We start from the raw sequence: 131728 nt of genomic DNA, 5'->3' as shown, positions 1-131728 counted from the left end.
TTCTACAGAATATGTTGTCTACTGAATAAGAGAATTCCAGTGCTGGTGCTCAAACCAGCTCTGTGTTCTCTGTTCCCCTGAATTCCTAACGGCCACTGCCTGGAACCAGCCCCCTCCTTGGTTAAGTGCCATCACTTGAAAAATTAAATAGATTATAATATGTTAGTGAGATTTTTCTCTCCATTAAACAAAACAAAAAGGCGTTGGACCTGGGGGGGGGAGGGAGAAGAGAGGAGCGGAAAAAGAAACTACATCATGTGGAGATGGGGCGGCAAAACAGCAGTTTATGCCGTTGCCCCTTTTGGGCCCAGCAGTTTGTCAATGTATGGGGGTAAACTGTTTCTATTAGGAGGAGAAACGGATTATACAAGTCAGGTATTTCTTTAGTGCAATCCTGCTCATTTAAAAAGAGTGTATGTAAAGTCCTGTTTCCCTGAACATAGTAGAAACAAAGAGCAGCAGGCTGTTTCCTTGCTTATAAATCCAAGTCTGCTTTTCCATCAAGTACTGTGCCCAAAAGCATCTCTGTCTCTCAATTCCCTCTGAAGGCCATACTCACCCCTGCTTTGCTGGTTTTCTGCCTCTGTTACATACAGATACCTACTGCAGCCAACCAATCCCCTAGTGCCTGCATTTTACAGTCAGCCCCAGGGAAACTCCTCAGTCAACATGGCTTAACTTCTTATTGGACTTATCCTAAGACCCATTGTTTTGGGTGATGGCTTCCTGTTGTTCGCAGCTATCACTAAATAAAGGTGCATTTAACGGCTCCTTCCATTCAGCCTGAAAAAATGATGCACAGCACATGTATCATCTTTAACCAGGCCAGTGATTGTCTACAGATCAAAGACCTGCTTGATGGCAGCCCATGACCTCTTCCAGCAGAACACTGTACCATCTGAAACACACATTCGACTAGACTATGGAATAGTCTCCCAATGGAAGGAGGGGAAACTTTCTGACTTGATAAAGGGCTAGCTTCTGTGCTGCATCACGCAGGAGGATGGGTGACAAGTATGAGTTCATGCTGCCTGGATTCTGGGTTGTTGCAGGGGCCAAAATGACTCTGGGGTAAAATTAGTATTACAACAGCCACCCCAGAGCTGCCCATGGGCTATATTGCAGACGGGGTTCTCTGTAGCACTAAGTGCTAGGAGTACTTCCCCTTCTGCCCCCATGACTCCCTCTAACATGCCTCTACGCGAAGGCTTGCATGGGAGGGCAGCATAGGGCCCTTACAGCTGCCTTATGCTGCTTCTGCACTTGGGGAATTCTACCCTGGTCCCTTGCGCCTCAGTTTCTGACTCTATATGTTGATGGGGCAGTAAGTATGTGTCAGAACGGGGTCCAGAATTGGCCCCATAGTATGAGAAAACATGGAGTAAAGGAACAGTGCTGCACTGGCCAAGGTGGGAGGGAGTGATAGCCACATCCTAATAGCCCTTTGATGTCCCCCAGACTGATGTCTAACCGTAACTAGGGCCACACATGAGCCTCTCACGGACATGCTGAACGGAGATAACAGCCTAATACATTAGGATTCAACAAAACATGTGTAAGTTGATAAATCCAAATCGATTATTGAAAACCTATGTAACAGCTCAGCCGCACGGGAGAGATGTCACTTCCTCGGTCAGTCATAGACGTTTTTAAATCCCTTTTGGAAAGGCCATTCTTGTTCAACGCATATCACTGACCGTGGATGCTTAAAAATACTGGCAGGTTTTTTCCAAAGCCAGGTCTCCTCCCCTCCCCCGCCATTCGCAGAGGCAGTACTGATGGAAAGGATTGAAGCTCTGAGACGCTTCCCCATAGTAGCATCTTAATCATTTCAGAAATCAATGTCTCTTTTAATGCTCGCCTTGGTTTCTCCGCAGTCAACTGCTAAGGTTGTCCTTTGCAGATCTGGAATTCCAGGCTCCTCTCTCTTCTTCGTGATGGTTTGATTTCATTTCCCCCCCACAAATAGTACAATTGAAAATGGCTGTTTCATAAAAAGGGGAGGAGAAAATGCAGAACAAAGGAGGAAAAAAGTGACACATCTCAGGAATCCCTTTGATTCCTAAACAAATCGGTGGATAGAATTGTCTGTGTGTGTGTTTTAAATGGATACAGTTCATCCCAGGTCCTACCTCTGCAGAGCTGGCATGTTATCCTGTAGCAATGCAGCACGAGGCTTTCCTGTAGGCACTGCTGCAGACTCCGGCAGGCCCGTGCCCTTACAATGCTCCTTCCGTTGGGACGCATTGGCTCCCCCTTGACGAATTGCTCTTGGGAAAATGTCCTTGGAAAATATGTCCGTGTAATGCGCAGAGCAGACATGGCCTCATTTATTCCTTCATCAGGGCTCCCTTTTGTAGGCATCAACTCGTCCGCAAAACAAGCTGTGTCATGTGTGAATGACACTGGGTCGGAGAGTCATTCACCATTGTTGAGTTCGAGCCTGGTGCCGAGACTGAGGTGAATAAGCACCTTGTGGACATGCATTTTGGGGAACACACTGTAGCAAAGCAATGGAGCAGGGAGTGCGGTATGTTCGAGAGGGGCTGGAGCAAAGCTGTGTGCTGAAGGGAGGGTCACAGGGTGAGCCGGCTCATTGAGAGATTTGGGGGTTCAGCTGCCTCACTTTGCCAGGCTCGGCTCAGCTCAGCTCCCCAGGGGAAGGGAATGAGTCCTGGAGTCACGTGGTAGAAGCTGAGTGGCTCAGGCTGCCCTTTATCCCAGCAGCCTGGATCTGAGGGCAGGGAGATAAGGAGATAAAGAGGCTCTCGTTTGTGGTCAGGTAGCTGGGCTGGGGTGTGAGGAGATCGGTGCCTGCAGGAGACCCTGGGTCAGAGGCAAGGGCATGGTTGAGAGGTGGAATTTAGATTAAACTTTTATTTGGAAGAAATAAAACTCCAGCCCTGAAGTAAAGGGACTAAAATTGTGTGGCTACTGAGTGGGCTTGATGCACTGGCTGGTGAGTTGGCCCGCTGGCTAACCAAGGGGGAGAGGTGAAATGGAACCAGGCCCCCTTACTGATCTCCTTGACGTGACGAGTTGTCTGGGGGGTTAGAGCAGAGAAATGGGAAGTCAGGTCTCCTTGGTTCTGTTCCCAGCTCCAAAGAAGGAATATTGTCTGATGGTTAGAGCAAGGGAAGGCGGCCAGGATTCAGGGAGGGCAAGTCATCTAACTCGTCTGTGCCTTGGTTTCCCATTCTGTAAGGTAGGCAATTTATTAAAGGCTTAGTGAAGGTTTGTAAAGTGCTGGATCAAGAGTGTTAGATGAAGGGAGAGCATTATTATAGAGTCCTTGGGGGGTGTCTGTGTGTGTGTAAAGACACATTCACCATAAAATACCAACCAAAGTACTAGAAGGAGAACAGCAGCAAGCAAGATCTTTTGTGTGCCTTGCCTGTGTATTTCCTAGCTGCTGAGAGCAGATGCAGCTTCTTTTCCAGCAGCAGTATTCTGCCATGATGGTCAGACCGTCTATTAAACAAACCGCCCACACGCTGCAGTGTTATGACTTGCAGAGGGACTTTTTTACAGATACTTTTCAAAGCTTGAAGCCGCAGCCTTTCTCTAGGCACTCCAGTGTCTGGAGGCAAATGTGCTTTTGAGTCAGGCATCTCGCCAGCAGGGGGTGCTCTTTCCTAACTCAGAGAGAGCAGGACACCAAACCAGTTCTTTTCTCCTCCCAGTGCTGCAGTGCATTGTACACAGGCCGTGCAGAGCGCAGCTGTCGGTGCGTCACTGACAGCACAATTACTAGAAATAAACTCCTCTGGGCTAGGCTGGGACACAATGTTTGCTTTAGTGGCCGCTCTTCTGTGGCAGCTCCCAAGCAGCCTGTAAGAGCATCATTGACTTTCTGTGGCTCCCTGTGTTTCCTCTATCATTTTGCGTCAGTAAGACCAGAAAATATTTTCTCTATTTCACATTCTTACAGACTCCTTGTGCACGAACAAGATGACTCTGTGTGCAGGCCATGACAGTGGGGTCCGCCTCCTGTGCACAGACTGGTGATGGTGCTATATAATAATGGCTGGGACAGCGCTATATGCCCAGGGGATAAAGGAGGGACGGTTGTCTTAGCTGTTAAGGTTATTGCAAATGCAGCGGTGATGATTAAAACCGTGTGCTTGTGAAGGGGCCCTTCTCTGGAGCAGTTTATGCATCTAGGCCAGTGCCTCAGGAATGCACACCCATTTAGGAGTCCAGAAAGGGGGTTATGACTGTTGCCCATGCATCCCAAGTTTAACTGGCTGGCTACCCGTATAAAAGATTATTTTAATTATCTTTGATGAGCATCTTTTATGCAAAGAACTTTAGGGCTCTAGATGACCAATACCAGTGCAAAGTAGCCAGCGGGCAGATGGTGCCCTGTGCAACCGGGGTGAGCAAAAGGAAATGGTGATCCAGAACATCAGTGCAAATCCCAACTCTTAAGAGTGGTGCCGTAAATGCTTTAGTGTTTGTGCAGACTAGACAGGGGCTTCCTTTAAAGTCTCGCTTGAAAAGAGCTTGTGTGGAGCTTCGTTTATTTGCTTGGCAAAGGTTGAAGTTCTGGGTTGACCCTGTTGGGATCTGAACCGGGGACGTGCAGGAGGCTGGCTGGCTGAAAAGAGCAGGGATTATGTTTGGCCTGCAGGAGTTCCCCTGGGATTCGCCATCCCCACGCCCTCATTTTTACTTCCTTCTCTATCACAATGACCCATCCTCTAGCTGAGGAGGTCTTGCTGATTGCATTATGAGCAGCCTTGGCAGGAATTCTACCTCCTGGGGATGCTGCTGTTTTAATAACGTCTCTTTCCCTCTGTTCAATAGAGTACTAGGTTACTCTGGCTCCAGCACTGTACAATACAGACCCTCATTGTTCCGCCTGTCAGATTGTCTCCCTAGATTCCCACATGCAGAGCCTGCATGCAGCACGTAGATGCTTCCGGGCACTGCTCAGCCTTGCTGCCCCTGGGAACACCACAACTGTCCCCAGGCAAAGGGGGGTGGGAGGCTAGGAGAGATCCGGCTCCCTTAAAACAAGCTACACGGCTGCTGGGCTGCAGACTCTTTACACCAGGAGCCAAAAGGCAAAGTGCTGAGATTTATTTTAGATACAGTCTCCCAGCCTCCTGCTGATGGAGTAACTCCCGCAGGGCAAAAGGACCTCTATAAATCATGTAGCAGCATTTTGGCCAGTGCTTTCAAAAGTGAGGAGGGATAGGGTTGCCACCAGGCAGGGTTTTGACTCGCTTCTCCAGGGACTTGCTGGTTGACAGAAAATGTCATTTGCCAGGTTTTTTGCTCCATGCACATGCAACGATCTTAACTACTGGCTGGACGCTTCGCAGCCGGGAGTGCACCGCAGCTGCCTGGCTGGCACCTGGGTACTGCTCTGCATGCATGTGGTGTGCAAAGGGCAGATATCAGCTAATGGGGAAGTGGTGACCAATCCCAGTCCCAGATCTTTCCAAACCTCATGTCATTTTCCGAGAGCTGAGCCTCTTCCCTGCAGCCCTAGGACCTAGTCTCTCCCACAGACCAGCCCCCCAAGTTGGGACCTGACCTCACAGCCAATTTTGCTGTGCCTCAGAGGTGGAAACACCATAAGTGATTTTGGGATCCCAACATGAGACACCTTAAAGAGGCCTGAATCTCACAAGACAGGTGCTTCGCAGGCCCTTTTAAGGTGCCTAAAGCCAAACATAGAGGTACCCGAAAGAAGTAATAATTTTTAAAAATCTTGGCTTAGGCCATGGGTAGAGCAGGAGAAGGCCTGTTCAATCAACAGGGTCCACTCCCCAGCCCAGGCAGAGTCTAGCTCTTCAAGCAGATTCAGTTTTAGGCAGTGGGCAATGGAATTTGTCAATTATCCCTTTCCTCCATTTTTTTCATTCAAAATTGAAATGTAGAGGGATTTAAAAATAAAACAAACAAAAAAGACCCCTCTCTTAGGAGCTGGTTGGATGTGAATATTAGTGATTCTAGCAAATAACTCAGTATCTTCACGGCCCTTGAGGATGCAGGAGAGTTAAATGTGACAAAAGTAAAGTGCACCTGAGACCAATTCTGTAGAAGCTGGAATGTCATCTGGAAAGAGGTTCCAAGGTCCCATCTGCTCCCAGAGAAGGTGTCCATCTTCAGAATGGACTGGCCAGATGTTCCAGAACCCTGTTTTCACTGTTTGCAACCTGGTGTTTCCTCCAATCTGTCTGCTCCCCTTACCCTGCAGTTGTACCCTTCTTGTATCTGTAACAAAAAGCTAGAACTGAACGTTTCTATCACCACCACATGCGTAACAGTTCTCCAGCAATCTGCAAATCACAGCCAAGTGAACACAAAAAGAGCAGGACAGATTAAGGGTGCTTAGCTCAAATATGCATTAATATCTGTCTGGCTAAGACCCCCTGGAACAGAACACCCTGGGCCTTCCCAGCTGTTAATCCAGAGATAAGAGTATCTTTTGGTTAGAAACAGCAGGAGACCTTCATATGCCAGGAACTGCATCAAAAGGACATCCAAGGTTTGTGAGACAATCCCTCAGAACGAGTAAACTTGCACAACAGGTCACAAGGGGATAGTGATAAAGCCCTCTATAGGGTTGTCTTTGACTTAAGAGCTGAAGACACAGGAGCTGGTTTTCTTCTCAGTAGCAGCATGTGGCTTGTCCACCTTGCTGAAAATATATGACATGGATATGTGACATGTAAGGGCAAACTCAACCCCCTTGTGGGGCCTGACTTTATTTGGGACTCAAAGAGCAAGTATCCTAGGAGACCTTGTTTCTGTTTCTAAACCCACCCATGACTCGAGGGCTACCCCCATACTTGCTTATATCACTTAAGTTAACGTGCTGCACCTGCCATTGTGAGTCAGCAGAATTTATCCCGCAGCTTTGGGCAGGCTTCTGAGTCCTGGTTGCAGGGTGAATCAATGAAGGAGCCCCGCATCCCTGCGGGAGTGGGCGAGAGAGCCTACTAATCACATCCACGTAGCCCTGCTAATCACATCTGTGTAGCCCAGTATGGTTGCACCCAGTGTAAATGAGAGGAAAAGTTAGTCCATATTGTCTACAGAATAAGAGGCCTCATCTGGCTGCTGTGTTCTCTTGCAGTCTATCCGTGCTCAGAGGCCAGATACTAAGAATAGGGTGTCTTGAAAGAAGGTAATAATTAATAAAGTGACATTTACAAGTGTCACCATGGAGGCAGCATGGTGCATTATCATGAGAAAGAAACTTAAGTTCTCCCACGGAGTAGGGGCTTATTTTCTGCATGCTGGTTCAGACAGTCCTGATGGAAAAGTGTCCTTTTTCGCACATGAACTGGTACAGCATTCCCCCTTCCAGGCTGGTGCCAACTGCTTTACCTTTGGTCTTTCTGGGCAGTACCCTTTCAGACTGAGAGGGGGGAGGGTTTTGTGGTTATTAAGGAGCCAGACCAGGCCTTGAGACCTGTGCTCAATTTTCCAGTCTGGTGCAGACTGTATATGAGTTCGGACATGTCATTGAATTGCTCACTTTGAAAAGAATACTTCTTTACTTACCAGGGATATAATGGGCCCTCCACAAGGTAAGTGAGGGGGTGCATATTGCATCAATTTTAGTTTTGGAATGGATGTAAAGGTTAGCCCCATGTAGAATGCATTGCAACAGCCTAATCTCAGTGGCCCAAAGCATCAAAGGTATATAGCTGCCTAACTCCCATTGGTAGAGCCCTGCATGGATACAAAATTTGAAACCACATCCGAGCCACAAACGTGGTCCGTGGATATAAAGCGGATATTTGCAGGCCTCTACCCATTGGGGGTTAGGTACCTAAAGATCCACCTTTGAGGCTCTGGGCCAAGTGACAAAGGCACGAATTGTCCAAGGTCCCACTGAAAATCCGGGGACAAGCCTGGCATGCTGACTCCATATCCTGTGCTAAGCATTACAGTGCCTTCTACATATAAGGTACTACATTTTAAAAAGTGACAAGTGATTTTGGCTGTCCAACTTTCAATATCTTAAAAGGGGCCTGATATGCGCACATTGCTGAGTGCCCCTGCTCTGAAAACCAGGCCCTTTTAAGGTGTTTCCAGTTGAGCACCCAAAATTCCTAGTCACTTTTTAAAATGTCAGCCAAGAAGCAGTGTCTATTAGGAAGAGGAGGGGTGGAATAATTTCCTTAGCTGTCTCTATTTTGTCACTCGTGCATCCTGAAATCCACCACTGCACTCTCTGCGGGCCAGATACATCCCCACTGTAACACTCCTGAAGTTATCCAAGGTACACCAGGGATGGATTTGGCCCAGTACATCAGGAAAGGGTTTTTTCCTTGTAGCTTGTACTAGGTTGGCCTCTCCAGTGGGTCTGCCCTGACCTCATCCTGCAAGAGAAAGAGCCACGAACTAACACATCCTTCTTGCCATTTTGATACGTCTTGTGCTGCACACCCCGGCAGGTGGGTTAGTTGAATGGGATCCCCTCATCTCCGCTGACAGAGGAAGCCAGATCAAATTTCAACTCCTGTAGGGATTTTGCCCCCCTCCTTCTCTCCAGCAGGCAAAAGGACTAGTAGTGTCCATCACACAGATTAAGAGAATCTTCTAACAAATGCCTAGTGCCTTTTCTCTCTGCTCTCTTGGTGAGTGTCTAACCTTTTATTTTTTTTTCCAGTTAAAGCCTTATTACTTCCCTTTCACTGTCCAGTCTTCCATGGAGCTGGTATCCCCAGTGTGGACATTGGGAGACCTGCCTATTCCACTGGAGAGCAGCTAACTGAGCCGTGGAGTTCACAGGCAGCTGGGTGGTGTCTTCGCTGTAGAATTCTCCCACCTGATGAACTTATTTTTGGGAGTCACCAATGACTTGGCCTCCTTCTCTGCAGGAGAACCTCACACTGGTTCACAAGGCAGCAAGGGAGCAGTAGCTACGGGCTCCTTTGGAATCTCCATGCAAGAGCTTTTAAGTTCACGCAGGGGCATGGTTCCCCTCTATGGTGCTGCAGCACTCTGTTGCCTCAGCTGTACTTCCCCTGGGGCACAACGCACATGCGGTGAAAGAGGGACTTTCCCAACCCCTACGGTTAAGCATCAGTAAATCCAACGGGCTCTTTGTAAGCGATAGGGACTTAGAATCATAGAATATCAGGGTTGGAAGGGACCTCAGGAGATCATCTAGTCCAACCCCCTGCTCAGAGCAGGGCCAATCCCCAATTTTTGCCCCAGATCCCTAAATGGCCCCCTCAAGGATTGAACTCACAACCCTGGGTTTAGCAAGCCAATGCTCAAACCACTGAGCTATCCCTCTCCCCCAAGCAATGGGTCTTTGGAGGTTTGATCTCTAGTCAGTGGTAGATATTAAAAGTTTTAACCTCTTGATGGCTGTTTGGTGGCTTATGTGAAATGAGGTGGTAGGCTTCTAGCAGACACGGTCAGTGGAACCCTCACTGGCAGCAACAGGAGAGTCCAACAGAAACCTGCTCAGTGCCACATGTGGGACCTCCAGGTCAGGTTTGCAGGGAAACTGGCACTGCTGCTGCCCTGGCTGTATCTATTCTGGGGGCCAACCAAAGACCTCAGACCTCATCCAACATCTTTCACAAGCAAAACATTCCAATACAAATTAAACAGTGAGCCGAAGGTGACACAACTACCCCTTTCTGGGTTACAAGGCCTTTTCAGCCTACATTAACTTCCATGGGTCAGATATGCATTACATTAAGACCCCATTGACATCTTTCTGATAGTATAAAAGAGCCTTAAAGTAGGTGTAACGTAATTTAATGATGTCTACGCTGCCAGAATGGTGTAAAGAAGCCTCAGTGTAAATGAGAATGATTTAGAGTGGAATTGGTGTTTTTAAATACCAAAATAAAGATAGCCACAGTACTGAGTGTTAGTATCCATGCCACAATTTTCTGAGCAAAAATTTCTGCATGGAGATGTGTAATGCATGTGGGGCAGGACAAGAGACTTTAACAGCTGCAAAGAATTGATTCCCAGACAAAGAAGGATTAGCTCAGGCGGCTGTCACTGCAGTCCTGGCTAAACTTGGAGCTGTTACACAGGGCAAAATCTTGCACTCCCTACTCATTCCTTCTTCAAGCAAAACTCCCACTGACTTCAGCTGAGTGTGGAACTTCAGGGCTTGACCCACCACCTGTTCAAATAAAAAGCACACAAGGGGAAAAGTATGTATGTGGGATTTTCAAATCATCTCAATGCTGCCACGGAAATGAATAGAAAACTTCCATTGGCTTAAATGGGGAAGAGTCAAGTCAATACAAAGTGGTTTTGAAAATGCCAGCTACCTATATATTTTTAACATTTGTTTCTCCCTTTTCTTTCCTGCAATACAGCGTGTTAAAGGATTTTGTGCTTTATCTTTAAATTCCCAGGTCCTACTAGGCCGCTAGAATAACTACCTTCATGTCATGTAAATGTACTATACTCCTAAACTCACCTAGTTACCTTGCAGTAAAAGCTATAGTGATTTGTCTCCACTAGGATTTTATAGTGGGATAGCTAATGTTAGTTATCCCACTGTGAAAACCTCCTTTTTTGCAGCAAAGACAAGCCTATGATGTGCACAGAAAAGAATCCCCTTATGCGCTTCTGAACTTCAGTCATCACTAAAAAGAGCACAGCACACTAACAGGAGAAAGAAAAGGAGGACTTGTGGCACCTTAGAGACTAACCAATTTATTAGAGCATAAGCTTTCGTGGGCTACAGCTCACTTCATCGGATGAAGCTGTAGCTCACGAAAGCTTACGCTCTAATAAATTGGTTAGTCTCTAAGGTGCCACAAGTCCTCCTTTTCTTTTTACTGATACAGACTAACACGGCTGCTACTCTGAAAACTAACAGGAGAGAAAGTGTTCTAACTTAAACTGCATTTAGGTAGGCACAACACAGTTACACAACTTGAAGTATGATTCTTAGTTAAACGAAGGCTCTGCAGTGTAAAGATGCCTGAGCATAGATGAGAATCAGGCCCTTTCAAATTTAGCCAAGCCATAAGGACTAACACTGCTTTTCTTGGGGAAAGTGTCATGGGATCTTTAATGACCACAGGCGGTCAGGACCGGATTTGAATGTCTCAACTCAAAATCCACCACCTTCTGCACCAGGATGGGGTACTGGTTCAATACTGACTCGGATGGCAGAGTGCCACCTACTGAACCATTCAGACCACTTCCTGCACCCCCTAGGTGGCCATTGGAGGTGCTCCATTCAATACTGATCAAGTTCAAGCTTGCTTAATTTATGAGAACTCATAAGTTCACAGCCCTAAATCGTATGGTTACAAACAGACCTTTCGCTTGGGAATACTGAAAATGCACCTCTTAAAAGGAGACCATCAAGTCAAATTTGTCCCACAATTTCCTTTTCGGAGAACCTAAAACCAATAGAATTGTTTTCATGATTTATTTTTTAATTAAACTGTGTTTTTTTAAATACACCTTCCACTAAAGTGTTTGCAATGACTAGACGGTTCACAAACAAAAGTGGAACTGGGTTTATTTGTCCACAAATAAATAAAAATAAACAAAGTGTATAAATAGTAAAACAAAATGCTTTGTGCATTAATAACGTAAGGTGTTATTTGTGACATAGGTAAGGAATTAGACAAGTAGAAATTTTTACCCTGCAGTGTTAGAATCACAGAATCATAGACTTTAAGGTCAGAAGGGACCATTATGATCCTCTAGTCTGACCTCCTGCACAACGCAGGCCACAGAATCTTACCCACCCACTACGGTAAGAAACCTCTAACCTATGTCTGAGCTAATGAAGTCCTCATATCGTGGTTTAAAGACTCTGAGGTGCAGAGAATCCTCCAGCAAGTGACTTATGCCCCATGCTGCAGAGGAAGGCGAAAAACCCCCAGGGCCTCTGCCAATCTGCCCTGGAGGAAAATTCCTTCCCAACCCCAAATATGGCAATCAGCTAAACCCTGGGCATGTGGGCAAGACTCACCAGCCAAACACCCGGAAAGAATTCTCTTTAGTAACTCAGATCCCACCCCATGTAACATCCCATCACAGGCCATTCGGCATATCTACCACTAATAGCTGAAGATCAATTAATTGCCAAAATTAGGCTATCCCATAGAATCATAGAATATCAGGGTTGGAAGGGACCTCAGGAGGTCATCTAGTCCAACCCTCTGCTCAAAGCAGGACTGATCCCCAATTAAATCATCCCAGCCAGGGCTTTGTCAAGCCTGACCTTAAAAAATCATCATATCATCCCTTTCATAAACTTATCAAGTGTTGCCAACTCTCATTCTATTTGATATTTTTCTCAAAATCCCAACTCCTGGAATCATGTGAGTAGGTGAGAATCTCTGCCTCTTTTTTTTAAAGTAAGCCTCTTGCCTTCATGGCGAGAGTGAAAGGTTTGAAAATGTGTCCCTAGGGTAACCCAAAAGGTCAAATAGGAGAAAGCCAATAAAAAGAACTGACAGTGTATTATTTTTTAAATCTCATGATTTTTAAGCCATTTTTCTGATTTTATGGGGCCTGACTTGTGGCGTTTGAATGCTTGGGGCCGGCAGTATGCACTGCAGCCCCCATCCTGCAAAGGCTTCTGCATGTGCTCCACTTTTGCTACCAGAGGTGTCCTGAAGACATCCGTGGAACTAATCAGAGTAGTGTAGTTAAGCGGGGTACATAAGTGTTTACAGGATCTAGGCTTTGGGTGGCAAACTCGTCAGTATCTGTTTGTAGGGTGCCTGGCACAATGGCCTTTTAGACCCCACCACAATCCGGTAAAAATCTGGATTTTACATCACTTCCTAGCCCCCCGATCCTACCCCCAGCTCACAGAGGCATAGAAACGTAGGGCTGGAGGAAGGGACCTTGAGAAAACCGTCCAGCCCCCTGCATTGAGGCAGGACCAAGTAAACCTAGCCCTAGACCATCCCTGACAGCTGTTGGTCCAACCTACTCTTAAGCCCCCCCCGCCCCCCAATGAAGAGGATTCCACAGCCCCCCAGGAAGGAGGCCGGGTTGAGAAACTTTTTCCTGCTCTCTGTAGCTGGGGGGGGGGGGGGGCTTTTCTCACCTCGGCACACCCAGCCCCGCTGCAAAGGGCGGGCGCGGCGGGCCCGGGCCGAGGACTCTTCCTGCTCCCGAGCTCGGCGGTGGCTCCCCCCGCCCCGCCGAGAGGAGGGGCCGGGAGCGGGGCGGCGCCAAGCGGCAGCTGGGAGCTATTTGGCCCATGTGATCCCGCCGGCCGGAGCTTCTTCGCGTCTGGCGCCCAGGAGGAGCCCGGCGAGAGCGGCTCCAGCCCTGACATTGCCCGGGGTGGGGCGGGGCGGGCCCCCACGAGGCGGCGGCCGCCCGGGAGGAGCCGGGCTTGCGTGCCAGGGGTGGGGGGCTGGTTTCCCCCCCCCTCGCAGTCGCTTGGGCATCCCAGCGGCCCTGCCCGGGGAGGACGCGGGCGAAGAGCCCCGAGGAAACCTGCCCGAGCTCCCCGCCACCCCGCCCCCGAAGGACAAAGCGGCCCCCCGGCGGAGCCCGGAGCGGGGAGAGCCCGGCCTCGGCCGCTGCCATGCTCCGCTGCCGCGCCCCGGCGCGATAGGCAGCAGCCCTGCTCGGGGAGGAGGGCTCGCATGGTAAGAAGCGGGGCTCGCCGGGGCCGGGGCCGGGGCTGGGGGGGCGGCGGATGTGCCCCTTCCCCAAGGGCCAGCGGGTGCCGGCGGCGGCGGGCTGGCCGAGCCTGCCCCGGGCGCCCTTGGCGTGCAGCGCCCCGGCGGCGGGCGGGCGGCCCCTGGGACAAGCCACCGGCTGTCTCGCGGGGCGGGTGCTCGGTCGCCCCGGGGGCAGCCGCCGGGAAAGGGCCCCCGCCCCCGAAGCTGCGGGGCGGGATGGAGGGTCCGGGGGCGGGGTGGAGTAACGTGGGCATCCCTCGCCCATCGCAGGAAACCGTTAGCAGCCCGGGAAAGGCGGCGTGGAGCCGGGCGGCTCCGGCGCGAAGGGGTTAATGGAAACTTGGCGAGGGACCGGTCCTCCCTTCCCACCTTCTGTGGCTTCAGTTTCCTATGGCGCGGCCCACACTGGGGTAGAGACAAGTACCGCGCTTGTGTGCCGGCCCCTCTCTCTTCTCTGCCGCCCTCCTCCCCCAAAACGCCCCGCTTTAAGGGAGCTCTCACCTGTGGCGCTTCTGCTGAGCGGGTGAATTCCCTTTCCTGCTCCATCTCCCCACCTTGCCAACAGTCAGGATTTCTCCTCTCCGCCCTCCCCCGCAGCACCTTAAGCTGCAGCTGCTGAGCAAACACTGGCTCTTGAAAACCGAGTTGGCATGTGGATTTTTCCTCCCTCTTCAAGTTCACAGGGAAGAACTTTTTTTTTTTCTTCTAGTAACTGAACTAGCTCAATGCAAATTTAAAAAAAAAAAGAAAAGAAAAAACCCCAAACTAAACAGTACATAACTCTGATTCCTCTATGCTTTATGCCCTTGTTTGTGCAACTTAAAGGAGCTGCTGTAGCATCTTCACCATAGGGCAAAAGTGAATGGCAGATTCCTTTTCAGATGCAAATTACTTAAGATTAGCTGGGCTAACGGTAAGTGCCAGTTGTCAACAGAGCTGTCAGCTGGGGACCTGGGCAAATGCTTTATTTCCTTTATCAGAAAATCAAGTGATTGGGATGCAAGGAAATGTTTAACAGCCAGAGGTCATCTTCTGCCCTGGGTGTGTGTGTGTGAGAAAGGCAAACACTGATAATGTCGATTTAAACTAACTAAGGAAATAGGTTTGTTTGTTAAGTGTATGCCTGACAGTGCTGCTTTGAATGGTCTGTGGAGCACACCTTGCAAATCTAATGAACATGGTTATTTTTACAACATGGTCATCTTGGTAGTATAAGAAGACCTCAGCCTGGTCCTAAATAGTTGGTGTCTGTCATTTCCATGACAAAATACTCTTGACAAGTAAAGATGAAATGCAGTTAATTTGAGACACCAGGTGGGTGAGGTAATATTGGACCAACTTCTGTTGGTAAAAGAGATAAGCTTTTGAGCTTTCGCAGAGCTCTTCATGGTGGGGTGGGGGGTGTCTCCTAGTTTGTTTGGCGTTTGTAGCTTCCTGACTGAGCCAATGGCTAATGAACAACCGGACGCCTCATGAGCTACACCTAAACTAAGTGTTCATTGTAAAAGGTCTACCTACTGTCCTGCTTGAAGCGTCCTTTTGGGTCGGACTTAGGGCTGCTCTACACTGGGAACTTGCATTGGCATAGCTCATGCCTTAGGGATGTGAAAAATCCACACCCCTGAGAGAGATAATTATACTGACCTCAGCCCCTCTGTAGACAGGGCTGGGTCCATGGGAGAATTGTGAGAGAGCTTTCCCACTACTGTTTCTGGTGTAGTTGTCTACACTTGAAATGCTACTTGCAAGTATAGACAAGCTCTAAGTGATTGTTGTCATTTTTACAATCAGCCTTCCTGAGGGGGAATTGAGCTTTTTACTCCTATCAGCAATGCAGGACAGATACAGCTTGGGGAGGGGAAGGGTTGATTTTAATTTTTTGTTTTTTTTTATGTATATGTTTTGCTTCATCCATTCAGAATGTAACCAGCAGGCTCTGTAACAGAGAAATACTGTTTAAATTATAGATTTGCAGCATTGCTGTAACCATGTTGGTCCCAGGCCATGAAAGAGACAAAGTGAGAGAGAGAATACCTTTTGTTGGATTAACTTCTATTGCTGAAAGAGCAGATGTGAAGAAGAGCTCTTTGGAGATTGAAAGCTTCTCTTTAAGCAACAGAAGGAGATTGCCTCACCCACCTCTTCTCTCTAATTTATAGCCTCAGGTTGAAGGCCTGATCCTCTGAGCAGTCCATGTGCAGAATTCCCATTCACTATAACCAGGGATCTGTTTACATGGGACTGTAGAATGAGATGGGGGATGACAATTGTAGGGGTGAGTGGGGGACAGCCCTGTGAGCAGAGCCGGTTGATATGAAGTGCATTGGGAATAAGATGGAACTATTCCACTCCTTATAAAGTAATCTAAAAGTTAAATGGCACCTTCAAGGGGGACTTAAAAATTGATACACGGAATACGCTCTTCCCTTCTCCTCCACCCCCAAATAGGGTGACATTTAAATGCTAAATACACCGAACTGCTCTGTCAATCTGCCTGGCCGTGCCTTGGCTGTTCTGGCTTTATCAAGAAGGAAGATGACTGACCTATTGAGGTGTAATTTATTCCTCCCTCCTTCTGCCCATTCATCTTTTTGGTATGGCAGAGGCAATAGGAATCATAATTGTTTCACAGCAGAGTATTCCCCTGGAGGGGGACTGTGCTGGTGCAGCTGAGTGCATTGTCTCCGTTTCTTCAGAGATCACTGAAGTGCATTATAATGTGATTGGGAGTTTGTTTTTTTGGATCCCGTATGTTGGATGTGTCTAAGCTGTGGTCTGGTTTTCTGGGAACTAATTTGCCGTAATGGTGTATTGTCCTGTGGAGTCAGGTGGCTTCATGTGGATCGTGGGCACAAAATGAGTTGGTTTAATATTCAGTCCCTCCCACCAGTAAGCTATAAATGGTGCACTTTAAAATGGGCTGGTTAGGAATTGATGAAGGCATTTGATTTGCAGTTGAGCCAGTTAGTCCACTGGAATTCCTAGCCCTATGGATTTGTACATAAGCTGCTGCATACACTGATTAATTTTCAAGTTCAAGGAGTCTTGCATTTAATCCAGTAAGTTTTTATTTATTTTATTTTCATAGTTCAGTGGTATTTACAGGGGACCCTGAGGATACCTTTATTTGTATTAGAGTGTTTGATTCCTAGTTCAGGGGGGGGAAGGGGAGTTAAATTGTTCATCATTTCCCCCAGAACTGTTCAGGAAAAAATCCCATAAAGCATGCATTCAACCTGATGTAATTATGACTGACAATCTTTTTAACTTTCAAGACTCAGTTTTGTCTCCATTTCTTTTATCTGGTCTCTGGTCTAACACTGCAGTGTATTGTACTTCTTGTCACACTTTTCCATGAGTTTTTAAAAGTGAAATGAAGCATGGCCGCTGAGGACAGTGTCCCCATTGTCTCCTGCCCGGTGCAAAGATGTGGGCTGCTTGCCCTGGAGGTCTTGCTTGTCTTGTAAATGTAGCTGAAGATGCAGCTGATTCTTCAGCTGATATGATGCTGTTCATTCATGGGTGCAGCATTTGCAACAAAGGTTGCAAAGCAACAGCTTCTTCCTCTGTGTGTGGTGGCGGGGAGGGGAAGGTATTACATGCCGGTCTAGGTTCATGTGGTAGGCTGATATGGTGAGCGGTTGGAGTACTCAGCGCTTACCTATGCTCTTCCTGCACCAGCGGCACGCACTTCAAGAGCAGCTGGCTGGCAGTTCATCAGGATGAAGTTAATAAGGATGGAAGCAGGTTCTGACTTGGAACTCTAAACCAGCCTAAAAGCAGGGCTCCACTACTCACATGTAAGAAAAAGAGACGGGTTGGGATGAGAGGAGGGAGTTGCTCCCAGTCCTCGAGGGTTTGGTTAGATGAGGGAAATCTGTGCCAATGTGCATGCATCAGGCTCTTTCAGTCCAGCTACGCCAGTGCATAGCCCTAATGTAGATGCTGCACCAGTGCAGTTTACACCCGGTGTTTAAAGGGGTAAGTCACAACAGTGTAATATCTACAGGAGAAGCTTGCACTGATATTGTAGTAGGGGCAGTAATACCGCTAGAGCTCCCTAACAGCATGGATTGCAATGATTGATTTGGTGCTTATTTCCCTGACCTGGACGTCACCCAAGACGGAGACCTGTCAAATGAGCAGCCCTGCTCTTCATGTGAGCAGACTAATAATGGGAGAGTTATTTAATCTCTCCCACTAGTGGTTCCTGTAGAGGGCTGGGGCAGGGCACTAATTAGTTGCATGATGAGCTCCTGAAGAGATTGTGCAATCAAGGGTAATGCTTGTGGGATATAAAAAGTGAATGTGTGTCTGAGAACGGAGGCTTCCAAACCGTGGTCTGTGGAGTTCTTGCTGCTGGTCTTCAGAGTTGGCTCGTGTCAATGTGCTGACTCACTCCCAGCTACTACATTGTATTACACAGCAAACTACTTCCCTAATGTTGCTCTTCCATGTAAGCAATTGCTGGAGTTACCACAAGGATGTTATTGTTGCACATGGGCAAATGGGGGAGTGGCACATGCTATTGCAAGTGGGTCTGTCCAAGAGACTATATTTTTATTGAGATGCAGTCCAAAGTCTGGAGAAAGCTTGAGGACCTTAGAACAGGAGTGGAAACCAACCCAGGGCAAACTCTTGCCAGATGATTGTAGTTACCTTAAAGCCTACTGGCCCATTCCACTAATGCCACAAGAAACGTTGCTCTATCAAACAATGCCTTTTGCTGTGGGGGGAGTATAGGAACAGACTTACAAAACTTATTAGCTACTTACTTTGGATGGTGAGACCCACCTATCTGAGCTGAGTGGCTTGCTGGAGATCTTGGCAGCGGCATGATTGAAGGAGACTTTTGTGTGTAGAAGGATGTTTCTAGGGACAACTTATGGTGGGTCATTGAATTAAATGTAACAGAAAACTGTTAAAAACAAAACAGGAAGTCTTGAAACTTGGGGTTGGAAAAAAACAAACCCACTGCTGAGGCTGGATAAGAACTTCAGTAATAGGATATTTAAGACCACAGACTTCTTTTAGTGTGCAGTTGTGTCAAAACAGCAGAACACCTAGTTCCAGTGTGCAAGTAGGGGAGGAATTCTAGCAGCCAGGATCCCTGGGCTCACTTTGAAATGTGCAAGTTTGGCATTATTGACTTTCTCAGTTTACAAATAATTGTACAAACCACACACATGGGCACTAAATTTATACTGTTGCTAAAAGCAAAAACCCTTCGTAACAAAATCAGGAAGGGCACACAGCCAGATTCGGAGCAGATGTTCCACGCTCAGAATACTGAACAGTCTGCTGCATGGGCTTCCGGCCCCTTACCACATCAGATTTGAGCTCCTGTCCTTCACTTTCAAGGCCCTGCACAATCTCTGCTCTAACTTCCTCCTGCTGATATCTGCCTCTTGGCTGTGCTTTCACTGCAGAAAGGGTGAGTGTGGCTTTTTATTTTGCGTCAAGGAAGCAAACAATGTAAAATCCCCGTGCAGACAAGGCACAAGTAGTTGCCTCGATATGGCAAGTTGAGGTCAACCCTACTTAACCTCCTTCCACTACCTTCCATCAAGCTATCTTGATGTAAAAACCCTCTCTTGCTTTTTTGCAGTAAAGACAACCTCAGGTTTCGTGGCTTGTTTTCAGCTTGGCCTCTTCATGCTACTCCTCTGTTTGGAACTTACTCTCTATTTTTGTAGGGACAAACTCACTTTGCCCTCTAAAGCACACCTTACGCTAGTATAAATCAGTAGCCATTTTAATAGCCCCCCGTCTCCTCTTATGTTAACCAACACATTTCAGTGACTGGGGAGAGATGCATAAGTGTAGCCTGGCACGTTTCTTTTCAAGTGAAACTACACAGGCAAATCTGTGTTGAAGCAAATCTGTGCTTGTAAGGCCGAAAGCGAAACTTGAGTCACAGTTAGAACTTGCTCCAATGCCTCCCTCCCTTTGCTCAGAGTCCAATCTTAGTGGCTTTTAAAGCCAAGGTAGAGTAAAGCAGTAGGTCCTGCATAGCCACGTGATCTCATAGAAGACTATCCAGCAGATAGCATGTGCACTAAGGCAAGTTTAGGGGAATTAAACACTAGCAAGCTTCCACGTTGTATGTGATACAAGAAAGGAAACTGGAACATCTGGATTAGGCTATTATATGCCTAATTTTGGGTTTGGGGTCACATGTCACATTCCCCTGACATGGCCCTATCTGTTACCACACTATAAACTTGGCTGCCATTCTTCAAATGCAAATGAAGAGGGGGAAGAACTTAGAGCTAATTATAAGGCCTTGGTGAGCTTTGCATCTCGCTACTGGGTTGATTAAGTGCTCATTAGTATGCTTGGCCATAGGCCTGTGAGGATCTCCCTCTCCGCCCCCTGCCAAATCAGTGTGTCCACATTGTGAACTCTCATTTCTTGGCTCGAAGGAGGCTGCTTTGTGCCATGGGGTCACAGTACAAACAATTTTCTCAGTTGAATGGGGATCAGATAGGCTTCCAGGTTCTTGGTCCTTGTGAAAGAGGCATTGGAACCTCAAGACAATAGGTGCTGTCCTTGGTACATCTTCTTAAATAGCTGTGGCAGTGTAGCTGTAAGTGGGGGTTGGGAGATGTGTTGCACAGCTGCCCTGTGTGTGCGTGCATGATGGTAATAAAGACAGGACTTTAGATAACTGCCTCCCAAAACATCTGGATGCAGAGCTGGAGTTGTACTAACTTGAGGACTTGTAGCCTTCTTGAAGTGTGGGTTCTGAAGCACTGAAACTGCCCAGGGTTTTTTTTTTCCAGATGAGAGGGGCATGGTGGGAAGGAAAGAAGGTTCTTGTATGTTTAAAGCATCCTTTAGGACAGAGGGCTTTTCTTCTATTGGGTGGGGAAGGGATGGGCAGAAGTGAAGATCTGGTCTAAACTCAGTTTTCCCAGCATAACTATTTTGGTTAGTGGTGTGACTTTCATTTGACCAAAATAGTTGTACCTGTACAACCCCTAGTATGGGCACAGCTATATTGGTATAAAACTGCCTTATATTGGTATAACTTATTCCGGCACAAGAAGGGGGAGTAAACTTAACTGGAATAAATCACTTTTATATTACTGTAACTGTGCTCACATTGGGGAACTGCTTTAACTGTACTGATGTAGTTAAAGCAGTACAAGAGTAGATAAAGCCATGGATAATTCTGATTGACACAAGTTTCCTGGAACCCACTTCCTTACTTCATTTTGATGAACAGTCCTTGTGTTCTCTGGATACTATGATAAAAAATGACCATTCCTCCTTCTAGCCACCAGGCAACAAAGTAGTGAGAATAAGTCTATTCTCCTTCTACTGAGATCTTAAAGATTTAGGGAGTTATTTCCAGCAGAGCTGGTCACATGTGACTTCCAGACAAGGTTACAGCTGCTTGATTACTTAGCAATCATTTATTTATAGGCTAATGGAAAGAGCCATACTCATTGACCAGTTTCAAGTTATCCTGATGGATCGATTATTCCCGCTTTCCGTCACAAAGAGCTTCCTCAGCCAGTGCCTCTTGCGTCCTTTTGGTTTATGTTTAGCCTAGATCTTCATTCAAAATACTAGTCAGTGGTGAGGCACAGGGCTGGAGCCACTGAAAAATTTATAGCTTGATGTCTTTGTTAGAAGCAAAGCACCAGCAAACTGTGCTGGAAGGAATGTCCTTGTGGGTGCAGGCTGATAACTGAATAGGGATAATAGCATTTTGCAACAGTAGTTCTCTGGAATCTGAAATGGAGTGGAGAGAGATGGTTGAATTTCATGTGTCTTTGTTGGTCTGATAGAGTATGTAAGCCAGGGCCTGAGTGGTGCTTGTGTTTCGGAGATTCTCGGACAGTTCTCTATTCCTTTGGGGTTTTGTTAACCTTATCGGGTTCAGCAGCAAGAGCGAGGGCTCGTATGGATGTCCTCTCTCCTTAATGGATACTGCTGCCTTCAGCAGCTCACTTAGCACTCATCAGCTATAAATAGCCTGGTTGGTGGGAGGCTGCCAGGATCAGGGAGCCATTTACCACTGCAGTAAAAGCCCTGATACAGGTGCTCCCCTCTCTCTCCATTATTGCTTAATCTTATCACTGAGACTTTGTTTTAACAAGAATGCTCCTCTGGTTTCACTTAAATCTCTTAGAAATCCTTGTGTGGACACACTTAGTTTGGCTTAGGTTAAGTCAGTTAGGAATCTATTTAAGCTGAAATAAGCCACCCCTAAACTGAAGCGCGTGTACACACAGGTTGCCCCAGTCGAACAGCCATTAAACCGAGGACAAGGCCTGCGTTTCAGTGGGAGGTTCTGCTGGCAGCTAGCTCGCTCCAGCTGAATGAAGAAACTCCACCAAAATGCAGTGGGTCTGTATATTAATCCAGTTTGTGAGGCCTCTGGCGCGTGTTGGGCAAGCAGTTGTTTGCTCTCTGCTGAACCTTGGACATGGTTGTGAGGGGGTAAAGAGCACTAAACTGGGCTGCAAGCCAGCTCTGTCCTGTTTAGAGCAAGCTTTAAAAATAAGCTGTTGATAGGTTATGCTCTGTCGCCATTCTGTGGGGAGGGAAAGAGTATCACAGTCAGGGGGATGTCTGCATGGCCCTCTTGCCTCAGAAATGAGTGGTTGGGGAAGTCTGTTTTTCAGAGGGGAAACTAAGTTGTAATAAGTGACTTGCCTGACTTCACGCAGGAAGTTTCTGGCAAAGCTGGGAATTGAACCCAGATCTCCACAGTCCCCTGCCTTAACTGCAAGGCCATTCTTCCGGTGTCGGACACCCCTTCCCACAAAAGGCTGGGAGAACTGTACTGACTCACAGTGTGCACATTTTTTCCCATCTCCAGCTCTTGCTTAGTCACAGTCATGCTGCTTGACTTCTCCTCAGCTGGAAGTATAGGGTAGCAAGTTGCTATTCCAAACACTTCATCATTTTCCTTGAGTCCAGTGAGCTTTAAACCTATATTTCCTAGTGCTGGCTTAACCTCAATCTATTTGAGATGGCTGGACAAGTGTACCGCCATTTAGTCGGCTCAAACAGTTCATCAGGTTAGCCTTTGAGCCAAGCAAATTTCAGACTGTTCTGACCAACGTTCTGCCTGTGAGCACCTAGCTTGCTAGTTTGGGAAAATCCTGTGTGACAAACCTTATTGAATTAAGTTTAAGTGTTTTAGGAGCTCATTGTATTCAAAATGCAAATGTTTGTATTGTTGTAGGATTGTGTGTAACTTCTTTAGGAGATGTGGCCGGTGTAAACCTTTGGGAAGTGTTATGAGCTTCAAAGGACTCTGTGAAACAATGGGCTAGACAGACCAAGCAAAGTGGGAGACTTAGGAAGTACTTGGGAGGCCGGGAAGGTAACTTCTGATCTCCGGACCAGTCCTTTGGGTTTCTCCTCAGGGAGCAGGTTCCATTGTCTGCTGATCACCTGTTATGTACGGACAAACTCAAAGGCTCAAACTGGATAAGAGTGCTTCTCAGATTCAAGTCCGTGCTTGTTCTGAGCCAAGCCAGTTATGTACTTATGACCTCAGAAGGGCTTGGTGTTTGAAGGACCCTTCCGCATCCCAGAGCCCTTGCTGCAGTCAGGGGTGATCTCTGGCAAGCTATCAGCTTGCAGGTAGGTTTTTATTGTTAATGTACCTTGTCAATGCTGGTACATGAAGAATAACGCTTAGAAAGGGCTGTGTGGTAACTGGGATAATTACACTGTTTGTAGCCTCCAAGGAAGGAAGGCCAAGCAGGCTTGCTGTGCAGTCAACTGCTGGGGATTCACAGTGTAGGCGGTGAACTGACTGGCCCATTTCCAGGCCGCACAGAAGTGCGGGAGGAGACGAGAGGAGCCAGGCTACTAGAGCAGGTTCCTTTGCTGGGCCATAGAGGGGGAAATACGGGTGCAGTTGCCCTGAACCGTGACACGGCATGTTTGTCCGAACTCTCCCCTTTCCTGCAGGCCTCTTGCTGTGCTGACCAGGGCTTCTGGAAGTGGTGCCTTCTCTTAACAACTGAGGAGGCTCTGTTCTTTCACAGCCTAACTGTGGAGGAGAGCTCTAGGGTGTCTGAAATGACTAGGATCCAAAGAATGCAGCCTTGCGCTACACGTGGCTTTGCATCTGGTATGTAAAGGAGGAAACATGCCCACAGAATTACTTAATTTTTTCAGCGTTAGGCGCGTGTGACTGGGAACCAGAATGTCTGATTCCTTTTCCTGGGAATGGCTCTCCTGTGGTGTGACACCGTGGGAATGGCTCTCCTGTGGTGTGATACCGTGGGAATGTTACTTAATCTCTGTGCCTCAGTTTCCCTGATTGTAAAAAGGGGTTGGTGTATCTGCTTCACAGAAGGGGTTGTGGCAGTGTTTGTAAATGACTTGGATCCTTGACTGAAAGGTGCAGCGGTAGCATTTAATAATTAGCTTGTGTGTGCATGCATTCTGTATAAACCACTTCACAACAATCTGTGAGGTAGGCAAATATCTATCGGATGTTAAACTTGTCTGTTTCCAGACTTAACTAGTGGGTCTGGAGCACTGGGGGGGGCTGTTGGCCCAGCCAGGACTAGTATGCCAGGAGGTCCTGGCTTCCATTTCTGTGTTTAGAAATAGCATGGTCCAGTAGACTAATTATCAATGCTGAATAGGATTGGTGTTTTCCCACAATCTTATGTAGTATGTTTACACTGCACAGTACACGTGTGTTGAAATAGTTTATAATATGGCTTTGATAATATGCGGTTATGCACTTATATAATTTTACTGGCAGAGGTGATGCAAAGTAACTCCGGGTATGTCTACACTGACAAGACACAGCCTGTGCCAAAAGACGGGGTTTGCCAGGCTGTTTAGGAACACCCCCTCCCCGAGTGATGGTAGCTAACTTGACAGAAGCATTCTGGGCCCTTGGGTTTAGGTCGGGATAGCTATGGCACTTGTGGGGGTGTTTCTTATCCCCTGGACTGACATAGCTATGTCCACCTAACTTCAGTGTAGACTAGATCTAAGAGTGAATTCCTCCAGCAAACTACACTCCAGCGGATGACTGGCTCCAGTGTTGTGTGTCCCAGATGCTGTAGAGGGGTATCATTCCTGACCAGTGTAGGGCTGTGCAGAGCAAAGGCCATTGTCTGTTCAGCATACAAAAGAGTTTAGAAGTTCACTATCAAGATGATCCTAAGTTGCACCTAGTTGTCCAGCTTGGTTGACTGGAACAGAGGGAAACTGAGACTTGCTTGCAACGAGATACAGGGAGTTGGTGGCACTTCTAGACTTGGTCGCTTTTGGTCTGACCAGTGGACAGGCTTCACCTCCCTCTGAACTTAAGGTTTTCCTGGCTCTGATGAAATGTGGGTTGCAGTTACTCTGTATTGTGACAGGTTTACATGGTGGCAGGCTCCATAGTAGTGACACTCTAATTAGCTTCTCTCACTCTAGTCATAACAATTCTGCAGTCTTGGAAACTAAAATGTTAATGCAGCTTTGGTACAATCTCGAGGCAAACCCTACCGGAGTTAACAAATGAGTGTTGTTGAGGCTGGCGCCAGCCTGAACTCTCCAGGAGTGCTCTAAGAGTGAAGAGACATGAGTTCGGCTTACAGTGCTCTTTTAAAGATGTATGATCAGGGCTAGGAGTGGGTCTAGTCTGTGGAATATTGGAGAGGTTAAATCTGTGATTTTAATGGTGCTGAAAGGGGCTCGATCAATGATGCCATTTTCTGCACTATTGAATCTGCAGCAACATGAGCTTCCTCAGCCCTGACCTAGAAGGATCATTTCTAGGGGTTGAAGGCTTCTTTGATGTCCTTGACCTCTCCCCAACAAGGCTGACTGGTGTTAAAGGCATATGCTGGCCTCGCTCGCACCCACCCAACTTGGTGAATAGCTACAGCACAGTAACAACTCTGTCCCTACCAATCTGGGTATAAAGCTGTGACTTAGAGGTGAAATACTGCATATCTCATCAGTCCTCTGCGCCATCAGGCTGCCTGCAAACTGGCTCCTGGTGTGCTGTTGATCTAGAAGGGGAGCATGTGCTCATAAGAGGGGTTTCGTTGGTGGAAGAACCCCTGTATGTGGAGGGAGGTCAGGGATGCTGCTGCTAAAGGGACAGACGGATGCATGAGAGAGATGCTCACTCAGTCGCCAGTGACCATCGCATTCGCAGCGTGGTGCTGTGCCTGAGATTGGGCTTTTTAGGTCCAGGGTTCTCTGGCCACTGGTGCTTGTAGCATTCTGGCAGCATTAGCTTGCCCCAAGGGAGTGTGGCTTAGTGGATTGAGGACAGGGCTGGGAGCCAGGAGGAATTGTAGGCTAATCTCAGCTGTACCTCTGACTTGCTGTGTGGCCTTGAACAGGTCCCTTAATGCGTCAGCCCTGTCTTTACAGAAGGAGAAATCTGCTGAGCCAGGCTGTTGGGAGAATTGAAGTTGGTATGCTGCTGATTTGCGCGGCGTTGCCTTCTGGCTAATGCAGGAAGCAGCGTTGCTTGGTTTTGGTGGGCGATTTCTCATGATGTGTGGACTCATTTTGACTGGGTGGGGGAATGAATCAATCCTGTCGACACCCTGGAAATGCAGGAGCTGGGCACTGTGGCTAGAGCATGCTGCCTGGAACTGCTGGTGCATGCCGGAAGCCTTTCCACCCTCATTTCTGGACGCTGGCTCATGGCAAGACAGAAGTGGGAAGGAATTTTTTTTGGATGCGTTCCTGACATCATTCAGAGGAGATAAGCAAGGATACTTGCAGCAGAGGCTTTCTTGGATGTCACCTGCCTTCTAGCCCTCCCCTTCCCTATGGATCGTGAGTCATCAGCATGGCTTGGTGAGTTTCTGCGGCAGCCTCATTATTAAGCTGCAAAATAGCCGTCCTGAAGACTGAAACATGTTTCTTTTAATATTCGAAACCTTCTGACTCAGTGCAAGCCTTAACAATAAACTTCCTTTGAAAGGAAACTGGGATTGATGCCTCAAGCAAACATGCTGATAAACAGAACGTATAAATCCTGGCGTAGCTTTTAATTCCTGGCTCATAGGTTGCTTGGGTCACAAGTGCGCAGGGTTTGAGCCTCTGTTGGAGAACCACTGCACCGCCAGCCCTTGATAGCCTGTACTAGAAAGGGAGATGGGAGAAGAATGACAACTGGTGTGAGACTGGCTTCAGGTGTCCACAAACTTGCTCAGTGTTTGCATGGATGTAACCAGTGCTGTTGGGCCTGCATTTCCTGGTGTTCAACACCCCTCTTAAGGGAGGAAAGTGGAACTTAAATCCCCAGCCATTAGCCAGTGGAAGAAAAATCTGAAGACTTAAACCAGACTGCAAAACTCAACATCTGAGTTACTGTTGCTCCTCTAACCAGAAAGCTTGGACCACTCTGCATTTCCCTTCCTTTTAAAAGAAGGCCCTGACTTCAGAGGATGGTTGAGCTGTTGTCATCCTGAAGGTTTGTTCTTCCTCCTTTTCCCCATTCAGTCGTGATTCTGATAGATCAGTAGCAGTGCCTTTAGGCTGAGCACTCCTGGCTGACACCTGAGGTCCCTTCCAACCCTGATATTCTATGAATTAAAACCCCTTGTCTCTTATAAGCACATTATTCCCAGAGGAATATCACCTAATGCAACCTTCTGTGTATGATCTATCTTCTTAAAACTCAGGGTCCCTCCAGAGCTTAGAAGTGACTCTGATCCCCCAAAAATTAATGGGTTTTCTTCCTGTGCTAGGCTCATAAAATCTAGTGGCATCAAATGCTTGTTGTGTAACATGAGGAAGCTTTAACTATGTTGGCTGGAGAAGTTCTGCCATTCTCCAATATCTGGAGAGTCTGCTGCTTGTGACTCTCATGTCCAATAATATGGACAACTACCTTGTTCGTGGAGGTGTATGTGGAAATGCTAGGGTGAGACAAACATTTTTGGGAATTAGAACTGTACTATTTCTAATGGGAAATTATGTGGAAGGGACACTGAAGTCCACACAGGTTACTTTAAAAACAACTGGGTGAAAAAGATTGGAAAGTGGGTGTGGGCACACAAGTTTGGTTTCTCAGTGTTTTAATTAGAGAATGGTATCCTAAACTTACAAGGAAAAGCTCTTGTTTGTTCATTTCTGAATGAATAATTTCATTATTCTTGTTTGTTGCACGTGCCTCTCTGACTGGCTTATTGTAAACGTCCAGCCATTGTACTGACTGTCCACTCCAGCACACATCTCCTGCATAAGCCCAATATAAAAATGTAGAGAAGCCATTTTTCATGTGCTCTGCCTATTCCTGATTGTTTTATGGTCTGTGCATGGCTGGCTGGTTGAAAAAACCAAATTTTCATGTATAGAGAAAACCATGCTTGAAACTAACTCCCCCTCGAAGCAAGATAAAGTTGATGCGATTATAAATCGGTAAACTGGCTGTAGGTTCTGAGTGTATCGGCCTGTGTCTGTAGAAGCCTGTGAATATTGTCGTGTTTTTTTTTTTTTTTTTTTTTTTTTAAAAGTGGCCTCTGATCTTCCTTAGTGCCTCTTGGGCATGATTTGGATGCTGGCTTCTGTTCAAACTTATGCAGTGGCAACAGTTCAGTGTGCTTTTCTCCCACCCTTACCACAGGCAGCTGCGTTAGGTTACTGTAGTACTACAATCGTATTGCCAACACCTGTCACGTTAGAAAAAACTAACCCCTACTGTCTGTCTGGGGTAGAATTTAAACTTAGGCCCTTTACTGTGTGTTTAAAAAAAAAATTGAATTGTTTAAATGGGATTGTATCAGGGTCTTGATTACCCTAGAAAGCTTTGTGGTGCACGTCGGGGGGGGGGGGGGAACAAAACCACCAGTGTAGATGAAGTCGTTCAAGCACGGTAAAACTTTTTGACACCCCCCCCGGGCTCCCCACGAACTGTCAATTCTGCTGAATTGTTTCTGGTCAGAAAATATAAAATTTAAAAAGTGTCAGTGATTCAAAATTAACTTCAACTTAAAGGAAACGTCTAAACACTTACACATAAAGCTGAGTCAAAACAACAATTGGTTTTGGGCTTGAAAAAAAATTTAGTTTTGACACACAACAATTTCCCCCTCCAGTTTTTTTGGGATTGCCTGGGAACTGAAAAATCTGCTATTCTGACTGCTCTAGTAGTTTAAACCAGTGTAACTGCTTGTACTGGCATAACTCATTCTGGTTCAGACTAACACGGCTGTTACTCTGAAACATGCTATAGTATGTAAGTTATCTTTATACTGTTATAACGGCATCCATCCTAGAGCCCTTAGCAGGATAAATATTTGCTTTAAAACAAACCACCCATGACCAAAATAGTTATACCAGTAAAACTTGTAAGTGTAGACCAGGCCAGCATGTCCAGTGCCTGTGCTGAAATGTTTGCAGTCTGGCTCAGACAAATACAATATGACAAGGCTTGGCAGGATTAGATTTCTATCAGTAAATGTCAATGAACATCAGTTTCACTGTGTACGCGCAAACCAATTAAAAAAGTCCATCGATAATTAAAACTCACAAGTGGGCAAAGTAAGCAGAATGCTTCTAGAGAACTTGTTAAAATTTGATTTAAGGATAGTTACTTTGTATATTTTGATGTGATTTTTGAAACTGTTAATGTTTATAAAGTTTTTATTTCTTTAGTCTTGTCTGACCCATAACTTCCTGCAACTATGAAAACTTACCTCGATAAAAATAGAACTTAATTTTGATGGAGAACATTGATGTTGATTTTTGTTAAAAAAACAGCAACAAATTCTGTCAAGCCCTACTAATATTAGTTGAATTACAAAGCATGGAGTTTTAAGGAGTGGGCTAGAAAGACCTCGAGAGCACTGACCAAAGTGGGAGACTGGGTATTAGGTTGGCTAGCCTTTATTGTGAAATGCCTTGCACTTCTCAGGACTGCACTATTAGAATATAAGAACATAAGAACGGCCATACTAGGTCAGACCAAAGATCTATCTAACCCAGTATCCTGTCTTCAGATAGTGACCAGTGCCAGGTGCTCCAGAGAGAATGAACAGATAATCCTTAAGTGATCCATCTCCTGTGGCCCATTCTCCTCTGACTACATAATAATTTAACAATTGACTTCCCTTGATTTGGGCTCCTTTGCCACATTAGGCTGATGTTTTGTATCCCTTCACATGGAGCCCTGCAAAAATTAGACCCAGACTGCTGTTAGATTTACTTCATGAAGTTAGCCTTGTTTGCAAGGGGACTGATGGGCTGCAAAGGGGACAACCAAGGAAACCAGCTCTGCAAGGAAACCTGTCTTTTGGGCCATGCAACAGAAGGGCCCCTGATAGGCAGGTGTGGCCCAAAATGAAGGCACTTTTGCTCTCTCAAACTGGATTCTGCTAGAAATATTTACTTAACTTTTAAAATAAGTGAAAATGAGGCTTTGGACTTCAGTGTGCTGCATTCCCCTACGGGGATAGCACTGCAAGCCCTGGGCTATTGGTGCTGGTGCATGATAACCTGAAAGTGAAACTGGTTTAGAAGCCTCTTCATTGTCTAAGCAGTGTGAGATGCAAAAAATAAGCAGCATATGTAAAAACAGATTATATCTTATTGGAAGATATCAATAGCAAGTGAAATTGTTCCGGGAAAAGTCTTCTCGACATCTCTCGGCACGCTGTGCATACTAAAGGAAGATAATTTGGGTTTTAAAATATATCATGTGTACAGTTCCTGCCATTCTAACCCAGGCTTCCTTAAAAACTGATGAACAGCTGCCTTGTGAGCAGGACCTTGGCACCAGTGGCAGGGTTACCATCAAATGAAACATTTGATAAAGGAAATGCAGCTTCTCTCTACGAGAGTTGGACAGTCTGGATTGATCTGGTGCTGCGCTATATTTTGGTGTGCCGTCTCTTCCCTGGGACACATCAACATAGCTTCGAATGGGAGGGGAAGGCATCCCTTAATACTCTAGCTTCTTCTTTCCTGAGCGCAGAAGGAATCTTTGCTGTATGTTCTCTCTAGAAATAATCTGAGGACCGCTTTCAGCTGCAGACCCTACCAGGGCCAGGCTGCTTTCCTTCCTGACTCATGCTGGAACGGTATAGGCCATCCTTAGTATACTTGTGCATTGTGGCTATTCTGATCTGGTGCATCCCTACTTGCTCTCAATTGTAGGCTCTGCGGGGCAGGGACAGCCCTCTCACTTATGAACTTAATGCAGCGAGCGGCCCAGTCCCTTCTGGGGGTTTGTGGATGTTACTGTAATATAAACAAGCTTCAGAAATGGGATCTCTTCCCTTTCACAGATGTAGGAAAAAAACACTGTGCTACTGGCTCTAATTCTTTCCCAACTCACATCCAAAAAATTCTTCCCACTATTTTCTCACAACTTCAATGTCGTTCAGAGATCTTTCACATGTGAAGCTTACTTAGTCTTGGGACTAATTAAATGGAGCACCAAAGAAGCTCTTCAGATGAGATCCTTTTCCCAGTCTTCATGCAGAAATTGGCATCTGTATGCACTTTGTTTTATTGCCATTACAAGGTTGCAGAGAGCCCTGTTGACTTCGAACAAACTCCTTTTTTAAATTCTCTGAGGTTTAGATTGTTGCTCTGCTAGCAGACTGCAGAAGCAGGCAGCTCACGATGGTAGCCCTGCTAATATATGAAGTTGTCTTGTTAGGACTTTTATAATCTTGGGATGGAAATGGGATTTTACTCTTTTTTTCTAAATGTACAAACATGCCTGCTTCTTATCTGAGGGCACTGGGGCAGAAGGTGGCTATGTGTTAGAATATGGAGTTGCCAAACAAGGGCTTTCTCTCCCAGCTGGGAAGGGAATTTGATGAGAAGTCTTCTGTTCTGCAGCAGTTGCATAGATGCCAGGGGTGCTTTCTTTAGATCTCTGGCATGTTGCCATGTCAAGCATCTATATCATGAGGAGATCCCAAATGGGGCCTTGACACCATAAATGTACAAAGCCAGTTAGTAACTCTACGATATTCCTTCTAGGAATGACTGTGTTTTAAAGAGAACTCAAGCCACAAATTGTCAACATCCAACATAAGCAAGGGAAGGATGAAACCAAGCCCTTTTCTGTGCAAAAAAGCAGCATTGGTTTAAAATCTGTCTTTAAAAAGACTTACTAATTTAAGCTGCTGCAAACCCATGTGGACTCTTCTCTGGCTTGAGTGGCATTGTTGGGTTAGTTGAAAGAGATTCCTAATAAGCTGAGCCAAGCTAAAATAAGCTTTGTTTCAACAGAAATCAGGGTATCTCTTAATTATAACAATGCAACTTTATGTTGACCTGCCCCAACTTTCTAACTCATGGATTCCAGAGCCTACCAGGACCTCATGGTAGTGAGGCTTCAGCTCAGGTTGTACAACTTGTGCACAATTCAGTTGGTTAAATCTGCAGGGGCATAGAGCAGTCAGGCCCCAGGACTGTGTATCTGCAGTGCCTACCGAAAGAAGGATGAGTTGGTGAGTTGGGCCAGGCAGAATTTAAATGTTCTTTCCAAGCTGCTGATTAAACTCCCAGACGAAGGATGCCAGAACGATTTTAAAAAAAAATTTTTTTAGCAGGAGTGTTGAAAGCCATTGAGCAACACTGCAAACCCTGCATATTATGGAAGCCACGCTATTATTACTTTAAGCTGCTACACCATTCGTTCCAGTGCCCCTGAACTTGTCCAATCCCGGTGGAGCACATGCCTTTGGAATGTTGAGCCGGTGATGGGAGCAGCCCGGTGTAGTTGAACAGCGTCTCATTAAGGAGGCAAGGTTCTAGTTTTAGTGGGGGGTGGGCTCAATAATGTGACCATCCCAAGGTGACCTGGTTTAACTTCAGTAGCATTTTCATAAGTGCCCAGGCACCCAAAGCCAGTGACTCAGCCTCATTTGACCAGAACTAATAATGAATGTTGGAAAAGTAATTGCAGAGACTGACACTCAGGGCTTGTGTATGCTTACAATCCCGCTGCTGATGCGAGCACTTCTCCTATTGGCGTAGGTACTCCACTTCCCCAAGAGGCGGTAGCTATGTGGACGGCGGAAGCCCTCTCATTGACATAGTGCTGTCTAGGCCAGGGGTTAGATCAGGACAATTCTGTCGCTCAGGGGAAAATCCAGACCCTGGAGCAACGTACTTCTACCGACAGAAGAAGTGAAGATCAAGCTTCAAACTGGCACCCTTCTCTCTCTCCTGATAGAGCTGCCTCTGCATGTGCTGTGTCTACGTAGCTCTCTCAATGTGCTAGGGCAGGGGTGGTCAACCTGAGCCTGAGAAGGACTCAGAATTTACCAATGTACATTGCCAAAGAACCACAGTAATACGTCAGCAGCCCCCCACCAGCTCCTGCCTGCTCCCAGCGCCTCCTGCCCACTGGCAGCCCCGCCAATCAGTGCCTCCCTCTCCCTCCCCACACCTCCTGATCAGCTGTTTCCTGGCATGCAGGAGGCTGGGGTGGGAAGGAAGAAGAGCAAGGGCATGGTAGGCTCAGGGGAAGGGGTGGAGTGGGGGCAGGGCCTGTGGCAGAGCCAGAAGTTGAGCAGTGAGCACCCCTCTGGCACATTGAGGCTGGAGCTGCAGGCTCCAACTTTCCAGAGTCGGTGCCTGTACAAGGAGCCGCATGTCCCAGTACTAGGGACTTAGACGCAGAGTAAGGCAGGTCCCTGGTCAGAAGAACTTGGTTTAAATGGACTACGTTCAAAGGAAGCTAATGCATAAAATGGGGGCACAAAGGAGTACACAGGATATGCTAAGGGTAAAATTTGATTGGGGGGGGGTGTGTGCATGCACACATGTGCCTGCATTCCAGCCGGCTCCTTGGTGAAAGATAGTAAATTACCACTTGTTGGAAGAAGAGCTTTCTACATGCTTGTAAATCAAAAGGCAAATCTTAAATGTGACCAACTTTAAGTCCCTGTAATCTGCCCCAATTGTGAATACTGTACTTAGGGACAGCTGTGAAATCTTTTTTGTTTGGTTTGGTTTTAGCAAGCTTACTGAAACCATGTCCCAGAAGAGTAACCAATCAGAATAGCCTTTCGCTGATCTGCATAGGCACATCACAGGAGCACTAGCTGCTCGTCTGCTGCTTTGTGAGTGTGTCAGTATACAGGAATTGTGATTTCTGAAGTGCTTCAGAGTGAGGCAGTTGTAAACATTAGTCTATTTTGCCTCTGCAGGAACGGAGGGGGATGGGTGTGTGGGGGGGGGAAGTTTCTACATGCCAGTGGTTCAAAACAAAGCTGCTAGATCAATCTCCTCTGGCCTTCCTGTAAGAGAACTCATTAGAAATCGTTTTTCCCTAAGTAGTCGGGATCAAACCAATCACAACCCGAGCTGATTGGGGAGGGACTGCTCTGGTGTTTTGGTCTAACCTAATCCCCGAATAAAAGTTCACCCAAAGTAGGTTTGTGAGATTCCAGGCCGCACCCAGGCCAAGAAATAAAAAACCTGGCCAAGCAGCCAAGGGATAAGCTGAACTGGGAGCCCAGGCAAGGACTGTCTGGTTTCTAGGAAGCTCTGGGCAGCTGCAGGACAAGCCTACTCACATTGCTGTGGGCAAAAGCATTGGTGGTACAAGCGATGTGTAAGTCAGGCTAGTCAGAGCAGGGCTCATGACCGCAGACTAAGTGAGCTGTAATGTTCCATTAGCAGGGAGGTAACTCCAGGAGCAACTCTTCAGCTCGCTGCTTATCGTGCTGGGGAACATGGTCAAATGATTGCTTGCCCTTGCTGGGGGGCGAGGGGGAATTTCTAGTTACCAAATCTCCCTCAAAGAGGGGGATCCACCGGCTCCCAAACTGTGGGCCTGCCCCCCCGTACTACCTCTTTCCCTGGGCTGCTGCCTGTCCTGCCTCTTCCCCCCCTGAGACTCTTCCCACCCATTGCTTGCCCTTATGGCTGGTAAAAAGTGATGGGGCTGTGGCCCCCTGGTCCCCATGTTCTACCTCCCCTGGATGGGGTAGGGAATGGACTGGCACTAGATAGTTACTAAGGGTAAGGGCAAGCTTGGAACCCCTCTAGAGGACTGGTTGAGATAATTGCTGCCATCAAGAAAGGACTCCTTTGTCGGATGCTAGGGTAGGAGAGTGGCCAGCCATAGTGAGAGCCCCTGCTGAAGCTCAAGTCCCGTGGGTCCCCTGGAAGGGGAGGAGTGAAGGTGAGCTTAATGGGATATCGAAATATAGACATTGTGTTCCAGGGACATGGTGATATAGACTCCATGTCATGTTGGTCGTTCTAAACACCAAGTGTCTGGTGTACACACTTCTTCCTTGGCAATAAACAACGTCCTTCTGACTTCTTCAGTCTCCCTGATCAGGAAACACAGAAGAGCCAAACACAACTCAAGATTCCACCCTGCTCTCAATCAGCTCAAAGCGGAAGTGGTTTTCCCGGCAGACCACTCAAAAGGGCCATGATTTTTGAGGGAACGTCCTGTTCCAGATGATAGGAAAGAGCGCTACATTCCAGATTAGTCCTGTCAATATTCATTGGGGGAGGGAGGGGGAAGACAAATGCAACTAAGCTGTAGCAGATGCAGTTGAAGGCTTGCCTAGACTAAGATTCGTGGTGTGATATTGGCACATGCCAATGTGTTTCAGGAACCTAGGGTAGGTAGAACAAGGCAATGTAAGCTTGTGAAGCTGGTCACGTTGACTCGTAAGCTCCCCATTAGGCTTTACTTGACCAGTTTAGTATGTGTAAAAGCAGTGTCCCATGTTTCCACTGACTTCTCAAACATATTGGTGCATGCTGGCTAACATGCTAATATCACACCTTGAATCCTAGTCTTGACAAGACCTTAGTCACCTGATTGGTTGGCTCCCTGGGGTCCTCCCAAGAATCTAGAATCAAACAGCAGAAGGCTTCTGCAGTAGCATTTGTTTCAATGTCCTATTCTGTGTGTCCTGGAATCTTGTTCTCTTGGCACGGTTGGGCCACCCATGAAAGAATCAGGTGAAATCTTGTATGTGCCAATATTGTACTGCTGAGCCACTTGCTAACACAGGTTTTCCCATGAGTCCTGAGCAGACAAGGCAAATGGCCCAGCAGGTGGCAGGCAGTCAGCAGTGAAAGAGAGGGCTTTGCAGGCCGCTGCAATTAACCATTTTGGCTGTAAGGCGAATATAAAAGTTGGTCAATCCACCTCATGTGCATCTACACAGAATCATCTGGGGTGCAGCTCTCCTTAGACAGCCTTTGGATCTGTGTGTGGAATGATCAAAGCTATGAGGGGATGGGGTTTCAGGGTGTTTTGTGTGAGAGCTGTATTCCCGTGGTGGAGGGTTTGATACTGGGATGAACCGACAGCAGCTCATCTTTGCAGACTGAGAGCAGTTTGGCAGTCTCCTGGAAAGCCACTATGTAATAAGCCTATTCATGTAGCACTTAAAAGTGGCTGCCCAAATTAGACTGGTATCCCAGCTGGGGCACAGAAAAGACATTGCAAAGGTTACTACTCTGTTGCTGTTAGTAGCAAACTTCCTGAATGATGCTGCCACTGACCTTGTAAAGCTGTCAGCCAGGAGTTCATCATGCTCTGCTTTGGCACAGATGCTCCGTGCTTGGGCGGCAGATGCTACGGTGCGTCTGGTTTGCACCTGTTACCCTGCCTTTCATAAAGGGTCACCCCCTTTTTTTGCCAATCTCTAAATACTTGCATTAGTGGAGAGCTCTTTGCTTGGCTCGGAGCAGGGTATTTTAATTCTGACTTGGGTTCAGGAGATTGGGAAAGATTCTTCTTTGAGGAGGAGGCTGCGGTGTGAGTACTGCCCCCGAGCTTCAGTTCTTCTAGCCCAGCTCCCCTTGTGCAAATAGGTCTGTGCCAAGCTCTGGCTTCCCGTGAAGCCAATCATCTAAACAAGGGGGTGTTCATCTAAAAAGGCCCGAAGTCACAATCTTGTGACTTACTGGACAGCTATCAATTTGCTAGTCTCCAGAAATTCTCTAGTGAATCCACTCCTGAACTAAGAGCTTCTGTTCAACATATACTTGCTATAGATTATTGTGCTGTTGGCACACAACCAGTCTAAGGTGGTTAAAAGGCCCTTTGTAGTTTTTCAGGCTACCACTTTATATGAACTTTTTTCATATAGCCCCTTCTTCGAAGCACCTTTCAAGCAATACTTAATCACTCACCTCTGCTCTAAGCTGGTACGGTGTTGCTTTGGAGGCATAGTTCCTGGAGTAGTAATGACAGTGAGTCTTACAGTGCTTTTCATCAATAGATGTCAAAGTAGCTTAGGGGTCAGGAGCCTTATTTTTTATCTTAGATGGGGAAACTGAGGCACAGGGTGCAAAGTGACTTGCCCAAGGTCACCCAGCAGGCCAGTGGCAAAACTGGAAATAGAATCCAGGTCTCCTGAGTCCCAGTCCGGTGCTCCTATCTTCTAGGCCACACTGCCACCCCTTCTTTTCATGTTAAATTCTAATGAGTGGAGCCAAACTTTATTTTAGGTCCCAAGGATCTAGCCACTATTTCCCTGCCTGTTAAAATATGTGCTGTCTACTACAACATCAGGGCAGTAAGGTTAATCCAGGATTCCTCCTGCACTGGAGGACTGAGGTCTAATATTTTAGTACACTTTAGTACATGAAACCACGCTTTTCTTAAGGGCGCCCTAAATCTGCATGTGACAATGCAGTGACTTGATTGCCAAAAATGACCAGGACTCCAAGCTTGTCTGCTGTGAATTCCCTTAAGGGCAAGAATGGCCATACTGCGTCAGGCCAATGGTCCAGCTCGCCCAGTATCCTGTCTTCTGACAGTGTCCAATGCCAGGTGCCTTAACAGGAGAGAGAGTGCATCTGTCAGATGTAATGCTCATTAAAGGCGTGTCCTAGGCGATAGCCCCTTGGTCACATTCCAAAAGCAAAGGTGATCATCCTGCACTAAAAAAACCCAACTATTCCTTATGTGTAATGACAGCTGGGAATCGGGATGTGGGGGAGGTATCCCATTCTGTGCGTGGTGTTAGTAGCAAAAAAAGTTTTAGCACTGTAGGTGTGGCTGTTGTAAGTGCCTACGAGAGTCCCTCTGACAAAGGGTGTGCTGTATTGACAGGGCTCCAGGCCAGCACTATGCTTGCTTGGGCAGCAGTGTGTGTGGAGGCTGGCCAGGCTGTCCCCTTTCCTCTCTGCTAGCTGTTGAGTAGGCTTTCTGAGGCTGTCTCCCCCCACCCCTGTAGGATTTCTCACTCTCTGCAACTGTGGTGGTTAGTCTGGCTCTTAGCACATGGGTGTCTTAAAGAACCAGTCCTGCGGCGTCTCGTACTAGCAACTACCTCTGGGCTCTTCATTGTGAGAGATACAACTAGAAATGAGGAGCTGGCAGACGATAACCTCAGCCCAGTGAGACAACCTCTGAACAACAGCGGTTGGACAAATGTCTTGGAAGTGCGCTAGGTCCTTGTAGGAATCTGGCTGGAAAGAGGTATGTTAACTTGATAGGTTTCCATCATGTCCTAAGAAGTTGGAGAGCAAATGCGGAAGTCCGCCCTAACCTCAAACGCCAGACTGTCACACTTAGCTTGGCGTAACTTCAGTTTTTAGAAAGGCTATAAATACTGATTTTTTTTTCTCCCCACTTAAGAGGTAAGAGTCTGCCCCTTCTCTGTCCAGTAGCCCCGTAATGGTGGCTTCTTGAGGAATGCTGAACTCTACTGCAAACTTGTCTGAGTTGCTTTGGCAAGTGTTAATTCCTTTGAGGGTGGAAGGGAACCACATCCCTTTACTCAAGCCCGTGATCTGGCTGGGACCAGGTACCAGACTTCTAAAACTGGGGAAAATTTTCTGTGCCAACTGTTGTACTGCAGAGCTGATGTAGCCTAGTAAGAAGTCCTGATGGAGAATGCTCCTGAAATGTGCGTGATTGGCAAGAGACTTTAACCTTTTGATCTAGAGTGGATGCTTCTCACCCAGTGGCAACTTGAAAACGGGTAAATGTTCAGTGTGCTCTGGGTGGATGAAACTGCTTGGCTTGTTGAGCCCCTCAACCAGTCTTAATAAAGACAGAAACCTGAACCTAATGACCTAGCATATCCATCGGGTCCTGTGCTGTTTACTCATCTCGCAGAAGTACTGACTAAGAACACAAGACCTGGTCTAAATTCCTCACTTGGTCCTAGGAATCAGTTTTAAAAATGACTCTTTGCTTAACAGCAGGTCTCTTTTTGGCTGTTTCCATGTCCGCTGCTCTCTTTAAAGAGCCCAAAATGCCCTTAACATGTTTTAAACTTGGTCTCCGAATTGGAAACTTTCCACTGATGTCATGAACTTTCCATGGCCCACTTCAAATGATTTGGTTCACCAGGAAGTAAGTGACTATATAAACATTTGTATTAAATGTTTACTTAACGGGTATGTTGATTTATGAGGACTTAAGATGACTATGAGAAGACAGGTTGACTCTGGATATTTTTTGCCTTGCCTTTGAACTGTAAAAAAAACAACAAAACACACAAAAAAAAACTAGCGGATGTGAAATGCCAGATAAGAGGATTTGGGGTTGGTTCATGTCAAACATACTTGCCCTCTCTTTGATGCTGTCTTGTTTTTCTCGCTTTGGCTAGCTTTTTTTTTTGCATTGGTAATGATGGAAAGGTTTCAGACAGCCACGTTGGAACAGTCGTGGCATAAAGCAGCTAGCTCAATACAGGTACTGGAATTCTGTCCTTTCTAAGAGGAAATCCACAGTTTAGTCTGCACAGGAGTCCCAGGGAGGGCATGGTGTGTATGTGTTCATTTCAGAGGCTTCCTCCAAACACTGCTTAACACAGGACCCTGAGGTATTGTGGGTGCACTTGGAATGTGAAAATGTAAGGGGCAGGCTAGTTCTTAAAGTTGCACAATGCAGCATGAAAAAGATCTGACCATGTGTTTTGGGGAAACTGTTCTTATTTTTATTTTGGAGGGTTGAAGTAAAATTCCCTGTCATTGGAGGGGAGGTCCACGTGAAGTTATGTAGGCAAAGGTTTTTTTGCCAATTACCCTATGGACAATGTGCACTAGCAGCCTGCCTTCATTGGAGACTGTCTTGGCAGGTAGCTAAACAAAATCTATACCATCAGTCGATGTATTACAAGGCTAATTAAACTCTGGTCTTAATTTTCCTACCAAGCATGCATACGTTCCGGTACAGGAAATCCACAAGTAAGCCTTATCTGCACTTGAGATTTACAGGGAAAAAACAAGCTCAAACATCCAGTGTGAGCGAACTCCAGTTCCTACAATCTTTTTGCTCTTCCTGACAGCTTCACTAGCCCTCACTTCTGGCTACTCCTGGATTGGCTGGAACAACTTTCCTTTAACCCTAGGCAAGTGTCTAAAATATGGCCATTTTTAGGTCTTCAGTCTTACTGCCAGGCATTCTTCCCATTGTAATCCCCCAAAAAGCCCATAAGGGAAAAAAGCAAATTCTTATAGCCTTCGTGTGCTTAGCATGCAATATGTCTTCTAACCAGCTGATATAAGACTGCATGAGGTTATGCAAAGGAGTGTGTACAGTAAGTTGTCTGCTGTGATGGTATCATCGTGTTAGTGCCAGGAAGTTAGAGACGCAAGGTGGGTGAGGTAAGATCGTTTATTGGTCCACATTCTGTTCATGAAAGACGAGCCTGAAGAGCTGAGGAAGAGCTCTGTGTAAGCTTGTCTCTCACTAGCAGAAGTTGGTGGGTGAGGTAGTCTTTTATTGGACCATATTGTCACTTTACCCTGACACTGACATGGCTATGAGTAACGCAGTCAAGTTACACAGGTTACGTTTGCTGCCCTAGGGTGGTGCTCCTGTTACGTAAACTAGTCCAGGGAATGCACCACGTGGGGAAGCCTAAATTGTTCAACTCCCTTAAGTAATTTAACAAGCTGGGCACAGCTTAATGTTGACTTGAAGGGGTTTAGAGAGGCAAGTACTTGTTATGATGTCTTGCAATCTATATCTAGAGCTGGTGCCCTTCAACTCAGTGGGAGCTGCGTCAGGCCCATAGTCTTTCTCCTCTTTAGATATCTCTAAGCTACAAGTGCTACAGGAACGGTGCTGCTATAGTGTAGACTCGATAGTAACAGGAGAGGGTAGTAAATCCAAACCCTTGAGAGCCAGTAGGTGGGTCAATAGAAGAATCCTTCCGTTGAGCTAGCAGAGTCTGTACAGCTGGGCTGAGGTTGGCTTAGGCCTTGTCTACACTACAGAGGAAATTCGACCTAAGTTACACAATTTGAGTTATGTGAATAGCGTAACTCAAATCGACACAGCTTAGACCCACTTCCCGCGGGGTCCATGCTACGCGATCTCGACAGGAGAGGATCAGCGGTCAATTTAGCAGGTCTTCACTAGACCCGCTAAATCGACCGATGCGTTGATCCCCCGGTAAGTGTAGACAAGCCCTGAGTGACATCTCTCCAGAGGGAGGTGGGAATAAACCTTTTCATGCCACTGAGTGACACAGCTTGGTGTATCTAACTTTTACATGTAGTCCAGGCTTCAGTCTTAATAGGAAGAAAAGGAGTACTTATGGCACCTTCTCTAAGGTGCCACAATACTCCTTTTCTTTTTGCGGATACAGACTAACACAGCTGCTACTCTGAAACCAGTCTTAATAGGCTCTCTGAATGAGGGAGGGCTGTCTGACAAGCAGATCCCTCTGGACTATGTTGGAGGAGAGAAGACTCAGGGCTGCTGTACACTAGAAAATTACATGGACACGGCTATATCACTCAGGCGAGTGAAAAATCCACACCTCTGCACGGTGTAGTTAAGCTGACTTAAGTCCCCATGTAGACTGCTAGGTTGACAGAGAATTCTTCTGTCAACCTAGCTACTGCCTCTCAGGGGACCTGGATGGACTACGGAGACAGAAAACCCCCTCCCATCGCCGCAGTGACGGTCTGTGTTGAAGCGCTACAGCGGCGGGGTTGCAGCACTGTAGCCGTGCAGCTGAAGGGTTTCCAGTGTAGACCTACCCCCTAAGGGAAGCCCAGTTGAATCAGTAGCTTCAGGTTTTTTGCACATGCAAATTTGAGCTCCCTTGTGTCCTGTGATGCAAGCTGCTTTGCATAAAACTACTTAAATTGGCAAAGCTAAAAAACCACCTAGACAAATGGACAAATCTAGCTGTCTTGTCACTGACCCATGTGGTAACTTAAGCCCTTTGCAATGCTAGGTGATGTAAGAATCCAAATTAATCACTCCAGTAGCCCCACCCTACTAAAAGCACTTGACAAACATGATTACATTCTCGTAAGCCTCTCCGGGTAGGGTGAAAGAGTCCTGTATTATCTAATGAGTCTGGATGGCTGTGCAGAGCTGTGCTCTTCACTGAGGGGGGGTGTGTGTGTGTGTACTGCCTGCCATATTCCCATTTAAAAATAATTGGACTGAAGCATTCTGGTAAACACAGGGTTCAACCACCTCTTTGACTAATGAAGGACCAATGAGCTCTAGTGAGGTATCGGCCCAGCATGCTTGGCGAGGGAGTTTCTGTGTATGTTCCAGTACGCTGGTAATCTGAGCTGCCTTTTGAGTAGTCTTGAGTTCTCTCAGGAATGTCCTCTTACTCAATAGTTACTGGGCAGCCCATGAGATGCTGTGGAGTAACTTGTCACTTCTGTGTATTCTGGCAGTGGTATTTGCACCAGTATGCTATGAGATGACGGAGAGTCACCTCAACGTTGACAGAACTGCTCAGCACTTGTCTATGCCACATCTGGATGAATTCTGTTTGGTTCCCACATGTAATTTTCAAATGCTTTGTAGACTTTGACAGCTACTCTGGCAATGGGAGGGGCACGTGTGTACCTTTTTCAGTAGATACTGCAGATGGATTGAGAGTAGGCTGGCCATGGTGTGTTGAACATAAGAACGGTCATGCTGGGTCAGACCAAGGGTCCAGCTAACCCAGTATCCTGTTTTTTGACAGTGACCAGTGCTGGATGCTTCAGGGGGAATGAACAGAACAGGGTGACTGAGTGATCCATCCCCTATTATCCAGTCCTAGCTTCTGACAGTCGGAGGCTTAGGGACACCCAGAGCATGCAGTTGCATCCCTAATCATCTTGGCTAACGCTGTCCTTGGCTATTCTCCATGAATTTACCCTTTTTTTTTTTTTTTTTTTTTTTAAATCCTGTTATGTTTTCGTCCTTCAACATCCCCTGGCAATGAGTTCCACGGGTTGATGGTGTGTGTGTTTTAAACCTGCTGCCTATTAGCTTCATTGAGTGACCCCCTGGTTCTTGTATTATGTGAAGAAGTAAATAACACTTCCCTTTTCACTTTCTTCACACCAGTCATGGCTTTATAGACCTCTATCACATCCCTCCCCCCTTTCTAGTAGTCTCTCTTAACTTCTCTTGTTTCTGACTGCTGGATACTGTGAAGATGAGAAATGAGTACACTCCAAATACAAGTGCTGGAGCTGCTTCAGGGATAAGAAGCAACAGAAGCTGGAGGGGGAGGTCCATGTGACCATTTCTACTAAAAGGTAGCTCATGCGATAAAAGGTGAGGGAACACCTGTACCTAGTTCTTCAGCTATGGAAACTTTTGAGGGAAACCGCCTGGCCTGATCTCTCAGGTGGCCGGGATGCCTCATGGACAACAGCCCCATTAAAACGTACCGGAAGGAAGACCTGCCTACTTATCCCAGAAGCATTAGAATGGCTTTTGAATCTCCAGGTTCAATTATAATCCCAGCCCATTGCTTTGCAAGTGCCATACAAAAATAGTAGCAGTGCAGGCAAAATCGGCAAGCAAGAGTGTTTTGTGTGGTGACTCTGCTCCTGGAGAGGGAATGCTGGACTTTGGAGACCAGTAAATCCTAGACAGGGCAAGCTTGCCTTGCCCTGCCCACTTGTTTCAGTTCTGAAGCAACCACCTCGAGGGGTGAGCATTGGGTCTCGCTGGCCCAGTCAATCCTGGGAACCTCTGCTGAGATTTGACAACAAGGGGGACCAGTGTAGTGGTGGAGGCTTGTCCGTGGGAGGCTGCACTGAGTCCCCTAAACACCCCTCACAAGAGCCTGCCATGTGTAAAATCCTGAGTTCTTAAGGCACCTTGGCTGCCTCAGTCGGCCCCTGGTAGCACAAGCGTAAGCTCCGTTGTGCTGGATTAACCTGTATACTAGGGGTGCTGTGTGTCCAAGGGGGTACTGGCAGCTGGGCTGCGGCAGGGTAAGGGGTGGTGGCCCCTCCCTGGAGTGGGGAGGAGCTGCTATGTCACTGTGTATCTGCAGCTGAGCAACCCTTGTCTATTCATACTGCAGTGTTGGGCTTGACCACAGTGAGCCCTCAGCAGTGTCTAAATACTGTATTCTGTCATGTCCCAGCAAACCCATGATGATCCTAACTTCACTCTCCTCTAAGAACAGGCCGTTCTAGGCAGAGGAAAGATGCCAGTGCTTTCCCTTTCCTTACTGGCAGGGTTGCAAACCTTCCATGCCAGAAAAATTCTGGAGGCGCCCTGCCATCATATGAAACTTGACTTCCTTTTTGCTGAGGGAGATCCCTAGGAAACTGCTCTTATTTTGGGGGCTGGGAAAATCTCTCCAGACCCCAGCAAGCAGAGGAGCTATAGGCACCAGAGGGGACAGCAAGTTTGAATCTGTCTCCACTTCCTACCTTGCCTGGCCATTGATGCCGTTGGAGAAGAGTAATTGCCTCTTCCCTTCCGGCTGTGTTGCTGGATTTGGAAAGGGTTTTTCCACAGCTCTTGTTATGTTTCTTTCCCAGCTCAAACTTGAAAAGAAAACATGAGACTGCAGCCAGCTTTCTGTCATAGACACCTTTTATCTTGTGTTCATCTCTTCCAAGCAGATGCTGCTTTCATTTTGTTTTGGTTGCAAAGCTAAATTTAACAGGACTTTCACGTGGGGGGAGAAGGGAGTATTTCAAAGCTCCCCATCCAGACAGCTTTGGTAATAAAACATCCTTTTTACAGCAAGGTGAGCCATGTGGTGTTCAGCCCCCTCCCTAAAAACTTGACCCTGCAAAGCAGCTGGGACCACACTTGGGCCAACGTTTCAGCTCTCGTAGTCTGAACACTGACTGCTCTGCAGCATGCTGCCTCTTTGCTGAGGGGCAGGTACAGCTTGAGCCAGGAGGCTGGAAAATGAGGGGTTAAAAGGGAAGTGTTGGTGTGAGGGACATCACATGTTGTACCGACTGTTCCTGCAACTTGTTCACCTCCCAGTTGATTCTGGGCTTCAGTGCAAAAATGATGCTACCAGTATCATGCCATTGATGTGGTTCAGCCTGGAGCTATTCCCTAGCACAACAGTGGTAGGAAGCTGGGCAGATGAACCTCAATTTTGAGAAGACCTTTTAACTGTGGCAGTAAAGTGACCTGTAGCTACAAGCCTGGTAAGAGTGCATCTTCTCTGGTGGACCTGTTGGGTTTCCCTGCATGGGCTGAACAGGTGGCGAGGCATAAGGTAACACCCTGCTTCTAGTCCCAGCTCAGTAGCTCGCTTCCTCTGCAGCTGTGGGCAAGTCACTTGTCTAACTTGTCCCTACTTGTATAATAGGGCTGGCGCTGTCCACAGAGGGTGGATGTTTTCAGCTTCATGCTTTATAGTGCCATGTGCGTGGGTAGGCTCCTTACCAGGAGGCACTCTAATGCTTGAGCACGTTTTTCCTTTCATTGGTGAGAACCCTCTGAGTCACAGGACGGAGCTGGGGATGCTGTCCAGCATGCCTACTACTGGGAAACTTGGCTAGGTTCCTTCTTCTGCTTCCCTGACCCTATGCCATGGCTCAAAAGCTAGTGTTTAATGTGGCATTGAGTGGCTCGGCTCTTTTTCCCTCCCGCTCCCCAACCCAGCATTTCTTGACTTATCATTGAGCCTTACGAATGTACAAGTATTGGTTATGAATTAAGGACACAGACCAGAAGTGAGGACTGTTCTCCTTCAGCTTGGAGTCCTGGCTCATGAACCAAAACCAGTATCCTACTTTTCAAAGCTGACTTGTAAAAGGCTTTTGCTTTTTAAAATGGAGTTTGTGCCCTCTTTTTTTCACAGCGGCCTAAGGGGGGGTTGTTCCCCCAGTTCCTACAAGTGAGACTCTAAATCTCCTAGTTGGTCTAGAAAATGTCACTACGTATTGCATGATGGTCTTAGAGTTTTTTAAAAACACCCCCACCCCCCCATGTTTTTGTAAGATTAGTAACATGAGGAATATCAAGTATGGTCTCCCCAGGCTTTGAAAGATCTCCTGGGGGTGGGGGTGTGAGCTCTCACACTTTAATTGCCTGTTCAAGGGTGTTGACTCCTTAATAAGCACTTGGCAAAAGGGGGGTTGTGTTAAGTATTGGCGTGAACAGAAGCTGTTTTAAAAATCACTCCCTCGGTTACTCAACTCTGTTGCGTCTCGTGGGGTTTGTTGTAACTGCACATTCGTCAGTGTCCATAGTCTTCAGGGCAGGAAGAAGCTGAATGGTTAGTGTAAGCAAACATCTAACATCCTTTTGGGCCTTTGTGAATCAGAGAAGCAAGACACAAGGCACCCACGTGCACGCGCACCCCCCCCACACACACACACTGCCATCACTTTCTGTCAATAACTTCTTAAAGAGGGATAAGTGATCCTGACAAACACCCTGGAGGGAATTCTTAAAAGCTAGGGGTTGGTGTATCTGATCTTGGCATATGGTGAAACTCCACTCAGGAATACCCATATACATACCCTTCTCCTTAGACCTCTGCTCTCGGCTCTTTGCACCTGGCCTATTAGTGCAATTTTGCCCAAGCAAGTAGCTCATGTATCAGGTAGAAGTGAAATTCACTGGTTTGTTGTGATTCAGTGGACTGTTAAGGTTGTCTACATTGCAGTTAACCCACAGCTGGCCCATGCTGGCTGGCTTGGGCGTGGGCTGTTTAATTGCAGTGTAGATGTTTGGACTCAGGGATTCTGTGAGGTGGGAGGGTCCCAGGGCTCGGGCTGCAGCCTGACCCCAAACATGTACACTACAGTTAAACAGCCCCTTAGCCCAAGCCCTTCAAGCCCACATCAGCTGGCATGGGTTAGCTGGGGCTTTTAATTGAAGCATAGACATGCCCTAACTGGACTGGCTCAAAACTAAATCATACACACACTGGAAGGTGGCTTTGTGCTGTCATGCATTCAAATACATCTATGGAGCGTGGCAACATGTATTTTTAAGGGGAAGCTGCTGTGTTTAGCTTGTGGAGCAGTTGATAGTTGTCCTGTGACTTTATTTGTAGGTGGTTTGCTTTGACCACTAGGGGTATGACTTCACTGTTGTCCCCTTCCTCCTCACCCCCACCCCCCAAAAAACCCAAGTAAAGAACATTCAGGTTAAAATAGCAGCAAAGATGAGGCTGCTTGAGTTCAACACCAGACTCCCTATAGACTTGAACTGTAGCTGCTAACAAGTAAAAAGCAAAGGTCCCTTGTCTTCAGTGCTGCCTGCCCCGGGGTTCAGAACATCTCTTTTATGCAGTGAAGACATACCCTCTCTGCAGGATAGCTAAAAGCTTTGGAAGCAGGAGATTTGGGGCGTTGGAGGGAGGAGGAGTGGCAGCTATACAGTGCATCATCAGCAGTATGCCAACAGATGTTGACCTCTTGCATGCCTAGGCTGCATTCTGGGATATTGGCTGCTTGTTTCCCAGAAGGAAGTTTTCGTGTGTTCTTCCTCCCACATGCCCCAAAACAATGGGCAGACTAATCGTTTGGGGGTGGTGATGTTGCAACATGACATTTCAACTATCCAGACCATTTGTCCGAGGGACTTTCCTCGGTTTTTGTCTGCCTTTGGGGTACTTCAGACGTTGGCTGCAAATAAATAAAACGCCTTGTTGATTCATAACGATTGTCTTCAGTACTAGTCTTGCTAATTCCCGTTGGTAGTGCTGATTTGCCTTACCGTCAGACAGTGGGGTCCTTTCTCTTCTCTCTCACAACAGGCTAGTCCTGGAAGGATTCTGAGTCTCTTAGACATTTGCACAGTGCCTCCCTTCATCTCTTTCCCACACCTGAGTCCTCATGCCCTGGAATCAGGAGGTTGTTTCTGCTTGGCTGAATGCTGGGGGCTTTAACTGATCCCTGCTAAAGACTATGTGGCTCAGGGGAGGGTGTCGGGGAGAGGACAGTATAGAGCCTTTCACTGACCTTTGCTAACAACAGTTTTTTTCCACTTCAGGGAAGACTCCAGCAGAGAGAATAAGAAAAGATGTAGAAGCATCTTTGTGTGGAAGTGGCTTGAGAACTTAATGGGTTAGTGGACTAGCAGCTCTCTAAACAAAATGGGGTTCTGGTGTTTGTTTGGGTCACAGAGGGGAGCAAGGTCTAATTTCACTCCTCCGAGGACACTTGGCCCTATTACAAACTCTCAGTACAGCTTGGCATCTCTTCCTGTCTAGGGCTGTAGTGGCAGCTGCATTGGTTGTGAGAAGCTTAGCCATTAAGTTCTTGATGTGGTCCTCTTTTTTAAAACTCAGTGCGGCTGCATTGACATATGGTATAAAAGGAGGTGGGATCACAGATGGACAGACTAATACGATTGGACAGAAGGTTCTTCTGACTCTTCCAGTAACCTTCTCCCTGAATAGCCTGTTAGTCCAGAGACGCACTCTGCAGGCTTGTGTATCACACAACTCAGTCTTGTCTTTCTGAGTAAGTCAGTATTGCTAATAAGTGAGAAGCATTTCTTTGTAAGGAGAGGAAGCAGTTCTAGGCTTGATATGCATGCTGTGTTCCTGGGGGCTAGTGTCTAGTGTCGGGCTCCTAGTCTAGCTGTCTCTTTTCGACTCTATCCAAATGGAGATCTTTAACCAGGCCCATCCTGGAGATCTCAGAGGGTACTTCTGTACAGCAGTTAAATGCCTGCAACTGGCCTGGGTCGATTGGTTCTGTATCCCATAAGGTGTCAGCAGATATTTCCTGCCTCATTGGGGACAGGATGGGGAGAAGAGATATAGGAACCTCAAGGTGCTTGGGTACCACACTACATATCCTGTTTGGATACGCTAGTAGTAGCTTATTGGGATAACAGCAAGGAGACTCCAGAAAAGGCTCAGGCTCTCAATCTCTGTGACCTGTGCTGGCACAGGGAGAAAGAAACCCGGTATGGAAGGGCTATCCCATTGCTGCAGGGAGGGGATTTTGGCTGTACTTGGAATGGAATTGCTGCTTACCGCATTCTTTCCCTCCTCCTCCTCCTGCTTCCCCCCCCTCCCCCCAGCAGTTTCACTGGCAGAGTTGGTGTCTTTCCACCGGAAGTCTACCAGCTGTCCCCAACAGAGTGGAGAGACGAGCATGTTAAGTTGGATGCACAGGGTAAGAGCAGAGCACAAGTAACCTCAATCGTTAAACTGCTGGTAGAGCAGTGTAGAGAAACCTTCAGTGCATGCAGATGACATGGGATGCTGTTATGTATGGGGGTCAGGTGCTGCCTGTCTGGTCTTCTGGGTGGACTGCAAGTTGAATTTAAGAAGGGGATTGTTTTGTGTATCACCTTATCCACTTCCTGTCAAACATGTTCTCAATCTTGTGCTGTTGCGTCTCAATCTCCTTCAGAAGGCAACGAAGAAGTATCCGCTATGCAGAGCTCCCGAAAGGTGTTCAATGTATCCTAGAGATGCTCCATCCTAAAATGACATTCTTGTTTTCTCGGTTCATGCAGCTGCTTGTCACAGAGCTAATAAAGCATTCTAATTTTTTTAAATTCTGCGGATAATTGGGAAATCATTAACTGTTCATTTAGAGCACTTCTTTTATAGTTCCTGAAACCTGCTGCTATTTGTGTACAGGATCTCTTTTATTTCAATCTATAACCCCCTTTCCTGACCATTTAATAAACACATGGGCTTGCCATGGCTGGGTTCAGCCAAGTGATGGTTCTACTTTCAGACCTGCACTCTAATAACAAAAGGTGTAGATTAAAACAGATTTGGTTATTCAGGTGCAAATCTGCATGAGCACTCATTTGCAATATATGTAGCTCAATTGACTTTGCCTAAGGCTTGTAACAAGCCAATTTTAGCTATATCCTCTTTAGCCAGTTTTCAGAACAAGAGTGCAGAACCACCTATGAACACTAGTTTAAGCAAAGGTGGTGTTAAAATCAGTGCATCTTTTGTGTTCAGATCTGATCAAACTCAGAGCAGCCCCTGTATTGAGTGTAAACCTACAGTGGCAGTTGGCCAGCAAGGCTGGAGAGACTTGGCCCAGATCTCACTCCACAAAGCTGAGTGTCCATTTACTGAACGCAAGTAGCAAGGTGTAAACACCGGAGACTGGTGAAGCCAGAAAAGCTCAGTGTTGGCCTCGTAAAGGAATTTAAGATTGGAAAGGAAGGAAAAGAGAAACTGTAACTAAGTCACATCTGAAGTGTGGCTTTTGGGAGTGTAGGATGCGAAGGAGAGAGCAAATCAACTGTAGTGAGTGTGCTGTGTCGCCAGCCTCGAGAGGCTAGTGGAAGGGAGTTGATGAGTCTTCCAACTACAGGCATTTCTGTATCTATCTGTATCTCTTGCTCTTGTGAGGAGGAGTCTCATTTCTCCTAAGAAGAGACGTTGCTCAGGGTTGGGGTGGGAGGAACTTTGATACACGTTCTTCCTCTCATTTAATAATGCCTACTGTTATACAATGCTTTGATCCATAGATCACAAAGGAGGTCACATCACTATATCCATTTTGTAGATGGGGGGGGGGGGAAATACAGGGAGGAAATTGCCCTCCCCCACAGCAACGCAGCGGCAGAGCTGGGACTCGCAGACTCGCACCCAATCTCCTGATCCCACTTTAGCGCTTTATCGGCTAGGCAACCTCGCATCTCTCTACAGCCAGCTGAAGGTGCTGCTTGTGCCTTCTAGTCCTGCGGAGTTATGTCCTCTACTCGCCTCAGAAAATGCATCATTGATTCAAGATTGCACAAACATATGCCCAGTATGCCTCTGTTCTGACCTGGAGAGAGCCCCTTCTAGAGGCGTGGGTGGGAACTCAGTCTTTGTGGCCCAGGCGCTCTTTGGGCCTGTTGGCACAGACTGCCAATAAATGGAAATGCCCCCTTTATGCTCCTCAAAATTTCCCCTGACCTCTTTCTGCAGGAGAGCAGGTGGGAATGTTTGTTGGGGGTGGGTGGGGTGTGGAGGGGCATGTGCTGTAACAGATCAAGTGGAATTAGCTGGCCAATGTTTTCAGACCACGCTGCCTTCCTGAGCAGCTTTGCCAATGCTAAGTTGACGCTTAAGCGTTGCCGCTGCGCTGCTGTAGCACGTCTGTGTAGAGATGCTCACTAGAGCGACGGGAGGGGTTCTCCCGTCAGCAAAGGGAATCCATCTGCCCAAGAGGCAGTAGCTAGGTTGATGGAAGAAGCCTTTCAGGAATAAGGTTGGCTTAACTACATTGCTCAGGGGTATGGATTTTTTCCACACACGGAGAGACATAGGTGGCCAGACCTGGCCCAAGCATCCTTGCCGTAACTTCCCCTTGGACAGAGACTTTACTGGTGTAGAAGCATTTACTGTAGCTCTGTGTCAGACTCAACAAAGCCTTAGAAGGGAACAGGCTGAGTAATATAGTGCTTCATTGTGGGGGATTTTTGCTCTTTGGTTAATAGTGCTTGTGACCTGGCTAACACAGCTTAAATGAAAAGAGGAAGGAGGAGGTTGCAGTTTGGCAGCCTTAGTCTTGTTAAAACAACTCAAACTGTAAGGGATTTTCCATCCAGAAGAGACGGTCTGCCTGTGCATATGGAGCTGCTGTTGGAACAGACTTACTGCTCCTCTAACTTGAATCCTGCTTGGTTGCTCCCAGCACCGAACCATTTCTCTGTCTCTTCTTGAGTTGGCGAAGGGCTGCAACGGTGACCCCTTCGGCTGTGCACTAACAAGCAAAAGTGCATGTTCACTGCTCCAGACGTGCTGCTGCTTGCAGAAGCTGGTGGAAGGCTCCTTGCTCTGCAGCCAAAGCAGAACACCCAAGGAGGTGGAAAGTGGGAACGCTCTGCCGGGAATGTCAGTCAAGTGCTTCCCTGAATGAAATACTAGCTGGGGTGGGAGGACAAAGCAGCCTAATGGAGAGTAAGGTGGGATTGTCTTGAGTGCCCGGGGGGAAAGCAAGGTGATGGAGAATGAGCGTGACTCTTTTTTTCAGCATTTTTAGGGGGACACTGCACCAGTTAAAATTCAAAATTGAAAATAAAAGGGTAGGTGAGCAAACTGTCTCTACTCTTCTGTTTTCAAAGATTGAACTTGGATACATCTGTCACCCCAAAAGTTTTGAAGGGCTTGTTGCCTTTGCCTGGTCTCACACACATTCTGCAGTCTGTTCAGTCACTTCATTCTCCTGCAGGTCCCAGCCTTGGAGGCAGAGGTTTGGTTTTGGATGCAGACCCATAGTCATGTCTCGGACATCCCTTAAAGGTCCAACTGAGGGCATGTCTACACCACAAACTTTTGCCGATGCAAGTCGCATCAGCATAAAGCTGTCAGTTTAGTAGACTGCTCGTGCATGTGCATGCTTGGAGCCTTGCATTGGTATGCACTTGCTCATCAGGGTGCTTGTTTCGATGCATAGTGCAGTGCGCCATGGGTAGGTATCCCAATATGCAACTTGCCATCATCCAGCCCATCGACTTGGGAAGTTTTGGCAATACCTGGTGGGTCAGAAATGCGTCATGAAGGGATGACTGGGACTGAGGGGGTCAAGTTCCCATGATGCAGCTTTCTCCACCCAGATTGCCACCTGTGATTTTCATGCCTGTTTTGACAAATCCACGAACCTTATATGGGACTGGTTCATTATCTCTGACAGAAGCTTGCAGCCTGAACAGCTCTGCCCTATTGTCAAGAGCATTACAAACAGAGGAGACACAATCCTCTGGTATTTTGCAAAGATGCAAGAAGAGCCACGTGGAAAATGACTGACTGTTTCCTGGAGGTCAGATTGTTGTGGGATGGAATGAGAATCCATTCAAGATTGTCAGTGGCATTCACGGAGCAGCTGCAAGAGGCGTGCTGTTTCTGGGCCCAAGAAATGAGCACTGCTTGTTGGGATCGCATCATAATGCGGGTTTGGGATGCCGAGCAGTGGCTGCAGAGCTTTCAGATGCGCAATGTCATGTTCCTGGATCTGTGTGCCGAGCCTGCCCCAGCTCTCACAACGCAAGGACACTAGAATGAGAGCTGCACTGACTGGAGAAGCGAGTGGTGGTCATGCTGTGGAAACTTGCAATGCCAGATTGCTACCAGTCAAAGGGAAATAATTTTGGAGTTGGAAAATCCACTGAGAGGGAGCCATTGTCTTGCAAGCATGCAGGGCCGTTACTCATCTCCTGCTACGCAGGACTGTGACTCTCAGCAATGTGCAGGATATAATGGATGGATGTGCAGCAGTGGGGTTCCCAAACTGCTGTGGAGCGATAGATTGCAAGCACATCCCTATTTTGCACCTTGCCATAGAGTACATGAACAGGGAGGGTTATTTTTCTATGGTTATGCAAGTGCTGGTGGATCACTGAGGATGCATCACTACATTAACACTAGCTGTTGAGGGAAAGTGCATGACACTCGCATCTTTAAGAGTCCAGGACTGCTCAAAAGCTACAAGCATGGACTTTTTTTCCCAACCAGTAGATGACTATTGGCAATGCTGAAAAGCCAGCAGGATCCTGGCAGACCCAGCCTACCCTTTACTCCATGGCTCAGGAAAGCATACATTGGCCACCTCAACAGCACCAAGGAAACAGCCGTCTACTTGCTCAGCAGGTGCAGAATGACAATGCCCTTTTGGGAGTTTGAAGGGGCACAAGATTGGATCTCAATGAGAAAAATATCCCAGTGGTTCTAGCTGCCTGCTGTGTCCTGCATAACATCTGTGAAACAAAGGGGGTGGGGGGCAAAGGTGGAGCGGCTATCAGCTGAGTTTGAATAGCCAGGTACAAGGGTTGTTGAGCTCAGCATGGACCTATACAGCTCAGGGGGGCTTTGGAAAAGCACGAGAGCAGCGAGCCATAGTAATGCATTGTGGTGCTGCTGCTGTACCTGGCCTTCGGTTTGGGGGCTTTTAGGAATTTTGTGCTGGTTGGTGCCCATGTAGGATTACACTGTCACTGATCCTGTGAGTGGAAATCCATCAACCTCATAAAAAAAAAAAAAAAACCTTGCACAGATACAGACATCCTCTTCCTCTCCAAGTGCAAACAGATGGACTTCAAAGAGAAACTGCAGAGCAATATGCAAATTTAACACCATTAATTTGGGCTTGAATAGGGACTGGGAGCGGCTGGCTTGCTACAAAAGCAATTTTCCCTCTCTTGGAATTGACACTTCCCCCATCAATTATTGGGAGTGGACCACATCCACCCTGACTGAATTGGCCCTGTCAACACTGGTTCTTCACTTGCAGGCATTATTATACATGAAGAGAAGGGAGTTACCTTACATCTGTAATTTTCACTCCATGCATCTGAGGTGGGTTTCTTACACACAAGTTGATGCCCAGATAAATCTGTTGGCCTTTAAGGTTCCAACAGGACTCCTTGTTTTTGTGGATAGGGACTAACAGGGCTACCCCCAATACTCGATCCTATGAGTTGTGTCAAAGTGTACGATCACAAGTCCCACCAGCTGTTCTGCAGCATAGGCTGGGAACTAATAAAGATGAATTTATTTTCAAAATACTAATAGTTTTACTGAGTAACAAAACCACTTAAATTCTGTGCAAGTTAAAAGCAAATGCATTAAAATCTTAACAAGTTCATGGAACAGAGCTTAAAGAAGGATGGAACATTCACTTTTATTTTAGCTACACATACATCTACTGGGGCGCTCACAGGCAAAAGTGAAAGTAAGCCGGTACAGTACCCAGTACACAGCTGACTATACCGGCAGGGGGCAGCTTCCCTAGGCTGGCGATTTAAAGGGCCTAGGGCTCCTGGCAGCGGCTAGAGCCCCAGACCTTTTAAACCCTACCAGAGCCCTGCTCCTGGAGCTCCAGGGTAGCAGCAGTGGCTGGAGCCCCAGACCCTTTAAATCACAATCTGAGCCCTGGGACTCCTGGCCGCTACTGCTACCATGGGGCTCTGGCAGGGATTTGAAGGGCCCAGGGTTCCCAACAGCTGCTATTGCAGCTGGAGTCCCGGGCCCTGGGGATCTGAAAGACCCTGCTCCTTCTGGTTGAGGCCCCGCCTCCCTGCTCAGGACTCCGGCCTTGCGTACCAGTACGTTCTTTTAAGTTACTTTCACCCCTGCTCACAGGTGAGGGTATGTGAAGCTGTGGTTGTCCTTAATGTCCCCCAATATGCAGTGATAAGGGCAGGGGAAGGGTAGGAAGGTGCTGTACTGGAGTTCTCCACGGACTGCAAAGGGAGGTGAGCCTGGGACTGAACCTGTAGCTCCCCAAGAGTCTCTGCAGCATTTGTGTTTGCTGCCAAAGAAGCCCCATTTATGTCCTGGTGCCTTTCTCCTGTCCACTCTTTCCTTCTCCATACAGTCTGCAATATTCATCCTCCAGGCTCTCTGTTCCTGGTCTGATGCAGCCCTGGCTTGCAGGACCTCACTGAATGTCATCTTCCTCTTCCTTCTCCTCCTCCTCCTCATCTGGCTCAGGCATTCTGCAGATTTGGAAAAAACCCCTCAAGGCCACATCAGCAGCTACAGATAAAAGCACAACAGAAAGTGAAAGCTAAGATGCAGAGCTCCCTTCCCTTGCTCCCCTACAGTTTTAAACTAGGCGTTTTTATGGACTCTTCTGCGTCAGACTGCTTGTGCATGGTCCGCGCTCTGCTCCAGCCACGGTGAGTGTGGCTAGTCAGGGGTGAGGGACACTGGGAGGGAATTGCTCAGTTGCAGGAAACCATAATTACAGAGCAAAGGCACAGAATGCTGGCATCGTTCCCCCACCTTCGGTTGTGTTTTTAGTTGATCTCTCACTCCTGAGGGTAACACAAGCAGAGCTGCTGCTGGCATCCCAAAGCTGGCCGTGCCTGTGTGCTGCTAACCCGTTAACTTCAGCAGGCACCGTTGCAGTAAGCCCCAGCTGGCGTGGGAACGTGTTCCACTGCAAAGGAAGAAATGAGGCTGCCAGCCCTAGAAACCTTGGGGAAAGGATTGCAGAGTATCTCCGTGGACGTTTCACTGAGAGAGATCTCAAGGATTCCAGGGATGTCCCTGTACAGTACATGAACTGCTCTGCTATTTCCCTCCCCCCCGACCCCACGCCTGCCTGTATGAAAAGCAGGTAATTCTACTTTTGTTGTCCCAATACCTCTTCCTAGTAGGAGGACATTCGTGAGAAGTAGCTAGGTGTCTTGCTAACTTGAAGGTGCCATCACTGTAATGGGAAATACATTTACACACATTCACCCCAAGTTCCTTCCCTTGCATCGGTCTCACCCGTGCTCAACTGACTGGGCTGCGGTGGAGTCTCAAACAGGTCTTGGCCTGCAGCATAACTGGACCCTCCAGTCGCCTGTCCCCCGTCCTCGCTATTCACACCAGGGGCCTGTGACTCTGGCTTCCCAGAGGTGCCCAGTGTGGGGGGGGGGTGGGGGTGTGTGTGTGTGGGGGGGGAGATGTTTGATTGGGGTCTCCGCTTGCAGCTTGGCACTAGATAAGCTGTAGGTCTCCCTGGCCTTCTGGTCTGTCTGTTTGCCTGCCGCAGTGCCTTTGCTTTCTCAAGACACTGCTGCTGGTCCCTTCGCCTGCATCCCCTGTGCAATCTGCTCGTAGAAGTCCACGTTTCTAGAGTTGGTCCACAGCAGTGCTTGGACAGCCTCTTCTACACACAGGCCCAGCGGATCCAATATCTCCTGTCTTTCCCAAGCTAGAGCACATCTGGCGCTGGTCGCCATCAGGGTCAGCTGAGCAGATACACACAAGAATGGAGAGCAGTTAGGTGAGCTCACCAAACTGGACAATCAGGAAAAGGCATTTCAAAAATTCGTGGGGCTGTAAAGGGGATGGGGCACTTCCGATTTCAGTGACACCTGGGCAGTGGAGTTGACAATTGTGAGCAGAGTGGCTAGTGTCTGGCCTTGTGCAACAGCGGCTGGAGGACTGTTAGGTTTGACATAGGTACAGTGTCTACAGTTGTATTCCATTGACCATGGCTCAAACCTAGTGGGGTGGAGGGGGGTGTTACTATGCATTTGCCCTTCTCCAGGTCCTAGCTAGTGGTGGCTTTTCTGTCATGCTGGATGGAGCCTCCAGGCTAGTAGTTTAGGGTGACCTGGTATTCTAGATGTGTTCAGCTACGCTTCTGTGGATAGGGAGTCATGACTTTTCTAGGATCCTCTGCAAGATTGACACAACTTGGCAGCATCAGCTGTGTGAAACGTTTTAACCTGGAAACTAAATTTTGTCCCCTTGCTTTGCGTGCAAGGGACTTCTGCCAAAAGCAACCGGAATCTTAAAGGGAAAGGCTGATCCCCAGCTAACTGGATGCTCCCAAAGGATGTAAAGGTAGTTGGGTCATAGGGAATTTCTCTCCACTCCCCAAGCCTCACCCATACACATAGGAGGCTTGGCAGCTTCTGGCTCAGCACAAAAACGTTCTTTTCCAAGTGTCTGTATGGCCCTGTTGCCTCAGTATATATGAGCAAACATGCTCCTTTCCAGCCTTTGATTTTCCCCCTTAGCATTCCAGTGGCTGACTAGTAGGGATTGTCGTGGGGATCGGAGGCCTGTCCTGTGCTAGGCTGCCTTGTTCAATTCTTAACAAACTTGCTGTGTTCTCGAAACAAGTGGTAACAAAGGCCAAACAAGGCATTAACAGTGAAAGGGCTCTCGGCTTTGTTCTGCAGGCCTGTCTTTCAGATCTGTGCTGACTCCTGGAACTGGAGACCGTCATCTAGTGGCTACAGCAGGCAATAGAGGAGGGACCTGGGTTCTAGCCTTGGTCATGTGAATGACTCACCAGAACAGCATGGGAACCATGTAGCTGGGGTCCTAGTGTGGAATGCACCTTTGCTTGGCCTTTTGTAAGGGAAGGAGGAAATTAATTTCCTCCAGTGCTGAGGCACAAGGGGAGACCCACCTCTGCTCTCTAGCTGTTCAGTCATCCTACAAGATCCTGGTAACTGGAAAAGTCTTGAGTGTCTTGGTTACAAGTTCAGATCCAGCCGAGGTTTGTAGTGTCTAGCAGTAGCCATCCAGCTGCTGTTCAGAGGTCTGTCTGAAAACAAGTGAGTGACTTCTGCCTAGTTCTAGTCACGAAGGGTACGTCCACATGCAATAAGACCCACAGGATGGCTGCGGCTGGCTAGGGTCAGCAGACGTGTCCTGCAGGGCTAAAAATATCGCAATGTCAATGTTTGGGCTCCAGCTGTGGCCCAGGCTCTGAAACTCTGCTGGGTGGGGGGGGTGGGTCTCAGAGCTCAAACTCCAGCCCAGGCCCGAACATCTATACTGCAAATTTTAGCCCGGCAAGCCAAAGGGCTTGTCTATGCTGGCACTTTACAGCGCTGCAACTTTCTTGCTCAGGGGAGTGGGGGGAAAAAACCACCCCCCTGAGTGCAGCAAGTTTCAGCGCTGTAAAGTGCCGGCCTAGACAGCGCTCCCGTGTGGGGAGCTGTGCTCCGAGCACTGTTAGCTATGCCCCTCGTAGAGGTGGGTTTTTTAAAGTGGTGGGAGAGCGCTCTCCCAGCGCTCTGCCCCAGCTACCCAAGCCATGCAGCCAGCGTCTGTGTTAACGGGCTTCAAGAGGAAAGGAGAGTGCTGTTATGAAAACCTGGGTCCCGATGGCTTGTTTTGTTGGCCCATCATGCTGTCTTAGCAGGAAAGAGCTTCTGATATGGGAACAGAAACTCTGGATAGTGATAGAAACAAGTTTCTTTCCTTCTCTTCCCCACTGTCTCAAACTGGCGTGATTGTCCAGTAATGACACGGAACTACAGAAGGTCATTGAGGCAGATAAACACACGTTGCCAGTGTAGACTAGCCCTTAGTCAGTAGAGCTGGGCTCTGAGGCTCGGTGTCATGAGTGTTTTGTTTCAGTGTAGACATACCCTAGGCGTCCACACTGGTTGGCAGGCGTGGCAGATAGCCAAGGACTGAACAGAATGGAGACTCGACTCCACTGTTACTAGCTAGTGCTGCCACGGCAGGGCAAGCTTGCACACAGGTGTGTGGGAGCCTTAAGTTTCACCACTGCCTCTGTTGTGATTGTCCCTGCTATCAACCCAGCCCCTTCCTTCTACCTAAGAACAATCTCTTCTCCCCCCCCCCCCCCCCATGAAACTGTTGCTCCTGTCTCAGTCTCCTGGGCTTTCAAGCAGTCGTCTGTCTGCCCCACTGTCACTTGAAGGATGGGGTTGATGTTGTTGTTCAACTTTAACATGGATTCCTTCCACCAGTGCAGCTGCCGTCACCATTAAACCACAGTGACTCAGTGTTAGCAGGCTTCAAGAGGAAAGGAGAGTGCTGTTACGAAAACCTGGGTCCTGATGGCTTGTTTTGTTGGCCCATAGTACTGTCTCAGCAGAAAAGAGCTTCTGATATGGGAACAGAAACTCTGGATAGTGATAGAAACTTGGTTCTTTGTCTTCCCCACTGTGTCAAACTGGTGTGATTGTCCAACTAATGACATAGAACTAAAGAAGGTCATTTAGGCAGATAAACACACAGGCTGTATGGACTGCTGCATGGGCTATGAATAAGTAAAGCGGGACTAAATTAGACTCTGGAGCCCTGGCAGTGTAAGGGGAGCTTGGTTTGTCTAAGGATTAGGTGTGTTTCTTTAATGCAAATAGCTCCAAAGGTAAACATCTGCTATTTTAAATTTATGGTGGCTTAATAGCAGAGGGAAATACCTTTTTTAAAATGCAGCTTGTCCTGATATGACAGCTCCTGGGTTCAGAGAAACCTGATATGGGGAGTGGTTAATCAGCAAGACACTTCTTACTGAGGGGGGAATCTGCGTTGAGGGGGGTGTAGAAGGCACCAGCTGTTTGGAAGCTCCCAAGACCAGGCACAGAAAAGTTAAACACATTGGAACTGGGGCTAACCTGAGAGCCTCTGTCAGCTTGCTGCCCAATAACTGTGGCAAAAAGTTACTGGTGTTAATTTTAGGGGGAGCATCGCTGCCCTTCTCTATTTTACAGGGCTGCCTGATTCTTTATTCCACCCCCACTCTCCTGCTGTTTGTCTCCTGCCCATTTAACCTATGGGTCTTGCAATAGAGCAGCTCCGAAAGCTATCTCCGATGCTGCACTTTCCAGCTGGCTGTGTTCCTGGAGGGGAGTGACAAGAAACCAGTGACAAGCTGTCAGAGGTGAGGGTCAGTGGTAGGGAAGCTACCCACCTGCTGCGAAGTGCTCCTTTATTCACAGGCACAGGAATCTTTCCAAGTCAGAACAGCTGCTCTGAGCTAGACTAGCAATTTCAATAAATCCAGTAATGTGTCAACTCTACCTTGATGGCTTGAGTGCACCACCCCAGAAGTGGAAACTTGGCGTGGCCCCGAAAGATCAGTCTTTCACCCGCTTAGCTCACCAGCTGGGTGTGTCTCAGACCTGTCAGCTGTATTAAAAAAAAAAACATGATGCAATTTTGTATCAACCTAGTGGTCTCCGTGAGTTCTTAGTTTGGCCAGGCCTAGACTATGACTGTCTGCTGTGAAGTTGGGTAACTATGCATAGGATATTATTATTGTGGGGGTGTAGGAGCATGTTGGAGCTCCAGGCCTGGACCAGAATCCTATCGGGCAAGGTGCCATGCAAATACAAAACAGAGCCTCTGCCTCAGAGCTTCCAGTCTAAGGACATAGGAACCATGATGCAGCATCCATAGAGACAGAAGCCTGCCCGAGCGCCCTGCTTTTAAAAAAGCCTCTTTAAAGCCAGGCTTGTCCTGTGTGCCGAGCATGTGACAGAACCGGGAAGTGTGAAGGTTAGCTTGTAAAAGCAGGGAGAGGCTCCCAAGACAAAGGTGATAAAAGGCAAGGCTCTGTTAATAACCTGGATGACAGCATGGCTGGTGCCTCTCACTACAGTCTCCCAACTGCCCAAACCAGTCTTTCCAGCGCTGCTAAGCTGTGGCTTTGGGATCTTTGCTAACTATGACGCAAGCCAAGCCTGGCACAGCCCTTACTGAGCGGTGTGGGGGAGGCGTGCGTGAGCTTTTCAAGTCTTGGCAGTGCTAGAAAAGCTAACTTCCAGAATAGGGCAGGTATGTGGGGAAAGAGGGGGAGATTCCTAAGGAGAGGGGAAGTCCTCCTCTCCCTCACTGGCTCTGCACCCACTCCATACTGACTGGCAAGTGGTTCTTGAATCCTGACCCAGTATGGGCCCTGGAAATATTGTGTGGGTATAAGAAACCATAACTGAGAGGTTCTGAAATGCCTGGGCTCTTTAGAAGAAAGTACTGCACTCTGGGGCCCTGGTTTTACTCCATTGACTTCCGTCCCCCTGAGTTGTTGACTTTGGCATGAGGGGCTGCAGATCCAACCTGTGAGCCTCTCTCCACATGGCTCTGCCAATGAACCTCAGTCCTAGTGGACTCTGCACCCTCAGTGCTCCTACTGAGGAGACAAGCAGCTGCATCGGCTCTGTGGTGTTTAAATGTCCACAAAGGGCTTGGCTTAGAAAACCACCTGTCTACGAGGTGCAGAACCAGGAGCTCCTGACTTCTAGTCCTGCCTTTTGACAAACTATGGCAAACGATGCTAGCTCAGGTGCTCGGAAGGCTTGTTCTCCTGTCTGGGGCAGACGCCTGATCTAGCCAATCTACTTTCTGAAACAGTCAGTTGTGTCCCTTTTGCACCCAAGAACATGGATCAGTTGTCATGCCACCAAATGTTGTGATTGACACTGTGGCCCTGGCCAAGTCACTTAAATCTGTGACTGTTTCCTCATCGGTGAAATGCTTACACTGCAGCATGGGAGGGCTGATGACTAATATTTGCAAAGCGCTTTGTAGAGGAATAGCTCTGTGTAATTGCCTAATTACTGCAAGGACACCTTGTTCTCTCTCTGCACCTCCTAACTTCCCTCTCCGAGGTGTAACAGCTGGGATGCTCCAGACACCCGTCTTTTTGCCGCCTCCAACTGGCCTTGGAACAAGGGGGGAAATACTGGACAGGAAAATCCGTGCGTAACACAATGTACAGGTGCCATCTCAATGCTGCCGGATCCGCCAGACTACAACTTCTGTGCTCTTTCCTCCAAAAGAGTCTGTCTGGAGTACAGAGCTATGGCTCTTACTCTTAACTCACTGAATATGATCATCCTCCTTGTCAGTGATGTCCCCCAGTATAGCCTGTCTGCAACCCTTGCATAAAAACAAGGTATGTCTGCAATCCATCCGTAGACGTTGCCAGCTTCAGAACAGAGCTGCGGACAGATGGCTGGATTAACTCTCTCGCTGGCAGGCAGCATCAGGACATGTGACAGTCTGGCTTGTGGCACCGAGGGTGGTTTAGACACCACAAGGTATACCGGGAAACAGCTGATTAGACCAGCTCTCTGATTTGTAAGACTACCTGGCAATTCTTGTCTCGCGCTCTCATGCACTCTCTCACATCAAATGCTTTTGATCAGCAGGATGTTGGAGAGAAGCAAAGGGGAGAGTTGTGGGGAAGGTCAGGGTTGCAGCTGCAAATTGGGGACATGGGAAGGGGCTTTTGCTACATTTCTCCACAGTCTGGCAGAGACGTAACACAGTCAGTTTAATCAGTTTAATAAAAAGAAAAGGAGTACTTGTGGCACCTTAGAGACTAACCAATTTATTTGAGCATAAGCTCTCGTGAGCTACAGCTCACTTCATTGGAGTGAGCTGTAGCTCACGAAAGCTTATGCTCAAATAAATTGGTTAGTCTCTAAGGTGCCACAAGTACTCTGTATTCGCAAAAAGAAAAGGACTAACACGTCTGCTACTCTGAAACCTATCGGTTTAATGTGATCTTAAACATCCAGGGCTGTATCCTGGGGAGATGGTCTCTAATAGTTCACTTCTCCGCCGACTTGGATCCTGCCGCTACTTACAGTGCAAACCTACTCAGTGACCTAGCTATGGCAAACTCGCTGAAATATCCCCATGTCCTTATTTCCCCTCTTATCTCTCTATTAAAGGTGCCTTCTAGAATACAGAGTGGCTAAATTTGCTCCACAGAAGTCATTCTGCAGAGCTGCTTATCCCTGGGCCTTGGGGTTCGAGGGGTACGGGGTAGGAGTTCCATTGGGGTTTCTATTCCTAGGGATAGTTAGGAAAAAACTTCCTCATAAATAGGGCATTGTAAGGAGTAGAGCACCTTCCTCTGAAAAGCTTATTGTTGACCAGCATTGGAGATAGATGCTAGATGAGATGGAGCCCTGGTCTGGCAATGCCACAGTAAAAAAAAAAAATTGCAGTTTGAAACTTAGCTGTCCCTCTCGTGTAGCTTTTGTTGCTGTGGGGAGGGAATGGCTGGAATCTGCCTTCACTGAAGCAGGCTATTTTTAAGAGCCTTGAGAAAATGCTGTCTGTACATGCTGCTTGAATTGCAGCTGGCAGTGGTGAGGAATCTGAGTTTTCTTGAGAGCTGCTGACAATCTAGTGACCTTTTGGGCACATCCACTGAACTTTGATGCGGGACTCCCCTAAAATCTTAAGATATGACCTGGCCTTTCTGAGACCATTGGCAAATGCCAATACGAACATTGCATCTAGGAGTTTGACTTAACTGACACTTGCAGCTGGCCTGTGTAATCCAGGGGAGTATCTCTGGCAGGAGCAGGAAACCACCTTCTTTCAGACATGTCTTCCTGAGTACAAACCTTCAACAAAGCAAATGTCTTTGTCTCAGCTATTGGCTGCTGTGCAGAACTCCCCTGATGACCACAGCGTTTCAGAATCTGTTGACTAGAAGTTTAAAATTGGATTTTTTTTTCCTAGAAGCCATGTCCTAGGAATTATTTTGGGGAAGTTCTCTGGCCTGTGTTGTACAGGAGGTCAGACTAGATCACAGTGGTCTCTTCTGGCTTGGAACCTATGAATTATTCATCTCCTCCTTGGTTGTAGGAGTGCTTCAAGACTTTCCTGTTGCTAGCTGCAGAGCTTCATGGCTGTTGTCAAGGTTCCTTCCCCACTCTGAACTCTAGGGTACAGATGTGGGGACCTGCATGAAAACCCCCTAAGCTTATTTTTACCAGCTTAAGTTAAAACTTCCCCAAGGTACAAACTGTTGCCCTTGGACTTTATTGCTGCCACCACCAAACGTCTAACAGATTTATAACCGGGAAAGAGCCCACTTGGAAACATCTTTTCCGCCTAAAATCCTCCCAAACCCTACACCCCCTTTCCTGGGGAAGGTTTGATAAAAATCCTCACCAATTTGTATAGGTGAACACAGACCCAAACCCTTGGATCTTAAGAACAATGAAAAAGCAATCAGGTTCTTAAAAGAAGAATTTTAATAGAAGAAAAAGTAAAAGAATCACCTCTGTAAAATCAGGATGGTAAATGCCTTACAGGGTAATTAGATTCAAAACATAGAAAATCACTCTAGGCAAAACCTTAAGTTACAAAAAGACACACAAACAGGAATATCCGTTCCATTCAGCACAGCTTATTTTCTCAGCCATTTAAAGAAAACAGAATCTAACGCATATCTAGCTAGATTACTTTCTAAGTTCTATGACTCCATTCCTGCTCTGTCCCTGGCAAAAGCATTACACACAGAGAGAGCCTTTGTTTCTCCCCGCCTCCAGCTTTTGAAAGTGTCTTGTCTCCTCATTGGTCATTTTGGTCAGGTGCTAGCGAGGTTATCCTAGCTTCTTAACCCTTTTACAGGAGAAAGGGTTTTTCCTCTTGCCAGGAGGGATTTGAAAGGTGTTTACCCTTCCCTTTATATTTGACAGCTGTGTTGGGTAGGGTGAGAGTGGAAACTTAACCTGGAGATTGGATTCCTACAGGTGGTTCCTCAGTTGTGATTTTATGGAGACATTGGGCGCGAGGGTGGGCTTAGCTAATTCAGGGCACTGGCTCGTTCAAGTTCACAGCACTGCTGTGATTGTGTTTGAGAACAGTTGGAGAATGAACTACAGCACATGAGATGCCTGCAGTGCATTTCACATCTTACCCAAAATGCACTGCTTTTGCAAAGCTTCTGCTGGGAGAACTGTTCCTAGGCCATCTCCTGAGCAGGGGTTTTCCGAAAATTCCATCTTGTAAAACAGCTGGCTTTTAAACTGCTCCAGTTCCTAGCAGTGCCATAAAATGGGTCTTTCTGAAAAGATACCCCTCCTCGTACCTGTAGTGGAGACTCCTCTTAGAGGAATGAGGGTAGGTACATCTCTCACTCAGCATCTAGAAGAACTGGGATGTAGCTGCAGAAGTCTGTAGGTCCATAGGGTCCATAACTTTGCAGAAGAATCTGGTGCTTGGCTTAGGAACGTGGGTTGCCAGCATTGCTTTTGGTGGAGTACTGCTCTGTTAGGCTTTAAAGAGGCTTGTTCTCCCCATCCCCTGCAGATCTGTAGAATACAGCTGCTTGTCAGGGCCTCTGTTCTGGAAGAGGATTTTCTTGCTCAGTCTGTCTGCTAGGACATGTGCCATCTCTCTATTGCTTTCTTCCTGCTCTCACGTGCTCAGGCAGTTTCACTTTCTGCAGAGGGACTGTAACAGCCTTTCCAGCAACTGAACCTTCCTCGTCAAGCTGCCTCTGCCGGTGGGTGGGGTTGGGGGAAGTTGCCCCCTCGGGCAACCTCTTTTTGTGGTCTGTGAGTCAAGACTGAAGAGGGGCGGCAACCAGTGCCAAAAACTGGTGCTGGGCAGTGATGATTGTGCCTACCCATGTCTGCTGGGCTGACTTGCAACACTTCAAAACTAGCGTAAACCGTGTTACTAATGCAGCAGTCCCTGTGTGCTACTTAGCAGCTGCCAAGCCAAGTTCTGGGGCTGGCTAGCACTTGCTGCACACCGACTGGCTTCCAGGGCAGCAGGCAAAGGCTCTTTCTGGCAGGTAGGTGAGCTTGCTGTTTCAAAGAGTTGATTGATTGTTGGCGGCAGTAGTTGGGCCTCGGGAGAATTTCTGAGTGCAGGGGGTGTCTGTGCATTGGGGGAGTAGCAGGACTCTCGCCCCTGAGGTTGCTCTCTGATTCCCTTTGTTAGTAGACTGAGAATAAAAACAGTGCTGATAACTTTCTGCTGAGATCAAAGCTGAACTGTTGTGCAGATTTCAGTTGCACTAGTTTCACAGGGGAACTTGAGTGGTGTGCTTTCCCTTCAGGTTAGTGTTACTACAGTTGGCCGCACTTTCAGTCCAACGTAACAGAGGTTTTGTGCTCCTGGATGGTGCTGACTGCTGAGAAAAGGAAGGATTATTGTCGCTTTGGATTGAAGTAGCCCTTTGGCATGTCTACGTGGTAAACACACACCCGCTGCTGGCCTGTGTCAGCAGGTGTGTAGATCTACTTCTAGAAGCCCTAGTTGAGACCAGGTTCCATTGTGCTAGGCGCTGTGCAGACAGTGAGGCCTTGGCCAAAACAAAGGAGCGATAGGGGAATTGCGGGTAGAGAGAGAGGGGAGTCAATTGGCCAAAGGACAGATTGGGGGCAGAGCTGGGACTAGAACCAGGACTCCACACACCAGTTCAGTGCCCTGGTCGTGATGAGTTCCAGGTCTCTAACAAGTAAGAAGAGGGACAGTGTTGACTTAATCCCTAAAACAAACCAAAAGGACTTACAAAATCAGATTCCTTTTTTTTAAAAAAAAAAAAAACCATAAGCCAGGGTTAAAGAATGATGACAAGGGTCATACCAGGCAGTTAAACAAGATTTTAAAAGAATGCTTTTAAGTGGCTGTGCACAGCATCTCCTCTCCCGCTGCCCCTCTGTATGGGGTCTCCAGATCCTAAGCTCTTTGGGGTGGGGCCAGGACTTTCTCCTCATGCCCTGGGTGCTTTATAGATGCCTGACCTCTTCCCCCGTAGAAACTCTGTGTAAATACTGTGGGAAGAGAGTGACCCAGAGTAAACTCTCCCTCAAACCAACAACCATAGAGCAAAACTTACATGGGAAGCCAGGAAATGGAGAAAAGCATGTTGGGGCCTCTGTGCCTGGTGACCTGGGAGGCGTCATGCATTGCTTTGCAGCTCAGCATGGCCAGAGCAGCTGTGCGTGGCTTTGAACTTCAATTGTCCAGAACCTTTCAGAGCCGGCTAGAGGTGCCTTTGGCTTTTCCCTTTGTACAGGGCTTGGTTCCTTTTCAGTTCCAATCTCTTGTCTGTGCTGACACCAGTACGACCCTGCTCTTAGGCTCCATGCAATGAGTGCATTGTAGGGGTCCAAACTGGAGGTGCTTTCCTGTCCGAACATCCCCTCCTGCTGCTTCCGTGTTTGGTGACATTGTTTGTCCCAGAGCAAGTGGAGACAAACCAAGTGGAGAGGTTCTGCTTTTTTTCCTCAATACGTCTCTTAATATTGGCTTTAACCCTTGAGAGCTCCGGGCAAGACTTACCGCAAACTCGATAACCGCGGTTTGGGGTGGGGTTGGGGCAGTGGCATGAGCAGTGTGTCTGTACCCCTTTGTAAAGCTCCCAGCACCAAGTCCTTGCTTTGTGCAGAGCCCACGCACGCTGATGCTCTGCAGACTTGCACTGCCTCCCACTTAGCTTTTGGGGGGAGTTTGTCGTAGGATTTGACCTTTTTAAAGCCCCCTGTGGTTTGGAATGTGACTACCTGAAAGGACCTGTCTGTCTGATAACACTGCCATTTGGGCAGTCCTCTGGCTTTAGACAGCGCAAGGAGAGCTGGTGGGAGGGCCTCTTGGGTGAGAGCCTCTCTTCCTGAGAACTTCTCCTCCTGGTTGTTCAGACGGCCCAGGTTTAATATGTATCGTGCACTGCACAGCTCATGACCAGAGAGCACAGTGGGTTGAAGGATGGAGTGGGTGGGGCATGTCTATGAATCTGTGGGGTTCCTCATAGCCTGTCTGGAGTGTAGTAGTTTGACTTTGTTCTCGGACCTTGCATAAATTGTTGTGAAACTTCCGGACCTATTCGGGGAGTGCTTTAAACAAATCAAAATGAGATTCCTGGGAAGAATGAGGCACATCTTTTAAAGAGAAGCATTGAGCCAAAGAAAGGGGAACATCACTAACATTTGTTCTGCAATTAGTAGTTGATGACTTTTATGCTTAGCCAGTCAGCAAATGCTGGAGTGTGATTTAAGCCGTCCTTGCAAGTTCCCTAGCTTGTCTTTGGGTCCCCCTGTGGATAATACTGGATGAATGACTTTTATAGTAATTATCCTCCATTTCAAGTTTTTATTACCAATGTTATCAACCCTGGTCTACAGGACTGGAGTTTGTTAAAGCACTTCTGCCCCATAGAGCAGAGGTCCCTGAAGAGAGCCCAATATAGTACTTGAGATGTAGGATAGGTCTTGTTGTTTCATTGACACTGTCTCTTAAATGGTGAAGCGTGTGGCCGGTGCAAAACCGTAGCAGAAAACGGGTTGCGCATCTAAAGGCGGAAACCATTCTCCGAGGCAGCTGGTTTTTCTTCCATCGCTGTCTAACAAACTAGGGCAGGCTTGGTTGGGAGTGGTTTGTTCCCTAAGCGCACACCTCCAAGAGTCTGACAGTCAGCTCACCGGTCCAAGGCAGAAGAGAATGTGTAAGATCTTCATGGCCAATGTACTATGCCAGCTGTCCTGCTGTGGTGCTAACTTCTTGGAGATGGAACTTTGGTTAGTCTCAGAAAACTTGACAAACTGTGTGTGTGTGTGGTTTAGCACACTAGGCAAAATAGCCACGGAACTGCAGCAACCCCTGGACCACAGGCACCTAAAATAGCAGAGTAGTCTCAGCAACTTTGTTAGCATAAAGCTTAGGGGAAGCTGATCAGTCTGTCCATGGTGATGCTGATGCACATTACAGCCTCCCCCTATTGCCTCTAACTGAAGTGCTGCCGCTTATGTCCGGTAACCTTATATCTATATTTTTTATACAAGATCTGATTCATGCACCGTGATTTTTCCATGCCAGATGAGATCCTGGTCATGAGTAACTGTTGTGACTGTAGCTGGCAGGAATTCTGGGTGATTGCCTCACTCCAGGAAACGTTAAAACAACACTTTTTTTTCTTAGAAAGCTGGTTCCCTCCCTTCCTATATTTTTATTTTCCTAATAGCTGCCCCTGCCTTGGCGGCTCATAAACAGAGGGTTGCTTGTGTAGCTGAGTTAGAGCAGATTTGCTTGGGTGGACACAAGGCCACAGAACAGTGCATGAAGGTGGCTGGTCTCTAAGCAGATTGGCTCCTCTCGAAATGAGTCTGTCTGAAGCTTGGAAGGAAACTGAAGCTGTGCAAAGAATCCTGCTCCTTTCTCTGGACTCGGAGTCTGCTTCTGTCTCCCTGGGAAGAGCAGCTGCCCCAGTGATGCAGAGAATTTGAGACTAAACGTACAAGGAGGGTTTTTGTAACTGCTGTCTGGATTCCAGTAACTCAATGGGAGCTCTGCTGCCAAGCGTTGCTGGAATGTGGGCCTCCTGAGGCTGGGCCGAGCCTGTTTGCCTGCTCCTTCAGCTCTGCAAAATCCGGACGCTTCCAAGGTACTTCACAGTATTGAGGGGTCGGACTAGGGAAGTGCCAGGGGCCCAGGGGACAGATCCCTCTCCAGACCTGTCCCAGAGGAGGGTACGCTCTCAAACTCTGCCCGCTGTTCAGTGAACAGTTTGTCACCATCTGGGGCTTTCCCTTACTGCCTGGCCCTCTCCCTTGTTTGATCACTGAAATAGCTTTATTGCTCTTGGGAAGTAGCCATGTTTAAAGCTTTTTCAGGAGCCGCGTTTCAGAGTGGAGCTGAGGAAGGAAAAGCTATTCGAGGCTGTACCAGAGCAACGAGCCAACCTGGCCTGTGTATTTGCATTGTGTAATCTTTTCTCCAGAGGGTGCTTAGAGCCCAGAGGATTCCCTCCCACCCCAGAGCCTTGTCACCCACGGCAGCCAGCCAAGGAAGGCTGGATCCGGCGCCCTTGGCCGGCTATTGCTACTCCAGGGAAATCCGTGCAAGTCACTTCCCCACCTCACATGAGCGAGTGCTTCCTCTGCTGTGCTCTCAACCCTTACTGAACCAGCAAGTGGGACGCAAAGTGCGAAACTCCTGCAGGATAGCATAGACAGCAGGCTCGGCCAGCCAGCCCTGTAATATCCCAGCAAGTGCTAGACCTCTTTGCAGATTGGGATAGAGTCTTCAGCCACCTTTATTATTTAGTGGCAACTGCTTCTGTCTGGAGGTTGGTTCTGTCTTATCTATTGCGAAATAAGACCAAGGGGTCGGGATACAGGAGGCTTGTGCTGCTAAGAACAATCTAAATACCGAACTTGCAGTAATCCTTGGACCTTGCCTTTAAGCTTCAGTAACCAAGTCCAAATAAGCAAGCTCAGTTCTCCCACCAAAGCAGTCTCACCCTGCAAGATGAAAGCAAGCTCCTTCTAGGCACTAAACGCAACTGAACTTGGGCATACCTCTGGGAATCGCTTTGCTACAAGGGCTCAAATAGCTGCAGTAGTTGTCTGGGGCTGTTCAGGGATTTTTCTTTGCAGAATGTTAAATGCTTTGTGTGTGTTGGCTCCTTTCTGGGCAACTGTAGAGATTGCTTTGACTGTTGTCCAGCTGGAATGTAATTCTAGGGCCTTTATAAGTATCTGGAAAGATACACACAGGTGGATGGTCCTGGCAGTGGCTGGAGTGTCTCGTGCAGCTTGCATCCATGAGAGTATCGGTTGGGGCTGAGATGAAGCAAAGCTATGCTTGCTAAAAGGTGTATCTGCTACAACTCAATGGCCTGTTCAGGGCCATCAAGGAATTTCTTAATCTCTGCCAGTACCTTGTATCAAGCTGTAACTCTTGTGCCGATGTATGCAGCATACAATAGAGTACTTAGCAGGAGTGACTGGGGATTAAATGCAGGGGATACCTATGGGGAGGCAGCGTATTAGAGAAGCCCTGTGTCTAAAAGCTTTATCATGGCCCAGTGACAACAGGGTGGTCCAGTCCTTGTAACCCAAGGGAAAACCACAGCTTCAGTGTTTTTAATAAAAAGAAAAGGAGGACTTGTGGCACCTTAGAGACTAACCAATTTATTTGAGCATAAGCTTTCGTGAGCTACAGCTCACTTCATCGGATGCATTCAGTGGAAAATACAATGGGGAGATATATATATACATAGAGAACGTGAAACAATGGGTGTTACCATACACACTGTAACAAGAGAGTGATCACTGAAGATGAGCTATTACCAAATAAATTGGTTAGTCTGTAAGGTGCCACAAGCACTCCCTTTTTCTTTTTGCAGATACAGACTAACACGGCTGCTACTCTGAAACCTGTCAGTGTTTTTAATGATGTCCGCAAAGGGCCAAAGTCTGGGTTTCTCTATGCATTGTACATCACAGTACATAGAGTTGTCATCCTTGTAGCTCGTGGGAGGCTGGGTGTGCTTAATAAGGAAGCTGGAAATATTTAAACTTCACCCACGTGAATTGCCTGGCAAACTCCCAGCCCTTATGGTCTGTCCACACTGCAGTCAGAGGTGAAATTGCATCATGTGGAGACTGACCTGAGAGAGCTTTAATTCAGCTAGTGCAAGTCCTAATAGTGGTGAAGCTGCAGCAGCAAAGACTTCAGCATTGGCTCACTGCCTGGGTAAGTACCCAGGGTCCCAGACAGGCTTAAGCCTCCGTGCTGCAGTGACTTCCCTGCTGTTGGTGCTCTCGCTAGCTAGATGAAAGCTAGCTCAGGTAGGTCAGCGTATGCTGCAGTCACACCTACTCCTGCAGTGTAGACAGAACTTAAAGGTTCCCTCTAGAACATGCTGCACCTTCCAGTGTGTGGTGGTCCTGTCTCTGTCTGTGCAGGGTGCATGTGAGTCCCCTTAGATGTGACCTTTGGTCTGTTTGCCCAGACAACCGGGTGCTGGAAACTTTGTTTACAGGTTGTGCTAATGTTTAACTCTCCTCCTTTTGTTTTTCTTTTCCTTCTTTTTCTTAGGCAATACTGACCAGTGCACATCTTGTTAAGGTCTCCTAGCAATCTCTTCTGCAGGGCTGAATGACAGCCGGAGGGTAATTGATGAGCTTGCCCTGGGAGTCTCTAAATACCTGAATTCAAAACACAAGATGGGTCAGAAGGTCACTGGCGGGATAAAGACTGTGGATATGAGAGACCCTGCATACAGGCCCCTCAAGCAGGAGCTCCAGGGGCTCGACTACTGCAAGCCCACGCGCCTGGACTTGCTATTGGATATGCCTCCGGTCTCATACGAGGTCCAGCTACTGCACTCGTGGAACAACGATGACCGCTCGCTGAATGTCTTTGTGAAAGAGGACGACAAACTAATATTTCACCGGCATCCGGTGGCTCAGAGCACAGATGCCATCCGAGGCAAAGTTGGATATACGAGGGGACTGCATGTGTGGCAGATCACGTGGGCCATGAGGCAGCGGGGCACGCATGCTGTGGTAGGAGTGGCTACGGCAGACGCGCCCTTGCATTCTGTAGGGTACACGACCCTGATAGGAAATAACCATGAATCCTGGGGCTGGGACCTTGGGCGGAACAGACTATACCACGATGGCAAGAACCAGCCGAGTAAAACCTACCCTGCCTTCTTAGAACCGGATGAGACTTTCATTGTGCCGGACTCTTTCCTGGTGGTCCTGGACATGGATGATGGGACCTTGAGCTTCATTGTAGATGGGCAATACATGGGTGTTGCTTTTCGGGGACTTAAAGGGAAAAAACTGTATCCAGTTGTAAGCGCAGTGTGGGGGCACTGTGAAATACGCATGCGCTACTTGAACGGGCTTGATCGTGAGTATAACCCTCTGCAGCTTGTTCTGAAAATGCAGATCTCTGCATGCCTTCCTAGCCCCGCTAAAGAGATTGAACCACATATCCACACTCCCTTCCCAATAGCTAGGTACCTGAAAACTCTGGATTGTGCAAACCGAAATGACTGTTGGGACAGCAGGTCCTGTTAGGGCAGCAAAGGGTTTGGGGGAGGATGGGGTTTCTACTTCAGATTCGTCTCTTCTGATGGGCTGTGTTTGGAAAGAGTAGTATTCTTTCTGAGTGGATCTGGTGCAGTTACCAGTCAGCCAGATTGTCCCTATAGCAGGGTAACCCCAACTGGTCTGGCTGCCCATCAGCATATGGTGCCTCAAATTAGGAATGCAGCTTGATAGTAAGTAGGTGACTGTATAGGGTGGAAACTGTAGATTTTGGGCAGCCATGCGGAGAGGAAACCTACTGCTGGGACTCCAGCCATCTGCATTAAGTCTATCTGGAAAGCTGATGTTCTCCTCTTCCTCCTTACTGCCAGAGTCTCCAGTGCCTTACTATGGATTCAGGCCAATGGACAAGGCAAAGTCCTGTAGCACTCTACCTGAAAGGTGACCTCTTGTCCATGTACCCTTTATATAGGAAAACAAGTTTTAAACTCGCTCTGCAGACAGGTGCGTAGGGAGCTGTGCCGTCATTAGCCTGGAACCTCATCTTGTTCAGCAACTAGCTTTCTGTCCTTTTCCCTTCAAGGCTAAAGAACGCTGTTAAACAGAGTGGGGTTGGGAGCCAGGAAACCCTTGGTAGTTCTGACAGCTCAGTGTAAACTCAGGATGGCCATTGGTCACCAAGCTTAGTACAAGCTTCCCAAGTTCAAATTGGTCATGAAAAAAAGCCTCTCTGTCTTTGGGACAGAGGTTCCCAATTGCACCAGAACGTGAATTAGTCCATTAGGAGGAATGGCTTAATCTGCATTTGCTGCTACTGAAATTTGTCAGGTTTAATAAGGGAAGGGATCGCATGTTCTCCCCAAGCCCCAGAGTAACATCTGTCTTATATTGTTGCAAGGTGTTGCAGAATACTTTCTTCCTGTATTTGGGGGGGGTAAATATACTTACTCTTCATTGAAGCCATGCAAAGGTCACCCAGTGCAATGATGGAGCCCTTTCAGAATTGAGTATAGTATTAATTACAATTAATGAATTATTTAATAAATTGGTTAGTCTCTAAGGTGCCACAAGTACTCCTTTTCTTTAAGCAGTATAGTTCACTTCTGTAGAATGAAATGCCAGTGCCTAATAATGCAGACTTGACTCTCCTTGCCATTGTAGCTATTAAATTAAGGCAATGGGTGGTGTTTGTATTGTCTCCCCTATCCCACGGGAGCCCCAGTCATGGAGCAGGATTCTGTTTGTACTAGGGGTTGTACAAACAGACCAAAAGGCACAATGTTTTTGAACAGTGAAAGGGATTTTTTTGTTTTCACTCTGCATTAAAACTCCTCCTAGTTTTTGCTACCTAGGTTGGACTGCAGAGACTCAATCTTCCGGCTTTGGTGTTTCTGCTGCTCTATTATCTAGCCAAACCTGGCAACCCATCTACATGCAGTAGGGTATTCTTGGCCTGAAACAGAGCTGGTGCTGAGTCACAGGCATTGGAGTGTAATGTTTGGCCTGCCTGTTTTTAATTTTATTCTGGGGATGTGTGTGATAAGTCTCACTTCTCCTAATTTGCCCTGCTGTAAACACCTACCGTTGAGTCTCTTGATTTTCAAATTTTACTGTAGAGGGGCTCTGAGCAAACCTGGCCAGTGGTGCAGTTGGGTATGTAGCAAGCTCTGAGCATTTACGTGACTACAGGGACAGCTGCGGATTAAACCTATCCAAACTCATGTATTTTTACTCTACGCTTTCAGTGCACTGTAACTGCAATCTCCGTAATGACCCCCTCCCTCCCCCCACTCTGGTACATATCACAGCAAAACATTGACCTAGCTGTGACCCATGTCAAGCAAATGCTTAGCTCAAAGGAAGAGCTTTCTCCTGCGCATCAGCAAGGAGAATTCCACGGCCCAGGACCCTTTCCCCAAAACTCACTCCTCACTTCCAGGTGCTGTTGGTTGTAGAGAGCTTTCCAGCTAAGCCTGGTAGCTGCTGCTGCAGCACTTTATGGGGATGGTTGGTCTCCTGGGTACCTAGGTCCCAAACCATGCAGAAGTTGGTAAGACAAAACAGGCACTTCAAATGACACCCAGGAGCAGACGGGCAGAGATGTATCCCTCTCCTCCTAAACAGTGATGGGACTAGACTGGTCTAATTTTGAGGTGGCCTAAATTGAGCTTTGTGACACAGGAACACAGATTCTTGTCTGCACTGTGGTCTTTGCCAATCACCTTATCAAGTCTTCTGTATCTGAAAGGATTCAACCAGAGACAATGGTTGGGAATGCTTTGTATTTACTTGACAGGCTAATAAATGAGCAAGAGCCCTTCACTTGCACTAGCTCTGAGGGTCCAGGCATAGGGCAGGTGCATGTGTGAAGTAGGGAAAGGCACCAGGTAAAGGTCAGGGGTCTAATCTCCATGCGTTAGGTGCCCCTTCAGGATGCTGGTGCTGAAACTTGAAAATGCATAATGTCAATGCTTTCTGTATAGACTGCCTTCCACAACTAAACACTACCACCTAAAAACCAGATGGCCCCGCAGCAGCCACTTCCTCCCGGCATCCTTGTCTCTAAACAGGCTGGCTTGGAGCAGGTCCGGAAGGGTGCCCAACCCTGGTGGGCATGGGATCAAGCCTTGGAATAGAGAGCTCTTGGCAATGGTGCCCTACCACTCCGCCAGAAGGGACTCCAGCTCAAGCACACCTGCTATCCAGCATGGCCTAGGGGAGGCAGTTGCTCGGGTAGCTGGGTTTCAAACCATTCAGCGCCATCGGGGTGAAGCCAATAGGTAGCCAATATAGACTAGAGTTTTCAGCACAGAACTCCACGTAGCAAGCGAACAGGCATATTCTGTCTCTGCTTCAGTTGGAGCGGGTTTCGAGATGTAGCGTACTCTATATGGGGCTACTGGAGCCTAGCCTTGACCGTGGAGAATGGTAACCGGGTCAGAAATGGTCAGACACCAGCTACCAGGCACAGATGGAACAGCTCCTGGAGGACTTAGTAATGATCCTGGGTCGAATGACACCATGCTCATGAATCTGCTCTATGAGCAGTGGCTGCGTTCTCTGAGTCAGCAGTTCGGATACAAGCATGGGTGGTTCTTTTGGGTGTTCCTTTCACCTGCCAACAGAAGCTCATTTCTGGCTCCTATGGAAGCTGGGTGATCTTTACGGGACTGTTTGGGTTATCCAAACTAATGTAGTTAATGCAATTTAACTGGATTAGTTTGCATCCAAATCTTCTTTTGAAGACCATGGCATTGGCATGTTTCTGTTGCAGTGATGCCACAGGCCCCAAGGAGGAGGGTCAGGGCCCTATTGTGCTGAATGCTGTATAAACAAAGACCCAGTCCTTGCCCTGAAGAAATTACAGGCAAAGGGACAAATGAAGTGCATTGGGGTGGGGCCTGAAGCAGGAAGTAGAGTGAGAATCAAATGCACAGTATGCACCCTTGCCTTTTAAAATGACTTATAGAGTCATGTCCCCATATGCCTCGCCACATAGCCGTTAATTAGCTGATTTATCAGCACTGCAGCTGAGCTGTGTGTCGAGAGAGGGATAGGACCTTCAGGCTTAGGGCAGGGAAGCCCTTGCATAGAGGACAGCATGCTCAGTAGTTTGAGCATTGGCCTGCTAAATCCAGGGTTGTGAGTTCAATCCTTGAGGGGGCCATTTAGGGGTCTGGGGCAAAAATTGGGGACTGGTCCTGCTTTGAGCAGGGGGTTGGACTAGATGACCTCCTAAGGTCCCTTCCAACCCTGATATTCTATGATATGGACAAAGGTGTAGATTTTAGTGGAAAGAGCAGAGACCAATCGGTGGACAAGGCTGGCATCGTTGGCTAGGTGGAGAGGCTGTGTCATGGGGGCGGAGCAGAGGTGTGTAGAACCTTGAAAGGAAGGGTTGGAATCTTGAACTTGATCTGACATGCAAGGCACTGAATTCTGAAATCAAGACTGGATGCCTTTCTAAAAACTATGCCCTAAGAATTATTTTAGGGAAGTTCTCTGGCCTGTTACACACGAGGTCAGACTAGATGTTCCCAGTGGTCCTGTCTGGCCTTGGAGTCTATGAAGGGATTCCAACCGAGCTGCTAGGAAAACTCTACCACAGTTTTGTCCATGGGAAAGCAGAGGGTGATCGTAACAAGCTGTCCTGTGAATGGATTGAGATGAGTATTGGGAGGCTAAAAGGTGGAAGCAATGGCTACAGTAATCTGAAAATGGGGTGGGGGGAGACCTGACTGAGCGTTGCTCTGGGCAGAAAGGGAAGGATGGATCTTAAAACTCTTATGGAGTGGGAAGAGTTGGAGGAGAGATGCAAGAGGGTTGTTTGTTTGTTTTTTTTTTCTTCCTTGGAATGATTCTGGAAGGGAGCATGAATGCAGTGACCCTTAGGGTCAGAAAATTGGGGGGGCGGGGAAAAACTTTGCCTCCCATCTGGCGGCAGGATGAACAGGGCCAATAGCTTAATTTTGGCTTGTTTCAGAGTTGGCATTAATCTGTAGTCAACTCCTGAAAAATTGGCACTTGTTGGCCAAGATTTGCAACGTCTGTTTTTGGGTTTCCAGCTGGAGCCTGGATTTTTAGACCCTGTTGAGCTTTTTTTCCCTCAATCTTAAGTGTTGAGTGAGACGGCCCCAAACTGAGTCACACCTCGTCTCTTTTGAAAACCTTTAACCGTTATTTACAGTGCTGTCCAGATGAGCTTGGAAAACTTAATCAAGGAAAAACTCCTGAAATTCAGATTCTTCTCCTTGTGTGCAGCTGTAACTTTGGTTCCTGCTATCTGCTCCGTCAGAGCGCAAGAAGCCAGTCTTTCCTCTGGAGAGCAGTGAATAGTCCTAGTCAATATTAATTTTAGTCTGTGTGACCGCTCGCGCACGCAAGTCGCATCTCCTGCTTGCTGTTCATGCATCTAAATGCAGAGCATTCTTGAGTTTGGCCTATAGAATCCCGAACTTTTTCAGGGCTATGAATTTTCTTAGGTAGCAGAATTGTAACCTGGGAGGTAGGGAGATGGCAATTTGGATCTTCTGTCTCTAAAATATCAAATCTTAATCTCGATTTCCTGTGCTCACTGTGCTGAAAACTGGGCCTTTGTAGATCCTCCTCCTTCTTGAGAACTAGAGACAGCAGCTCCCTGCTGCATGGACAGGTATGGAGCCCTAGGTGCAGATGCAGTCGTTGGAAGTGAAAAACATTTCCCCAGCTCTTCATTGCTGGGGTACTGCCGGAGTCTGTCAAGCCTCACCTGAAAATGTAACTTTGGAGCTAAAATGAAGCTGGGCTTTTGACTACTGGCTTTCCCCCTTTCGTGGGTCTTAATCCTGGTTAGTGAAGCCAGCCACTCTTGCGCTTTCTCTTTTCTGTATTATTAAAGCATTTTTGCAAGAATCGTACTTGCAGATCTTCCAGTAGAGCGTGTTCTGTCCACAGTGGGACACACTCTCTGGGAACACTCTCTAGGGTCTGACGTGGGCTTGCCCCCTTAAATATAGGTATTTAAGCCTGGTTTGCTGGAGACATTATGTAGGTGGTTTGCTTCTCCTCTACCCCCTAGATGCTGAAGTCCTGACCTAGGCAAGTGAGCTCAACTTGCTCTTTGGGGGTGACTTCATGTTAGGCTTTGAATTTTTCTCAGGGTGGCTACCATTAACCTCTGATGGAGACTGAGGTCTTGAGCTACCTCATTAGAAAAATCTCCCTGGAGGAGAAACTGGCTAGAGATCTGCTGCAATGATGGTTTTTGGGGGTGGGTGGGGAGGTGGGCAGGGTTGACTGCAGAAGAGAAATTACTCACATCAGTGATGCGTGTTCAGTGCAAGCACTGACTTTAGCAGCCAGGACACCTGCACCCTTCATCACATGGCGCTTGCATTTCAGGAAGTGTTAACTGAATAGGAACTCTTTAGGCCCACCGTGGGGGATGCCGTGCTGCCACAAGGAACTTGCCCAATCTACCAAGGATGCATAGAAAGACACCCCAGTAGAACTGGCTGTGTGAGCTCGAAATAAAGCTGGCTCACTGTTAAGGGCTATGAAACCTGCTACGTGGATACTGAACTAATGGGTGCAGGTGTGTAGTCCTGTCTGGTGCTGCTGGATCAGGTTGAAGGGGAAATCTCTGCTGAGGCAGGCAAATATAGTGACTTGTGAAGCTTGATGGAGCTGGCCTGTCTGTATTTTGGGGGTGGGGAGGTCAGAAGTAAGCATGTGAAGGCTTCTGGGGTGCCTAGAAATGTGAAGAATAGTACACAGCTTTGGGGTATCTAGAAATGGTAAAATCCTGCTGCAAGATGCAGTCCTGTGTTTAAACAGCTTTCACAAAGGTTCCCACATTGTGGTGTCTAAAAATGTGGCATCTCCCACCTTAACTGAATGCTGCTACACCTCCCTAATTACTTATGGGGGATTCCAAGATCTCCTTTCTTACCCGACCATGGGTATTTCTAGGGCATGCATCACCTTCGCTTGCTGCAGATAGTTGACAGCTTTCGTGGCCTACTGGGACCCCCTGCACAGTAACCTAGAACTGCCGCCTCGCTTGCTGAGGGTAATGGATAGTCAGGGGCTCCCGAACAGGCCAGGGCCTCAGTTTCTCTCGCACTCCTCTTGAGAATATCGGCTACTGTAACTAGCACTGCAGCCACCAGGCTCTTAACTCGTGTTCCGAGTTAACGTGTGGCTTTTTTGTCTTGCAGCCGAACCGCTGCCTCTGATGGACCTGTGCCGGCGTTCTGTGCGGCTGGCTCTGGGCAAAGACCGACTGAGCGAGATCCAAGCGCTGCCACTGCCAGCATCCCTCAAGAGCTACCTTCTCTACCAGTGACCTACAGGATGCCGAGAGAACTGAAACAGCGGCTAACGATTTGGCGCTGACCCATTGGACGGTGGTCCTGCCAGCCTCTCCCCGTCGTCACTAGTTTTGGACATCCTCTGCCCCAGTACCTTCCTCCAATGCCAAAACCAAATATGCCCTATAAATGGCTGTTTTCAAATATCCTTGTTTCACAACTAAGATGACCTTTGCTGATGAAGGTCACATCACATCCCTGCATGCTTCCAAAAAAAACCACCCCAAAAACACAACCTTGCAGAATCTCTCTGCACATCCCTTGCTGCTTTCCTCCCAACTCCTGGCAAACGGCTGTAGAGCATCCTTTGAATGCCTGCAGTCCAGGAGCACATTCTGCCCCTTTGCCGGCTGAAGGAGAGTACATGAAGCTTGGACGGGGAAGCGTTGGGAATGGCAACATGTCAAATGCCAGGTGCTAGATGTGGAATGGCATGAGATGGGGGGGCCTTCTGAAAAACAAGAACATAAAACACTTCAGTGGGAAGTGAAAACACCAAAAAAAAACTCCACATGGACACTTTTTTTTTTAACTTGGATAAGGTGGTTATGTAGCTGATGTCAATGTCGCGATACTGTCTCGCCCTGTCTTAATTGCTACCTTTATGTAGATTGAATCTCATTTCTTTCACCATCACTCTCCATCTCTCACTCAATTTTTTCTGCATCTTGTCTGTCTTCCTTTTCACTGGATGTGACACTAGGGGCAGATAAAGCCTGTGGTGGATGGGGAAACCAATCCATTGAGCAGCCCCTCTGATGTCTGTATCTCCCCCCTCTTTCCTTGTGTTCACTTTAATCTGCAGCTTTTAGATAAGGTGCCATTCCCCCCACCCCTCCATTGGTGGTGAGTTTCCCCCTGCCATGATGCATTGGCATGCAATATCCTCCATGGAGAGCCAGCCACTCGAGACCGATTTATGTTGATTGCAGAACCTTTACAACCACAGATCTCTCCTTTCCCATGTCTGAATCATGCATATTCCACTTCATGTTAGCACCCCTGAAATGGATCTGCCAGGGAATCTTCTGCTTTGATAAGCTGCTTGGAGTAGTTCACATCAGAGCTTTTCAGTCTGCCATTGTCCATCAAGATAATCTCCTCCTTGCTCTCTGGCAGGAACGACCCTCTCTCTCATCCCTGCTAGTGGACAGAGGGATGACCGAGGAGGAAGGGTGTGAACAGTATGTTCTGCAGGTCAGACATCTAGAGGGTGATATGATGGAAAGTAGTTTGACGGGAGGCTTGACGGTGCTCTTTTGATGCTTTGCATGGACAGCAAAGGAAACTAGCATGAATTACAGTCAAGGAAAGAGGGGAAGAACCACCATTGAGAGACGTTTGTTTTTTTTTTTAAAAGGCAAAATCCTTGCCCATCCCAAATAAAGATTCTCACCTCAGTAGCCAAAAAGAGAGGACCTAGTCCCCCACTGTCAACAGGAGCTGCTCTCTCCTGGCCTCTCCAAATAGCAAGCTATTAAGCTGCCTTCTCTGGGGTTATTTTGCACATTTCTTTTTTGTCTTGAAAAACAATGTGTTTTTTTTGCTTCTGTTTTGTACAGGTACAAATGAGTTTATTTGTTGAAAATGTTTAATATATATTTGTGGTGTTTGTATAATCCTGTTTTAAACAGCTGCTGTAGGGTACCTTTTTTAAAAAAAAAAAAAATCTACTGGCATAGTATTTTTTAAAGCACAGAATTGGTGCCAAGACTGGGTGGGGGTGCAAAGTGCCCCTTTCTTTTTTTAATGTATCCTGGATGATGATTTTTATGTAGGGATTTGTACAAGCTTCTGTTACAGGGTGGGACATGTACAAAGTTGCACAAGAGAATTCAGCGTGTACAGAGCCTCGTTTGATTGCCTTCAACTCTACCTGCTTCTTTCACTACTCCTGGGAAGTGGCCACCTTCTGCCCTGTTGTTTTTGTGCTTTTAGCGCCCCCTTTGTCTCCACTGCTTCTTCGCTGTCCCCAGTGCACTGCTTTGTACAGTTTTAAACTCTTCGCTTTCTCTTTTACAGCTGTAAATAATATTCAGTAACCCAATACAGAAATAAAGTTTATTAAATATTGAGGAGGAGTCATGTTTTACTTGTGCTTAGGGCGGCCCTGCCAAAATCAGAGGCCAATTGTGCTCGGGTCTCTACATATACAGACCAAGAGACCTGCCCCAAAGAGTCTAGTCTGAACAGAATGAACAAAGATGAGAGCGTGGGTTATGCCCATTTTACAGAGCCCATTCTGAGGCTACCCAAAAAGTCTGTGGCAGAGTTGGGAATTAAACCCAAATCTCTAGTGCTATAACCCCTAGACCATCCTTGCTCTTCAGGCTGACAAACTTCTTCCCTCCCCCCTCACATGCAGAGCTGTCATTACAAGTTGTGCTTGTGCTTTTATGCAAGCTCATCTGGTATGGTCTTGTGGTGGTGCTCCCCTTCTGAAAGCAAGGTGCCTGGCTGTGTTGGAGGAGACATAGAGGTGACAGGGGAACAGGGTTGTGTGGATAGTAATCTGAAGTGGCATCGGTGAAAGGCCGGAGTATCTTATTGTAGCTAATGGAAGAAAAATGTGGCACTGGGGGCACAGGGTCTGGTCTCCACCTGACCATTGGAGCCTGTCACCCTGTTGTCCAGACTCTGGGCTCCTTGCAATCCATTGCATGCTTCCTAGCAGAGGCACATAATGGACAGCTATAGGCTGAGATGGCTCAGATTTTATTTTTGTTTTTACTATATTGTAAGGCCAGAAGGGACCATTAAATAACCTAGTCTGATTTTCTGCATATCATGAGCCATGGAAGTTTTACCCCTGCATTGAAACCAACAATGTGATGGGCTAGAGCGGATCTTCCAGAAAGGCATCCAGTCTTTGAATTGAAGACTCCAGAGTCAGAGAATCTACCGTTTCCTTTGGTAGCTTGTGGTTATCACGGTGGTGTTGCACTGTTTCCACCTGTGACAGCAGATACTATTTGAGTTCAGGTCTCCACAGTTGTTTGTCACCTGGGCTCAAGCCTGCAGCCCTCTCGTTACGTGTAACTTCCTTCCGAATACGGAGTAGGAGGAGGGCAGCAGGAGGCAGGCCTAGAGAGTGGGGATGTGATGTACAAGAGCTGCAGCACTTCTGTTTCCGTGAAGCATTGGGGATCTTCAGCTAACCAGTGTGTTTAGGCAACCTCATTAACTTCTTAATGCTTATGGGACCCACATCTGCCAGTCATGCCTGGAAATCTCTACTGCACATGTGGTTGGAATGAATATCTCTGAGATGAGATGGTGGTTTTGGCAGGGAAGACTTGTTACTGGCCTTGTACTTAGTTCCTTAAAATGAACCCAGGTTCACTCATAGATGCCTTTTTTTTTAAGGCCTTAAGGGCCTGTTATCTAGGCTGACTTCCTGCATAGCACATGCCAGAGAGTTTTACCCAGTGATTCCTGTATCAACCCCATAACTTCTGAGTGAGGAAAGATGATCTTTTAGAGACACGCAATCTTGACTTGGACTTTAAGTGACTGAGAATCCACCACATTCCTTAAGTTCCAATGGCTAGCTCGCCTCACTCTTTTTAAAATGTGTGCCTTATTCACACTGTAGTGTAAGGGTAAAGAATCAGTGTATATGAGCAAAATGTGATGGGCAATACACCATAAATATGGGAACTTTTTTTTTTTCCTTGGGTTACTTGAGTGGGTTCTTGAAAGTTGTAAAGAAAAAGTGGAGAGGCACAGAGGAGGAAATGGAATGAGGGAAGGGAACTGGATAAATAGAGAAGATCATGGCCTATTCCAGCCAGGCTGTTTTGGGGTTACATGAAGTATTGAGATTCCTGTTTCTCCTCATTCACTTAAATGAGGGTCTTTCAGATGGGGTGGGAAAGCCAAAGAGCACCACCCTGCCCCTGTAGATTAATGTAGCACATGCCCCTGATGCATGGGACTGATGGCTCTGGAATCTGTAGTGGGATGCATAGAGCCTCTTCCCTCTAGGCCGCTGACTACTACCTAGGTCAGACCTAGTGGTGATGATCGGAGACCATTTGCCATTAGGTCTCAGTCTGGTACAGATGTCCTTGCAGTTGGCTGTTGGAGGCCAAAGACTTAATTTGGAGGAGGAATCTGAATAACTCTCTTCAGCCTGGTGGTCCTCTAGCTCAAGGCTGAGGCATTTGCAAGGGGCAGTGGGTGGAAGTTTACACTGCCTCTGCCCACACAATGCACTGAGGCCTTTTAGCTGCAGGGCTCTTAACCTAGCACCTTTCACCAGTCCTAGCCGTTCCTCTTTGATTTTTGGCTCGAAGCACTAAAGGGGATGCAGTTGGGATGATCAGTACCCACCCCTCCCTCTGACTACTTGAAATGACACTACATAGGCTTTGGGGAGAGGTTTCATGCCTTGGAAAGAAGGCCCTGTCTAAAGAAGGTAGTTCCATGGTCCCAGAAGTGGTATCTTGCAATGCCAATGCCGTGGTGGTTGGGGTAGTTGCTCTGTCTAGTCCTTTGTAGCATGCTATAATGGCTACAGGGTGACCTTAGCTGACGTTGCAGTTTTTCCCTGGTAGACCAGCGTGTATGCGACTTACTGGGCAGGGGTTGAGCGCACCTGTATTACTCCGGGGCAAGCCTCGCACCCTCTTGTGCCAGCTGCCAAACTGGGTGGGGTGGGTGCGAGAGGAAAACTCTCTCTGACAACTCCAGCCTGCAGAAAGGGTCTGTAAAACTGTGCTCAAATCAAGGTTGCAATATACCAGAAACTGCTTCTGGCCTGGGCAAGGAGCAAATGTAAGATAAGTGAGGGGCAGGAGCCCTCAGTGCCATCTCTTTATACTTAAAGGAAAGCGCTAATGAAATGATGCGAAGTGAAGGCAGCCTGCACACATGGTAGCAATTAATCTCTGCATCTTTCTCATGCTGCAGGTAACAGGGATTCAAAGAGAGAGATTAATTTCTGACCATATGTGGGCAAAGCTTGCCTCCCTTGCAGCCTGTCCCATCAATGTTCTATGGAATGTGAGCTCGAGTGAGCCATAAACTATATGGGGAGGAGCACAGCAGTGGGCTGGGGTTGCGGGGACAGAAGGTGGGGCGGGTGCCAAAGACTGAGAAATTTGTTCATGCTCTGCTCCAGACACCCAAACAGGCTCATGTTCCAGCTGCTGGGAATATTTGAAATAAATGACCTGCTCGGGGCCTGGAGTTTGCAGTGTTTATGTACATCACCCTAGCAACCATGCAGAAAGTTATGAGATGTGGCCTGGACCTGATGGAATCAACAAATGATGTCACGGATTAGCAAATCCTAATGAATCAGTGGAGCCCTGTTTCCCCTGCTGTCGCATAGGCTTGGGTGCTTGCCCGCAGCAGCCAAGGCTACTCCCACCTCTGAGGAGCGTGAAAATTACAAGTTCCACTTGCATCAGGGCCTCCTTTCAGGCCAATCCTGGCTTGCTGGACAATATCGCTTGCCTCCCTTCTATTGCTGACTAATCACATTCATCTGCATGGAATTTTGCCTTTCCATTTTATTGCCGTCTATCCTGCTTTGCTGTCTGAGTGACACAATCCAAGGCGTCTAATGCTCCTCTCCCCATAGATGTTCAGTGGTGATGGCTGAAAGAATCTGAGGTACCCTCATGATAACTTCTTTCCCCTGGCCCCCCTCCTTCTCCTCTCCCCCCCCAAAAAAAAGAAACCCAAACAAACCCAGAAGTAACAAGTCAAGGGGGGTGTTTTGCCTTGGTGGCTATGGCACAGATGCAGGGCTTCAGCTGTTGATGTCCAAGCTACTCTAGAAAGGAAGCTTGTGTCTCATCCACAAGGAGGTGCAGAGGGGTTGTGGGTTGCCTGAGGTCATAGTGATTCAGGGTGGAGTTGAGAATACAGCCCAGGCCTGGGTATCCATCAGTGTCCTTTCTGCTACACCATGCAGCATTCCCACAGGGCAGAAAGTAACCTAGTTAAATAGGAGCCGGGTCAAAAATTTCAACTTGCTTCCCTTTTTAGAGTTTCTTCAAACATGCCCACAGGCCAGAGTCTTAAAAGTATTTAGGCACCTAATGCATTGAAATCAAAGGTGTCTAAGATACCTTTAACCACCTGGCCCCCCAGCTGCTATAGCTCCCAAATCCCATTTTCAAAAGTGACTTAGGCGCTGAAGCGCTACCGACTTTCAGTGGGGTTTAGGTTTCTAAGTGCCGCAGGAGCTTCTGAAAAGGGGACGCAGCGGGCGTGTACACTCGAGCTGGAGGTGTCCCTTCCAGCTCGAGGAAACATACCCGCACTAGCTCTGACTGAGCGCCGCAATAGAACTAGAAGCGTAGCCGTGGTGTTTCGGATTGCCAGATTTGGTTGGATGTGTTCCCGGAGGTTTCATCAGATGACGTAAACTTTTCTTAAAGATTAACCTTTAATTCCTGGAGACTTCAAGACAATCCTGGAGGGTTGGCAACCCTAGTGGCAATGCAAGCAGCAGGCTGGGTTAGCTGCTTCACATACACACCTAGGGTAGGGTTGCCAGGCATCTGGTTTTCAACTGGAACGCCTGGTTGAAAAGGGCCCCGGGCGGCTCTGGTCAGCGCTGCTGACCGGGCCATTAAAAGTCCAGTTGGCAGTGCAGTGGGGCTAAGGCAGGCTCCCTGGCTCTGCGCAGCTCCCAGAAGCTATCAGCATGTCTGGCTCATAGGCACGGGGGCTCCGTGTGCTGCCCCCACCCTGAGTGCTGGCTCTGCAGCTCACATTGGCGTGAGCCACGGCCAATGGGAGCTGTGGGGGTGGTGCCTGTGGGCAGCGCACAGAGCCCCCTGGCATCTCCGTCTAGGTGCCACAAGGACATGCCAACCGCTTCCAGGAGCCTCACAGAGCCAGGGCAGGCAAGGTGCCCCACCAACCGTGAGACACCTGAGGTAAGCGCCGCCCGACTGAAGCCTGCACCCCAACCTTCTGCCCCAGGTCAGAACCCCCTCCTGCACCCCAACGCCCTTCCCCAGCGCTGAGCCCCCTCCCACACCCAAGCTCCCACCCAGAGCCCGCACCACCTCCTGCATTCCCAACCCTCTACCCCAGCCTTGAGCCCTCTTCTGCATCCCAAACCCCTCATCCCTAGCCCCACCCCAGAGCCCGCAGCCCCTCCTGCACCCCTGCCCCAAGCCTGAGCCCCCTCCCACACTCTGAACCCTGCAGCCGCATCCTGGAGCCCCCTTCTGCACCCTAAACCCTGCATCCCTGGCCCCACCCCAGAGCCCCAGACAGAGCTTGCAGCCCCTCCTGCACCGCAGCCCCCAGCCCTGAGCCCCTTTCCACACTCTGAACCCCTTGGCCCCAGCCCAGAGCCCACTTCTGCACCCCAAACCCCTTATTCCTGGCCCCACCCTAGAGCCTGCACTCCCAGCCAGAGCCCTCACCCCCTCCTGCACCCCAATCCCTTGTCCCAGCCTGGTGAAAGGAAGTGAGGGGGGGAGAGCAAGTGATGGAGGGAGGAGAGATGAGAGTGAGCGGGGCCGGGTGCTCAGGAAAGAGGCAGGGAAAGGGTGTTCGGTTTTGTGCAATTAGAAAGTTGGCAACCCAAGGTAGGGTCTTGGCCAAAAGGGAGTAACCCTATTTCCTTGTTGTAGATGGGGAACTGAGGCACAGATTCAGTGACTTGCACAAGGTCACAGAGGACATCCAGTGTCAGAGCTGAGAACTGACTACAGATCTCCTGAGTCCCAGCCCCATGCCTTAACCACAATCAGCCTTCCTCTGCTGACTGATGCAGTGAATGTTCCGATTTGGTTGCAAACAGGTCTTCTCTATGGAGGGAGTGAAGTTGTTCTGAAGCTAGGAGTGAAAAGGATCCCCTCGTGTGCTCCCCCATCTTATACTGCACTGATAATCTTGATCCCGCGCCAAAGGCTGGCTTGAATTTGATTGGAGAGGGAAATATTTGGAAATTTATTTAATTATTTTGTTTTTAAAATTTCCTTGGCCCGGAAAGTGGTGCCAAAGGGAGAAAGGCTCATCCTAGGGCTGTACAAAGCCCCCCCGGGGCTCTGTTTTGATTTATGAGTCTGTTGCAGGCTTGTCCGCCCTTCAGACAGAGAACTATTTGAAGCAGCTGCCAGATGTTTTGTCTGACTGGTGGTTTACAACTTGCTTACTGTTTAGCAATGCTCTTCCCGCCAGAGTTCAAGCTGCCCTGGTGCATTCTGTTCTGCTGCCTCGAAATGCTTGTTTCCCACCCAAACCACAGACGCACATAGCATCTAAGAGATACCAGCTAGAGCTCATCACGAAAGCTTACGGTAATGCACACTGACTGTCTCACTTGCTGTTCTGATCTCGAGGGGTACAGGACTCGCCCAGTTCAGCCACGTTCCTCCATTCACGCATTATAGTATCATATAGATGTTAAGGTGGCTTACAGCCATTTGTACAGGCAACTGGGTCCTGTGGGAACAGCCTGATCTGGGCCTATGCTTCCTTAAATAGACTAGCACCAAATATTAGGGTTGGTCAGAACCTGGAATCCCCAGTGGGCAGGAAATTCTGTGATCGCTGAAAAAATAAGAATTCTGCACTGGAACAAAACTCTGGTTTCAGAACTTCCTGTGGAACAGAGACAGCCTGACATTTCCAGTTTGAAAAATCAAAATGTTTCATTTTGACTTTTTCTAAACAAAACTCATGAGGCTCCTTGAGCTGCCTGGCGGCTTGCCTGGAGGGGTGACCAAGAAGCTGGGAGCTTGGAAGTCCTGACAGCCCCAGCTGGAGCTGGGGCTCCCAGGGTCCCAGCTCTGCAGCAGCCTGCCAGGTGGGCAACGTGGCAGGAATGCTGCCTGGTTTCAGTCAGAAGATTTGCTGACATCAGCATACTCCTGCCGAACATTTTGATTGTGATGAAATTGGCTGTGAGCAGCAGCTCTGCTTGACTAGCTGTGAGCTTGGCCTGAGGTCTAGAACTTCTTCCGTCCTCCGGGAACCCATTTGTAAAATGGGGATAGTATTACAGAATGGGGGGAAAACAATGCAAGTGCCTTCGAAAGAAAACCAAACTAAGTGAAAGTCCATTTGTGTAAGTATAGATGGGTAACTGGGTACAGGCCTTGGCTCTGAGTGTCCACTGATGCTAGCCCAGTGGGACTTTCTGTACCTCTAAAAAATGTGTAGAATCAGTACTTCTCCCCACTCGCCCACCACTGTTTTTCCCCCAGAGTACATGTGGGTTGAGTTTTTTAAGGCATCCTCTTAGTCAAGCTGTTCAGGCAACAGATGGCGATAGCTCAGGAAGGAGCTGGTTGGGGCATCTAATAGCAGAGGGGTATAGGCTGGAGTGGGGGTGGTGTTGCCGTATAAATTTCTAGAAAATGCTTTGTTTGTCCGGAAGGGCTGCAAAGTGCTTCATTATAGTGCCTGATCGTGCGGGAATCTCTTCTGCCCCTGAACTGTAATCATCTCTTGCCTGGGCAGCGAGTACTATTTAGCGGGGCCTAGCAGGACTTCACCCCAGTTCAGGACCTGCACAAGCAAATATGCTATCCAGTTCACAGTACAGGCCGGCCTAAACTGGCATTTGACAAGGACCCAAGGGTTACTTTTTCTGCCCCCTGCAAAAAGAAGGAGTGTGAGGCCAGAGTCCTGCTGTATTTCTTCACCAAAGCAAGCACCTCTGCAATGGGATTCTCTAGTACCATGCTGGGCAGTGGCTCACTGTTCCTTGGAGGTTGAGTACTGCCCAATAACCCAGGGGTGTTTCCTTTGGATGTCTCCTCCCAAGTGCTGAAAGGGTCTGTTCCTTCTTCAGTCTGTGAGGCCTGCCAGACAAAGTTGAGGAGTAATGGCTGTTACTCCAAACATAATCTGTATATTTCAGATGGCCTGGTCCTGGACCCATGGGTGAGTTGAATACACATAAGAGCTAGTTAACTGTGTTCTCGTTTGTGTGGGGCCTTTTCCTGTGCAGCAAGCAGAGAGCTGTGTGTGAGCCCATGAGAAGGTGGGGCCACAAGCTAGCAAGCCAGGAAACCCCAACACTAAGACCAAGGTTTTCCAGGTTCTTCACTGCTGCTGTCTGGAGTAGATAGTTCATGACCCTTGGATTTTTAGTATGTAGTTTTACTGGATGTAGTGAGAGAGAGAAACTGGACTTTGATGATTGAACCTCTGACAAGTTGGGTGCAGCAAAGCTACAGACTGTACAGTGTTAAGGTGGCTTGGTTTATTTGTGTGATGTTTGCTCTGCAGCCGTAACGAGGAGCACTAGGAATGGAGTGAGATTCAACGTGCTCCAGGCTACTCTTAATTTCCAAAGCCTCGTGGATGTTTTTTTGCCAAGTTCCTTCAGAGGGAGTGGAGGGAGATGGATTACACAATCGTGTTGCATGTAAAAACACACTTGTGTCCGTCCAGGAATTCGGGATATTGCCAAAGTGGACACAGTGTTCAGTCCCTGCTCATGCCTGCCAGTAATGTGATGTTTTGTCCAGCAGAAAAGAAAACATCCTTTCCTCTCGGTGCTTCAGAATTTGGCTCTTCAGACTCTGAACTCACTAGTGTTTCCATAGTAAGATAGGTTTGGCCATACTGGATCCAATCACCCTTTGCAGAAAATGCCTGAACTCTACACAGCTGAGCGCTGCTGTGGCCATGTGCCCGTAGTCAGAGGACTATAAGGAGCGTATTTGTTATATAGAATTGTGTTTAACACCGAAGGGCTCCAAAGAGACCAGGACCCTATTGTGCTAGGTGCTGTCTGTGTGTGTTGTAAGAGAAAGTTTAGAGCAGCGATTCTCAAACTGAGAGTCTGGACCCCAAAGTGGGTTGTGACCCCCCATTTAATGGGGTCGCCTGGGCTGACTTAGACTTGCTGGGGCCCAGGGCCAAAGCCGGAGGCCCACCGCCCAGGGGCTGAAGCTGAAGCCTGAGAGTTTCATCCCTGGGCAGCGGGGCTCAGGTTACAGGCCCCCTGACTGGGGCAGAAGCCCTTGGGATTCAGCTTTCGCCCCCACACATGGGACGGTGCAGCTCAGGCTTTAGCTTTTCCCCCTGCCCTCCCGCTCGGGCTCCCCCTCCCCGCCACTACCTGGGTCATGCTGTAATTTTTGTTGTCACAAGGGGGTTGCAGTGCAATTCATTTTGAGAACCCCTGGTCTACGTTTTACATTCTTAAGTAGACAAGGGGGAGGGAGACAAGGTAGGTGAAGTAAATTATTTGATTGGACCCACTTTTGTTGGTGAGAGAGAGAAATTTTCTAGTCACACAAAGCGCTTCTTTGGGTCTGGGAAAGTGACCTCACCTGCATTTCACAGCAGGGAGGGTGGAGGTGGGAATTGAGGCCCAGGAAATAAGTGGCTTGACCAGGCCAATCATGGAGTCTGTAGCAGAGTTGGGAATTAAACCCAGATTGCCCAAGTCCCAGTACACCACAAGACCATCCTTCCTTTCAAGCTCTGAAGTATGGCTGGAGTGGTTGGCTTTATAAAGCTCATTTTGAGTCACTTTGCTGAATAGAACTAAAACATATTGAAACTATTTACTGTGCCCTGGTTTCTCATAAATAATTGTGAGAACTGTTCACTTTATCAACACCTGGTGCGTGCTGCCTCCCTGCCTGTATTGGCCTTAAATGGCAAATTTCCTTGGAGGTTAGAACCATCAATGAGTACTTTGAAACAGTAGGTTGCAGATTTCACTCGCAGGGTGTCATTCATCACCCAGCATTCAGGTACTGTGCACTGCATTCAGAAGCAGAGTGCTCAGTTACCACAGGGACAGATGCATTAAAAATATCCACATTTGATTCCAAACCTATATATTATCAAGGCTTAAAAAAAACCACCTACAGGCTATTACTGCTCTCGCTGTCCTTGGATACCACCAACATGGCCTGCAGCAGGCATGTGGTTCGATCCGTTACAGATTGTTTTCTGAGTAGCAGCTGTGTTAGTCTGTATTCACAAAAAGAAAAGGAGTACTTGTGGCACCTTAGAGACTAACTAATTTATTTGAGCATGCATCGGATGAAGTGAGCTATATCCGATGCATGCTCAAATAAATGAATTAGTTTCTAAGGTGCCACTAGTACTCCTTTTCTTTTTATAGATTGTTGTTTCTCCTTTCTTTCCAGACCTTCAAGGCTTTGGTACTTATTAATTGCATAAAATTCCCCTCCCTTATCTTCTACCCAATCAGTTTTTTTCAGATTTTTACCCCCTCTTCAATTTTGGAATGCTAACTCTTGCCTCTGTCTGACCCGCACAAAGCCCTGCTAGTTTCAGCCCTGGCGCTGTGATTCTGTCCTGTGGCCTCTCCTTTACTTATTAAAATCTTCCTGTCTTTGGAGAACTGGAGTAATTTTCCAGCCAAGCTGCTGTGTGTTTGGTCTAATGAGTCATTTATATTAATATGAGCTTTCAGCTTCAACACAGAGCCTGTAGCTCTTTGTAAGAGGGGTGGTCTCAAGCCTTCATGTGGTTCCTCTTTCAAGTTCTGCACCTGTTGTTAAAATTATAGGGTGGCTCCATCAAACTCTCTCTATACGTTCCCCTGGGAGACTGTGTGCTGCTCATTCAAGGAGAGGGTGGGATCCAGAAATTTATTTTGCTCTGTCCATGCTGAATTTTAAAAGCTATGTGACTGGAAACCTAAAATCTGTGAACTGGAGTGGAAACAGGGTGTTATCTGAAGGCAGGCAGGTACAGAGTCCTGCAAAAGTGCCACTCCAAAATGGGGCAGGCATGGATTGCCCTGTAACCTCCACAGCAGAGAAGGAAGGCTGAGGACTCCTGCTTCCAGCTCTCCCCTCTTTTTGCATGTAACTTATTAGCCGGCCATCCCTACTCCCTTTCTCCACATGAACACAGAGTGACCACTGGTCCCCAGGCTTCTTGTGGAAGGGTGACACCTGCTTCTGTCCATCCTTCCTTTTCAATTGAGTGAACAGAGGCTTCCTTGTGGGGACATGTTGAGAGCAGCTGAATGAAGACGGAGAGGGGAGAGAGAGAGGACATTTAGCTGAAGCCAAGCTGACTTTTTTGTTTTGTTTTGTTTTCTGTAAAAACATCTCTGTGGCCAAGACAAACAAAGACGCCCGCCCTAGACGTTGTTACCTTTTGTCTCCTCCGGCCTGGTGTCAGTTCCCAACTTTATTTTTATGAACTGTTTAATCTCAGGGTTTTTATTTCTCCTGGTAAATAAATGGTATTTCAAATTCCAGGACGGCTTGAGATGCTAATACCAGCTGTCTAGACAGAGCAGCCAATGACACAACCATCAATAAAAAGTCTTGGGTTTTTCGGGGTTTTTTTCATTCTTTTGCCAGAGTGAGCCTGGAAACAAAAGGATACAGGGGGGCTGACTGTGTGAAGACAGAGGGTGAGTTGGTCCTACCTCCTTTGCCATCTCTTGACAAGTGGGATGGCACTGTGTTGGGTAGTTGGTTTCATGAGCATGCTCTGTATCTGTAGATAGACAACTAACCGATAAGGAGCCAACAGATAGCACTTAAGGCTACATAGTATCATTGGGTTTTGTGTGGGACCAATGAAACTTCTTATGTGCTGCAAATGGCTTCCTCTGTGCAGCTCCTCCTGTCAGCTCTTAACATGGTTTCGGAAGTACAATGGTTCTAGCTACTTCGATTCTTCGTTGTGGCTGAGCGGAGGCGTTGAGTTGTTCTGTGCAGATCTTCGCAGCTGGAACTCCAGTATGTTCTGCAGACAAGTAAGAGCTGGAGCAATTTTTCCCTGAGCTTACAATGGAATGAGGGAGTTCAGGCATCTCAGTCGTGGCAGAAGGGCCTGCTCTGGAACAGGGCACTACATGAAAGTGGTAACTTCTTTGGGGCATTCAAGGAGGTGCCGGGGTCGTCTCTGCCCAGTGTTCTCTTCCCTGTACAATTCCTTATGTGTGAATCTGTTTTTTCACTTGCTGTGATTGTCGCTAAAGTCCCTGTGGCCCAACTGTCTATCCCAGCAAAGGTGCAAGGATCATGCATGGGTGATGCAAGGACCAACTCAAGATTTAATGCAAGAATGGGAAGAGTCCTGCCCAGCTGAGGATACTCTTGTACATTCCATGCATCTTGTAGGTCCCTTGGACCCCGCTTCCATGATCTTGCACATTTGTTATGCATAAGGGTTTATAGCCTTCTCTTGACAATACCACTGTGCTCATTGATCGTTAGCCAAGGGAAGCTACTTGAGGAAGAAAGGAGCGACATGCAATGAATTGTGGCTTCTACCTGCCCATGCAAATGAGAGAGGAACTTGTGGTGCTGCCTCCAGAGCAGCAGGTCCCATTGCTGCCATGTTTGGAGACCATGTGGGGCTGGATAGTTTCAGCCACACCTCTTCTGTTCTGCTGGTTGAAGAGTAGGAACCACTGGCTGCCATTGAGTTAAAGGGGAGTATAGAATTGCACAAGAGGCCGGTAATCATCCTTGTAAGGCATGCAGACTCTGGCTCCCAACTCTGTTATAAGAAACCAGGGCAGCTAACACACCTCACTGGAGCTGGAATCTCCAGGTACCAAGAACAACTTCCCAGGCAGAGGGAGTGTAGGGGTGTGGTTTGGACCCTTTCCAGCAGCTGCCACCTCCTTTTCTGACTAAAGGGGCTTAGTTATTCACGCCTCTGCTCCTCCCTTCCCAGGAGTGCAGGGGCCACAAGGGAGCTGCAGAATTTCTGGGAACTTGTTTGCTTAATAAATGGGGATAAATGGGCCCCATTATCCCTGGTGTAATCCCTGTAACCTTCATTGTAATCACAGTAGGAATGAATGGGACTCATTCGCTATAGAGAATTGCATAGAGAGAGGCAGCTAAATTTGGGTTAGGGAATCTGTGCAAACTCACAGCCAGATTGTGAACCTCTCACTGAGCTTGGTGAGCAGTTACAAATAGTCCTGCTGTCGTCAGGGGGACTGTCTGTGTGTGCAACCGCTCATCAGTGGGGGCAAGGGAGTCCCAGTCTGTCTCTCGCTGTGAGTGCACATGATGGCCAACGGTCCAGTACAAACATTGGCTGTGTCGGGGTGAGTGAACTCATTTACCCCAGAAGTTGGCTGATGGAAATCTTAAGCAGCCAAACCTTATTAATCAATAAGAGATGGCTATTCCTTCTGCTTGGACGTCGCCTAGCCTTGTGCTAATTACATAGCTGGGCCTTGCCAGCGGGTTATCTTTCTTTTCTGGGAACGTCTGCCTGTCTGGGATATGGACAATAATGGATGGTCTTTGTCAGTGCTGCGTCTTTCCTTTCCAGTCTCTAATGAAGGCTGATGCTCCCTTGCCTTACCGTTGGATCTAATCAGCAGAGTTCTAAGAAGGTACCTGCTGTTTGTGGGGAATGACAGCCTGTTTACGATATATACAAGTAACTCCAGTCAGCTAGGAGGGATGCTGTATTTCTACCCTTTTAACAGCCTTTCCTCTCTGGTCCCTTTATGTATCTCACTTAAACCTTATCCCTTTTATTAATGATGATAACTAGTCATAAGCATGTTAACAGCTCCTTTCAGTGGAGGATCTGAAAGCACTTTGCACACACATTAAAGATAATACCTTGGCTTGCAATCCTGACACCCAGTGAGACATATATTAGAATGCTGGGGAAACTGAGGCACATAGACACGTTAAATGACTCATCTATGCTCAAAAATGACAGGTTTCAGAGTAACAGCCGTGTTAGTCTGTATTCGCAAAAAGAAAAGGAGTACTTGTGGCACCTTAGAGACTAACCAATTTATTTGAGCATGAGCTTTCGTGGGCTACAGCTCACTTCATCGGATGCATACCGTGGAAACTGCAGCAGTCATTATATACACACAGAGATCATGGAACAATACCTCCTCCCACCCCACTGTCCTGCTGGTAATAATAATAATAATAATAATAATAAGCTATTACCAGCAGGACAGTGGGGTGGGAGGAGGTATTGTTTCATGATCTCTGTGTGTATATAATGTCTGCTGCAGTTTCCACGGTATGCATCCGATGAAGTGAGCTGTAGCTCACGAAAGCTCATGCTCAAATAAATTGGTTAGTCTCTAAGGTGCCACAAGTACTCCTTTTCTTTATGCTCAAAAAGTGAGTCAATACTAGAAGGGAGAATAAAACCTGGGAGTCCTGACTTTCTCCTCCATGAGGGTAGGCTCCCTCTACATGAGCAGAGATCATCTCTCATATGTCTAGGGTCCTCTTGCTAATTTTCCTTTTTCTATGCCATTTAAAATCAGAATGGCACCTGGCTACTTGGACATCTGTACAGCTCAGAGATCCACCCCTTTCTCTGATTGTTTTGCAGATGCCCAAGTGCACTCTGGGCTGAAGGAATGGATTACAGATCCAGACTTGCATTGCCCCTGTCAATCACATTCTTTCCACGTGTACGCCTATGGGCTGTTGGCAATGCATGCATTAAGTCTATTATCTACGAGGGGAGACACTTGTATGTTCTAAGCTGGCTTTGGGACACTTGTTCAGTCTTTCTGGGGTTGAAATGCAGCAGCAAAGAATGCAGGACTGAAAAATCAGGGGATGCTACATGGGAAGGTTGAGGTGCATTTGGCAGGGCTATAAGATGGAAGCTTGTACAGCAGATGCTGCCACCAATCAGTGTTAGGCTATTATACAGGAGCAAATTCCTCTGCTTTTTAAACACATTGCACTATGTATTTTTAAGGACAGACGGCCCTTGGAGCGATCCCCAATGGTGCCTGAAATTCCACTTGTGTTCCAAGCTTTGGTCAGTGTTTCCCAGAGGGATCAGGCAGGGCTTTGGTGCAGCAAGGCAGTTGTGCTGCTAAGAAAGGATCACGGCCAACTTCCTAAAACCCATGTTCTCGGGACTCCAGATCGGAGAGTTTAGTGCCGACAGTCCACAGGAGGGCTGCTTGGAACAAAGACCTGGAGCTGGCGAGAGCTGCGCCCGCAGAAGAACACGGTATGTAAATATTATCACAGAGCCGTCCTCTCCAGTAACAGCTCCCACTCAACTGCTGCCTGCATGTTAACGAACCAGGGACTGCGCATGTCCTCATTCTGCTAAATTCAATGTGCAGTTCCTTACGTTTCCTCTCGCATCCCAGAAGCATTTGCAGGCCCTTCTGCTGAGATGTATGCTGCTTTTCTCTCTCTTTCTCACACACCTCAGCTGTTCAGTTTTGTTTTTTTTCTAATTATTCTCCAGCTCCTTCACAGTGGGGCTGATTTATGGTCTGTTAGAATCTCTGCAGAGAAGTCTGCGGGTGAGAGGATGTATCCCTGTGAGTCTGTGCGCTGAAGTGGTGGTTGCAGGAGGAGAGGGGGGAGTTGCATGTGCCTTTCACTTCTTGGCTCCCCTTCCCTGTTTCTGAACAGGAAACCATCCCTTCTATTTGCAGAAATAAGGGAATGATAAATCAATTAAAGTACTGTAATTGTTCATATTACAATAGCACCTAGACCCCCCAGGCAGGGAGCAGAGACGTAGTGTGCTAGGAACTGTACAAGCATGTCGTAAGAGATTGTTCCTGCCCTAATGACAGGCAGTAATAGGTGGATGAAACAAATGGGTAGAAGGCGGATGTGGTAACCATAACACAAGGATATTTTAAGTAGATTAGCTATGTATACTATGTATTTCCCCATGGGCCTACCCATTATCAACTGGCCTCCAGATTTCTTATGGGTCCTGGGTGTCTTAAAAAATGAAGCCTCACTTTCTAAAAAAGATGATTGCTTGTAAAGATATTCAGAATCCCAGTCTACTTCTTGCTAGACAGAGCTCCCCTAAAGCATCTGAACTCATCTGTATGTGAACAAAGCAGTCAGTTTGTGCTGATCAGTGACATCTCACGTTGTCCAAATGGCTTTCATAGGAACTTCCTACCTTCATTTAAATGGTCATCCTTGGTGGAGGCAGTGACAGTTGTGCCCTCCAGGAGTGAACTGGTGGCTTTCATCCATGGTGGTTTCCAAATGGGAAGATGAGTGGAGAATGTCAAAGGGATCTCAAAGCAAGATAATGGAAAGGAGTCCTTAGAATCCTGCCAGAATATTAAAGGGAACCCCAAAGAATCAATGGAGGATCAGCAGACTCCCTCCCTGTCATCACAAAACCCAACCAGAACATGAAGAGTGCCCCCTATACTCCATGGGGAATATCAAAGGATGCATTCCTAGAGGAACCCTTCCCTCCCCATACACACACAATCAATAGAGAACACAAGTGCCCGGTACAAGGTGGGGAGCACTGTACAATGACTTTCAGATTGCAATGGGCAAATTCTTTCTCAGCTTCTGAGAACATGTTAGGAAACATTAGAGGGGAGTCCAGGCACCTAGACATGACCTCAGGTGGCAACCGCGAATATTCTGATGGGGAATATTCAGTCCATACTCCTACAGTTGCAAACATTAGATATGGGGTTCTCAGACTTTCTCGTGCTGTGGACCACGTCATCTTAGCGAGGTGGTCTCGGTAGTGCCCCCTCTCCCATTCATGATTAGGTGGATTGCTCATGGCCTGCCTCCCTGTGTCACATACAGCAACTGTTTACATGGAAAGTATCTAATGTATTCTTGGTGGCCTCTAAAGTTACTTAGCTGCTGGAAACAAAAAGGAGAAACCAGCACCATGTGACCAGCCAGCTCTTCGAGCCACCAGTGGTCTACTGTTTGTGAATCACTGGGCAAGAGTCATTCCTTCCATAGGTGTTACATGCTAGGATGATGGTCACTTAGAAATACCTTAATTAGACTACAGGGTCCGACTTCCAGAGGTGCTGAGCCACTGAAGCTCCAGTTGACTTAGTCTGGAGTGATAGGGCCAGAAAACAAGGCTGTAGATGGCTAATGATGTAATGGTCTGAGTTTTGTGCCAAAGACTTTGCCATGTAGAAGGCAGGTGTGGTGGAGCAGATGTCTCTTGAGCTATAGACTGCGGGAGAGCAGGGTACAGTCTGTGATCTCCTGCAAGAGGAAGTACTGGGAGTTCACTTAGAGCTAAAACTTGAGTCATTACTGTAACGACTCAAGTAAAAGTTCATAGCCAGTGTTCCCATCCAAGAACCCTAAGCTTTATAATATCCCATTCATCTTTTATTGGTCTCTTCTAGCCCTGCACACAAAGGCTGTGTCCAACCTTATTTGTTCTTCTTATGTGTTTTGGTTCTTCATATTCCTCACTTTTACAGTCTCCTAACCATTTCTTCCCTTGAGCACCAATTCCTTATGGGGAGCTCAAGGCCCTCAAACCCAGGAGGTTCTTTAAAGAGAAAGAACAGTCAGCTGGATGCTGCATTGAGGGAACATCTCCCTTACCTTTACTAATTTGCATCGAAGTAATGGAATTTGTTGCTTACTCCAGTGGATGGAGTTTGCTGGAAGACCAGGCTTGGAGTCAGAATGGCGTCCAATTGAAAATGCTGTGCTCTCAAGCAGATGTAGGCTCTCTCTCTTTGTCAGCTCTCAGCCTGTGGGCAGAACATGTTTGCTTCCAGCCTGAAATAGGATTTGTCCTTTATAAAAAACAGATAGACAAACCTACCCTTAAGGGACAGAGCGCTCAGACAGACAGGATGTGAGACAGTGAGAATCTGCCACTGTGCATGAGGGATCTCTCCCTCTCTTCCCTCTATTTCCTCTCCTTACATTCCCCTGCATCCTTCTTCCCCTTTTCCTCTTTCAGTATAATTATTTCAAAGAGAAAGTGTGGTCCGGTGGACTGAGCCCTGGATCAAATAGCAGGAGATCAGGGGTCCCTTCTTGCCTCTGCCGCTGACTTACTATATGACTTTGGGTAAGTCACTTGCCACTCTAGATATGTCTTCACTGCACAGTTAGCCCAGGTCTGGGCAGCCAGGTTAGCCAAGCCCAGGTCTGGGCAGCCAGGTTAGCCAAGCCCAGGTCTGGGCAGCCAGGTTAGCCAAGCCCAGGTCTGGGCAGCCAGGTTAGCCAAGCCCAGGTCTGGGCATCTCCACTGCAAAGCCCAAGCTGAGTTATTGTGTCCTTGCTGTTTCTTAGCTTGCCCATGTTGCGGCTGCAGGGGACATATCCCATGGTGCTCTGTGATTTTTCTGCTCTTCAGGGCAGGGATTACTATCTAAGTAGACAAGAACTGAGGGTGGGCAATAGAACTGGTCAGGAAATGGTTCTCCTCCCTGTCAGCCCCTGCAGAAAAATTTGATTTTTCATTGGGAAAAAAAAAACCTCTGAAAACTTCTTTTTTTAAAATGATTTTTGGTTATGTTTTTGACAAAATATCAACAAATTTAAAAAAAGCCAGGCACTTTCCCTGAAATGTTTTAGTCAAAACCCCAATTTTCCATTAAAAAAAGAAGTTTGAATGGAAAAATGCCCCTTTCCCATTGTTGACCAGTGTCCCTGCCTGTGCGTCCCTGTGCGACGCACAGGCAGACGGCAACATCAGCCAGAACCGGACTGCTGTGACAGCCCAGCACAGTGCATGTGCCATGCTGAGAGAATTGGCAATGTGTTTAAAACTGTCTGCTCAAGAAGATCGAGACTGTCGTAATAGTTTAATTATCCTGCGGTTGTCTGCTTCTCCCTTCAGAATTCTGTGTAGGTTCAGGGTGTTCTAAGGTGAATGGGAGGCAAAAAGGATTCATGAATCAACAGGCGGGGGAGGTTTCCTGGTGTCCCTACCCTGAGTGAGAGCACTTTAAGCCATAGGACAACACTTGCATATTAAGCCATTAAATGTGATCCCCCATCGGGCCCCTTCCAGGGGGCCAGGGTCTCAACGATTTGGAATTATGCATTCTATGGAAAAGGCTGGTAATTCCATCTGCACTCAACGGAGCCTATTTGGCATAAATTTCCCCCTTCAAGGACTGCTGTACCAGTAGGGCAGTAATGGATGTGATAGAGAATCACCCATCTGTCTCTTAGGTACTCATACGGCCCATAGCAGCTGAGCAGTTCACAATCTGTAATGCATTTATCCTTGCAGCACCCCTGTGAGGGAGGGAAATGCTATTAATCCCATTGTACAGATGGGGAACTGAGGCACAAAGAGGCCCAGGCTCCTAGTTTCCATTGAAATCAATTTCAGTGGAAGTTGGGAACCTAAATACCTTTGAGGATCTGAGCCTAGGGTCTCACGGGAAGTCTGTGGCAGTGAACCCAGGTCTGGCAAGTCTTAGGCTAGCACTGTAACCTCTGAGTCATCCTTCTTCTTCTTCAGCAGCCTCTCTGTCTCTCACCTTCCTTCTCCCTGGGTTACAGTCCGGGTGAGAAAGTAGAAGTCCTGAACTAGAGCTCTGGGCTGAACTGGATTCTGGGTATAGCCCCTGGCATCAGTAAGACCTTGAAACATATATTATTGTTACAGTCACTTAGGGGTCCTCTGAAGGCTCGTAGTTTCTTTGGAGAAGCTTTGGACTCTGTCCCGCCTACCTTAGCAATGCACAGGGAGCTGGCCCAGAAGCCGGGGAGAAGGTCTGCATTCCACAGTGTTTTCTCATGTGAGTTTAGGAAGTTGGCTGCCCCCTCTCCGGGAGGCGCCATAGAGGGCAGTGGTAGACAGGAATGGAGGAGAGGAAGAGAGCTGTGTTTCTAATGGGTGATATTTGTTACTGTGCAGGTCAGGGTGGCTGATGGCCCAACACCCAGCAGCTCTCTGCGGACCAAGACAGCGTCCATCAATGCAGTAGGTGGGTTCCACAGAAGGCTTGGAACATCCGGAAAAATCAGAGACAGTTCAGAATCCCCGCCGGCTGGCTTTTGCATGATCTCCCCCCTCAGCGCTGTGCAGTCCTAGGCATGGTCCTTCTCCTGCTAATGGGTCAGCTTGGCTGATTTTCCTCTGTGAAGGTGAGGCAAAACTAGCCAGGAAGCTGGTGCTGTTACAGCTGTCTCAGGAATGTCTCCACTCCTACTGGCAGCCAGAGCTGAGGAATGGGAGAGGCGAGGGACTTTCCGGGTAGCACCTGCTGAAAGCCCAGCGACTGCGTCTCCCTCAGAACAATGGGTTGGAGAGGAGCCACAGCTTCAGTGATTGACTTTCCTCCCCTCTCATCCCCTGAGTGAATGGCAGGACAAGTCCTTGGGACTTTTTTTTTTCCTTTCTCTCTCCCTGAGATTATTCTTGCCTCTCACTCTGCTCAGTGATGCACTTGGTATCACGGGACTCCCCTGACATTCGCGCCTTACTAGGATCTTTTCATTGTGCTAAAAGACTGAATCTACCTGGGTCTGATGGCAGAGGCAAGGTTGTGACAACTCTCCTTTTAAACCTGGCGGCCCCAGCGTCCCACTGGAGGTGACCAAAGGATCTTGGCAGGTAAGGCTGCTGCATGAATCTGGACAAGTCTAATTCCCTTTCTCGCCCACTCTTGATGCCTTCTAGAGGGCAGGCACGGGGGCAGCTAGCAAAGGTCAATCTTCAGCTTGCACAGGGAGAGGAGGGGAGCGTGGGGCTCACTCTAACACTGAAGAAGGAAAATGCAGGCACAGGTCTGGCATGGAGGATGCAGCTGCATCCTCTCGAGTGTACAGACTGCAGCGGATATGGCCCTCCCTTTCATGGACCTGTCTCTGTGTTCCACTGGCTGCTTTCTCCGGAAGCCTTGGCTGTGATACACCCACTAGGAATGAACATTCGTCACAGCCTACTTAGCCAAACTATAAGCCCAAACCACAATTCCAGCATATGCCCCTGACTAAGATCCCCTCCCCAGCCCTTGGATTTGACTCAGGCTCCGCTGCCCATGCAGAGCAAGTGCTATGTTACGAGGGCACAGGGCTACGCTGGCCGCACGCTGACCTGCTGCACCCCTGCCCTCTAGATATTTCTCCTGTGCTTATCACTGTAGTGTCTGTATTGTATCAGCCTGTACTGCCTCAGTGCTATCCTGATGTGCCAGCCTGAGGCCAAGGCAGGGCACCATGCCATCTTGAAGCCGTAGTGGTGTTATCCTGGGGTCATAAGAGCACTACACTGATGCACGTTATTGGTGCCATAGCAGTTCATGGGGGACGTACTGTATTGGCCTTACTCTGCCATACAAAAGCACCCCGCTGGTATATTGTACCTGTAGGGTAGCCACTGCACCATCAGCATCACATACTGTGTTAGATGTGCCCCAGGGGGATGTAACCGGTACTGTACCAGCATTGTACCACTATAATGCAGCCTGGTACCAATGGTTTTGAACATAGGCAAGGGTTGTGGGCGGGGAGGCATGTCACCCAGCTGGCCGTCCCTGGCGCTGCGGGCAGGGAGTTGGCTGGCACTGACGGTTCTTGAGGCTGGATGCCAGCGCCAGGGGTCACCGAGGCTCCGCCCCGGCCACACTGTAGCAATCCAAGAGTAGATCTGCAGCTGCTAATGCAGCACCCACCCCCTCACATCTTCCATGACCTGAAGAGGACAAGTGGGTTGGCAACTCCTCCTGGAAACCCAGCCCCGGCTCTTCTCGCTTCTCTCCGGCTGTTTGAGGTAGAGGGACCTTTCCTTTCCCTCTCCCTGGTGTATGTGAAGGGCAAAAGGGGGAGGGAAGGGCGAGTTATTTTGCCAGCTGCCTGTCCTGGCAGCACACTCCCCTCCTGCAGCTGCTTTCCACTGCATCAGCCCTTTAGCGCAGGGCAATGCGAGGACTCTAACTGCTCTGGAATGGCTGCCATCTCTATGTGTTGGAAGGCAAGCCAGGCGGCTCGCAAGGGGAGCCTGGACAGCAATTAGCCAGCAGGCTGTGTCCATCTGACGGCTCAAACAACAAAGCAGCTCAGAACGGGTGAGTAATCCTTGCACTCCCCCCGCAATAAAAATAGACCTTGCTCAAGGAACTGTTCGGGGCCAGTTCATATTTTTCTACTCTGACTGGCACATCAAACAGAGGTGGGACCGGGGCCAGGAGAAATCACAGGGTGTGAGCCGCCAAAAATTTGTCCAAACCTCACAAGAGCGCTGCCCCCTGGCCCACACACTGCCAGCCCCACACAGGCTTACAGCGGCCAGAAACCTGAAGCCAGGAGGTGTCAGGCAGTTGAAGAAAGGCCCCTCTAATGCTTCCCCTGGTACTTACCCACCCTCAAGGCGGGCCGGGCTGGACCAGCTCCATGCTACCTAGCGACAGGCCTCCCCCACTCTGTTCTTCGGCACCAGATGGGGAGGTCCTGCTGTGTGATGGATGAAGGAGGCCTGGCAACATGAGGAACTCCCACCAGGGAGCTGGGTCACTGATTAACGTGATAGATGGGAAACATCCAGTGACGCACTTTGCAAAATCAGATGGCTAGACACTGATCTCACATAGGTGGTTTGATGGGCAGCGTTGCCTGGTGCTTAGGGTGGGGGGAGGAAATGAGGATTCAGGATTCTTGTCTTCTGTTCCCAGCTCTGCCACTGACTCACTTTGGAGGCTCGGGAGATGCACTCTACCTCAGTTTACCCCTCTATAAAATGGGAAGGAGGAGGCTCGGCTACCTGAGTGTGGCCTTGAAGCTTAATTAATGTTTGCAGCGTGCTTTGAGATCAGATCCTGAGATGAAGGGCAGCACCTCTGAGCTGAGTCACAGACAGTTTGCTTTTGTGCCGGTCCCTGCCTTAGCCAGCTGCTGGGAAAGGAGCGAATGGGCAGGATCTGGATTTGCTGAAAAGGAGACACAAGCTGCACAAATCATCCTCACCCTCTTGCACTCCTCACTCTCACCCTGCAGCAGAGTGGATGTGGGAGCCAGATCAGCAGGCAGGTTTGCTTGGCGGTGACCTCCCAGCCCAACAGTCGCATTGACTGCTGCAAAGGGAAAAAATCACCAGATGAGAGCCTAATACACTGAACTTCCCAAGACACACAGAATCCTAGGAAGCCAGAAAATGGAGAAGTTGCTGCTGGACACAGGGACTCTGAAGTGAACTCTGGCTGGGATTGTTCTGCTTTCATCTGGCCTCGGTTTTCTCCAGCTGCCATAAAGCTAGCATGACACTTGACACGTCTTGTGGTCTGGCTCACCAGAGGCCCATGCCTGGGTTAGTAGGGGGCCGTTCCAAGGGAGGTGCGGGGGAGTCGGCAGAGCAGTGTAGAATGTCTGGGAGAGGAAAGGCTGCTGCAGGTGACAGGTTCGCAGGTCGTGGCCAAGCAGCGTGGGGTGCTGCTAGGGAGCAGTGAGGTGCATCAGCAGACCTGTGGGGGTATCCAGGACTGGGAGAGCAGGGGGCTGCCGGCTGGGAGTGAGCCAAGGCGGGGATTGTTTTACAGAGTTGATGGGGAAGAGGAGCTGGCAGAGCACTTGGCCACAGTGCCCCTTATTCTAGCTGCTAAAAAAAAAAAAAAAAAAAGTGAACCAAAATAAACCAAACAACCTCATCTTGGGTTGTAAAGGAGAGATCAGTGCCGCCTCCTCCTTGCAGAACAACAACCCCGTCACCGCCTGTGGCAGCCAAACCCAGAACAACAGTTTCAAGGCCTCCTTGTGTTTCCCAGGAGCTCTGTTTGCTCTTCTCCCTGGGAAGGCCAGAGAAAGGGCTACACCTGCCTTTTGGGCACCAGGCAAAGGAAGTGACTTTAGCCTTCAAATGTTCTTAGCAGCTGAGCCCTGCCAGCAAAGCTTCTGCAAGGAAACCCCCAGGGAGAGGCCAGGAAGGCAGCTTTCAAGTTTTAGTGTAATTGAAATCGTGGAGAGGGAGTGGGGGTGGGGGGGGGGTTGGTTTTTTTTTTTTTGCAAACTTGGCTTGGTTTTAATTAGGTGATGCAAATTCTTCAGCTGAACTCCGGGTCTGAGGGGATATAAGGTTTTACTGAGCCCGCGTGAGGTTGTGTTTGGTGCCTTGTCTCCTAGCAGCGCAAACCACATGGACGTGAGAGACTGTTTTATGATCCGCCTGGGCTGTTGTTGGACAGGCTACAGGGAGCCGCGTTATTCCAACCATGCGGGATCGTTGCTGCCTCGCATGCGTTTGTGTGCCACCAGGGAAGCGGGGGAGAGGATGGATTCCTTCAGCCCTCCCTCTGCCAGCACTCGCTCACTGGGCTTGGCATAGGCCCACTTCTCACCTCCCTTTCAAAACCTTCTCCTTCGCCAGGTCGAGTTCTAGAGAGGTGCTGAGTTCGGCGGGTTACTCTTTCATTTCCTCAGCTTGTCAGTGTTTCAGTCAGAATACTTTGCACTCATGCCATGCAGCAACATCCCTTGGAGGATTTCTAGACACTTGGCAAATGGTAACAAATTCAGCTCCTGTGTGGGAGACAAATGCTAGTATCCCCATTTTCCAGAGAGGAAACTGAGGCACAGAGTTGATAAGTGATGTGCCCAAGGTCACCCAGCAAGTCAGCTGCAGGGTGCTTGACTCCCAGCCTGGTGCCTCATCCTTGCTCCCTTTGTTCCTTTGCTGCTTTTTTGCTGTTGTGCTTGCTCCGCCAGTGAGTGAGGGGGTTCACATGAGCCCAGTCTGGTGGCTAGAGGGAACCAGGGAGTCTCATCCCTGTGACTCAGTCTAGCTGCTTTGCAAGTTTGATCATCAAAAGTGCCTTTTCCTACAGCTGGAGCTGGGGCATTCAGATTGTCCCCAGACTCGGTGGCGTTTCGGCTGTGGGTCAGAACTGTGTGACCCTTCGGTTGCTGGAATGGACCCTGCTTTCAGACGCAAGAAAGTTCAAATCTGCATTGGAACGTCACCGCTTTGGCCCATTTCAATTTGCTTCACGTCGTTTCATTTCATTACTGTTTACACGGTATTTTCTCTCAAGCTTTTCTTCTCTTGTTTTCTGTGTGTTCAGAGGGAACCTTGGGCCAAACAGGAGGTCTCCATAACCACGGGTACTCCTGCACCTTGTACTGGGGGGCGAGTAGCATCATTCGGTAAGGGGCTGGTACTGAACTGTCCTGTGTGGCTGCAGAAATACTCCTCACGCAGCCTTTTCTGCTCATCAGGGGCCTGATCCAAAGCCTGCTGAAGTAATTGGGAGGCTTTCTGTTGGCTGCAATGGGCTTTGGATGAGGACCCAAACCATGCACAGAAATGTCCAAGATACCACTGTAAGAAGCTTCACTCCTCGTTTGCGATGAAGACCTGTCCTGCTCCCCTCCACAGTCATTGCTGTCCCTCCTTGTGTTTCATGGCATGGAGAATTCCCAACCTCATTGCTGGCTTGTAACATGGAAAGGAGAAAACCCAGCAGAGGGGCACCATGGTGCGACTTCCCTTTTGCTTGGAGTCCTCCAGCCTGTCACATCAACTTCCACGCAAGATGCTGTGCAGGAGTGAAATAGTGGGTCGGGACAGAGAAGAATGTAAGAGAGTGGTCAAGTCATGAGGACAGATGAGACAGAGATACACGGAGGCTGCGCTAGCAGATGAGAGCACAGATCCTGGCCACGTAGGAAGAGCCGATGCTGTTGGGTGTTTGGTGAAGGTAATGGCGAGGAGTGCATGTGGCCCAGAAATTCAGTGGTGGATCGTGCTTCCAGAAATGGGGAGCAGCTGCAGGGGCCTTTACTTCCATCATTTACTGCGTCTTTAATATTGCGTGTTTTGCTGGCAGTCTCTGTAAACCCAAGGGACTGGCTGCTGCTATGTTACAGGATGCAGTCGCTTTCACATAAATTCATGCAGATCAGCTGGGTTTGGGCTCTTTTTGGGGTCTACTTCCACCCAGTTGTACGAGGTGTCCTGCAGTGAGTTTATGGCTTGATTCTCGGAGATGCTGAGAATGCCCAGCTCCCCTTGCAGGCCAGTGAGAGCTGTGGGTGCTTTCCCTTCCAAAAATCACATTAGCACTGCCTTAATCTCATCGCTTGCACATGTAGCATCTCAAAGCACATCGCCGAGGTGCAAAAGAATAATTATATCCATTCTACACATAGGGAAACGAGGCACGGAGCAGGGCCATGACCTCACGCAGAGTCAGCGGCTGGGATGTGTACCCCAGGAAGTCCGAGTCCCAGGCTGCTATTCGAATGGCTGCCTAACAGCCCCACACTACCAGGTGAAGTCAGAAGGCTGGGGGAGGGTGGCAGGCCCAAGTCTGTGGTGTTGGGGGACTGAAGAGAGTTAGAGTCCTGGATCCAGGTGAAAGCACAAATCAGACCCTCCCCAATCCCTTTGTGCTGCAGTGGGGGACCTTCAGGCAGCCCCTGCCCTGCTTTAAGTGGAAACAGGCTGCTCATGGAGGAAATCTCTGTTTTGATGTAAAACAGCCAGGCGCAACTCAGGCTGGGACTTGCGCCCGTTGTTATCAGAAACCTGCTGAGCACTTGTTTCTCTTCGTCCAGGGCTGGTGCTGAGCTCACAGGCGTTGTGGGGATTTTATTCACAACGCACAGGCGCAGCCGGGGGCCGGACTTGAGTGGAGTGGCAGCTGTGCCCCGTGCTGAGCAAACCATAGGCCAGGCTGCCATGTCTGTCTCTCTTTGTGGACCAGAGGCATAAAGCTCAGCCCGGGATACAAAGTATGGGCATGGGTTTGGAGCCAGAGTTCTTGCTGGAAAAGGACTGGCCAACGGTCGGTATGTAGGGAAATTCAGATCCCGGTAGGCTATTTGCCTTGTTCATGGCCAGGAGCAGCCATGTAGGCCCCTCTCTTTTGTTCCAATCCTCTCCCCACGTCATCTTCTCGTTGAGCACCATTCTGTGTCCCAAGCCTGGCACCCTCCAGTTCAGAAATCAAATGCCTCCTAATCAGTTGGTAGAGGTAGGCTTAGATACACCTCTCTCCCAAGTATCCCACAGTTGCTCCAATGCTATGTTTTCTACATGTGTATTGTTACTATGCCTCTGTGGAACCCTAGCTGGGCTAGCAAGTCCTGGCTTCCAATTTGGGTTTGATTTGATGGCCTTGTGAGGTCCACAGGTAAGACTGGCTTGTCACAAGGTCCCTAAAAGCCATGCCTAGCCCAGCCCCTTGTCTGAAGGAAAGGACAATGTCACTCCCATGCCCAAAACAATGTGCTTGCATGCATGATTCAGCACAGTATATCCAGCTGACCAGGATTTTGGCCCTGAGTAGTCCCTGGAGAGCTCCAGTGTCCAGTTCTGTTCTCAGGCACAGTGTTATAATGTTGCAAGAGAGTCGCTCTAGATTTATACTGATGTTACTGAGAGCAGGATCTGCTCCAGGAGCTTTTCTGTAGGTTTAGGTAAATCATTGGGCAAATCACACAGGTGGTGGGGGAAAACCATAAATATTAAAACCTCCTGCAGCTCCCCCTTCATCTCAGTCAGCTCAGCACAGGCCCACATACTGCTGGATGCACAGGCGTTACCTGCTCACAGCTGGTGGCCAAATGCCACCCAAGCTAAACATCAGAGGGAGAGAAGTCAGCCTGGCTTGAAAAGCAGAGGAACAGGCCTGGAAAATCCCCTTAATTACTGCTCATTGCAGCCCAAACCACTTGAAAGTGGACTAGTTCCTTCTGATTAAGTAGGCTTCATAAGTTGAAAATGTCATGTTTCATTAGCAAATCATTTCCTCAGCATCACATAGACAGGCGCGTGTAAGTTACCCTGTATGTCCTCAATGATGGGAAAGGTAGGACGCTCACAGGAGTTCAGCTGGAGCCTCTAAGGCCCTCAAAGGACAGAGCTGCTCTGAGGTCCTTTAGAGACCAGGTCAGACCCAGGACTCCTGCAAAAGAGGGTGAAAGGACCCTCCCAAGAGCAGAGCTGGCTGTGGGAACTTCAGGAGAGCTCAGCTGGCTCTGGGCCGCCTGCAGAAGCTTAGCTGGCCGAGGTTATATTGTTACTATGCCTCTGTCTTCCTTTTGTTTCTTTCTCCCCTTAGAAGACCATGTTCCACCAAAGATAGCCTGGGTGGTAACTCCTGGCACACTACACAGGCTACGCACATTCTGGTTCCCCACGATTAGGCTTTCCCCATCAAAAGGTGATCTTTCTTGGTTTAGAATCCAGCACTAAAGGGTGCAGGAGGGGGAGCCGGGATCATTGCTGTGTACCATGTAGGGCTGCATAGTTCTTTCAGAACCAAAGGTCTGGTTCTGCACTCAGAGGTGCGCTTGCTCCCGGACAGAACATGGTACTAGGAGAGGGCAGGAATCCCAGGCCCTGTTAAAATGGATTCAGACTGCTTGGCTTCAGGCTGACACCACAGTTAATGCCACGCTCAAGTCTTACCTCCCCTTTAAGCCCCTTCTTTGATTTCCACTTGTGGCATGTGTAATGCACACTCACATCCATACACGTTGCTCGCAAGCACACAGCAAACCGAAGCCCTCCCTTGCACTTGCTCATGGACGTGTGCGGGGGAGCACGCACTCAGCACACAGCTGTGGGCCTGATTCTCTCCCGCCTTGCACCTTGTGTGGCTCACCATCAGAGGGCTAAATTGAGTGCAAAAGAGGCAACTACCTCGGAGTCCCCGACTCAGCTGACACTTCCTGAAGTCAGTGGCATGACTCCATTGACTTCACTGGGCTTTGGCTCCAGCCCTTAAGGGCAATAGTGGCATTTTACACCCACTTCACCCCAGTGCAAGTGCCCACACACGGCTGTGGAGAATCGTGCTCCCAGCTTGGATGTTCAGCGGGAGATGTGGATGCATGAGATACGGCACCCCGACAAGCCTACCCGTGCCTGCCACACGTCTGTCACTCAGTCCCCCAGCCTGGGCCCAGGGAACATGGCAACGCCCCTGCTGCTGCTGCAGCCGGAGTTGGTTTTCAGATGGTCACAAAATGTGGATCACTGATGGGACAGCCCGGGGGGGACTCTACTACACTCAATGGATGGGTTGAGCCTGCTCCTTTCGGCAGGTTTATTTCAGCCTTTCCGAAGTTGCTAGTGCCAACGGCTGGATTCTCTGTTCTTCCTGCCCCCCCCTCCTTTTTTTTTTTTTTTTTTTTTTTGCTATACGCTTTTTCTTTCTCCCACCCCTTTCTTCCCTGCGTGGCTGCCCCCCTTCCCCCACCCCACATGTCGAGACAATGACATCCTCCTGCAGGCACCTTGAAGCCCGCTGTCTGGGCCATAAGCAGAACAGCTTCCTGTTGGAGATGCGGCCAGACAGCTCAGTGGTTAATTCCTCCTGCTCTGGCTCACCATCAGAGGGCTCAGGCAGACAGCGGCGCGCGAGTGGTGCTGCCCACATGGCTTTGTGGAGGAAAAAGAGCAGGCTGTAACTAATCAGGATTACACCATGATTAAATAAAAGACAGAGAGGCGGAGAGGCTGCCCGAGGGAAGGGAAGGGGATGGGAGGGGAGTCCCCCTGGTCCTCGAGGGGCTAATATGTGCTAAATAATAACCCCACTCCAACCTGCTCTAGTGCCTTTCGCCCAAGCATCCCCAAGCACTTTACAAACATGAGTAGACTGAACTGAGAACATCCATGGCAAATAGTGTTAAAAACAAATACATACAAATCTTACAGGTAGAGAAACTGAGGCACGGGGCGGTGAAGCGACTTGCCCAAGATCACACACCAAGTCAGTGGCAGAACTGGGAAGCGGACCCAGGTCCCCTGACTCCCAATCCTAGATTTGAACCATTAGACCACTGCTGCCATTCTGGGTCGGCCCTCCACAGCCACACCAAGAGACACAGCCCAGTGGAGAGTGTAAGAATCAATATCTTTCCGCAAGGGCTGAAGGGCATCTTGGTATGCTGGGGAATCTTGCCCTCTCGCTCTTCTGATTTATCTTTGTTGCAGACTGTCCTAGACTCTCCCCATTTCTGAATTTGGTTCTGCACTCTGGGTCCTGGAGGAATTGTGGGCAATAGGGTGCGGCTGGTAGTTTGAAATGCGCACGTCCTGGGCCAATCCCTGCCTACACTGTACTAGCCAGAATCTCCTATGCAACGGGTATGTTTGTTTTTTGTGTATGGACAATTTGCATTCTTTTTGCTCCCTGCTGGAAGCAGCTGCCATTTTTTTTTGGTTCAGTTGAGATGGAAGAGTGATGTGTCATTTGCTCTTCACACAACAAAACAATCCCTCATGGGCCTGCGGGTGGGGTGGTGGGGCAACTATGTTTACTAAATATACACAAACATGGCAGGCCTAGCTAGATACAGCCTGCTTCTCTGGTTGGTTTCTGGCAGCTTCTACATCATAGAACACAGTTAGCACCGCTAGAGGGCTCACAGAATATTTAAAGGGATGCTACGCTGTTCCTATACGCTACAAGGAGGCACACAGGCATCTGCATTCTCTTAAGAAGCCTTAGTTCTTTGATATTCCTTAATCAGAAAGTCTGGCAGGCTGAAAGCCGAGGTTTGCCTTTTGTGTGTAGTAAAAGCTAACACATGGAATGGGTATTGCCTGAAAGGGACTCCGGTTTCTCTGTCTTTTCTAGGAATTTTTCATGTCTGGGGTGCTGCAGCTCCCGGGGGAATCCATTTATCCATCCAGTTACCAAAGAAGCATCCTTCTTCCTGACATGCACTGAATTAGGCCTTGCATATTTCCTCAGCGCACCAGCGAGGCAGAGAGCAGCGTACAGCCTGCGATGGCCATCTTTGCTGCTTGCGCTATAGCTGCAAATAGGTGCAGCGCTGGCCAGCTGGCATGGTTGCCAGATATATTCCATCTGCAGCTCTTACACAGTCCTGGCATCAGGGATGGATGCTAGTGAATGGGGCTGACGTCCATTCCTGGCACTTTATGAGGCATCTTTGGATTGCTTAGGAGAGTTTTCTGGAACTTACTGTCAGAGGAGACTGTGCTTGTTAATTGCCACAGACGCTGATAGTGATCAGCACTGCCTCTTGCTGATTTCATTGTATCCTACTGGTCTGGCACTTTCCTTCTTTCAGTCAGTGTGCTGTACAGGGTGGGGATGGGAAGGGAGTGACAAGAGACTGGAAATCAAAAACTTCTGAGCTCTAGTTTTAACCCTGCCACTGACTCACTGCAAGGCCTTGGGCAAATCGCTTAACCAATATGTGCCTCATTCTAGCCATCTTTAAAATCCTGTTACTAAGGGCTTGTCTGCACAGGGAAAAAGCCCCGGGTTGCTGGGGCAGAGTTGCTCGTGTGCACTAGTATTAACCACTCTGCACTAACTCCATGGGTGGACACCCTTGCTCTCCACTAAGAGTGCCTTTTGGCAGGTTGGGTTAATATCTTTGGAAGAGTAGTAAGCTAAAGCACACAAAGGCACTCTTCAGATGGAGCTGTAATTTGCAGCTTGGGTAGCCATGCCCACGCTAGCTCTGATCGAACTACTGCACTAAAAATAGCAGTGTAGTCACAATGATGAAAGCAGTGGGGCTGGCTAGCTGCCCCAGCACATACCTAGGATTTCAGATGGGATCGTATTCAGGTTGACTAGCTCCGGGCAGGACAGATGTTTTTAGCAGGCCAGCTTGATCAGAGCTAGTGCAGGTATGTCTACCCGAGTGTAAGTTATACTCCAGCTCCAGTTCAGACGTACCTTTAGTAGGGCAGAGTAAGAGTGTCCACACAGGGAGTTAACGCAGTCACTGTTGTGCTGTACATTCACACCCTCGCTTATTGCACAATTATTTCCCCACATAGACAATCTCTGACGTTCCTCTCTATAGGGCTGTCTGTAGAAAAAAAGTTCTCCTGCACTGAGCTGGGTGGCCCATATACCACACAAAGGCTCACAATCTGTAGCTATCCCAAGCAGCTTTAGTTTTACAGATCAGGTACCAGAATGGTCAGGTCATGCAGATGCCTGAATTTAAAACATTTTGTTGGCCTAGCTTAGCCCTGGCCAGGTTCCCTTAGCAAAGCTGTGGCTGGTGGCAAGTGGTGGTGTGCGAGCAGATTTTTCTTTTGGTCCCCTTATTCCATTTCCTTCTCTCGTTGGAAACAGACTGGATTTGATATTTCTTCCTATTATCCTTAAATGGCAGCTTTTAAAGGGCCCCATCCCATAGACTGTTTTCAGTCCAACCTCCTTTTGAATTTTGCCTGGGTCAAGCAGGGTCAAGCCCAAATCAGTGCTGAGGCGGTGGAAAGGCACAACGGCAAAAACACCCCAACACTCTTACCAGTCTGGGCTCTAAGATTTAGAGCTATGATCTGACATGTAGAATAACCACAGCTGGGTGAAAGGTGCACAGTAAAGTAGCAGTATGACAGCCTACGGCTGATTGGATTGGTTGTCACTGTATCGGGCATTCTTCTGAGTACTTTCCCGCTGGAACCAGCTCGTTATGGTTGCCAGCTATGCTGGTGTAAGGGAGAGCAGAGATTCAGAGTAACTCCATTCCGATCAGGGGAGTTACTCTGGATTTACACCAGTGTAGCTGACCAGCAGAAAAGGTGCCTCTGTGTCCAGGTCTTGGGTAACAGAGCTTTTCTCAGATTTTATTATGTGTATAGGTTGAATAATTACCCTACACTCTAGGACCCTGAGCCTATACTGAGCTCTCTGTAGCGTCCATCAATAAGGTTACATGCAGACACAGGGGACTGTCTATGCAGATTCCTTTCTAGGAGAAGGGCCTAAGATTATTATACACTGTAACTGCTGCTGGTTATGTTATCTGGAAAGTTAGAAATCAGCTTTTTCAGGATTTCAGTTAGGGCGGCTCTTATCCTAAGTCCCTCTCTTGTTTGCTTTATTATGCTGAGTTTTGGGTTCTTAAACATTGCTTGGGTTTGTGTGGTGTGTTTCATGGCGTTTTAATTATAGTGATTATTGCATTATAATTGTCCTTGCAGCATCCTCAGTGCCTTGTGGGGCTTTCCAAATACAACTGTAGTTATTACCATTATGATTAGAATATTCAAAGTGATGCTTGCAACTCGCATGGGCAGTTTCCTGTGCTTAGTCAAAACACCACTGAAGTCAATAGGTACAATGAGACTGAACATGGCCTATTGTCTGAATCTGGGGGCTGAGACTCAGATGATGTGAATCAGCCTCGCGCCATGGACTTCAGTGAAGCTACGCTAATTTACACCAGTCAAGGATCTGGCCCCTGGTGTCTACATCACCAAACCCACCATCATAGATTGGCCAGCAAAGGAGCCGAAGAGTAAATGGCCATGGAAAGTGAACTATCTTCCTGGTCCTGGGGATGGTCCCTGCTGGTCAGGGGAGGGGCATCTGAGCAGGGGAACTTTTGCGGCCTGGTCTGTTGAAAGTTTGCTGGGGCAAAAGTTGAAAGTTTTTCTGTGACAAGCAGTAGGTCTCCATGGCTGTCAATGTAACGCCCTCCCAGGCACTAAAATCATCAACAAGCTTAAGCGCACAAAAAGCAGAACTTCCCTTGCCGCCAAGACAGAGCCCCCTGGCTGTGGCAAATCTGGCTCCTGTCAGGTATCAGTGCAGCTGATCAGCCCCGGAACTGCGGGACTTTCCAGAAAGTGCTGTTTCAGTCTCTCACATACAAGCCATAGACAGACAAACCACAACCACAGGCTATGGCAGCTGTGGCAGCATTGGACAGGAAACGGAGAACATCTGGCCCTCAGCTTCCTTTAAGGAGATTTGGGGTTTTTTCTCTCTCTCTGCTTGCATTGTTGTTCAGCAGGGAGGCAGACGGGGTTTGAAACCACATGCCTCGTGGTGCCAAAGAAGCCAGACGCCAGGGTTAACCCAACTGCTGTTCGACTTTGACATAGTCTTCCGTCCGAGAGAGATGACTGACTCGGGCTCTGACCTTGGAGGTGGTCCTCCCCATAACCATCCACCCTCCCCTTCTACTTTCCCACAGCTGAAGGAAAAGTTGATTTTTTAAAAATTTGCCTTGGTTTTCCCCCACCTCAAGCCCAGTAACAATGCCATTCATGAAACATTTAGGAAGGTGCCCAGGCAGGATGCCACCTAGCCAGCTGGGTTTCTTTGTCTGGTTGTTTGCTTCCTGGCTGGCAGAGCTGTGGTTTAGCTGTTCATTTATAATTTGTTTTGCCTTTATTTTAAGGAAAGATGGCTGGAATTAAGAAATCGTTAGAAAGAAAAAAGTCTTGTATATGGTTTATAAATAAAAACTGCACCAAGGGGTGGAAATTGACCCCTCCAGGCAGGAGGCCAATACAATGATTCCTAGCTCTTATATATAGTGCTTTTTACTTGTACTCCCAGCCCTGCCAGCCTTAATCCCTGTTTCTCAAAAACTTGGCCTGAATCAACTACACTTCCAATAATCACTTGTACTTTTCATCTGCGGTTCTCACAGCATGCGACAAAAGTGGCTAACTTAAGTATTTCCATTTCTGCCTCTACAGGAGGGAATCAGACATGGTCACAATGTGTCATAGTCCCTGTAGTGCTGTCTGCTAAGGCTTAGGGGATTGTGCTTTTGGAGGAATTGGAGCTGGGTTCTCTTCCCACCATGGCTGTGAAGTGCCAAGCAGCCACAGAACACATCATAGTGACACAGCAGCTAGTCTCAGAACCCAAAGATCGTGGCTCCCAGGCCCCTGTTCAAACCATTAGCCCATTCTCCTCTCTCTAAGACTCAAGAAAGTGGAAAACAAGCTGCTTTTCTGAACACAGGCACCCCAACTGGCATGACTCAACACATCCAGGAATGCGCTGGTTCTCAGGTAAAGCCGGGGGTGAATTCTTTGAAAGCTGTTCACTCTCTGGCTGTTTCAAAGTCCTGATGCAGAGTTAGAAGAGGGATCTTTCCTAGGAAGTTGCAGCAGAAACCGTTGTGATCATTCCAAAGCTGCTAAACCACAGCACACATTTGTAACCTGCTATCTCTTTCTGCCTAACACAAACTTCCTAAGCTATAATGGCAGGACTCAAACGGAGCCCAGTTGGAGGAGATGCCCGTGCTATGATACACATGGGTATATCTGGCTCTCCCAGGTGGAAGAGAAGAGACAAGGAATGGTGAGGAGGAGAACTGAGAGAGAGATGTGGTAATACCCTGTTGTACAGATACTTCTAGGAAGGGCGGACAGTGAGACAGACAAAGGGGGGAAACGTAGTTTCCTGCCTGAAGAACTTTGGCTGACACATTTGCTGTGAGTAAGACACAGACTCAGTAACCCCGGTCTGCTGCTTATTTATATCGTGCCAGCAATGACTCTCTTCTTACAAGGCCATGATCAGTGTCTCTACACTGGGGAGGTGTGGGGTGTGTGTGAAAAGCCAATGAAAGGCCTCACTGCACCTCAGGACGAAAGCAAAGTCAGAACCCTTCTCTTCTTTCCCTCTGTACCACTTCTGGAGCGTGACACCATGATCCAAAGAATACACACACTCCAAATTAAATTGCAGGAAGATCTCTCTGCCTCCCATACTGCGAGGAGCAAAGGCATGAAACATCATAAATATGGACAGACTATAATAAGGGGAGATAGGTCCCATAATTCAACTCCACCTCTTTGGGAGGTGCCCCCTAGTAAAGAATGGGGATGGAGCAGCTGACATCCCAAAGGGAGTCTATTCTGTTTTGCATGAGGATCTGTGTGAATAGTGATGAGTCTAAAAGACACCAGCTAAAGAGACTGATTGCCCATGGTATAAGAACCTGCCAGTGTTGCCATGTGAGACTGGCCAGCTATGAATATGCTAGTAAAAGCAGTCCTGACTGGCGCTTGGATTTCAGCCTGTGTCCCAATCAAAGTGCTGTGAGTAAAAGCTAGTTTGGAAGCCTTTCAATGTGCTAAGCAAAATCCTTACGAAATACGACAGCGTACTGTCCCTCTGGGCCTTCAGCTTCAGCTATGACGCCTCACTGAAAAGATGCCATGATAAACATGGCTGTAAGTGCGTGTGATGGAGTGTATCTACCCTGCATTGACCTAGCTGGGGTTAACCGCACACTGTGGGACAAAGAGGCCATGTCCCCTTGGCCGTGCTGGGCATGCTCAACCTGGAGACAGGATATAAAGGGAGTGGCCTAGCTCTGCTTGGGCTGGTGGAAGAGCAGAGCAGACATGACCTATAGGTTCCTGCCAGGGAGTTGCTAGGGCTACAGACCGTGAAGGCCAAGTCAGTGGAATCGATGGTGGAACCCCTGCTGATCCCAGAGGACAAGAGTGAGCCGGAAGGCCGACACCCCTAGGAGAACTGACAGACCAGGAACCAAGGGTAGGAAGCCACCCAGGGAATGTGACTGTTAAAATAGTAAACTGAGCCGGAGCCGCGGACTACTGCTTTCACAGGGTCCTGGGTTAGGACCTATGGAGAAGGGTGAGTCTGGGTCCCCCTTACCCTGCCCCACACCTGTTGCAGGTTGTGGCCACTAGGCCGTGCTGCCCTGGGGGCAAGGGCAGTCTCAAGGACTCTGGCCGCTAGGCCGCATTACCCTGCTTTATAAGCGAGGACAGCCGTATCTACTCTAGCCACTTGAGCCGTAGCCCCTTATTTGTCACATGTGACCTAACAGGGTCTATCTACCCTGTGACAGTGCATCTGAGAAGCAATGTTTGGGTCTGGATCTAGACAGTCCCAAATGAGGGGGTGGTAGAATCTGAACATCTGGGTCAGACCTATCTCCAATTGCTTACAGCTACATAGTGCCTCTCATCACAAAGTGCTTTATGCTACAGTGCAGCCACCTCTGGGTTTAATACTAACATCATGCAGCATTTTAGAACACGAAGTGAGGAAGAGTCACTTAAAATTACAGGAGGAATTTTGGGAGGTGGGATGTAATTATGCAAATTGGGATTAGTCCTGCATTTCTGGTCAAACACTCTAAATCATACAAACATTGCATGGGGATCTTTGGTAATAGGTAGTCTGTTGGATTCAGTACAATGAGAGAGTTTTATTCCTTCCTGATCTTAACCATTGCGTAGTGTTGCAATATGCTATTAAAGAGGTGCTGTACCTCACCCTGGAGGTAGCGTCCTATGTACTGTCCAGTTTGGCCAATGTCCATGGCAGAGGGGACAGTCTCTAAAAGAATAAATGGACACAAATCAGACGTCAAGAATTATAACATTCAAAAACCAGTCAGAGAACACTTCAATCTCTTTGGTAACTCAATTACAGACCTAAAAGTGGCAATTCTTCAACAAAAAAACTTCAAAAACAGACTCCAACGAGAGACTGCTGAATTGGAATTAATTTGCAAACTGGATACAATTAACTTAGGCTTGAATAAAAACTGGGAGTGGATGTGTCATTACACAAAGTAAAACTATTTCCCCATGTTTATTCCCCCCCACACACACACACACACTGTTCCTCACACGTTCTTGTCAACTGCTGGAAATGGCACACCTTGATTATCACTACAAAAGGTTTTTTCCCGCCCCCCCCCACTCTCACCCCGCTCTCCTGCTGGTAATAGCTCACCTTACCTGATCATTCTTGTTACAGTGTGTATCGTAACACCCATTGTTTCATGTTCTGTGTGTATATAAATCTCCCCACTGTATTTTCCACAGCATGCATCTGATGAAGCAAGCTGTAGCTCACGAAAGCTTATGCTCAAATAAATTTGTTAGTCTCTAAGGTGCCACAAGTCCTCCTTTTCTTCTTAGGGTACTGTGGAGTTTCAGTAGTTAATGTGCTGAGTTGCAAGTCCTTGGCCGAGAGATGCTGTGAATATACCAAGAGCAGTACTGAACTAACCACTTTCCAAACTCATGTAGAGCCTAAGCTGTTCACTTGTGTGTGTGTCATAAATCCCATACCAATTATAGTTAATGGAGAAAAGAAAAGGAGTACTTGTGGCACCTTAGAGACTAACAAATTTATTTGAGCATAAGCTTTCGTGAATGCATCCGATGAAGTGAGCTGTAGCTCACGAAAGCTTATGCTCAAATAAATTGGTTAGTCTCTAAGGTGCCACAAGTACTCCTTTTCTTTTTGTGAATACAGACTAACATGGCTGCTACTCTGAAACCAGTTAATGGAGAGTCTCCTTTAGCTCAACTGGCAGGAACCTATGGCTTTAAGAACGGGAGCGTCTATGTTCAAGCCTTGCCTGGAACTTCCAAGTGAGCATGGAGTGACGCGCATTGCCAGCCCCAAAGCCCTGCATAGCCATCAATGGGTTATGCTATTACGCAGGACTAGACTTACAGCCTGAACTCTGAATTCCCTAGCTTTTGTCAGTGTGGATTCCCAACCTCATTATTAATTAAACAGGCACATAAGAAACTAATCTCCTTAAGTGAGCAACTGGCCGCTAGTTAGATCGGTGGAAAAAGCTAAGCATGTACCGTGATTGGTTGGCTCTGATAAGAGGCAGAGATCCTTGGTCAGCCAAAATCCCACTGGCAACTTCAGACCCATGGAAATGCTAGGCCTGTTTCCACCCAGCAAGGAATAAATAGAAGCTGGTTTTTGCCTGTTCTTTGCTTGATTCCATGTTCACTTCATGGATGGTGTGATTCCACCAGCACAGCTGGACTCATAGAAGAGGGACTGAGCTCCTGCCTAACACACATCGAGAATAGCCATGTACCATCCAGCACTCCCGCATCCCAGAGCAGCTGTATCCCTTTGGAGTTTGACTATGAGTTTCCTGTCCTGGTTGGCAGGGACTCCGCAGCCTGGATCTCTGCTCGGCTCCTGGATGCTTCCCTTTCATGCAGCTGTGGGTTTAAGCTAGGGATGGATGAACTTGCTCCTGACTGATTTCCAGTGCTGCGTAGGTTGGAAAGCTGGACTTGGATTTAATGGGCCTTGCGTTTGGTTGAGGACTGACGCTGAGAAAAGGGAGGAGGAAGGGTGCTCCAATGTGGGGGAATGGGGTAAAAATGTGGTGGGGGGGAAATGACTATGCAGGGTGAAAATGGAGCTGAGACCGGTGGAGATGGAAAAAACAAGCAGTGAGAAACTGTGAAAAATTAAGCCGAGCTGGAGAGGGAAAAGAGAGAGAGCAGCAATCGGGTGGAGTGAGAAAGAAATCGAGTGAGCTGGGATGAAAAGGACCAGCAGAGAGGGGAGGACATCTCTCTAGCATCTACATGGTACCCACCTGTGCCAAGCTCAAGTATTCTTCTCCTATTGCTAATCTGTAGCACAGGTTTCCAATCAGCTAGGAATGGGGCTGATTTTAATAGAATCGCTGTGGGGGACACAGATTCAAAATTACCTGCAGGGCAAAAGCTAATGAACTTGGACTAGCTTGTAAAACCCAAAGTGATCAAGAGGTAAACACAACCTTGTGTGCCAGGAACAGCTCCGAGTCAAACCCTTCCCAGCCCCTGGTTCCCTGCTGCTGCAGGAGAGGAGGGTGTTTTTATTATTAAGCCGAGTGGCTCTGCTTCTGTGGTAGGAGGATGACTCAAAAATGCCTTGGAAGCCACCATGAGGGTGATGATGTCACTGGGCCAGTGTGTCACCATGGTGATCTCAGTGGGCTCAGGAAAAAAAAAACCCTAATCACAATTTTCAAAAGAAGCGAATACAAAGGGCCATGATCTCCAATGGTGAGCACCAGGAACAGACCTGGAGGTTGGGGGAAAGCCGGCAGGGAAACTGGTGACTAGCCAAAGCGAGGCTCTGTGTGGTTCAGCTGGAAGCCACCAGCCATGGCCTTGGGTAGACCTATGCCACCCCACCCAGCCCTGCATCGCAAACACTGGACCTGCCAGCCGGAGCTCCCATTTGCACTCTGGTCTGGCTATGAGGCCAGTGAAAGGGCTTCCCAGCAGGGTTGTTCATCAAAGCCTCAGGGGGAGGGTCAGCACAGCTTGGAGAAAAGAGGTTAATACAGGCAGGAGGTAGCTGGCTGGGGTGTCATTGGTTTATGTGGGTGGGGACAGAAAAACCTAAGCATTGCTGCAGAAGGAGCTGAATGGAGACCATGACACCAAGAGACCCCTGACACTTACAGCTGGTCTTGGTACCATGGACTTGCTACAGCTGCTGGGATTGGCGGCTGAGGTCTGCTTAGAAGGGGGGTTTTCTGAACCCTATGGGGCCGTGTGACCTTGTGCAGCAGTGAGCTGCTCTCAAGAGACTGGGGGGGGGGGGGAAGGGAGAAGAGACATTTCCTGGGGACTCTTGATTCCACATTTCAGTTGGCTCCCAAATTGCTCCCCATGGATGAGTGACGGAAACTGGAAGGGAATGGAACCCAAGCAAGATCCTGAGGATTCAGACCTCCCCTATGGTTTCCTTGGTGCCAGTCATTTCTCCTCCTCTCTCTTTTTCTCATGCATGCGTATTTGTCTACATGCAGGCCTCCTCAGCCCAGATGGAAAGGGGCTGTCCAAGAGGAGGAAGCCAAAGGATAATGACTGGCATTGTCAGAGCTCCAGCCAGCCGCCCCAAAAAACAATGGAATCATGCACAATGGGAAATGAGGCACAGGCAGCTCAGATGTGGTACAGCAGGCTGAATGAGAGCCAAAGCCCTCTCCCCAGCTTGGAAACCATGTTCTACAACAGCTGCACTTCAAAGGGTTATCCTTCTGCTTGCCCGTACTGCTCACTGTAACAGTGCTCCTGGCTTGCTACCTGATTTTAGGCTAAACTCCCCTTCGGGCTCCTTCAGCTCACCCAGCACCAGTTACTTCTCTACCCCTTCACACAATCTCGCTGTCACAAGAGTGCTTTAGATCTGTCGAGATGTAAGTAGTTCATAGATAAAGTGCCAGGGGATGGTGCTCAAGAATATGTAGCTTAGTTCCTGGTTTCGGTAGGACCACTAAAACTTGGTGTTGTGCCCTGCAGATGACGTCCTCTGCGCGGCAATTTGCCTGGGCTTTTACCACTCGCTACTGGCATGGTGCGAGCCGCCTCCTCTGCATTGCCTCCTGTCCTGAACAGGTGTCCTGGGAGTGCAACTGTCTTCTTAATTATTCCCTCCCTATGCTATTCACTCCTGGAAAACATTGTGGGCTACAGTGTGTGCCCAAAACAAAGCTACCGTGTCCTGCTTCCCCCAGTGATTCTAGAGAGGGAGGCTGCCTTATAAGGCAAACTTTATCCTTGAACAGGTTTCAGAGTAGCAGCCGTGTTAGTCTGTATTCGCAAAAAGAAAAGGAGGACTTGTGGCACCTTAGAGACTAACCAATTTGTTTGAGCATAAGCTTTCCTGAGCTACAGCTCACTTCATCGGATGCATTCAGTGGAAAATACAGTGAGGAGATTTATATACACGCAGAACGTGAAAAAATGGGTGTTATCATACACACTGTAAGGAGAGCGATCACTTAAGATGAGCTATTACCAGCAGGAGAGCTCCCTTAGTGTCCAGCATTCTCCTCGACCTGACTTCCCTTTCTCCTCTGCCCCTCCCCGCTCTTCTGCGTTCTGCCTCTGGCTCCATTTATACATGCAGCCACTTGCTTTGATTTAAGAGCACAGGTGCTCTTGGCACTACCTCTTTACAAGCTCGCCCAGCTCGCCGTTCGGAGGAAATGCATCGGACATGCTGTCAGACTTCCCAGGCCTCCTTTTCATTGAGCTGCTTCGCTGCTATTGATGTCAATGAGGCAGCAATGTACAAGCAGGTGTCCATTACTCTGGGTTTCCAGAGAAAGCTCAGGAAGACTGATGCCCAAGTCATGGGGAAAGGGATAGATCGGAGCCAACTGTCTGGCTGGAAACTTTATGTCATGGACACCTGGAGGGAGGCTGCTACAGCATTCCCACCACATCCTCCCTGTCACTGTTCCTTAACCCTCTGCTTGCTGGCTTTAGACTGTTCTCAACAGCTAGTCAGGAGTTAAGTAACTTTGTTAGCTAGGTTGAGTGGCTTCCTTCAGGCATAAAGGCACAAAATTCCGGGTGATTTTAGGGTCCTTTTCACTAGTCTGAGGAAGGAAAAGGATGACAAACAAAAGACACATTCCAAACCTGATCTGTGCATTGAAGGAACCTGCTATTTAAAAAGCCCTTAGCTCTTTCAGCTCGCAGCAGCTTCAGTTGGAACTATTGTACTGGCTACTCAGCACCGCTGACAATCAGATCAGTCTCCAAATTCCTCCCTGTCAGTGCAGAACATGGAGCTCAAGTGTGTCAGTGCATGAAGTCATCAGGTGTGTTCCATTCGCAGGTTAGAGACTCTGTGTCAAACATCCAGCAGCTCGGGGCTGGGAGGTGTGAATGCACGTGGTGTACACCGAGGGGAACTACAGGAGTAAAGGACACTCAAGTAGTTCAAACAAAATATCTAGAGTTTTTTTTCTTTTTTAAAAGAAGCAGGTTTGCTGTTGGAATGAAACTGAAATTTTAAAAGCTTCAGTAAGAAAATGTGTTTCATGTTTGAAGCTGCCCCCCACCTTCCCCTTCAGTTATTTACTCTCTGGGACTCAGGAAACAGGGGAATCAATTCCCTGCTCCGCCACAGACTTCCTGTGTAACCCTGGGCAAGTCACTTAGGATAGGTCTACACTGCCCCACAGTTCGGATTATAAGGGTGTAAATAGCATTGCACACCAAAGTGCTGCGCTCTAATTCCTCCATGTGGGTACACCCACAAGGGGCAGTTACAGCTCTGGTGTGAATTTGAAGTGGTGTAGTTAAACTGCATTAAACCCTTGTGTGAACACTGTCATTCAGAATTTAAGTGGCCTTAATTCAGTTTAACTTAATTTGCTTTGGAAGGGAATTAAACTAAACTGAATTAAGGCCACTACATCTTCTGAATGATAGTGTCTACTCAGCAATTTAATGCCCCTATACATAAGCCCTACAGATATAAACTTTTCCTGAATTACTGAAAACTTAAACACAATAAGATTGTGGGAGTGCAGGAGAAGGAGGCCGTGAAACTGACCAGAAACAGAGAATGAAAGTGGCCAATCTGTTTTCATAATTTAAATGTGAAGGGAAAACTCTTATGAGGTCACCTGTCACGGTCATGTCTCAGCCCTTCCTCTGACAGCAGACCTTAGTCTGGCTGTGGGGTTGCTCTGATTCCTCTTCCATTACAAGCCTGAAAACTTTCCCTTTCACGCAGTCACCAGCAAACCCTTCAATGTACCGATCTGACTGGGGCAGGGGAAGCAGGGGCAAAGACACTCACCTTCTTGTTTAACCCTCTAGTGCAGGCAGTAATACACCACACTGGGCAGGGCAGGAGCTGCTGGTGAAGTCTTGAGCCAGAGGCGGGTAGATAAAGGAGCGATTGTGTTTTGGAGGTTTCAAAGATACAGGGACACTAGAGAGAGTGAACAAAATTCCAGAGATTTTTCACGTGCAATTGGATATTTCCTTTGAGAGTCTCTAGACTAAATAATACTCCTTGTATCTAAATGGGCAATATATCCTGCTGCCCTGGTGGTGTCCACCAAGTCCAAGCTGAACCAAGAAAGGCGCTGCAGCTGTTTGAGGAGGATAGAAGAGATGGGCAGTACAGGTTTTTGGAAAGAGTTTTTGGGCAACTTGGTCCCCTTCCTCACCGCTGTGGCCCCCCTGCCTCCCTCTTTTCTGGCTTTTCGTGTTAGCATAGTACATCTTACACTGCACAGCTCTTATCCAGGGTGAAATGCTATGGTCTGTGTTATGCAGGAAGTCAGACGAGATGAGCACAATGGTCTTTTCCGGCCTTCCCGTCTAGGCACCTATATAAACATGTGCCCATTGTAACAAATCTGTGGCCACCCAGGACACACTGCGTCTACTCAGCAGGCGGCCACTGACGACAACCCACCTGAGTTAAAGACGAGTCTGACTTTCTAGCAGTTTTAGGCCACTGTAGATCTACCTTTTCTGTATTGCCGCATTGGTTTTAAATATCTGCTGTACAACAGAGCTGACGTGAAAATTTTTTTTTCTTTTTCTTTCTACGTTCTCAGCTTGAAGTTATTCTGGGAGAAATGTCTGTGTTTAGTACAGTCTATTTATCACTCTCTCCCCCATACATCGTGGCACAGATGGATTGGACCCCGCTGAAGATATGACCTCACACAGCTGGCGGTGCAGTGGCAACAAATCTGATGTAAATTCTGTTAAGACGCGCCGCTGGGAAATGCTTCAGGCTTTCTGTATTAGAGAGAGGGTAAATTACAGAGCTTTGAACATCGCTCTGAAGTCAGTGAGGTTGTAGTCGGCAACCTCCTAAGGCTAGGCTGTGATCAGTTGTCACAAGCTAAACAGCTTTGGGCCTGGTCAGTGTTTGGACGGGATATATCTAAGAATAACCCACATGCTACAATTATCTTTGAGCATTCATGGAGGGCAAGTGAGGTCGCAGAGGACTGGAGAAGGGCAAACATAGTACCTATCTTTAAAAAAAGGAACAAAGAGCATCTAGGGAATTATTGGTTGGTCAGTCTAACTTTGACACCTGGAAAGCTGCTGGAACAAATGATTACACAGTCCGTTTGTAAGCACCTAGGGGATAATAGGTTTATAAGGAATAGCCAGCATGGATTTTTTCAAAAACAAATCATGCCAAATCATCCTAACTTTCTTCATTGACAGAATTACTGGCCTAGGGGATGGGGGGAACTAGTAGATGTGATGTGTCTTGACTTTAGTAAGGCTTTTGACTTCAAAGAGAAACTGCAGAACTAAAAAGAAAAGGAGGACTTGTGGCACTTTAGAGACTAACCAATTTATTTGAGCATAAGCTTTCGTGAGCTACAGCTCACTTCATCGGATGCATCCGAAATGTAGCTCACGAAAGCTCATGCTCAAATAAATTGGTTAGTCTCTAAGGTGCCACAAGTACTCCTTTTCTTTTTGCGGATACAGACTAACACGGCTGCTACTCTGAAACCTGCAGAATTAAAATTCATTTGCAAATTTAACACCATTATTTCGGGCTTGAATAGGGATTGGGAGTGGCTGGCTCACTACAAAAGCAGCTTTGCCTCTCCTGGAATTGACACCTCCTCAGCAATTATTGGGAGTGGACCACATCCACCGGGATCGAATTGGCCCTGTCAACACTGGCTCTCCACTTGTGAGGTAACTCCCTTCTCTTCATGTGTCAGTATAATAATGCCTGCATCTGTAATTTTCACTCCATGAATCTGTAGAAGTGGTTTTTTTACCCAAGAAAGCTTATGCCCAAATAAATGTGTTAGTCTTTAAGGTGCCACTGGACTCCTTGTTGTTAGTAAGGCTTTTGATACAGTCCCACAACATTCTCAGAAGCAATCTAGGGAAATGTGGTCTATATTAAATTACTATAAGGTGGGAGCACAACTGGCTGAAAGACTGAGCTCAAAGAGCAATTATCAATAGTTCACTGTCAAACTGGGAGAGTGTATCTAGTGGAGTCCTGCAGGGCTCAGTCCTGTGTCTGGTACTATTCAATATTTTTAATACTTGCTTGGATAATGAAGTGGAGAGTGTGCTTATAAATGCTGCAGACACTATCAAGCTGGGAGGGGTTGCAAGCACTTTGGAAGACAGGATTGGAATATAAAACGACCTTGACAAATTGGAGAATTGGTCTGAAATCAACAAGATGAAATTCAATAAAGACAAGTACAAAGACAAAGTACTTCACTGAGGAAGGAAAAATCAAATGTACAACTACAAAATGAGCAATAACTGGCTAGGTCGTAGTACTGCTGAAAAGGATCTGCTGGTTAGAGTAGATCACAAATTGAATATGAGTCAACAGTGTGGTGAAGTTGCAAAAAAAGCTAATATTCTAGGGTGTATTAACAGGAAAGCTGTATGTAAAACACAGGAGGTAGTTGTCCCACTCTACTCAGCACTGGTGAGGCCACCGCTGAAGTACTGTGTCCAATTCTGGGTGCCACACTTTAGGAAGGATGTGGACAAATTGGAGAGAATCCAGCGGAGAGCAACAAAAATGATAAAAGGTTTAGAAAACCTGGGGATGGGGATCCGTTGTTCTCCATGTCCTATTTTCAGTGGACAAGATGTATTGGGCTTAATCTTCAGCAAGGGAGGTTTAGGTTAGGTATTAAGAAAAATTTTCTAACTCTCAGATTAGTTAAGCATTGGAACAGGTTTCCAAGGGAGGTTGTGGAATCCCCATCATTGGAAGATTTTAAGAACAGGTTAGACAAACCCCTGTCAGGGACAGTCTAGAACAGGGTTTCTCAAACTGTCCACCAGGGTATTTCAGGGAATCTGTGAGTCATGTCCAGGGCTGCCGGCCCTGCTAATCAACTCCTCCCTCTCCCTCCCAGGGCCTCCTGCACAGCGCGGAACTGCTATTCAGTGGCGTGCAGGAGGCGCTGGGAGGACCAGGGATGGGACGCATTTGGGGGGGGGGGGAGAGGCGGGGCGGGGGTAGGGACATGGGGGAAGCGGTGGAGTGGGGGTGGGGCCTGGGACTGAGCGAGGGGCTTGGGGGTCCGTGAAAATTTTTAAATCAAAATGTTGGTCCTCGGGTTGCTAAAGTTTGAGAACTGCTGGTCTAGAAGGTTTACTTGCTCCTGCCTCTGCACAGGAGGCTGAACTTGACCTCTCGGGATCCCATCCAGACCTACAATTCTGTGATTCTATGTCACAGGGTGACACTGGCTCTTTAAGAGGAAAGAGGCCAGTGTACCTGTGACAGGTCAGTTGATCTGTCTCCCCCAACCATCCAGTTAGGCTTAAAAAAAGGGCACCGGAGTGGGGAGATTCCAAAGGGAAGACAAAAGAAGCAGTTGAGAGCTGCCTGAGAACAGAGGAGGGACAGAAAGAGCATTGAGGGTAGCCTGAGGAGAAAAAGCTGCAGGAAGCCAGAAGGAGAGCAGTAACTGTGAGCTGCAGGTGATAAGTTCTGTGGCAAGCCATTGCAGGGACTGGTCAGAACAGGGGAACTAGGCCAAGTTATAGGAAGACTTGTGCAGAGCCACTAGGAATGAGGGGAAGAACCAGGCTGGTCAGCGTAAGTGGAGTCCAGGAGCAAGGGGTTGATCCTGGTGGGAGGAGTAGGACTCACAGGCAGGGAGCTCTTTCGGGGAAGACTTGACTTGGGGCAACAGGAGAAGACTTGCAGGAGAGAAGCAGGTCTTGGAGCTCTCAGGTAGAAGGCCTGGAGAGTGGGGTCGTGCGCCAGAGGCTGAAGGGACTAGGACAGAGTGATTGCTGACTCTGTGGTGGGTGACCTGGGAATGGTGACCTTTGAATGGGATTGAAGAGTGGCTGCATTGTAACCTTGTTTTACTTGGGGATTGGTGAGGAATTGTTTTTACTATAAAGGATCTGTGGACTGTGGCTCCAAGGGTGCCCCAAGCGGGGTTGCCGTATAACACAACAGGAAGTGTTTCTGGAAGTTTGCTAGGGGGTGCTCTTTTTGGGCACTCGACACTGACACGGTAGCCCCACAAATTGCTGGGAGCGGTCATAGCTTGCTCCAGGACTAACCCCTACGTGGAACAGAAGAGGTTCAAGCCTCTTTCTTTGTCCTGGTGCTATGTGTTCAGCTGTCCCTAGGTAACACAAGTGCTGTCCATGCACTGGTGTGTGTGGAAATGCATTGGTGAAGTTTGTGGCCTCGTTTACACTAGAAAAGGTTTGCTGGTATAACTTACACTGGTTCCCCAAACAAAATAAACTGTACTAGAGAAAGCATTTTTATGGTGGTGTAACTGTATCTAAACTAGAGCTTTTGTTTGTACAGAAATGCCATAAAAATCATCTCCACCCCTGCAACTGACATTGCTACCCCAGTAGAAGTTTCTAGCGCAGAGGTGGCCAGAGCTGAAGCTGGTTTGAAGTGCAGGCGCCCAGGGGGTGGTGTGGAGAACCTAACGCCTGTTTGTTCTTCCTTTCCAGCTTGATCTTACAGCATTCCCCCCGGAGTCTGCATTGCTGCTCCAAGCCCAGCCTTGGCTCGACTCTGAGCAGGCTAGTGAAGGTGAGCCTGTGACGTCTTGGGCCTCTTGCACTCAATGGTGCATTGAAGCACATCAGGAAAGGATCAGGTAAGGTATTTCCTCTGGGCTGGGTGCCCGGTAACTTTGGAGGGGGGAGGAAGAGGGTTTCCAAGGCCCCTTCAGAAAGCAATACCAGTGCCTGTCTAGCATGGCAGGAGGAGAGGGGGTCTCCAGCCAAGTCCTCTCTCAACTTTGTATTGAGCACATTGGGGCTGCCCTTTTGTTTTTGCTAATAGATGGAACTGTTCCTTCCATGAAACGGGCACCCAAGGCCAAGTTTAGACATAGTCTAGACACAGCCTGTGTATTTATAACCCTGGCCCATGACGTGGCCGCCAGTGGGGTATAAACAGCATTCAAACATGGTGAGAGGCAATGCTATTTATACCACTGGGGTGTTGAATTTAGAGACACACAACTCAAGGGACAGAGGCTGCAATTTACAGCTCAGAGAATCCACTGCTGATGTGGAGGAGCTGCCCCTCCAGCTGTGGTGGGTGGTGGGGAGAGCAGGAGATGACATGAGTTAAACTTCTGTTTAATTCTGGAGCTGAGTGGTACTGAGACACGGGGCCAAGCTCATCCCTGCTGTAACTCCACTGATTCCAGTGGCATCACACTGAGGGTGAATTTGGCCCACTGAGTGCAAGACACACACAGGGTGACTAGCAGCTGAGTCAGGCTAAGCCCAGCTCTTACAGGCTCAGCCAGAAGGCAGCTCCTGGGTAGCTCTCATGGGTGCGCTGCTGCCTGTGACCTAGGTGGGTCTTGGTTCAAGTTGCAGCAGCGACAGTGTGCATGCCCAGTAACAGCCATGAGGGTCAGGGGCTCTGCTAATGGCTTCATGGCATCCAGTCAATAGACGTGTCAACTCTCTTGCCAGGCTAAGATCTGACAAACTCATGCCAGTAACACAAAGCAAGTGGAGGGTGCCGTATAAATTATTTGCATCTTGAATGCAGGAGGACAACCCAGTGAGCCTGTAAGCTGCTGGAGCTGAGAGAGGGAGCGTGGCATGCTGGGACAGGCAGGCTTGGTGGACCACATCCCTGCAATCTGTTTCTTTTCATGTGACTCAGGGACATTCTTCAGTCAGGCAAAGTTTGGCTGCTGTTGTCCTACGTGGCTCTCAAAAAGGCTTAATCTAGGAGACAGAGGGATGGAGAGTAATTTCCCTGCTCCCATGCACTCCACAATGTCACCATTTTAAAGTGGGTCAGATTATGGCTCCGAACAACTGGCGTGGGCTTTTGTTCTATGGCACATTCCCTCTGAGGATCTCAATTCACTGGACAAACGCAAATTAATTAAGCCTCACAACACCCCTTTGACTCAGGGGAGACGCTGAGATGGCCACATCACACACACAACCCAGATCTCCTGGTCCTGTATCAGCCAGGAGACCATTCTTCCTCCTTAAGGAAAAGCTAGAGGTACAACAGGAAGTAACCTGCCAGGGCATGGGCAGCCTGTCTAGTGAATGGAGCAGGACCTGGCCTGGTGGTTGTGGAGGCCATTTGGGTCCACGGATCCAGGAATCTGGCAGTGGTCCAAGTGTGAAGCTGGAGGCGGGGTCAAGGTGCCAAGCCAAAGGTCTGAAGCCAAAACCTAAGCCAAAGGACAAGACGGAGTCGGAATCAGAGATGGAGTCAGAAACTGGAATGGAACAGAAACGAGGCTTGGAGCAAGAGCTGGAGAAGGAAGTGGGAGTAAGACCAGGGTAAGCACAGCTGCAGACATAATGTACATTGAGCAGCTGCTTAGCTGCTGCAAGGCTCAAATAGCCAACGGCTGGCTCCCTGGGAGTGCAGCCATTTGGAGGGGCCTCACTGGGTCCAGCTGAGCTTGCTGGGTTGCCTAGCGACCAGGCTGGGAGCCAGCTGTGCCCCTGACCCAGTGCTAGCAACTGGACAAAGTGGGTCTGAGACATACAATTCTATTTGCATGGGGAGAAAACATGGTTTAGTGGTGAGAGCATAGGACTGGGAGCAACTCGTTGCATTCCCATGGGAATATCCCAACCTTTCTGCCTCAGTTTCCCCATCTGTGAATTGCAGATAACTCTGACCTACTGTGGCTTAATGTCTGTAAATTGCTTTGCAATCCTTGGATGAAATGAGATGGAAATGCAGTGAATTATTATTATTTATAGCAGAGTTTGATCTCTCAACCACCAGTCCAATTTCTTTACCCACCCTGCATCCTTGGAATGGACTCGTGACACTTTCTGTCCCAGTTTCTCTTTGTCCCAAGAATCTGTTGGGTTTCTTTTAACCCTTTGCAAACCTCTTGTCAAGCAGTAGCTTTCTGCTGTATTTTGGCACTGATCAGTTCTCTCTGGGAGCCATTACTGCTCTGGCCCTTCCCCAACCTCAGAAAGATGAGAGGAAGGAAGGATGGCTGAAAGAACCAGTTGAGTGAACAGGGTCCTTCAAAGTTAACAGGGTGCAGGAGGCCATCCTCAGATTCAGCCCTGCAGGAGAAGGAGGGGAAGAAGCCCTGCAGAGGAAGGAGTGTCACAACAAGAACAGGACACATCTGTACTTCCTTCTCCTTCCCCTAGTGTGCTGCAAAGAGTTCTAGGTTACTGCCTCAAACTGGGACGAACTGGTTCTGTAGGTAATTGGGAGGGGGGGCAAAAAGTGTGAGGTTGGACTCCTGGCAATAAATATCCTCCCGTGTCCTTTGTATGTTATGAAACACCCCACCTGTAGCCTCCAAAAAACTTTGTACAGGCATAATTAACTTTAATCATAGCTTGTGTCAATGCAGTGCTTTTCCTCTAAGGAGCCAATGCACTTTGATTCCCACAACCCCCACATCAACCATGACCCCATTTACAGATGGGCAGCTCAGGCACAGAAGTGAAGGGCCCAAGCCCACAGTCATAGGGAGTGGGTG

The 131728-nt window shown here is 48.1% G+C and overlaps 1 protein-coding gene across 5 annotated transcripts; it reads left to right on the top strand.

Moving 5' to 3' along the window:
- The first annotated feature begins 13194 nt into the window (after positions 1 to 13194).
- On the top strand, positions 13195 to 81385 carry SPSB1 (splA/ryanodine receptor domain and SOCS box containing 1). Of its 5 annotated transcripts, none has more exons than XM_073316758.2 (3): positions 13195 to 13586; positions 71498 to 72319; positions 79158 to 81385. In XM_073316758.2, the coding sequence occupies exons 2-3, from the start codon at positions 71626 to 71628 to the stop codon at positions 79283 to 79285; spliced, it is 822 nt and encodes a 273-aa protein (XP_073172859.1). In that variant the 5' UTR covers positions 13195 to 13586; positions 71498 to 71625; the 3' UTR covers positions 79286 to 81385. The 5 variants fall into 5 exon arrangements, with proteins under 5 accessions (XP_073172859.1, XP_073172861.1, XP_073172863.1 ...); XM_073316760.2 differs by lacking the exon at positions 13195 to 13586 and adding an exon at positions 26542 to 27045; XM_073316762.2 differs by lacking the exon at positions 13195 to 13586 and adding an exon at positions 55234 to 55323.
- Positions 81386 to 131728: the final 50343 nt, after the last annotated feature.

The sequence above is a fragment of the Lepidochelys kempii genome, chromosome 18 (genome assembly GCF_965140285.1).
Source record: "Lepidochelys kempii isolate rLepKem1 chromosome 18, rLepKem1.hap1, whole genome shotgun sequence".
NCBI classification, from domain to species: Eukaryota; Metazoa; Chordata; order Testudines; family Cheloniidae; genus Lepidochelys; species Lepidochelys kempii.
The sequence above is the reverse complement of the archived record's forward strand: the minus strand, read 5'-3'. Positions and strand labels throughout refer to the sequence as shown.

What these genes read in the sequence shown, in the direction of transcription:
- SPSB1 (XM_073316758.2), top strand. Translation starts at nt 71,626, where the DNA reads ATGGGTCAGAAGGTCACTGGCGGGATAAAGACTGTGGATATGAGAGAC. An exon ending in CTACTTGAACGGGCTTGATC is followed by an intron (nt 72,320 to 79,157) that starts GTGAGTATAACC and finishes TTTGTCTTGCAG; the next exon opens with CCGAACCGCTGCCTCTGATG.